Source organism: Tachyglossus aculeatus, chromosome 19 (assembly GCF_015852505.1).
Source record: "Tachyglossus aculeatus isolate mTacAcu1 chromosome 19, mTacAcu1.pri, whole genome shotgun sequence".
Taxonomy (NCBI): domain Eukaryota; kingdom Metazoa; phylum Chordata; class Mammalia; order Monotremata; family Tachyglossidae; genus Tachyglossus; species Tachyglossus aculeatus.
In genome coordinates, this window is record NC_052084.1 from 6,520,655 (window position 1) to 6,664,833 (window position 144,179).

At 40.6% G+C, this 144,179-nt stretch overlaps 1 protein-coding gene and 2 non-coding genes across 3 annotated transcripts; all 3 read left to right on the forward strand.

Annotated features, from left to right (window-relative positions):
* Positions 1 to 2,248: 2,248 nt before the first annotated feature.
* Positions 2,249 to 114,411, forward strand: ENAH (ENAH actin regulator). Its single transcript, XM_038760984.1, has 17 exons — positions 2,249 to 2,593; positions 49,040 to 49,205; positions 50,187 to 50,364; positions 67,224 to 67,280; positions 77,890 to 77,974; positions 92,265 to 92,560; positions 95,504 to 95,614; positions 98,528 to 98,657; positions 98,689 to 98,869; positions 99,118 to 99,263; positions 99,394 to 99,451; positions 101,721 to 101,769; positions 102,884 to 102,950; positions 105,023 to 105,085; positions 110,062 to 110,140; positions 112,874 to 112,931; positions 113,542 to 114,411. The coding sequence occupies exons 1-17, from the start codon at positions 2,589 to 2,591 to the stop codon at positions 113,577 to 113,579; spliced, it is 1,767 nt and encodes a 588-aa protein (XP_038616912.1). The 5' UTR covers positions 2,249 to 2,588; the 3' UTR covers positions 113,580 to 114,411.
* Positions 114,412 to 118,928: 4,517 nt separating this feature from the next.
* LOC119941045 lies at positions 118,929 to 119,066 on the forward strand. The gene has a single exon (XR_005455083.1). It is a non-coding gene; the product is annotated as a small nucleolar RNA SNORA7 (small nucleolar RNA).
* Positions 119,067 to 120,054: 988 nt separating this feature from the next.
* LOC119941075 lies at positions 120,055 to 120,192 on the forward strand. Its single transcript, XR_005455109.1, has one exon. It is a non-coding gene; the product is annotated as a small nucleolar RNA SNORA7 (small nucleolar RNA).
* The last annotated feature ends 23,987 nt before the right edge of the window (positions 120,193 to 144,179 follow it).

Sequence of the window (144,179 nt, forward strand, 5' to 3'; positions counted from 1 at the left end):
TTCTGCAAACAACGATCGCCACCGTTTGCATTTCGATGGCTTTCCCATCCCGAAGGAAACCCGGGGACCAATCAATCAATCAATCAATCAATCAATCGTATTGATTGAGCGCTTACTGTGTGCAGAGCACTGTACTAAGCGCTTGGGAAGTACAAGTGGACCACAGCAGGGACCGGACACCGAGACGTCCAGGGACGGTGAATGTAGTGAGCGCCTCTGCCCACGAGGAGCTACAAAGAGGGGATGATGGCTCTTTAAAGAAAGAGGGATACGAAGGAGCTCGGCAACAATAAGTCTTTTTAAGACAATAGCGAGGGAAAGGGCCGCAACCAGTTGCAGGAGAGGATGGCGGGGTGGGGATCCCCTGTGCCCGGCCCCTTAGGACGACAGATTGGGATTTTCGGTCTGTTCAATCAATCAATCAATCAATCAATCGTATTTATTGAGCGCTTACTGTGTGCAGAGCGCTTGGGAAGTACAAGTCGGCAACACATAGAGACAGTCCCTACCCAACAGCGGGCTCACAGTCTAGAAGGGGGAGACAGAGAACAAAACCAAACATACTAACAAAATAAAATAAATAGAATAGATATGTACAAGATAAATAGAGTAATAAATATGTACAAACATATATAATATATACAGGTGTTGTGAGGAAGGGAAGGGGGTAAGATGGGGGATGGAGAGGGGGACGAGGGGGAGAGGAAGGAGGGGGCTCAGTCTGGAAAGGCCTCCTGGAGGAGGTTCATTCATTCATTCATTCGTTCAGGTTTATTGAGCGCTTCCTGTGTGCCGGGCAATCAATCGTATTTATTGAGCGCTTACTGTGTGCAGAGCACTGTACTAAGCGCTTGGGAAGTCCAAGTTGGCAACATATACAGTCCCTACCCAACAGTGGGCTCTGTACTAAGCGCTTGGAAAGCACAATTCGGCAGCAGACAGAGGCCATCCCTCCCCAACAACGGGCTCACAGTCTAGAAGGGGGAGACAGAGAACAAAACCAAACAGACTAACAACATAAAATAAATAGAATAGATAGGTACAAGTAAAATAAATGCGCTTGGGAAGTACAAGCTGGCAACATATAGAGACAGTCCCTACCCAACAGCGGGCTCACAGTCTAGAAGGGGGAGACAAAGAACAAAACCAAACAAACAAAATAAAATAAATAGAATAGATAGGTACAAGTAAAATAAATGCGCTAGGGAGGCTGGCAACCTATAGAGACAGTCCCTACCCAACAGCGGGCTCACAGTCTAGAAGGGGGAGACAGAGAACAAAACCAAACAGACTAACAACATAAAATAAATAGAATAGATAGGTACAAGTAAAATAAATCATCATCATCAATCGTATTTATTGAGCGCTTACTATGTGCAGAGCACTGTACTAAGCGCTTGGGAAGTACAAGCTGGCAACATATAGAGACAGTCCCTACCCAACAGTGGGCTCACAGTCTAGAAGGGGGAGACAGAGAACAAAACGAAACAGACCAACAACATAAAATAAATAGAATAGATAGGTACAAGTAAAATAAATCATCATCACCAATCGTATTTATTGAGCGCTTACTATGTGCAGAGCACTGTACTAAGCGCTTGGGAAGTACAAGCTGGCAACATATAGAGACAGTCCCTACCCAACAGCGGGCTCACCGTCTAGAACGGGCAGACAGAGAACAAAACCAAACAGACCAACAAAATAAAATAAATAGAATAGATAAATCATCATCATCAATCGTATTTATTGAGCGCTTACTATGTGCAGAGCACTGTACTAAGCGCCTGGGAAGTCCAAGCTGGCAACATATGGAGACAGTCCCTACCCAACAGCGGGCTCACAGTCTAGAAGGGGGAGACAGAGAACAAAACCAAACAGACTAACAAAATAAAATAAATAGGATAGCTATGTACAAGTAAAATAAATAAATAAATGGGGACAGGCCGGATTCCCAGGACGCACGGTGGGGGGTCGGGGGAAGGGGGGGGGGTCTCCGCTCCATCCTCTCGCGAGAGGCCGGGGTGTATGGGGGGGGGGGGGTCCGCCCCTCGCCCGCCAGAAACGGTGCAAATTCCCACCGGGGCGTGGTAGGGGGAGAAGCAACAAAGAGGGCCGGAATCAAAGCCGGCGCGGGGCCCCGCCCCTCTCGCTGCAGTCGGAGGGATTGGAGGGAGAGGAGGGAGGAGGCCGGCCGTCGGCGGGGAGAGGGAGGGCGCCTGCGTGCTCTGCAGCCCGCGCTCCCTCCCGCTCCTCCTCCTCCTCCCGCTCCCGGGCTCGGCGGGGGCTGCAGCAGCTGCCGCCGCCGCCGCCGCCGCCGCCGGTTGCACCCCTCCTCGGCCACCCCGGCCCCCCTCGCGGGGTGGGGGGCTCAGCCGGGGAAGGAAAGCGTTAGCGAAGAAGAAGAAGAAGAGGCGGATCGCCGGCGCCCTCCCCGACACAGACGACAGGCAGGCCGCGAGGATGGTGTAACCTTGTCCCCCCCGCAGGTCGAGGGGAGGCCCGGACACTTGTTCCGTTGGGCCGCCGCTTCTCCCGCCCGCCCGTCCGTCCCGGCCGGGGCCGCCCAAGCCTCCGCGCCGCCCGGCACCATGAGGTGAGCTAAGGGGGGCGTGCGGTTAGTGTGCGGGGCCACCCCCTCCTCGGGGCCTTCCACCGCCCCTGCGCCCCCCATTTAGCCCCCTGTGTCCCTCACCCTCGGTCCTCCACGTTTCCCTTTCAATCAATCAATCAATCGTATTGAGCGCTTACTGTGTGCAGAACATTGTACTAAGCTCTTGAGAAGTACAAGGTGGCAACATATAAATTAATCAATCAATCAATCGTATTTATTGAGCGCTTACTGTGTGCAGAGCACTGGACTAAGCGCTTGAGAAGTACACGTTGGCAACATATAGATCAATGAATCAATTGTATTTATTGAGCGCTTACTGTGTGCAGGGCACTGGACTAAGCGCTTGGGAAGTACAAGTTGGCAACATATAGACCAATCAATCAATCAATCGTATTGAGCGCTTACTGTGTGCAGACCACTGTGCTAAGCGCTTGGGAAGTACAGGTTGGCAACATAGATCAATCAACCAATCGTATTTATTGAGCGCTTACTGTGTGCAGAGCACTGTACTAAGCGCTTGGGAAGTACAGGTTGGCAACATATAGATCAATCAATCAATCAATCGTATTTATTGAGCGCTTACTGTGCAGAGCACTGGACTAAGCGCTTGGGAAGTCCAAGTTGGCAATATATAGATCAATCAATCAATCGTATTTATTGAGCGCTTACTGTGTGCAGAACACTGTAGTAAGCGCTTGAGAAGTACAAGGTGGCAACATATAGATCAATAAATCAATCAGTCGTATTTATTGAGCGCTTACTGTGTGCAGAGCACTGTACTAAGCGCTTGGGAAGTACAAGTTGGCAACATATAGCGACAGTCCCTATCCAACAGTGAGCTCACAGTCTTTCCCCTGCCCTCCCCTCCGGCCTTCCCTCCTTCCCTCCCTCCCCGACCCCCATCACGGCTGACAATTGCCGGAGCCGGGATTTGAACCCATGACCTCCGACTCCAAAGCCCGTGCTCTTTTCCGCTGAGCCACGCTGCTTCTATTTATTGAGCGCTTACTGTGTGCAGGGCACTGTACTAAGCGCTTGGGAAGTACAGGTTGGCAACATATTCCTCCCTCCATCCTCCTTTAATAATGGCATTTATTAAGCGCTTACATGTGCAAAGCACTGTTCTAACAGGTGATATGTTTATACGTATTTACTACTCTATTTTACTTTACATATCTATTCTATTTATGTTAGTATGTTTGGTTTTGTGCTCTGTCTCCCCCTCTTAGACTGTGAGCCCACTGTTGGGTAGGGACTGTCTCTATATGTTGCCAGCTTGTACTTCCCAAGCGCCTAGTACAGTGTTCTGCACACAGTAAGAGCTCAATAAATACGATTGATTGGTATTTGTTAAGCACTTACAATATGCAAAGCAGTGCTCTAAGCTCTGGGGAGAATACAAGGTGATCACGTTCTCCCCTTCTCCGCATCCCTCTTCCTCCCCCCCTTTTCTCCCACATTCCCCCCCTTCCCATACCCGCCATTACTCTATTTATTTATTTATTTTATCTGTACATATTTATTCTATTTCTTTTATTTTGTTACTATGCTTTGTTTTGTTGTCTGTCTCCCCCTTCTAGACTGTGAGCCCGCTGTTGCGTAGGGCCCGTCTCTATATGTTGCCAACTTGGACTTCCCAAGCGCTTAGTACAGTGCTCTGCACACAGTAAGCGCTCAATAAATACGATTGAATGAATGAGTGAATGAATTCCTTCTGGGTCCCCTCTTTTCCTCCCCCCTCACCGGATTCTGTCCCTCCCACTGTCTAAAGGAAATTCTCCGAGTTGGGAGAAATCTTGGGAAACGGGAAAACTGTTTTTTTGGAGGATTTTTTTTTCCCCGAGGGGTAAGGGGGTGCCGGGTGTGTTTTTATTCTTAATGGCTGTAATTCCAAATGGGAAAAGTTTGAGGCCTAATGAGGTCTGGAAGCGGGGAGGGGGCTTCCCGAGTTAAAGGTGAAACCTCATTCATTCATTCAGTCGTATTCAGCGCTTAGAACACTGCTCTCCCCATAGTAAGCGCTTAATAAATGCCATCATTATTTAGAGAACGCCTATTGTGGGCAGAGCACTGTACTAAGCGCTGGGAAAATACAATACAGCAATAAAGACAGGCAGTCCTTGCCCACCACGGGCTCACAGTCTGGGGAGGTGGGGAGAGAAAATCCCACGAGTGTGTGTGTGTGTGTGTGTGTGTGTGTGTGTGTGTGTGTGTGTGTGTGTGTTTTGGGGGGATAATTTATCTTTACGAGTCTCCTTTTTTCGCTAGAGAACTCCTAAATCAAGGTGCTAGGAGAGTGTAATGTTTCAGAAGCCCATTCCCTGCCCCCCGGCTCTTTTTCAGCCCGTGTTGCATTGCAGCAGCTGTTTTCCTTCCTCCTTTGTGTAATCAATAAAATAGAAACCAAACTATTCTCCTTCACCAAAGGAGACACTTGGTTGCCCCGTTTTCGGGATTGGATAGTTTTAATTCCAAAAAAGAGAAATTTAATCGTGTGGGATTTTCCCCTTTTAGTTTCTCCAACGTCTAAGAGAATAATAAACCCTGATGTGCCTCATTCATTGGAGATTTTTTTTTTTCCTCAAGCCTTTCCCAACCCATGTTTTGTGCACATAACCTCCTCTTTTCGGATTGGTGCAAGACTCTTGAAAAATGTGGCTTGGAATAATGAATGTTGATCCATTCTGTATTATCATCCATATAGGCCTTTACGTTAGGTTAAACAATTGGGGATAAAGTAAATTACCCCATTCCTCCCCTCCCTCGAAGTATTGTCTTACATGCAGTTGGATTCGAATCTCCTTTGTGTTAAAGATTAATGGCCAGCAGTTGCCAAGACCTTTAGAATATAATACAATGAGATTCACTTGATATATTCCACATTTTTGCCTCTGCAAAAAAAATGCCAAGTCACATAATTTCTTACATTTGAATAGTTTCAGTGTAAGCTTGAGTTTTCATATTGTGTCTTTGAGGATAAAATTATTTAATTTACTCTGCATATTCCTCTTTCACTCATTTCTTTTAGGTTATTTGACTGTAGTCAATTGGCTGCTACTTTGCATTGTTGTCTGGCTGAGCTTTTTCTCAGTTTTTTGAGGGTGTTTTTTGAGCTAGTCCAGATTATGTAGTTTACATCTTGATTACTTTCTTTTCATGATTTTCAAGTCTGTTCTCGTGTGCCTCGTGCCGTTCCTAATAGTAGTTGGTTTCTTAGGTAGTTTTTAAAGTAGAAAAATCATGATTTAATTGAATTTTGACATTCAAAGCGGAAGACATGGCGTAGTATCCTTTAAAATAATAGTGTGCTTTAAAATGGTTTAGAGGGTTTATTAGCATGGTTTGAATTATGTTGTCTAATTAGGTGGTATTTATAGATGCATTTGTGAACGTTCACACCTATAATGAAATATGTGCTGTACGGTACTCATCTTCTGTTCCCAAGCACTAAATATTGTAAAAGATTGTGCAAAGTGAAAGTATTTAATTTTTAAAGCATTTTAAGAGTAGTCTCAAAATTGAAACAGAGACACAATAGATGAGTTCCATTTTGGTAGTTGTTCAATGAAAGAAAAATCTTAATGGCTGTTGAATGGAATGAAGGCAAACGCTTTATTTTAACAGTGTGCAGATTGTCATTAACAGAGAAGACTGGGAATTTAAAACCGAATATCCATATGTTGCAAAGTCAGTGTGCTTTTAAACTCGTTTCCTCAGTGTGATCTTAAAATGAATGAGAGAATTAGAAATTCTACTCACTTTTATAGTAATGTATGTACAGAACATGGAACATATCAGGAAAACTCTTTGGCAGTTCGTCTGAAGTAATTTTTCATGAACTACAATAAACTCGAATTTTAACAACTCAAGAGACCCAAGATTTATGTTTGTTACTTGTAGTTTTTTCTACCGAACCAGACTTAATATACGCCAAAATACTTTTAAAAACTATTCTTCAGATACAAACTTCTTATGTTTCAATGAGGGAACATCATGCTTTAGATCCCTTATGAATTTTTTTTATCAGTGAGATTGAAGTGATTATTGAGCAGACTAAAGCAGGTTAAAAGAGTGTTGTGAAAAATTTCTCAGGTAGAATTTTCTCAGGAATGGGCAATTGGATGGAAAACTTATGTATAAGAGCACGGGCTTGGGAGTCAGCGGTCCTGGGTTCGAATTCCACCTCCGCCACTTGTCAGCTGTGTGACTTTGGGCAAGTTGCTAACTTCTCTGGACTTCAGTTACCACAACTGTAAAATGGGGATGAAGACTGTGAGCCCCACATGGGGCAACCTGTTAACCTAGTACCTACTCCAGTACATAAAGCAGCACTTTACAAATACCATCATTATTATTATTGAGCCCGTTCTTGGAGTTTTGGGTGAGTATGATGCTCGAGTGACACCCGTAACAACCTTCATCTTGTTTGGGAACACAAGTTTAAGTAGTAACAACTTAATTTTTAAACCATTAATAGTAATTATAATTACGGTGTCTAAGCGCAGACTGTGTGCCAAGCACTGTACTAAGCAGCGGAGTAGACTCAAGGTAATCAGGTCCCGCATGGGTCTTAAGTAGGAGGGAGAACAGGTATTGAATTACCCTTTTGTGAATGAGGGAACTGAGGCATAGATAAATTAAGTGACTTGCTCAAGGTCACACAACAGGCAAGTGGCAGTGCAGGGATTAGAATCCGGGTCCTCTGACTCTCAGGCCCGTGGTCTTTCCTCTAAGCCACGCTTCTTCTCTAGCTAGCAGCTAATACTAACACAATCTTCACTCTTCATAAAACTTCTTACCTTAGTGTTTTTAAATAGTGTCTGGAATTACATTGATGTTTTCATATATTTTAGAATAGTTCTTTTTTGACTGGAGAATTCCATTTAGTCGAAGGAGAATGTGGTGGTGAAACTCTTATGGAAAAGTATTTATGGTATGAGCTATTTTCGGGTTACCATCTTTTAGAAATACATTTAGCCTCTGGTTCAGTGTAGTATCCACAGACAGAATTGCAGTGGAAAGTAGTCTGCATAAACCAGTGAAGCAGCATGGCCTAGTGAATAGAGCACAGACTTGGGAGTCAGAAGGACCTGGGTTCTAATCACACTTTGCTGTGTGACCTTGGGCAAATCACTTAACTTCCCTGGGCCTCAATTACCTCATCTGTAAAATAGGGAGTGTGAGTGTGAGTCCAATGTGGGACTGGGATTGTGTCTAACCTGATAAGCTTGTATCTACCCAGCGCTTAGTACAGTGCTTGACACAAGCACTTAAATACCATTTAAAAAACAACAACAAGTCCACCTTTGAAGACAATGTCTTTTGGAAGAAACACTTGATTCTAAAATTGAATAAAATGTCAAGAAGTTTCATTTGGGCTCTGTTTCTGATGTGAAGTGTTTTAATAACGTTATACAAGACAATATGTACAGAGTACTAGTACTAGATAATCTTTTTATTTCCTCAAAACAATCCTATGAGAAAGGTTAATGTTCCCCATTTCACAGCTAAATGTGAAACACTATAATTTATGAATGAATTCCTTTTTATTGAAGTTGGTTTTTCATTCACTTTGGCTAATTGCAAAATATCTCTAGTGAAAAATCAGTTGTGCTTACTGGTTGGATATGACAATGCTAATGTTACAATAGCATGCTTTTAATTACTGTAAAGTGGCTAATTTAGAGAAAATAGAAAACATTTTATGTAGTTTGGAACATTTTTGAGAATTTGCCAAAACTTGTCTGCCGTGGGCATTTGTTCTCTACAACATATTAAAAAGAAGACAACAAAACTAAATGCACCCTGGTAATCTAAAGAATGTTGAAAGTTGCATCTTAAAGTTGCACTCTAAATTTATGAATTACTTGCAATTTTAGTATTTAACCAATGATCTCCTTCTTGCCAAATCCAATGGGCTCTACTCCATCCTAATCCTCCCTGGCCTCTCAGCTGCCTTGGACACTGTCGACCATCCCCTTCTCCCAAAAACATTCAACTTCGACTTCACTAACCCTGTCCTTTCCTGGTTCTCCTCCTTTCTCTCCAGCTGCTCCTTCATGGGCTTCTCCTCTACCTCTCACTCCCTGACTGTGGCTGTCCCTCAGGGTTCAGTTCTGGGTCCCCTTCTATTCTCCATCTACACCCACTCCGTTGGAGAACTCATTCCCTCACAAGGCTGTAACTACCGCCTCTTGTGAATGATTCCCAAATCCACATCTCCAGCCCTGATTTCTCTCCCTTTTTGCTGTCTCACATTTCTTCCTACCTTCAAGACATCTCTACTTGGATGACCTGCCGTCACCTTGGATTAACCATGTTAATCCAAGCACTTATCCTATCCTGCCCCCATATCAGCCTCCTTGCTGACTTCCCTGTCTCCTGTCTCTCTCCACTCCAGTCCCTACTTCATTCTGCTACCCCAATCATTTTCCAACAGAAACGTTCAGGCCACGTTTACCCACTCCTCAAGAACCTTCAGTGGTTGACCATCCACCTCCCCATCAAACAGAAACTCCTTACTGTCGGTTTTAAAGCACTCAATCATCTTGCCTCCTCCTACTTTCACATCCCTACTCTCCTACTACAACCCAGCAGGCACACTTTGGTCCTCTAATCCCAACCATCTCACTGGGCCTTGATCTTATCTATCTCACCACCGATCTCTCACCCATGTCCTGCCTCTGGCCTGGAACACCCTCCTCAAATCCTACAGAGTTACTCTCTCCCCACTTCAAAGCCTTGGTGAAGGTATGTCTCCTCCAACAGGCCTCCTTGAATGGGCCCATTTTTCCTCTTCTCCCTCTCCCTTCTGAGTTGCCTTGACTTGCTGCTTTTATACATCCCCGCTCCCAGCCATACAGCACTTATGTCTATATCTGTAATTTTATGTATATTAATGTCTCTTCCCTCTAGACTGTAAGCTCATTGTGGGCAGGTAATGTGTCTGTTATTATATTGTACTCTCCTAAGGGCTTAGTACAGTTCTCTGCCTACAGTAAGCACTTGATAATACTACTGACTGACCGACTAATGGATTTATAGGCAGTTTATTTCAGCTGGACCTGGAAATTCAGTTTAGATTACCCTTCATTTTACGTCACTTTATTGACGGAGTCATAAAAAACTACAAGTTCAAATGATAACAATTTGTGATTTGTAACGATTGCAAGTATTCTTGGACTGAGCCCCCTCCTTCCTCTCCCCCTCCCCCCCGCCTTACCTCTTTCCCCTCCCCACAGCACCTGAATATATGTATATATGTTTGTACATATTTATTACTCTATTTTACTTGTACATATTTATTCTATTTTATTTGGTTTATATGTTTTGTTTTGTTGTCTGTCTCCCCCTTCTAGACTGTGAGCCTGCTGTTGGGTAGGGACCGTCTCTATATGTTGCTAACTTGTACTTCCCAAGCGCTTAGTACAGTGCTCTGCACACAGTAAGTGCTCAATAAATATGATTGAATGAATGAATGAATATCCTTCTTGACCTGGCTTTGTGAAGCAGCTGCTTTTCTAGATGAGAATCTGGTTTGTATCTTTTGTTAGGAAACTTAGAAGACAGTTTCCAAAATAATAATAATAACACCACCTTGCATTTGTAGAGCACATTTACATTAGTTATTTTATTTTATCCTCAAAACATCCCTGAGAGATAAGGGGAGGCAGGTATTATATTATCCCCATTTTACAAATGAGGAAACAGAGGTCAGAGAAGTTGTGGCTTCTTGAGGTCACACTGAAGAGATCTGGGTCTAAAACTTGGTTCTCTTGACTCCCAGAGCAACGTTCTTTCCCTTAGATTCTGCCCAGCCAGAAGAATTTCCCATAAGCAAATGTTTATCAAATAATAATGATGGTATTTGTTAGGCGCTTACTATGTGCAAAGCAGTGTTCTAAGCACTGGGGGGGATACAAGGTGATCATGTTGTCCCATGTGTGGCTTACAGTCTTAATTCCCATTTTACAGATGCCGTAACTGAGGCTAAGAGAAGTTAAATGACTTACCCAAGGTCACACAGCAGACATATGGGGGAGCCGGGATTAGAACCCATGACCTCTGACTCCCAAGCCCGTGCTTTTTCCACTGAGCCCTTCTGCTTCTCTGGTATCAAATGGTAGTGTGAGCACTTATTAAATCATGCAAGAGAGTTCAAAAATTAGTAAGCAAGGGAAACACCCCAAAGACGCCCTTAAGTCTCAGAGGGAATAATTGTTTGCTGGAATACTGTTTTGTAAACTGTTCTTATTATGCTGTGTTTAGGTTTTAATTCTGTTGGGATTGCATAATACTGAAGTCAGATCTGACTCTTGGTGAATGTATGGCGAAGGGGTAGAAAAATGGGCTCAGCTGGAGTGGGAGATAGAGGGTTTAGCCCACTTTATTCCATGCCATGAAACCTGTTAAAAAATTATCTTTTGGATACACCGATGGAGAGGAGGAGGCCCCCCAAATCTACCTTTAGCTCCTTTGGCCCTGCCCGTATTGAAGGACTTGGATCTTGGTTTTCTCTACTTCTCTTTGGCAAATGAATTAAGCATCCGTATGAACATTTTCTTCCCTCCGATTTCTAATCCTTTAAAAACATTTAGGCATTCTGTCTCCACTCTCTTTGGCCACTGCACCCAGCTTGCACTCTCTATTTCTCTCAAGCCAGCCTTCTCACTGTGCCCTGTTCTTGTCTCTCCTGCTGCCACCCCATTGCTCATACCTTTTCCCTTGCCTGGAGCAATCTGCCACTTCAAATCTGACAGGCTGCTGTTCTCCTCATCCTCTAACCCTGATGAAATCGGGTCTTTTCCAAGAGGCCTTCACACATTGATCTTTAATTTCCCCACAAACTGCCACTTCAGCACTTCTGTCCCACCTAAGCACTGGTATACTCCAGAACACTGCAGCACTCAAGTACATATTTTACATACCCTATTAAACACTAACCCATTATGTATTCCCATTTTTTCCCTTCTGTCTGGGTAGTATTTTAGTACCTGTATCCCTTGCTAGATTACAAATTCCTTGAGGACAGGGATCATATCTGCTTACTTTATTGCCTCTCCCAAATGATAAATGATGTCAATCAATCAGTGATTGATTGATTGAATTTATTCCCCCAGGTATAAAACAGTGAATGAGAATGGGCTACCGATCAGTTTCCTATAGCTGATCTCCTAGTCAGAGCAGTATTTCCTTAAAGAGTTTGAACATGGAATACATGTCCTGAGCACATCAATGGAAATTAGCAATTCCCTGAGTCATAGAGTAAATCAGGTAATGAGCCTAAAGAAAATTAGGCAAAAGCTATAAAAAGAATTTGTTAACTCTGATCTTTTAAATTTTTAAGGATCTTTTGTTCAAAAATTTGGAATTCAGTTGGTAGTAGCAGGCACTTTTGTTCTGACTACCATGTATCCCATCTGACTCCTGAGACGAATGTGGATTTGGTTTTCAGAGCAGTCCCTAACTTAGGGGAACATCTTGGGGGAGTCAAACCTCTGCTTTAAAAGTCACCAGTGGGTTTGGGTTCTATTTGTGTTTTTAAAAGAATATTGGAATAGTGGGTTCTAGTGAATTTTATTGCTGGAGGGATTCTTACACATGTTTAGCAATTTTCACTGTGCTCCTAACTTTAAAAGCTCCTTTTCTTTCTAAAGAGCAGAAAATTGTAGTCCCTGATTTTAACATGTTATTTAAGACAGGTTTATAGTTAAGTCTTGGTATTTTGCCTGAGAGCTTGTCCTTTTTTTTCCTGAAATAAAAAAGCAGTTTCTCTAAGTTCTTAACTTAATCAGTTTGCATCCCTGTGTGGACCCTCTTTATAACCCATTATAAAGTGCATTCTTTGCCTCTCTAGGAAGGAAGTTTGTCTTAAGATTTACCCCTGATTTTTCCAGCAACATTTTTTATTTAAATTAAGTAACTTATTTTTTCTACCTTCCTTTCAGTGGGAATGGGAATGTGTTTTTAACTCACTTTAAAGCAGGTCTGTGCTAGGCATGTGCTCTGGAAGTAGGATTTCAATGGGTTTGCTGATTATAGAGTCAAGGGAAACATCTCACCCGTTGACACACTCTCACTCATCAGTGTCATTTTCTGACATTAAGGGTAGTGATATTTAGAGCTCAATAACACTACTCATCTACTTGTCATTGACTGCAAGTGCAAAAAATCTCCGTGGGGTACCTTTCTTGCTATAGTTAGAAATTAGCTGTGGGAGACTGGTTTTGAGATAAAATATCAAAAAAAAGAGGCACACAGATAAGGTAAAGAAAGCATACATAGGCAAGAACCTGAGGTGATAATCATTTTATTTGGTAAATTGTCAGCATTAAGCCTGTTCTAGCTATCAGTGCAGTCATGACAATTACTCCAAGCATTGGTTGTCCATAGTGCTAAGGCTAATTAAAATTTTGAGAGAACTAGTCAAATACTATGTATTTGTTAATATGTTTTGTTTGTTAATATGTTTTGTTTGTTAATATTTTTTGTTTTGTTGTCTGTCTCCCCCTTCTAGACTGTGAGCCCGCTGTTGGGTAGGGACCGTCTCTATATGTTGCCAACTTGTACTTCCCAAGTGCTTAGTACAGTGCTCTGCACACAGTAAGTGCTCAATAAATACGATTGAATGAAATACTATTGGAGTAATTGTTATGAAGGTTTTAAATAATTTCAAGCAATTTTGGATTAAAACCAGTATTATTTCTCAAGCATGACATGCCTTGTGCCAAGTTTGTGAAACACAAGTAGCATATCCCTATTTTAAGGAATTTTCAGTTGGGTGCAAGGCAGGATGGAGAAATAAAGGTGTGGAATTTTGAGGAGAGTTAAAGAAGAAGTAGGGATCAATAGGGGGGATTAGAAATCACTGAATTATTTATGGATAGAGTGGTTGATAGAGTTTGAGTTGTTTGGCAGGGACAGTTTTGTTCCTGTGCTGTCCCCTATTTCTGTTTCATAAATATTTTGGTTGATTTAAAGATCAGGAAAAAAGGCTATAGAAATCGGTGTAAAAAACATTATTACGTTGCAGTCAGATGATCAGGGTTGTATCGCATTGGAGCCGTCTTCCCAGTGTAACAGATTAAGCATCTGGAGAAGAACCTTCCCTATCATCCCCTCTAGACTGTAAGCTTGTTATGGGCAGGGAGGTGGTCTACTAATTTTGTTGTGTTCCCTCAAGCACTTAGTTCAGGGCTCTGTACATAATAAGCACTCAATAAATACGATTGGCTGATTAATCTCCGTGCAACCCCCTCATGACTCTCCCAGCACAGGGGAAGTGATCTCTTTCCAAACCGTGACTTCTCTTCTTCAAAGCACCAGATTCACTTCTTCCATTAAACCTCTCCCAACAGACCCCAGTGGTATTCATTCACTCCAAGCCTTACCATATTACCTTTCCCATTTGGAACTGTATTCCATAGAGCACTTAGGGCAGAATTGTGCACATGGTGGAGACACAGCTGTGTACTGTAACTGAAAAGGTGACCAAGAAAGTAGTCATCACACTGGTCCTCTTTGTTGTCAGTTGAATATTGGAGTTGACACATTCTCCTCTAATGCTGATCTACTCACTATACCTCCATCTCATCTGTCTTGGCTGCCAGTCCCTTGCCCACACCCTGCCACTGGCCTGGGACTCTTTCCACCTTCGTATCCAACAGATCATCACCCTCCCCACTTCAAAGCCATATTAAAATCACATCTAGTCCAAGAGGCTGTCTCCTACTAAGCCCTCATTTCTCCTACTCCCTCTCCCTTCTGTATCACCCTTGGATTTGTACCCTTTAAGCGTTTGATATTTCCCCCTCCCTCAGCCCTATAGCACTTGTGTACATATCCGTAATTTATTTTAATGTCTGTTTCCCTTCTAGACTAAGCTCCTTTTGGGCAGAAAACATGTCTGCCAACTATGCTATATTGAACTCTTTCAAGCACGTAGTACAGTGTTCTCTGCACAGTAAGCACTCAATAAAATTGATTGATTGATTGGAAATGGGAGAATACTGCAGAGAGATTAGCATGTATAATGTCTTGGCAAGAATAGGGGTTTATATCTGGGTGTACTCAGATAAGTAGAAACCGTGAGCTAGAAGATAGTTGGATAGGTGCGTCTGGGGGCCTGGGGGGACAGTCTGACTTGAAATGCATTGTTTAGAATTTTAATTTGTTTCATTAGCCAGTTGGGAGTCACTGTAGGCTTCTGAGAGGGGGAATAGGAGTTATCAGAATGATGCTTGAGAAAGCTGATTCTCTGCTCAGTAGGAGGTATCTGAAAGGGGAGAAGCTGGAAACAAAGAAGCTGTTTCAGTAGCCTAGGCAAAAGGGAGGGAGGACTTGAATTAGGGTGGTGGCTGCAGTTTTGGAGATGATGGGGTGAGGGGAAGAAAGAAGTAAAAAAACGATTTCAAAATATAAGCCTGGGCATCCTTAAAAATGTGAAACTCTGTTTAGGTCTGCTTATGTCCAATTGTCATCCTCTAGATATCAAGAAATTCTGAACTGTTCAAGGCTGGAGGATAAGGATTTGACAGCGGCATGTGTGCTGTTTGTTGGTAGTCAAAACTATTGTTGTGGATGAGGTCCCTGCAAGAATAATGGTAGAAGAAGATAGGGAGTGAGTTATATGCCAACCCCACAGGAAATGACCAGGAAGGGGCAGAGGAACCAGTGTAGGAGACAGAAAAGGAGTTCAGTGTGAGTAGACTACTACTTCAGTGTGAGTAGAACCAGGAATGTAGAACCAGGAATGTTGTCCCTGAAGCGACTTTACAATCATTCTTGACCGTCCACCACTCTCCGCACCTTCAGAAATTTCCTAAAATCACATAACTTCCAAGAGGCCTTCTCTGATTAAGCCCCTCATTTTCCCTTTCCGCCCTCATCTGTGACTCTGCACTTGGCTGGATACCACTTATCTCCTCCAAGAAGCCTTCCCTGACTAAGCCCTCCTCTCCTCTTCCACTTTCTTCTACTCCGCTTTTACTTGCTCCTTCATCCTCTGTTCCATCTCCATACCACATATGTATATATCTGTAATTTATTTCTTTATAGATGTATTTGTTTGTATTAATGTCTGTCTTTCCATGTAGACTATGTGCTTGTTGTGGGCAGGAATGTGTCTGTTATATTGTACTCTCCCAAGCGATTAGTACAGTGCTTTGCACACAGTGAGCACTCAATAAATACGACTGAATGAATGAATAAGCACTTAGATACTCCAGCCCCAGAGCATTTATGTAAATGTCCTTATTCTCTATTTCCTCTATCTGTAATTTGTTTTCATGCTTGTCTCCCTCTGTAAACTACTTGTAGGCAGAGAGCAAGTCTACCAACTCTATCATAATGTACTTTCCCAAATACTTAGTGCAGTGCTCTACACACAGTAAACACTCAGTAAATACCATTGATTGATTGATACAAGCCAACAGAAGTCCTGAAGAAAGAGAAAAGAGAATCCAACATTACATTTGGACCAGAGGAGATTATTAATGATCTCAGAGAGAATAATTTAATAGCAGTGAGGTTGAAAATCGTATTATAGGGAGTCAGGTATGGCTTTGGTGGTGAGGAATTTGGCCCAAGAAAATCCCCATGGGGAGTAATGGGAAATGTTTTGGAACTTTAAATATCTGTGAACCACCATTAGTGATTAAATTGGGCTATCTCCCCACATTAACTGAAAGTAGAAGAAAAGGAAAAATCTAGTGGTAGCTGCTTTTGGGTCTTAAAAATAAAAGGTTTCAGCAGTACTACACATTTCTAGATGTATACCCCTTCTTTCTGTGCAATTTGCTAGGTTCTTAGGTGACAAGCAACACTGTCCCACAAACTGACTCTAAGCTCAGTCTCCCCCACTTGTATATTTGGATTTTCAAATACGGAAGAGGTGGTGCCACTGACTATGAGGCTGAAATACCTGATTTGTGACTGACAATCATGACCAGATATCCACACCCAGGACTGTTCCCTGTTGCTTTTTGCAATGTCTAGTGCTGTTTTCAGCCTCCTAATCCTCTTGAAGCTTCTGCTCAAAGATAAATCCTCCTTTTTTGATTGCAGTCTGCCAGACTGGTCTGTCTGCTGCAGTTGTCTCCTAAAATTCAGCTGTCACGCCACATTTACTTGATGCTATGCTTTACCGAATCTTTAAATATCTGTTTAATTCCCTTTCACTTTCATTTGCCCTATTTTGGTTGACCCTATAGCAGCTGGTTTTGGATATCCAGTGTCATTCATTCTCTGAACTTGTCCAGTGAAGCTGTGTTGAGGAGAACCTAATTTAGATGCTGGTAGAATGACTTCTTTCCAGACCTTTTGCCTTTCCATTTGTTGTTGAGTATGACACTTAGGTGATGCTGATGGAACTATTCACAGAGCTAGATAAGAGGACTAGAGGATTCAGTTCTCAACACATTACAATAGATTGGAGAACAATACAGCTCTATATACCTTCAGTTCTGTATGGTTTGATTCTACAATTAATTATAACTAATAATTGTAGTATTTGTTAGGCACTTACTATTTGCCAAGCACTGTACTAAGCTCTGGGGTAAATACAGCTCAGAGACAGTCCCTTCCCATGTGGTACTCACAGTCTAAGTAGGAAGGGGAACAGGTACAGATTCCCATTTTAAAAATGAGGAAACAGACCCAGAGAAATTAAGTGGCCACTTGATTTCATGCCTGTCAATCTTTAAAAGGATGCGCTGGCCTTCTTTATTCAGTTTCTATTTCCTTGTGTCTCAGTGCATTATTGGACAGTCACCTCTCTAGATGGCAGAATTTTATGGCAGTGTTTAGTATTTTGTTATTGAAAGTCCTTGTGTATGAAGGATTTTCTTGGTTTAGGCTGGTTTGTTACTGGTTTTCTGACTGTAAAGCAATCAACCACACTTTGCATATGTGCCTCTAGAGCACAGTCACCTATAATTAGCAATTCTTGAATGACCACCATTAGGACTTTACTGACTCCTCTTGCTTATTGAGTTGGAATAATTTTCTAGGGTAGATTCCTGGATTCCTACCCAAGTGAATGCTGAGGAGTGCTACCCCTGGCGCCGTGGTGGCAGTGAATAAGATTTATAATGGGTCCATTGCACACAACCTTCCCACCTCAACCCACCATCCCTCCATAGGGACTGGGTGGCATGGAGGAGGGTGGCCCAGACAGTGACTAAGGATAAAGAGGTCAACCCCATGGGAGGTTAGGGAAGGAGGTCCTCTTCCTCTTGGTTTGGCTGAAGGGGTTACAAATGCTATCCGTATTTGAAGCTTTGCAGGGTTGGTTGGATCTCTCTTGCCAAATCTGAAGTTTTTCTTCACTTTTCCAACCTCTGCCTCCTTGCCCAATTCCTCCCCTGAAATTTGGGGTGCTTCTAGTTGATGTCACTGGGATAGTGATTGACAGCCCATGCAAAAGAGCTTTCCCACAGTAAATGCTCAATAAATACTATTGATGAGGTCTGAGGAGTGAACAGTTCCAAGTTCTGAGCTTTCTGCTCATTTCCATTTATAAATTTGAGGGGCTGTCGTTCTGATCTTTTGAATATCTACTTTTGGTGAACATGTTTTAGAGCTTTGGGCTCATGGAAGACTGTGTAACTGTTTTAAACAAAGGTGGTGTACAGGAGGACATACACAGCATTAGGAAAAACTCCTCCTTTCTGACCTAAAATTTGTAGGTTTCAATTTTGGTGAAGATTTCCCAGGATAGCTTGGAAGAGGAAAGATCTGAAATTGTATTTTGCTGGACTTGATAGTTACAAGGAAAGTGGTAAAATTAGGCTTCAATATTTTTCATTTCTTTATAAATAGCAAATTTTCTTAGTCTTAATTCTAGTTTGGAAGTGTTAAGGTCTTGTTTTATCCCATAGTGGCACTTCACATTTTTTCTTTGGTTATGGCATTTCATACCATTTTAATTTTAAATGGGTGTTTAGGGTGGTTTTAATTTTGGCCAGATGGTTTAATTTAAAAAATGTGGTTCCTTTGATCATTTTTTGTAGTTGCTAGCCAGAATACAGAGCTTTCTGAATCTAGATGGTTTACGTTTTTATATATCAATAATTAAAAATAGGTTCATTAAATTTGCAGTTAACACTGCATTGAGTGATATTGCTAATACTTTGGAAAATAGAAGGTAGATATGGAATTTAAAATGGCCTTATAAAGAGAAATGGTCTGTCCAAGGTAAGATAATAGAAATGCAAGGTGGCACATAAAATGGGGGAAAGATTTGTTATTCTAGGCTTAGTGGAAAAATTATGTTTTGTTTTAGTCCACTTGGCTTCCTTTGGTTATGACTTTTTATTTGAAACAGAAATTATGAGAGGCAAGAGTCAGGAAATTATCCTTCCATTTTAAGAAGCATATTGAGAACTGGAAATCTTCCAGAGAAGGGTAACAAAATGAAAATATTAAAGAGATGATTCCATGAGGAAAAATGAAGTGATTCAGATTGTGTAGCCCCTAAAATGGAAGACTGAGGCGTGACAGGTCTCCCCAAGTGTTTGACAGGATGATCCCTGGAGATCACATCTTCCAAATGTCTTGACACTGGTTTCTTAAGACATACTGTTTCCTCACTTCAGCTATGAAGTGAGCTTCAAAAAAGGTTTCAAGGTTGCCTTTCTCTGGCTTTCTGTAGAACAATCTAGATTCTAACTTGTTGAAAACTATTGTCCGGAACTTTCTCAACTGGAGATATTTACTGTAAGGAATTTATTACTGCAGTTGGCATTAGAGAAGTGGGTCAGAAGAAATACCATACTGCTACCATCAAATATGTAGTTCAGGCCCTCTATTCTGTTAAGAAATATACTGCCAAGTTGCAACAAGTCCACCACTCCTAATCAGTCATTTTTATTCCTATAAATGGTTGCCAAGAAATAAAAAAATTAATTGCCAATTTTGGCAATTTTTAATTACCAAAAGCATGTAATAAATGTCCGTATGTGGTGTAATTTATGCCTTGCAAACATCAATCAGTAAATCAGTGGTATTTATCAAGCCACCTGCTTTGTGCAGAGCACTGTACTAATTACTTTGGAGAGTTCAGTACAGTCAGTTGATAGCATCTCTACCCTCAGGGTGCTTACAGTTGAACATGTTACAGGTTCTTTAGGAGTTTACAGGTTGGGCTCTGGAGATGGCATTTGAGAATCATCCCCTTACAAAAAGAGGAAAAGTCCACAAAGTTCAGTTGATCAAGCCCTGGGCATTGAAATTTTATGGATTTTGAAGATGGGCCATAGGTGAACAGGATCTGCATAGTGGTGGAGCTGAGTCCTTCACTGGCAGGGAGAGAAGGAGCAGGTGTCCTGGGTAAGAAGGACAAGATTGGGAATTAGAGTTTTCCTTCCCCAACCAGAGTTTTTGCCCATGATGGGGGTGGCCAGGTGGGGTTTTAACCACAGCAGTGTGGAGAGCCAGAAGAAGCGGGGAAAGGATGATGATTATTATCCTCTTCTTCCTGGACTTTCTCTTCTTAAACTAGTCTTAGAGATGTGTCTAATATTTGGAGATGGTGACCGTTCTAAAACTGTATACCTTTCAGTAATGGTTAGAGATGATTAAATTTATATAAATATGCAACATTTGAGACATCTCTGTTGGACCACTACTCCTTTAGATTTTTCTTCTAAATTGTTCTCATCTCTCTCCCAACAAATATCTTGACCATTGACTTCCAGGGCCTCTTTTTCAATCACTCAAGCAGTAGTATTTATTGAGTGCCTACTCTGTGCAAAACACTGTACTAAATGCTTGGGAGTGCACAATGCAATTAGCAGACAATCCCTGCCCCCATGGAGTTTAAATTTGAGCAGGGGAGACAAACATTAAATTACATTTAGGAAGAAGTAAAAGAGTATGGAAGTAATGATTGAAGTGGCTAGTTGGGAGGTAACTTTGATTAGAATATTATTTAATTTTCTCTGAAGATGGGTAAAGATCAAACTGCATGATTACTCTGGTTGTTAGTTACTCATGGTCCCTCTCTGGGCTCATCCTTGTAAATTTGATGGGGTCTCCTCCCAGGATAGCAGGTAGCCTGACCAAAAGAAAGTCACATTCCTTCTCTCCTATCCTTTTAAAGAAGCCTGCTCTTGCCCTCACCAATTTTGCTCCTGACTCTTCAGATACGAGGATCTCAAAAACTCATCTCTTATAAGCTTCATACCCTGGGCTGGTGTTGGGTGGTTGCCCTCTCCCCCTGATGTGTCTCCCATTCCATAATAACTTCCTGCTGGAGTGTTTTTCGTTTTCCTTCATATGCTGTCTGGAGCTGAGGAGGGTAATCTCCCTTGAAATTAACAGGTGCAAAGGGTTTCCCTCTTTTCATAGGCCTGCTGAGGTCTTGGCCATCTGCCCATGACTCCACTGTCTAATAGGTTTGGCGAGGCTTAGCCCTCAACTTTTTCCAGCTGAGCCTTTGGATTATAAAAGTAGATACCTAAAAGTCTCTTTAGTTTACTGCAGGGATTTCAGCTTCTCACCCCATGAGTGACAGCTGTCTGTGTAGCCTCCAGATTCTGCCGGTGTAGGTAACTTTGGTTTCTGTTCCTCCCTGCTCACCTGGCACATTCCCTTAGGCAGGAGTCCTTCTTCAGGCCACAGCACCTCTCTCTCTCTCTCCCTACAGAGTCCATTTTCTTGGGAGGCATAAGCTAACCACTCCTACTCTGAGGAAGTAGTGCTGGACCTTCTTCTGCTTTTCCAGAGCTCTCCCCGATCCCCTCTCACTATCTGTCATGTGGGAGGGTGGCTCCCTCATGCAACTTCAGTTCCACAGGATCTGCTGTACCTCCATTTTTTAAAGAATTGAAGAAAGAAAAGAGGAGACAGACCATTTTTTCCCCTTTGCCTGGCTTGAGATAGCAATCCTATCCCACAAACTCTCCCACACAGCATATGTTGTGTTTCCTGAAGGACCAGGCAGTTCACACCTCACAGGTAAAGTCCTAGCTGTGCCACCTGCTGAAGTCCTGCCAGAGCAGTACTCATCCCAGGTGGCAGAGCCTTTCCTGTGAGACAGGTAGGGTTTCCAGAAGAGAACTATCACTGGAAGAGATGCCTCCATACTAAAACTGATCAATCTTCTGGACCTTATTTTCAAAATGGAACAGGTAGGAGTGGTTAAGTCATTGCCCTAAGGGTCCAGAGGAGGAACCCTATCCTTCCTGTTCCTGGAGCCTGCTGCCCACCAATATGTGAATGGTGGTGTCCTGCCATTTTTCCTCTGGGGAAAAATTCATCTGGGCATTGAAAGTTCCTTCTGTAAATGATACTTCACCAACCATAATGGAAACTGGAGCCCTGGCACTTAGGCATTACCCCTTCTGTATCCTCAGTTCTGCTCTTGTGGGCTTTATTCTCCCCCACCTTAGAACCAACTGAAATGGGAAATCTCTTGTTGCAGCTGAGCCCATTATTACTACAGTACACAGAAGGTACTAATATGATTACTGCTTATTCTACTGACATTTATTGAGCACTTATAATGTGTAAAGTACTGTGTTGAGTGCCAGGGAATTAAATTTGAGATGTCTGTGGCCCCCAGAGGGCTTGCAGTCCAAGTGGGGAAGAACAGACACATTGAAGAATAAATGCAACTAACAATAAAAAAATCAGCAATTTAAAAATAAACAGGAGCTCAGCTCTCATTCCCAAAAACATTCAGGCAAGAGCCCTCTGAAGTCTTTTATACTCTATATCCTTTAGCCAGAACTGCCAGTTATCTATTGTATAAGGTTAGGTGTGGAATGCCAGCAGACTATTCATTCCTTCAGCCAGAGCCTGTAAGTACCAGTTTAGGGCAATCAGGAGTGTGGCAACCCCTTAACCAAGGCTATGGCCAACACTATCGATGGTGGTATTTTGCCTGGCTCACCCAAGCCAGGAAGGAGAATCATAACTTCAGCTGCCGAGACATTTTCAAGTCAGTATCAGTGAAGTCCTTTCCCGTAGCGAGGAAAACATGCAACTATGTGGTTGGCCCTCTCCCTTTCCTAAACGAAGATCTTGGAGGAGGGCTTCCAAGTTGGCACTGCAACTTCAGCAGAGATTGGCTCCGAATCAGAATCAGATGAACAATCTCCAAAATTCTTTTGGAAGGGGTGAGGGATGTGGCTGATAGTCAAGCTAGGGCCACCAGTATCTCTAAAGCGCTTATGCATGAGGCCAGCCCCCACACATGAAGGTGTCATAGTTGGAGATGGAGGGGAAGGGAATCTTTTGATCTGTTTTTGTCACATGGCCAAGTATTTTTCCCGATTCCTGGATTCTGAGCATTCTTTCCCTTGGCTAGCAAATGGCTAGCCTCTCTGCCTCATAACCTGCAGGACTTTCTCCTCCTGGCCAGTATGCTATCTTGGTCAAAACATTTCCCCTTTATTGCCTCAGGAAACTGGTTGGAGGACTGTGTGCCCCATCGCATTTGGATATCTCCTTTAGAAGGTCACAGATTCCTCCATTTCTGAATTGGTGATTAATCTTCAGTTTCATTCTCTTCCCATTGGACTCACATCTGCCTGACAGGCTCTTAATAACTGCCAGGCAGAGAACTTCCCCAAGCGCGCAGTGATGTCCTTGGTGAAGCCCTGATCCTCATCTGGCTGAAATGGGAGAGGACTGAAGGGATAGGTAGGGACCTGAATTCGGTTTGACTCTGCTCTAAAGGCTTGCAACCTGTGGACTAGGCTTGATATGTGCAGGGCTTGATCCTTGATAGAAATCATAAGGATCAGTTCTAAGGATATTTCTTTGTAATGTGTTTAGCACCCAGTGAGTGATTCACTTGGGACCCAGTTAGACCAGAGCAAGCTTCTTCCTGCAGCTCCAGCAAAAGGCTCGGGTTTTTTGAATATTCATATGGGAATAGTTTAGCTTTGCACTGTATTCAGTTGAGGAAGTAGGAAATGAAATACAGTAAAGCTGCTGATCTGGGCCAGAATAGAAAGCTTCTCTTTGTTGGCACTGTCTCTGGCAGTAGGCTTTTGAGCTAGTGGTGCAAGGTCAGGTGTGAAAAACTAACCAATTCCCCTCAGAATTACCCTTGTAGTCATAATTCTAAAATTTATACCAATATTGTGACATGCTATCATCACTATTATTACTCTCGTCATCTGCTGCGCCTGAAAGGGAAGGAGGTTACTCTTTTCTTTCCTTTCCAACAATCCACTATGTCAGCATTGCAAGGATGTTGTTTGGCAATGAGAAACTCCTGTTCATACATCAGGCATTTCTGAGCAAACAGTACCTTTCCTGCTGCTCCCCGCCCCCCCAGGGGCTGCAGAAGGGCCTAGGAGAGCCCTGGAGAATGCTGGAGGGAGTCAAAGAGCACCTGGAGAATGATACAGACATGGGGGGTGAGGGGAGGTGGGGGGGTAGAGGGATAGTGGGAGGGAGGCAGTTCCAACTCCAGGCTCCCGGCCAGCTTGCTGCAGCTGCGGCTGCCGCAGCGCTCCCCATTCATGGCTCGCCCGCAGTTTAGCCTCCTTTCCCTACCGTCCTTCCTCATTTGATGGGCCTTAGATTTGTATTGTGTTAATATTCACTGGAGATAGATGGACTTTTTAGCTTCATATGAATTTCGACAATTTCATTGACAATTTCACAAGTACAATTGCTGTATTACTTTTTATAGAAGTTTAGCTTCTTTCTATTCTTAGGTGTTTCAGTATGAGTATGGCCAGTCAAAATAGTAGATATAAAAGGTATTGTGTACCGTTTGTCCATAATTGGTTCGTCAGTATTTATACATTACAGAGTTCTCCAAATAAAGATTTTTTTTTGCATGCATTGGGATGATGTTTTAGCACGAAGGCAGCAATTTCAGAACTAAAGGAATGATTAGAGCATAGTTTAGGTCTCTCTGTTAGACTATTCCATTATTCTGAAGTGTTGCATTTTCAAAACAATTTTGAGTTGCATGCTTTTAATGAGTCATATTATACTATTGTTTTAGGTAAAAGGCTGGAATTTATGTATAGAATAAATATTGAGTGTTTGAGGGAGGTGTAAAGGGAAACTCACCTCTAACTGGACTTTGAAAATACTTTTAGAACAGATTAGACTATGGACTTAAGTTTAGGAGGATGCTTTGTTCAGCAATAGGCAATGCTGTTTTATGCGTTTTATTCTCTAAGCTGCTGGGGTTAATAGTAGCTTGGGGAAATGGAGAAGAGTTCTGTATTGTTTTCCTGCTGCAGATTCTTGTTGCTATGCAACAGTGTTAGGCACAGGATATGTTAAATTTGTATTCGCTGCACACTCTCTCTGCATGTCCATTCCATACTTCAGGGGTTTCTATGGAAGATTTAATTTAAACATGATCCTTTTAGAATTCATGCAGTTTATTCCTAACTGGTTCTGTTTAAATGTTTGCATAGTTTCATATTTAAAGAATACCTGAATATAATCAGACTTCTCAGCCCGGCAAACGGTGGAGTTGGTGGTGGTGTTGTAGGTGGAAAGACATTGCCAAGCAACATAAGTGGCAAAAAAGGGACATTTTTCTTTGAAAAGAATGCAAAAAGAGTTAGATGTTCTGTAAACAGTTGATTAGGAATGTAAAAGCTTTAAACAGCAGTTATTTTAGTATGCATTAGCCAGTAGAAATAAGGTAGTCTTTGAGCAGGGCTCTAATTTTTAAAAATAGAAATAGAAATCTTCAGCTAGCTTTACTATGTGGATTCTGGTGATTGCACTTTCCCAAAATCTTAGTACAGTGCTCTGCACATAGTAAGTGCTCAGTAAATACGATTGATTTTGGAGAAAACTCCCAAATGTTGTAGTAAAAGTGGGTAACTATCACATCATAACTTTTAGCCCGAGTTCCATTTTAGTCTTGGTCCTGACCATTTTCATGCTCAATCAGTTGGTAGTAATTGAGCACTTATTGTGTGCTGAGCACTCTACTAGGCTCCTGGGAGAAAACAGTACTGTAGAGTTGACAGACATATACCCTGCCCACAAGGGGCTCCATTTGCAACAGGTAGTTTGATCTGAATTCTGACTACTGTTTCCTTAAACAGTATTTCTTTTTCTTGAGCATAAGTGGTTCCTTCCCTTCTCTCCATCTCTGTTAACTTAGTTAACCTTAACTTGATAGCCCTAAAGAGGACTTTTTATGGCAGTTGTCACATAGTGATAATAATAATAATGGTTGTTTAGCATTTACTTTGTGCCAAAGTGCTGGGGTAGATAGATACAAGTTAATCAGTTTGTAGGAAACTATGGAAATGGAACACCAGACTTTACTTATTGCTGTCTAAATTTGATCATTAAGGTTTCTTCATCTTATAAAAATGGAGAAAGTATTTTATAGGGATATTGGTTGTTGGATTATTTTTAATGTATCCATTTATCTAGGCATGCCTCCACATGCATATAATAATAATAATTACGGTATTTGTTAAGCACTTACTATGTGCAAGGCACTATACTAAGCGCGGGGGTGAATACAAGAAAACTGGGTTGGACTTATGACATGGACAGAGTCTTGGTGCATGATTTGGAATTATCAGCTTACATTCATGCACACTGAGGAAAAACACACCATTGCAAGAACCCATACATTCAAGAAAATTTATACAGACCATTGGGATGTAGTTGGGTGCCTGGTTAGAAAGCCTGCTTGGATGGAGAACAGCCCCATCTATTCCAAATAATTTACACTGCTAACAAGTAGCTACTGAAAGGATGCTTTAGCATACTGCTGAGTTGTCCATTACCTTATCCCGCGTCAGTTTGGGATTCTTCTGAACCGCACCTAGCAGCTGAAATCTGGCCCACCTGCGGGGCTGCTTACACTCAAAAAGTGCTTCCTCTGGGTCAAACTTAGAAGATCTCTGAAGATGGCAGAATATTCTAGAGCCACACATCTGTGCTAGGTGAGAAGCATCAAAGTCTACCATTGGAATTGGTGCCTGTCTTAGGCTCAGACTTTATTTTCAGGAAAGGTAACAGCTGGGAGCACGTTTCTCTTTGGTACTTTCAGTTAACCTGGACATCTTTGGTCCTTGGTCCAGTTGTGATTTGAAATTTTGCCAGCAACAGAGGTCTAGTGCTTCACATTTTGAACTCATACTGCGATGATTATCTTACTGGTACAATAGGTGTTTCTTGTTGGGTTCCTTTGTTTTTTTTTTTTTTTTAATCTTATGGTTAATTCCAAGTATCCTGTGAGTGAATGTATCTGGGGCAAGTGTTATCTCGTAGTTGTACAGACCAATCTACTGGAAAAAAAAAATGTAGTACAGGAAGACAGCAGCAACCACTTTACTTATTCTGCTTTGCCAAATCTAATTTGAGTAATGTGTGAGTGTTGCCAACCACACTCAGTTGAAGTGAAACCAGATTGAAAATCACTAGCTTGTTATTCTCTCCTAAAAATGATTTTTAAGATAGTGTATAATTCATCTGTTGAAGAGTTCTGAAATAGTTTCATGGCTATTTTAAGTGTTAGCTTAAAGGGATTTTTTTGTAGTATATACCAGAGTATAACAGAAAAAGGCTTAAGAATCAATTCTTGAAGTTCCCTGGAAATTATATTTTTTGCATGTTATACTCAAGCAAAATAACTAATCCTATTGTATTTACGAAGCTAGGCTTGATTTAAAATGACAGAGTGCAGTTATAGTACCTAGTCTATCCTTTATAACAGATTTGCAAATTAGTCTGCACCCAAGGTAAAAGAAATTAGGTTTGAATCTAAAATAAATAGATTAGTCTGGCAGGTAAGTATACCAATGAATGTTAAAAGAATGAGCTATATAACTGTTACTGTTCTTCTTAGGGCTCTTTATTTTCAATGATGTCAGCAGAATTAAATCTTTATCATTGATAAGTGTGTTAAAGGTTGGTGGAAATTCTTTTCTGGGCCTGTCTGTAGTTTTGAATCAGTCTGGAGGGCTGCTGTACAGCCAACAAGGATTTGTAGCTCTGTACATTCTACAGTTTTTATCCTGTAATTCACTATTTACTCTTATCAAATCAGTCTTGCTCTTATGAAACTTTGGTTAAAAAATACAGAGAGATTCTATTGTGAATCTTTTTAGGATAGTTTGGTCAAGGAGAGTCAGGCCAGTTAACAGAAGGGTTAATGTTTCAAGATGCTTGATATTATTAGAATAAAGGTATTTTCATCCTCTAATCCACTTGTGAAAGCCCACCCCGAGCTGCTTCTCAGGTGATGAAATCCTCTGGATTGGCATCTCAAAAAAATTAATGTACCCTAATCTTTAATTTATGAAAAAGAAGATCCTGTCACTACTGAATTTTTATTCTGTTTTGAACTAAAATGCCTGAATTTGCCATTGATCCTCCGTGCTATCCCAAATTGTTAACTATGCAAATTGTCAATGCTCTGAGAATAATTTTAAAGCAAAAGAGAGTGAAATAAAAGTTTAGGAAGAGGATATAGCCAATATATAAGCAACTCTTTGTAGTTAGCAGTACTGAAGTCAGAGACCATGTCTTGTAGCTAGCTATTAGGATTGGCTTTTCCATTTGGTTCTGCCCCTGAATCAGAATTTTTGAAGTGATAGTGCTTTATATCTCTGTACCCACTCCTCCTTGCCCCCGCCTTTAAGACAGGGGCCACAGAATCTTCATGTGAAGGTTGTTCTGAGGTTTTCAGCAAGTATAAAACACCGATATGTTAGGCCGAATGACTTCTAATCGCTAAAGTGTTTTTGATAAAAATGAAAATTGTTTCTTTGTAGTAAAATATTATCTGAAAGAAGAATTTTGTCCGTTTTAAGTGCTTTCGTACATTGAGAACGTCATTATTGAGGTGTAATACTGTACTTGTGTTTTCATGGTACAGCTGATCTAAAGAGCTTGAAAGGGCAGGTGCACTTGATTTGAGGATTTATTTGTTTTGTTTGCTCTAGGCATTTCCTAACTTTCTCAGTTAACTGCCTTATTGCTAGTATGTATTCTGGTATTTTGGGCAATTATCACTGTATTACTGTATGCAATGCTTAGTACAGTGCTCTGCACACAGTAAGCACATAATGCATACCAATGATTGAATAGATGGTAATCTTTTACTTTCGGATTGTGCAAATCAGAGTGATTAGCAAGTAACTTTACTATTCTAAATGTAGATCTGGAAATTGTTTCTGATTTTCTAGACAAGGCAGGTTCTATCAGTAAAATAGCACAGTCACTATGTGGCATTGTTATTCAGATTTCAAATATCCCAGGTGCTATTAAGGGGTAGATAAAATATCTCTCCATGCTCTTGGTTTTGGATTTCATAATAATAATAATGATAATTATGGCATTTGTTAAGCACTTACAAAGTGTCAAGAACTGTACTAAGAACTAGGGTAGATAACAAGGTAATCAGGTTGGCATAGACCCTGTTCTACACGAGGCTCAAAGTCAAAGAGGGAGGAAGAAGAGATTTTGAACCGCTGTTTAAAGCTGAGGAAACAAAGGCACTGAGAAGAGAAGTGACTTGCCTCAAGTGACCCAGCAGACAAGTGGAGGAGCCATTATTGGTCCTCTGATTACTAGGCCTGTGGTCTTTCTATTAGTTTACACTCCTTCTCTAAGCAACCTTTACCTAGGAACCCTGTAGCAGAGTTGTTTTGTTTTGTTTCCTACAAAGAGAACATCCCGTATTTTTAGTTTAAGCCCATGACCTCTCAATCAATCAGTGGTATTTATTGAGCTCATACCATGAGAAGAGCACTGTGCTAGTATTTGGGGAGAGTAAGAGCCAATCTGCAGTGACATTTTGAAATCCATTTGACTAACTGGCAATTAATCATCTTAAAATTTTCATTCAACACTGTTTGAGAAGGGGAATCTGAATTCTTTTGTCAGTAGGGAAATCTTAGTAACTTTTAAGGATAGTAGAAAAGGGAAAGACAGGGTACTCCAAGATCCCTTTTTCAGTGTCAATCTATCATATTTATTGAGTGGTTACTGTGTGCTGAGCATTGTACTAAGTGCTTGAGAGAGTACAGTATAACAGAGTTGGAAGACATGATCCCTGTCCACAATGAACCTATAGTGTTGCCCAGTGCTGCTGGAACTATTTCCAAAATTAGTAGAAGTTTGTGAGGGAAGAAGTAGTTAATGCTTTAAAATGCATCCAGTGTTACATACAAACCCAAATTTTGTTGGCATTAACAATTTTGTTAGTCCTTGGAAAACCAATGGATATTTCTACTCATGTCCCCAAGTGTTCAAGTTTGCTTTATGGTAGTTCACTGTCATTATTCAGGTTGAATTTTGCATTTGGCAAATGCTGGCGTAATTCCTAAAGTGCTTAGTTCTGCCATTGCCTTAAATGCTGTCTTTGAAAACAAACATGACTCACCACTCTTGGGAAGGGACATGGGTAGTGAATGCTACTCTTTGTATATTTTGAGTGAGGTAAAATCAACAAAGGAATTTCTTTTCTTTTTGAAACTAAGTTTGGTACTGGAGTTACATTTAAGTACAGTAAAGCCTCATTAATTTAAATTCCACTAATTTTCAGTGATTTGACCTCCTCTTTCCTCTCCTTGCCCTCTCCTGGCAAAGGAAAGGCAGGCTTTGCAGTAAAGAGCGGAGTGTTTGATAATCACCGCAGCTTATGAAGCTTTAGTTAAGCTGCAAACTAGAGGAGCAAGGGAGAGAAAACTTGTAGTATGTCTTCTCAACTTACTGAACCTTGGGAAGGCTATGCTGTAATTTTTTTGGGTCTGTCAAACTCTGTCATGAAGCACTACTGCACTTTTATTTGTTGCCAACCTTGTTTCATATATTGTTGTTTTCTCATGTGCCTGTTACTAGTTACCCACACCCTTTAGGTCCAGGGACTATGCCTAATTTTCATCTGTAATTCTTCCCTCACCAGTAATCGAGTGCTGCGATTTGCACAGAAGTAGATGCTTAATATTATTACAGCTACTCCAGCTATATTAATTTCCTGACTCTGTGGTTGTCCCGAGGAGAGTGAAAGGAGCAGAGAGCCAAGAACAGACTCTTGGAAAAATAATAATAATGATGGCATTTATTAAGTGCTTACTATGTGCAAAGCACTGTTCTAAGCGCTGGGGAGGGTACAAGGTGATCAGGTTGTCCCACAGGGGGCTCACAGTCTTAATCCCCATTTTACAGATGAGGGAACTGAGGCACAGAGAAGTTAAGTGACTTGCCCAAAGTCACACAGCTCATAAATGGCAGAGCTGGGATTTGAACCCTTGACCTCTGACTTCAAAGCCCAAGCTCTTTTCTACTGAGCCACGCTGCTTCTCTAAACTTAGTCAATATGTGCCCGTATCGTGTATCCTTATGCCCCTTAGTGCATATGCATATTCTTGAGTTATATTAACTACTTATTCATTTGTGTATTTATCCTTCCATAGTTTTGTTCTTTGGAGGCAAAGTGTTTCGTGGCTTGCATCTGTTAGGCTCCCTGTTAGACTATAAATTACCTGAGGGCAGGAACTGTCATTCTTATTCAACTGTATTCTTCCTAGTGCTGAGTAGAGTACTCCCCATACAAGAATCACTCAAGTACTATTGATTGATTACTATGATTCATACCGTCTATTATTTAGACTAATTTTTTCCACCTGAAGTACCAGGTAGTGAGGTATGTTGTATTAAAAAACAACTAAAAATAGTGTAGCGGAAAATTAAGAGGATTATTTGTGACACTTGTTAACAATTACAGTTGCTTTTTACAAATCTCAAAATGAAGTTCTTACTTGAACCTATATGAAGGTGTAAAATGGCTGCTTGGGCAACCACTGGGTTTCCTGTTCCCCTGGCTGTCACAGCTCTGGCTGCGGATTAGTTGGTCTTGATAGGATCCAGAGTGCACTTTAGCAGTATCCCAGCAGAAATGACATCCAGCCAGTCCTGGTCACCATTTTTTATTTCACCCGGAGAACTGGTAGGAATGAGGAATAAGGGTAGCAGTGGTTGAGGAAGAATGCTATTTTTATGTTTGTCTTTTTAAATGGTACATACATTCACTCATTCATTCAATCGTCTTTATTGAGCGCTTACAGTGTGCAGAGCACTGTACTAAGCGCTTGGGAAGTACAAGTTGGCAACATATAGAGATGGTCCCTACCCAACAACGGGCTCTCATATTAAAGTACTAAGTGCTGGAGTAGATATAAGGTCACCAGATTGGACACAGCCCCTGTTCCACATAGGGCTCATAGCCTTAAATTGAAAGGAGGAGGATTTAATCCTCATTTAATAAACTAGAGAACTGAGGCCCAGAGCTCACACAGTAGTCAACTAGCAGAGCCAGGGTTTTAACTCAGATCTTCTGACTGCTAGGCCTGTGCTCTTTACACTAGGCAACGTGCTTCCCTAGGCCCATTGCCCTAAATGTTTTCCTCCCTGGACTTTTGCTTTTCTTCAGGCTTTTAGGTGTATTCTCTTTCATTAGTGAGAGATTCAGGAGTGGGGAGCTGCTCTGGGCCCTTTCCTGGATCTTCTTCAAGACCATAAACAAGTTCCTTTTTTTTTCTTCAGCAAGCTTTCCTACCCATTGTCCATTCACTATCCCAATTCCCAACAGTTCTTCGAATCATTTATATACACATTTTACTTGTACATATTTACTATTCTATTTATTTTATTTTGTTAATATGTTTTGTTTTGCCGTCTGTCTCCCCCTGTAGACTGTGAGCCCGTTGTTGGGTAGGGACCATCTCTATATGTTGCCAACTTGTACTTCCCAAGCGCTTAGTACAGTGCTGTGCACGCAGTAAGCACTCAGTAAATAACGATTGAATGAATGAATATTTGTTTTATCTTCCTCTGGACCCTGGGGAGTCTGCACCAGTTGCTTTTTCTGCTCGGCTTTTGCTTGACTCTTCTGGAGTTCTTGCCTTGTTTGGAAACCCAACAAGTAGTTCAGTAGTGGCAGGAGATGCCACTGTCTTGCCCTTAAAGTTCCCTCAGGATACTTCTATCCCTAGCCGAAACACTGTGCTGTAATAGCTAGGCCATGGGTCCAGAATTGAGTTCAATCAATCAATCATATTTATGATTATTAATAGTAATAATGACATTTGTTAAGTGCTTACTGTTTGCTGAGCACTGTACTAAATGCACTTACTGTGCGTAGAGTACTGGTAATAATAATAATAATAATGATGGCATTTGTTAAGCGCTTACTATGTGCAAAGCACTGTTCTAAGTGCTGGGGAGGATACAAGATTAACAGGTTGTCTCACGTGGGGCTCAGTCCTAATCCCTATTTTACAGATGAGGTAACTGAGTCGCAGAGAAGTCAAGTGACTTGCCCAAGGTGACACAGCTGACAAGCGTCGGAGCTGGAATTAGAACACATGACCTCTGACTCCCAAGCCTGGGCTGTTTCCACTGAGCCACGCTGCTTCTCTGATACTGGTATTAACTGCTTGGGAGAGTACAATATAACAAAGTTGGTAGACATGCTTCCTGCCCACAGTGAGTTTACAGCCTAGAGGAGGAGAGACATTAATATAAATAAATTAAATTATGGATAAGTGATGTGGGACTGAAGGAGGGGTGAACAAAGGGTGCAAATCCAATCCAAGTTCTCCTTAACCTATTTAAAAAGATATATTTGAGTATTTGCAGTGTGGTGGTTATCATTATATTAAGTACAATTTTAAAAAGTGTGTGTGTGTGTGTGTGTGTGTGTGTGTGTGTGTGTGTGTGTGTGAAAATTAGTGAAAATATTCAAGGAAACTCCATTAATCCAGAATGTATTAGGACTTTTCTGTGTTAATGGGATTTTACTATGGAAGAGACACTCTTATCACATGGATTAAAGCTATGTTGAGCCCAGTACTATGGAATACTCATCAATGGATAATGTCAGCAGGAGGGTGGGGACCTGGTCTTTCAGTTTGGTTATATGGTCTTAAGCAGTTGGTAAATGTCCTGCACAGTGAAGGTGCTCAACAGATACTATTGTAGAACTGAGAAAGTAGGGTTTTTGACTATTGCTTTCTGGAGATTTTACCCATAGTAATTGCTCAAAGTCCACTGATTGATTGGAGGACATAGTAAGGGAAAAATGGATATGGTCAGTGGTTTGTCTTTTGAACAGCAGTGTCTGCAATTCTGCTTTTCATAGATGTGGTCCACTTCTACAATCAGTACTATTTATTGTAAACTTACAGTGTGCCAAGTACTATACGAAGTGCTTTGGAGTGTACAATACTATGTTGGTAGACACATTCCCTGTCCACCGGGAGCTTGTAGTCTAGAGAGGGAGACAGACAATAAAATAAATTACAGATATGTACCTAAGTGCTGTGGGGCTGAGGGTGGAGTGAATATCAAGTGATTAAAGGGTACAGAGCCAAGTGTACAGGTGATGCAGAAGGGAGAGGAAGTAGGGGAAATGAGGTCTTAGTCCCAGAAGACCTCTTGGAAGAGATGTGCTCAAGGGTTGAATCTGAAATATTTCATTAATTTTCCTTGAGTATCCACAATATGCTAAGAATGGTGCAGAACATATATAAAACTAGGTCTCACCCTCCCCAGAAATTTGTTCTGAAATGGCATGATACAGCTCATGCACAACTACCACCCACTAAATTCCAGAGACTATTTAAATACATTTTTAGGTCTCATATTCAAAAATGAAACAGCTGACATTAGTGTGTGTGTGATATATCTGTCCGATTCATATCTCGTAACCCAAAAGAGAAAAAGAAATTCCACTGCCTGAAACGTCTTTAACAAAAATCCTGGAAACGGTGGTAGACATGCTTCAGTCCTCCAGGAAGATGAAACTTTACCAACTCCACAGGCTAGGGACCTCATCAAAAACCACGGAGACAGTAACCGAGGTACAATATGCGGCTGACTGTGAGCCCCATGTGGGACAGGGACTGTCCAGCCTAATTAAGTTGTATCTACCCCAGTGCTTAGAGTAGTGCTTGAGCAATTTCAGTGGAGTCATTTACAGGACTTTCACATTCAAATGCGAGACTGAATCACAAGGAAAGCAGTGCTGGAAGGGCACAGGGAGATTGGATGAAAACAGGATAGCCAAGCAAAAGGTGACTGGTGAGCCAAAATGGAATGGCCACATGTTTAGGAATGTATGGGGAAAAAAATCTTTTAAAGATCTGGGGACATACCATCTCAAACAGTGGGACAAAACAACAGACTCTTCAGAGACAGCAAAGCAAACAAACTAATCGTGTGTATAGCAATCCAAAATGGAGTGGTTCTTTTTAATCTACAGTAAGATGGTGATTCTTAGAGGAAAAAATTGGAAAACTGCTAGCTAAAAGTCAGTTTTTGTATATGTGGAAGAGTACGTTTACCAGGCACCAGGGAGGTGCAGTAGATAGACCCCATTTTTTAACTTTAACCTGCTCACATTCTATAGAGGAGATGTTGACAAATGGAGATGTAACCCACTTAAAAACGTTTATTAAATAGCAAATATAAGAAATATTTATTGAACGGAGATGTTAAAAGATATTTAAAAACAGCTGTAGAAGAAAGATGCAGTTTCGTGATCGTTAGACTTGTCTCAGGGATGCCTGAATGTCCTGCCATATACCCTGCAAAGCAGAGAGCTGTACAGGAGTTTGGGAGACAGACACATAATAGCAACAATATATAAGTTGAAAGAATTGATATATACGAAAGTGCAGCAGGAGGTTGTAGGTGCAAAAGTACTGAGATAATACCATCTCCATCATTAATACCATCATTATTATTATAATAGCTGAGAGGGTGTAACGTAAGGAGAAGAAATATTAACTGGGGAACTTCCTGGAGGAGTTGAGATTTCCGAAGGGCTTTAAAGGTGGGGACAGCTGGTGTCTGGAAGGTTTCGAGAGTTAGGGCAGGAGCCAGAGTTCCCACAGGCCGGGAATGAGGTGCACTGAGAAGGTGGGCTGTAGCATGAGACATTAGTTTTGTTCTAATAAGAAGTATAGCTGTTTACCTTGGCTTATATTTCACTTGTTTTGGAAAATATTTATTTTTCCACTTGGTTCCACAAGAAGCTACAATAGACCACAGAGGAGAGTAACTGGAAAACATCGAACTCTCAGCTGTGATGTGCGCCCCCCACCCCCGCCAAACTGCATACAGTCTTTTAACAGCCTGACCAGATGGTCCATTTTGACTTCCATGAGCGCTTATGTAGAAAGCTTAGCGACCTCAGGAGGAGGCTGTGGCAGCTGGGCAGGAGGCATGGTTTTACTAATTGCAGAGATAAGAAGCTTTTTATTCATTCATTCAGTTCTATTTATTGAACACTTACTGTGTGCAGAGCACTGTACTAAGCGCCTGGGAAAGACAATACAGCAATAAAGAAACAATCCCTACTCACAAGGAGCTCACAGTCTAGCCCAGGGGAGACAGACATCAATACAAGTAAACAGACATCAATATAAATAAATAAAATTACAGATATGTACATAAGTGCCCTGGAGAGGGGAGTGGTGAGGGAAGAGCAAAAGGAGCAAGTTAGGGTGATGCAGAAGGGAGTGGGAGATGAGGTTTTTACAAAACTTTCATTGCTGAAATATATTTGGTAGTAAAGTGAGTTCTTAGTTTACTTTCAGATCTCTAAACTCACTAATTCAACTTCCCAGTACATTGTTAAAAGACATATGAATAGAAAGCTTGAGTAGACTTTTAGAAATCATGCTGATTGTTATGGGTGATATAGGCAACTGTAAACAAATTCCTAAATAGCATTTCCATTTTCCGCAACAACCCTGGACTGTAAGTTAGGACGTTAGTACAATCACTCATCCTATCCCGACTGGATTACTGTATCAGCATCCTTTCTGATCTCCCTGTCTCACCCCACTTCAGTCTGTGCTTCACTCTGCTTCCCAGATTGTCTTTCTGCAGAAACGTTCTGGGCATGTCATCCCTCTCCTCAAAAATCTCCAGTGGTTGCCTATCAACCTCCATAGCAAGCAGTAACTATTGGCGTCCGAGCTCTCCATCATCTTGACCCCTCCTGCCTCACCTCCCTTCTGTCCTTTTCCATCCCAGACCACACACTCTCTCTGCCCCTCTGGTGCTAACCTTCTCACTCGTTCTCCCCTGTCCTGCCATTGACCCATGGCCCACATCCTACCTCTGGCCTAGAATGCCCTCCCTTCTCAAATCCACCGATTAATCACACTTCCCCTCCCTCAAAGCCCTTCTGAAGGCTTCCCAGACTAAGCTCCCCTTTTCCTCAGCTCCCCCTCCCTGTCCCATCGCCCCAACTCTTCCCCTTTGCTCTATCCGCCCCTGCCCCACAGCACTTGTATATGTATGTACATATCTATAATTTTATTCATTCATTCATTCAATCGTATTTATTGAGCACTTACTGTGTGCAGAGCACTGTACTAAGTGCTTTGGAAGTACAAGTTGGCATGGTCCCTATCCAACAATGGGCTCACATTTATATTAATGCCTGTTTACTTGTTTTGATGTCTTTCTCCTCCCCACCCCCACCCCCCACGACTGTGAGCCCGCTGTGGGCAGGGATTGTCTCTCTTTGTTGCTGAATTGTACTTTCCAAGCGCTTAGTGCAGTGCTCTGCATACAGTAAGCACTCAAAGTGATTGAAGCGATTGAATGAATGAAGTGAATGAATTAATGTAAGCTCATCATGGGCAGGGAATGTCTGTTTATTGTATTCTCCCAAGCGTTTAGTACAATGCTTTGCACACAGTAAGTGCTCAATAAATATGATTGAATGAATAAATGAATGAGGAGTACAGGTATAGAGTGGGTAACTAACTGGAGATAACCCTAACTGGAGATAACATTCTTAAGAGGGCTTAGGTAGGGGTAGTGGCAGGATACGTCTTTCTTCACATCCCATCTTGGAGAGATAATTTTTTGACTTGAAGATAGCCTGCAATTGTTTCTAAAAAGCCAAATGAAGTTCATTGAGCATTTGGAATTTATATTTTTGGATATACTATAAAGCCAGTTAAAGAAGTTTCTCAGTCAGCTGTTCTTTGGAATGTGGTTAAATTACTTTTACTAAAAGGAACATTGGTTTTGGAAGTAAAGCCAGCTGTTGCTCAGTCAGCTGCTAGGGAGCTAAAAGAAGACACAGAACTCTTTAATAAAATGTAAGCTTTAAATGTTGTCCCAATGTTCTGATCAGTGCTTAGCATGCCATAAGAGCTACAGAAATATTATGAATTTGTGATTATTATAAAAAGTTCCTTATAATTGGGTGAATGTTTTTCCCTTTATATTAAGCTCAAGATTTTTTTGCCATTTTTTTCCATTTTTTGCCATTCATTCAATCGTATTTATTGAGTGCTTATTGTGTGCAGAGCACTGTACTAAGCGCTTGGGAAGTACAAGTTGGCAGCATATAGAGACGGTCCCTACCCAACAACGGGCTCACAGTCTGGAAGGGGGAGAGTGGAAGGGAATGTGTCTGCCAACTCGGAAAACAGCATTGAGTAGTGGATAGAGCACAAGCCCGGGAATGAGAAGGTCATGAGTTCTGATCCTGCCTCTGCCACTTCTCTGCTGTGTGACCTTGGGCAAGTCACTTCACTTCTCTGTGCTTCAGTTACCTCATCTGTAAAATGGAGATGAAGCCTGTGAGCCCTGCATGGGACAACCTGATTACCTTATATCTCCCCCAGTGCTTAGAACAGTTCTTGGCACATAGTAAGCGCTTAACAAATACCATTATTATTCAGATACCTCATCCTTAAAAATGGGGATTGAGACTGTGAGCCCCAGGGACATGGACTGTGTCCAACCTAATTTTCTTATATCTATCCCAGTGCTTAGTACAGTGCCTGGCACATAGTCAATGCTTAACAAATACCACAATTTTTATGATTAACTCTACTATATTGTTATATTGTACTCTCCCAAGCATTTAGTACAGGGCTTACTGTACACTTACTGTCCTAAGTACTGTACACTTAGTACGGTGCTTGGGAGAGTACAATAGACTGTAAACTCGTTGTGGACAGAGACTGTGCCTGTTTATTGTCATATGGTAGTCTCCCAAGCGCTTAGTACAGTGCTTTGCACACAGTAAGCTCTCAGTAAATACAACTGACCGACTACAGTGCTTTGCACACAGTAAGTGCTCCTTTGACCAAATGTTAGGCTGCTGTTGTTTAGAATATAGGGTACTTTATATTTACAAACTACCTTAGTTATGGTAAATATACATAATAAAAATAATATAGGAGATTGGACATTACTACCTCTCAGAACTTTAGCTTGGTCCCAATTTGAAAGTAATTTAGCACTGCATTCTTTCTCTTGAAAGACACATGGCTGTCTTGGGGATCACATCAGAGAGAGCTTACCCTCCCAACATTCTCACAGAAAGAAATTGGTACAAATTGGTAGTAAAAGCACAGAAAAATATACCGTACTCTTCTGGCTTCCTTTGTATTCACCACTGGATTGGGGGGCTAGGCATCTAAAAATGGATTTTGATGATAGGGTTCTCACTTAATTCCCTGTAATATGTACACTATTTTTACCCAGGTTATTTTAAGGTGTCCCCTTAAAGTGGCAACCTCTTCTCTAACTTAGAGAACTTTCCAGGAACTAAGCAGTGAGCAGTGCTATTCACGGTCACCTTCCTTCGTTCCTGTCCTCTTCTCTCCCGCCTTCTTTTCCTTCAAGTTGGAACATATGAAAAATAGAAGAAGGTCGTGGTTAGGAGTTATTTGAGTGGTTGTAACTAAACAGATGGGGTTGATTTGGGTGAAAAAATTTCTTGAAAGAAGGGATCTTTAAGCCAAATTTTGAAGGAGTATAAAATCAGCACCCCCTTTGGGGCAGATTACAGCTGTAACTAGCCTCTTCTTCCTCTTGGAGCCTAATGGAGGCTAGAAATGGAGCCCAAGTTGCAATCCCACTTCTAAATTGGCTCTTTGCGGCCCTGCCCGAAGCTCTTCTATTTGGCCTGGCCCCCTGTGCCTATAGAAGGGACACAAGTGAGCAGCTAGGTGCTCTCAGCCTCCCACCACCCCTGGGACCACCAAGCCACATCTCCTGGAACCCTGCTACACCCCCTCCATTCCATAATCATTAAGTGCTTACTCTGCGGCAAGTGCTGTGCTAAGTATTTGGTTAGATGCAAGATAATCAGATTTTCACACAGCATTCACAGTGTAAAAGGGAGGTGGGAGTAGTTATTTCCTCTTCCATTTTACAGATGGGAAAACTGAGAGGGACAGGCCTTAGGTGACTCACCCAAGGTCATGCAGCAGGCAGATGACAAAGCTCACCTCCTCCAGGAGGCCTTCCCAGACTGAGCCCCCCTTTTTCCTCTCCTCCTCCCCTCCCCACAATACCTGTATATATGTTTGTACTGATTTATTACTCTATTTATTTTACTTGTACATATCTACTATTCTATTTATTCTGTTAATGATGTGCATCTAGCTTTATTTCTATTTATTCTGACGACTTGACACCTGTCCACATGTTTTTGTTGTCTGTCTCCCCCTTTCGAGACTGTGAGCCCATTGTTGGGTAGGGACCATCTCTATATGTTGCCAACTTGTACTTCCCAAGCGCTTAGTACAGTGCTCTACCCACATAAGTGCTCAATAAATGTGATTGAGTGAATGAATGAAAGCTGCAAGTAAAACCTGCACATATTGCAGATTTTACTGCACATACTGCACATATTTATTACTCTATTTTACTTGTACATATTCATTCTATTTTATTTGGTTTATATGTTTGGTTTTGTTGTCTGTCTCCCCCTTCTAGACTGTGAGCCCGCTGTTGGGTAGGGACCATCTCTATATGTTGCAAACTTGTACTTCCTAAGCACTTAGTACAGTGCTCTGCACACAGTAAGCACTCAATAAATACGATTGAATGAATGAATGAATGAATGAACTTGGGTGTCTGACTGCATAGGCTTAGAATTCCCTTTGGACTCAGAGCCCCTGCTGAAAATCCTACCTGACCTGACTTGGCCACAGAGACTCCAGGGATGAGCTGGCCTTATGGCTATGCCCAGAAATTAGGATTGCTTTCACATGCTCACATGTTTTTGAGCAGAGGATGAGGAAATGCCTAGATCATAGTTAACTAAAACATCTTGGAGTCATCATGCATTAGAAGAGGACTCTGCTTCAGCTAGAAGTCTGAAAAGAAAAAAATATGCAGGGCATTACTTCAAAGCAGTAGTTAAATTTGATGGGACAGATTAAATAAAACCCCCCAAGCTTCATTTCTGTTCGATATTGCATCATGTATATGAGTTTTTTGTGCAAAAATGTAGTTTCAAACCTATATCAAGATCTGGCTTCATAATGCTGGTCACCATTTGTGTGGCATTCAGTTTAAAATTTTGAGACTTTAAGGCAAATGTGTTACAAAGTCTGAGGGGAAACATATCAAAGCGCATTAAATATTTGAAAAGTTTAAAGTTTTTTTTAATGGTGCATATGAGGGCCAGGAAGGAAAAGTTATAGTGCAGAGTTGAGCTAATGACTGTTTATTTTAAGAAACAGATGCATTCTTTCAGGATGGCTGATTTACCTAATTAGAAATTGGGGCATTGCTTATAAGCTGTTAGTTTCCCTCAGACATGAAAAGAAAGTGGTTGGGGGAATTTGTGGAAATGGTGTAAAACCACCCTAAGAGGAGCAGAGTAATGTGGTGAATAGCACAGGCTTGGGAGTCAGAAGACCTGGGTTCTAATACTGGCTCCACCACTTATCTACTGTGTAACCTTGGGCAAGTTACTTCCATGTGCCTCGGTTTCCTCATCTATAAAATGGAGATTCAGAGCCTGTTCTCCCTAAACTGTGAGCCTCATGTGGGGATGTCTGACCTGATTAACTTGCACATCCCCAATGCTTACAACTGTGCTTGACACATAGTAAGTGCGTAAAGTACCATAATAAAAATTGAGGATTTTAAGAGATTTTTTGATACAGAACAATGAATTTATGAAACATTAAAATATCAAGACGAAAATATCTTGCAAATTTTTAGAGCATTTCAAACTTGGAGTATTCAGGCTTGAAAACTATTAAACGCTACAGTTGGGTTTCATTTTTAGCAGTTGCCCTCTTTTCTCATTCATATGAGTCCTTCGAAAGCAGTGATCTGTGGATGCTCAATAAATATTAATGATACATAATTCGCTAGTTGTAGCTTTTCAGTAATCTCTTTCCTTCTCTGCACCACTCTCTGCCTTGGTTCATTACCATGGAGCGGCCTCTTTATTAGTCACCTGTATATTTATAGCATTCAGTAGTTGGAAGCTCAGAATCCTGGAGGGTTGAACTCTGAGCATCAGATCCAGCACTGTCCTTAGTAGGCTTGGCCCTGTTCCCATCTCGCCAGTTAAAATTAGTCTGACTGGGGTATTTTTAATTCTGAGGATGTTGGAAGCATTTAGGATGACAGCCCTGAAAGGAACCAGGGGCTGCTTGAGAGGTGGGATCAGCCGGAGCACCATTCATTAATTCAATTGTATATATTCAGTGCTTACTGTGTGCAGAGCACTGTACTAAGCTCTTACCAGAATGAGCTGATTGAAAAAGAAGGGGACCAAAGTGATGGACCCAAATGAAGTGAAAGTGGCTCAGCACTGAAATCAAGGAGCAGAAAACAGCCACCATTCAACTATCCTAAAGAAATCCTAATTGCTCGGAAGGGGCAGGGTGAGTGAATCAATCAACCAATCATTGGTAGTTCTGGAGTTCATATTGGATGGAGAGCACTGTATGAAGCGCTTGGGAGAGTACAATATAACCTAATTCTGAGCACTTTACAAACATCGTTATTATTTTCGTTATTTATTCAGCATTCTGAGTAGGCCTTCTTGTTGGGATGATGCACAACTTCTTGGAGCTCGTGCTTGCAGGGCTGCTTTCTACTGTCCACAAACTGGCCAATTGACCACAGGGGTTCACCCTGTTTATCTTTGCCCCCTTGAGCTCCAGTGGTGGGAAAACTTCGGGCTGGATTGTAATTGTATGGGTAGAGCAGGAGAGTGAAGATGAAGGAAAACTTCATGGAAGAGATAGATTTTAAAAATCGTTCTTTGCAAAAATGGAAAGGATGTAGTTTTGATTATGAGAAGGGGAATGGAGTTTGTTGTAGCCCAAATCTGATTACCTGGATTCTTATCAGCTTTATTAAATTTCAGTTGTACTGTTTTGTTTAGCCCATATAAAGACCTAAGCCAGCATAAGGGCTGCCCTGCAGCACAATCTTATCCTTAATGATTATTGTCAAAGAACAATAGATGTAATGCAGTGTTGTTATTTGAGAATCTGGCAAGTTGGTGGCAATAAAAGACAGGAACAATAGATAAACTACTGGTCCAATAGCACTCAGACTGCAAACTGAACATATTTGTTTTTGAAGTTCGTTTCTGGCATGTGGGGAGTGACTCGAACTCTTTGGGGTTATGAAATAATTAGTTTATTTTCTGGAGATTTGCAGCTGTGTATCTTCAAATTCATATCTCTGGACTGTTTGTGAGGACATGTGCTCAATAAATACTGTTGCAATACTTGAAGTCGTCTCCTTCAGTCCTTTTTTCATCTGCTCTCCACACCAACGCAGTGTTTAATATTTTAATGACATGGAAGTAAATGTAATAAAATAAGTACCTTTGCAGTAAAACACTTGCTGTAGAGTGGGTGTCGGACTAATTAAAGCAAGTCATTGAAAATAATAAACAGGCAAGTTCTTTCCATACCTCTCACCGCCATACTTTTGTAAATTAACATAATTTGAGCAACAATGATCAAATTAACAAAAAACAATATTTCCATCAGAGGCATTTAGAGTGGAGAAAGTGAATGGAGATGCCTCAAAAAACTGATGAGTGAAGGGAGGAATGAATTGATGGGAAAAAATGCAATCTGTAAGGCTATTTTTATTTTTTCAAACTAATTCTAAAAGGTTACACTTACTAAAATGTGTTATCAAAATATACTATTGGACTATTTTATGCGGTTCACTCTTGTAAGTTACTCAGGCTGCAGTATGGTTCACAACTCTGCCATTTTGTAAATTATAAACCCAAAATCATAGAATTTTGTTTTGTGTCTTTTAAGATCTTTAACTAGAAAATATAATTTAGGATTAAGGAAAATAGAAAGGTACCCAGTGGAATTAGAGCATGGCCCAGTGCTTCCCTTTTTAAAACAGTAGCTGGGGAGTGCTGTATTCTGATGAATATGTGAAGTAGGGACAGCCAAACTGGGACAGACTTTTTATCATCACGATTATCAGAAATGGAAAACAAAGGGTGAGAGATGGAGGGGGGAACACAACACTAGAATCCTTTTGGGGAGGTAAAGGTAAAGACAGCAACCTTCTAGACATAAAACTTGAGGGCAGTGAAAACCAGGTTCACTGTATCAGCCCAATAGCAGTAATGTTAATTTAAAGTGTTCACTGACTGCACCACATGCTACTAAATGCTGAGAGTACACAGGTGGGAATTAGACAAGGTTCAGAGGGTGTGCTCAGTTGCATATTTAGGAGGCACCCAAAAGTAAGGTGCTCAGTCTGTTTTGGGTGGACCACCCTGAAATTTCAAGGTGTCCCCCATTTTAAGGTCTTGATGACACTTTTTTAAATTAAATCTTCAAAAATCATCTGCGCTGTGCCTGCGTCTCAGTGACTGGGGATAATATAGAGAGGAGTAGAGGGAGAAAAATGAAGCTGGGGGAAAAAGCCCAGCTCCTTGTAACCACTAGGCTCCCAGATCTGGGGCCGCCCCAGCTGGATGCGTACATTTGGAGCTGCCTATAGCTGGGGACCTGGGGCTGGAGCCCCCCTCTAACCAGGGTACATAAGTGGCAGCCCTGACCTGGATAAAAATAATAATAATAATGAAATTCATTAAGTGTTTACTATGTGCCAGGCACTGTACTAAGCGCTGGGGTGGATACAAGCAAACTGGGTTGGACACGGTCCCTGTCCCGCACAGGGCTCGCATTCTTCATCCCCATTTTACAGATGAGATATCTGAGGCACTGAGAAGTGAAATGACTTGCCCAAGGCCACATAGCGGTGTAGTGGAGAAGCTAGGATTAGAACCCATGACCTTCTGACTCCCGGGCCCATGCTTTAGCCACTACACCATGCTGCTTCTTGTGGATGATGAACCTAGATAAACCGGTTCGTCTTGGGCCAGCTTGCCTCATGTGCTCCTGGGCCAACTCTGATGATGGTATCTATTAAGCGCTTACTATGTGCAAAGCACTGTTCTAAGCGCTGGGGAGGTGACAAGGTGATCAGGTTGTCCCCCGGGGGGCTCACAGTTTTAGTCCCCAGGATTAAACTCCAGGAGCTACAACTGGCCAGAGATTACACAGCCACGAATTGGGGGCGTTCAACCCATGGGCCCAGAGCTGGATGTTCCAGACCCTCCCGTAAAGGGAATGGGGACCGGCTGTCCACTCTTTGCCCATTTTTGAAGTTCATTTCATGTTCCTGTAGTCTGGGGAACGGGATTGAACTCCTCTTCTGCCTCCGTCTCACTTTCTGATTTTCTCATCTTTTTAAATGTGCATCTTCGCTTTGTAATGCAGTTTACAAAGTTACTTTTTATTAGTTCAAAAAAGGGCATTAGAGAAACTATTACATCCAAAAACAAATGTTTGTGTCTATGAACTTTCTCCAAGGGTGTACTTCAGATAACTCTCCATCCATTAGTTCTTAAAGCTGAAGGGTCTGTGATTATTTCATTTAGATGTCCTTGAATTTTTAGATTATTGATACAATTCCATTAATGTTGAGGTTACTGATTATAAAAAAAGTTTTGCATTCTCTAAAGGAATGTTCTACCTTGTGAAAAATGTTCTATATTAATATTATAATAAAGTTTTGGAATGCTGCCTTTTATTATTAAAAAAGAGTACTACACATCTGTTCTGTGGTAACTAGATTATTACTTTTCAAGTAATGAAATTTTACTTTTAATATCTCGTTTTATAATGTGAAACTTGGTAATCACAGTGCTATGAAATAAGGATGTAATTGCATCTGTGCCTTTTTTTTCCCTTGGATTCACTTGTGATGAAGGTGAAAATAAAAAAAAAATAGATGGGAAAGCATTTCTGAGAAAGGAATGAGGTTTTCTTAATCTTTTATTAATTGGCACAGCCAGACTGTACTTACATTGGATTGTCTCCCAGGGACTAGATTTTGATTAATGATAGTGTGTCAGTGTCAGCTGTTGAATTAAGGTGCAATTATCTTAAATTCCCTTTAATGGAGGTGGGAGCAGCATTTGACTGGGATACTAGGACACTTTTAGCCAGGCTTCAATTTAACTTAAAGCATTACACTGCAGTATTTTTTTCAAGCTCTAATTGTTATGTGTCTTGGAACATTTCTCCCAAGCTTTGGTTAGAGCATCATATGGGGATAGAATAAAACCTTGGAAAATCCTAGTAGTAGAATTAACCGAGTGCCCATTGGGGGGTAGTGAATGGTCCTAGGCACTTGGGAAGTACAGAATAAAGAAGTGGCACCTTCTCTCCACAAGGAATTTACACGCTAATGGGCGAAGACATACAGAAACATTTTTACAATGAGTAAATACTGGCCTCAACAAGAATATGGGCCTGGGAGACAGAAGGACCTGGGTTCTAATTCTGACTCCACCGTTTGCTGTGTGAGCTTGGGCAATTCACTTAACTTCTCTTGGCCTCAGTTACCTCTTCTGTAAAATGGGGATTAAGATTGAGAGCCCCACCTGTGACAGCTTGTATCTACCCCAAAGCTTAAAACAGTGCTTGACACCTAGTAAATGCTTAACAAACAATTTTAGTATTAGCATTAATAATAATAATCAGTGCCCCAACAGTCAAGTGGTGGTAGTGAGGTCTGAAGCTATCGAGCACTTCCAGCAGCCCAGCCTCAATGGCAAAGGTCAGGGCCTCTCTGGCCACTGCTTTCAAAGTTGGAATAATCAATCAATGGTATTTACTGAGCGATTACTATGTGCAGAGCACTGTTCCAAATACTTGGGAGAGTGCAATTCATGAAAATTAGCCAACAGGTTCACTGCCCATAATGAGTTTACACTTTAGAGGGGGAGGCAAGCATTAATATGAATGTCATTTTTAATAACTGATTTAAAGGTGGGTACGTGAGGGATGTGGGGTTGAGGGTGAGGTGAGTATCACATGTCCAGAGGTCATAGATCCATATGCATAGATGACCCAGAAAAGAGGGTCATCTGGGTCATGGGGAAGGCCTCTTGACCTTAATTTCTAGACTGTGAGCCCACTGTTGGGTAGGGACCGTCTCTATATGTTGCCAGCTTGTACTTCCCAAGCGCTTAGTACAGTGCTCTGCACACAGTAAGTACTCAATAAATACGATTGATTGATTGATTGATTAATCTTAATACTTTGAAGGTGGAGAGTGGTGGTCTCCATTATATGGAGAGGGAGGGATTTCTAGGCTAAGGAGAGGATGTGGGAAAGGTGTTAGTGGTTAGATAGACAAGATTGGAGCAGAGTGAATAAACTGGAGCTAGAGGAGCAGAGTGAAATAAGGGCTTTCTGCTTGTGTAAATGCAGTCTTTATTCTTCATAGAGAAGGATTACCTTCTTAGGGAGCAGTATGGCTTAGTAGAAAGAGCATAGCCCAGTGGGAGTCCTAGAGAGGACCTGGGTTCTAATCCAGCTCTGTCACTTGACCTGCTGTGTGTGACTTAAGGTAAATCACTTAACTTCTTAGTGCCCCAGTTTCCTCATCTGTAATAGGGAAATTAAATGCCTTTTCTCCTTCCAAATAGTCTGTTAGCCCCATGCGGGGCAGAGATGGTGTCCAAGCTGTTTCTAGTTTATCAACTCTAGCCCTTAAAAAATATCCCAGTTATTAGTAAAAGGAAAAAGAATTGTTTTTAAAAATTACAACATCTGAACAAAATTTGTGTATGCTTGCTCAAAATAAGCCATACTTTATTGTTTGCACAAGCGAAGTTTTGATCACTTAGATACCATCCCTTTTGCAAAATTATCTTTGAACCTTATGGCAGGAGTTCAAATCACTACTCACTTGGAAATGTCTTTTAGCAGCAAAACTTCTGTTTGTTTTATGTAGCTTTAAAAAATTGGTTATGTAAGAGTTGTTATTAAAATGCCTAATTAAAATATTTTGTCAAAATAAGCCGGCAGATGAATTCCATATAGAGCAGGCACATCACATTAATCCCTGTCAATAGGCTGCTTATGGGCTTTTACATTTTTATGTGGGTCACCCTTTAAAAAAAAGCCGCAAACTACTAATGAATTCCTGGAAAAATGATTAACAACCTTGGAACATAGTCTCGGGCAGCCGTGGTTGCTGCAGATCTTGTAGCCTGAAGCACAAGTCATCCGGTAGAGGTGGGATGGGGTGATTTTTGGCTGCAGATCCTGATCTGCTGCTTCTCTGCCGCCGGCTGGCTGGCCATCCTCCTTGGGCCACATATAACCTAACCAATTAATCAGTTGATTTTTTTGAGAGCTTACTATGTGCAGAGCACCATACTAAGTGCTTGGGAGAGTACAGTGCAACAGAATTAGCAGACATGTTCCCTGCCCAAATCGAACTTACAGTCTGTAAGCTAATAGCAGACAACCCGTGGCATGTGGGTTTTGTTTAGTACAATGCTGTGCCCACAGTAAGTGCTCAATAAATATGGCTGATTGATTTGATGTACTTGATATTGAACATCAATTGAAATCTGGGCCTGAATTGTTTAGAGATTTGAGGGTCTGTCCTTCACAGAACCTATGTCCTTCTTGCCATCATGAAACCCAAGCCCTTATCCTGGGTGGAGCAGGGAGGATCTTATAAATTTTGCAGTGTGTGGATTTACTTTTTACAGGATTAGATATAAAGGGTGAAAGAAGTGTCCAGATACTGCTGATAACATTATTTTAAATCAGTTGCCATTTTTGTCTCTTTCCCTCCCTCCGCCTTGTATTATTATAAGCGCTGGCAGAGTGTAGTTTGCTTGGAATGATTTTGTCAGGAAAATTAATTCCTGGAGGCCATAAGATCCTAATTTTCCATTTTAATGTAGGGGACAAAAAATGTTCAGTCTGTGAAGTTTACCTGTGTGGTGAATTGCATTATACGAGAACAGTAATGGAATTTCTTAAGTTCTTACTATGTGCCAAGTACTGTACTAAACTGCCGAGGTATATACAAGATAATCAGGCCCCATATGGGGCTCAAAATCTAAGGAGAAGGGTATTGATTTCTCATCTCATTTTGTAGATGAGGGAACTGAAGCGCAGAGAAGTTAAGTGACTTACCCAAGGTCACACAGCATGTTAAGTGGCAGAGGCAGGATTAGAACCCAGGTCTTTCGACTCCCAGACCCGTACTCTTTCCACTAGGCCACATAACTTCCCATGTATGTATGGCACCACATTAATTCATGTCCTGCCTGAATCTAATTATTAATTTTTTTTCTTTTTACAGTGAACAGAGTATCTGCCAAGCACGAGCTGCAGTGATGGTCTACGATGATGCCAATAAGAAGTGGGTGCCGGCTGGTGGCTCAACCGGATTTAGCAGAGTTCACATATATCACCATACAGGCAACAACACATTCAGAGTTGTGGGCAGAAAGATTCAGGATCATCAGGTAAAGGTTTTTGGATGCCTCCCTTTGGAAATCATCTCTACCGATAAAGTGAATTTGGATTTAAGACATGTCATTATCAGTTAGACTGATATAGGCTCACAGATTTCTCAAGCAACCAGCTTGACTTTAGGCTAATTTGCTCAGTTGAGTTTAGTGCCCCAACATGAGGGGACCCCGATCTAACCCTGCTGATTATATAAAGAAAGATTCGGCTGTTCCTAAACCAAACCCCTCGGAAGCCTAAGATTCTCAGAGAAGTGTTCTGTTAGTCATTTTCCATGCAGTCTTTTGCCATTAGCTATGGAAAAAAAAATTGGATTTGGGAGAGTATTGTGGGAAGCTCATTTGCTTTCAGTGGTTGAGAACCTTTCAGTAGAAGAATGCAGTCAGCTCTCCCATAGTGTGTGTTTTCTCTGTGGGTTTTGGCTAGAATCCTGTGGGGGAATGTTCTAGGGAATTTACCCACTAAGTTAATTGGAATATATCCTGGTGCTGAAGCTCTGCCTCTTTTCTCCACCTCTTTTCATGAAAACAGTAGAATTTCATTTCACTAACTCGAGCCTAAAGTGCTTTTCCATTTGAAAAGCTTTTTTTCATTTTTCCATTTAGATTCCACTTCGACCCCAGTGTCTCTCTAGAACAGACTGTGATGTTGTAAGAATGGCTATGTGCATGCATTGGGTATTGGTCAAAACGTGCATAATGCAATGCGAATTTTCTTTAACCCAGGGTTCATCAAGAACGTGACCCCGATGTTATAGGAGAACTGAGTGAATGTAGAAGAGTTTCAAGGTTCAAGAATTATGTTGACTGGTATTGATTGGCAAATTAGCCTAGAAAGGATTTCTGCATAGTTTGGGAAATGAAATACTACACGGTCTGTTAAATGCAGTATTAAAAACAGACAGCTCTTAAAATCATGTTGAGTGAATTAACATCAGGAAAAGCTTTGACTTCATAAAAGCAATATTATCTTTTTAGGTGGTGATAAATTGTGCCATTCCTAAGGGGTTGAAGTACAATCAAGCTACCCAGACCTTTCACCAGTGGCGAGATGCTAGACAAGTGTATGGTCTCAATTTTGGCAGCAAAGAGGATGCCAATGTCTTCGCAAGTGCCATGATGCATGCTTTAGAGGTGTTAAATTCACAGGAAACAGGTAAGCCTTTAATATAAATACATAGGTATACATTTTTACTCATAGAACTAAACTGAATAAAAGTGGAATTTAAATTCCAGCCTTTGTTTTTAGACCTATCGGAACAAAGAGTCTTTGAGTCTTTGAAGTCGTTTAGGGTGAAATTTTTGGTATTTGAAAAATGTTGGTATTTGACTCTGGTACAGTTCCTCTCCATCATATAAAGTGTATCTGGCCATTTTTATTTTGGCTTGTTACCATGTTTTTCTTAAATTTTGTTTAATGACCATGTGTTTCATGGAGTTAAAGAACTGGAAAAGACTTTAAGGGATTATCTACCTCCTCTCCTAGGTTTCAGACAAAGACTTCCCACTAGGTAAATTGAAATATATCCTGGTGCTGAAGCTCTGCCTCTTTTCTCCACCTCTCTTCATGAAAACAGTAGAATTTCATTTCACTAACTCGAGCCTTAAGTGCTTTTCCATTTGAAAAGTTTTTTTTCATTTTTCCATTTAGGTTCCACTTCGACCCCAGTGAAATGTAATGGAAAGATCAGAAGTATTTTTCGTTTGTATTGTTCAGTTTACATTTAGCAAAGTACAAAGTTTCCTAATGCCTACGGTCCCATAAGTTGGGACCTAGGTTTCTTAGGTCTTATGTCTAGTATCCTCTAAAGGATGGCATACTGACCCACGGAAAAAGGTCTTTTCACTGAAAATGTGTTTTGAACAGCCCGTAAATGATGATGGACAAATTAAATCCAAGAAAGTTTGTTCTTAGAGCTGCAGGAAATCAGTGGTATGCCTGAGAAATATAGGCATTTCAAAAACCATTCAGTTTGGTGGCTCACATATAAACTTTCTTTCTGTTTTCTACAACTAAAAATTAGGGGTTGGTCTTTTTGTGCATTAACAAAGCCGGCATTCGGTCAAGGGCAAGCATTCTCACCGACTTGCCACTCTAGGCTTTGCTCCCTGCATGTCAGTTTGCCTTCTTCTGCCCAAATGCAGTCAAATAAAGATATTTCACTTTCAGACTTGCCTGCCCCTTTGCAATAATGATTGTGGCGTTTATTAATTGTTTGCTAAGTGCTAGGTACTGGGGTAGGTACAAGTTTGTGAAATATGACACAGTTCCTGCCCAAGATGGGGTTTGCCATCTATTTTATTTCCCTTTTGCATATGGGGGAACAGAGGCCCAAATAAGTAAAGTGACTTGGTCAAGGTCTCACAGCAAGCCAGAGACAGTGTAGAACCTGGGACTTGACCATGGGTCTCGTGACTGTCTCTTTCTGTTTTCTCTGGGCCTCACTGCTTCCCTGAAAATTATCTTAGGCCTAAATTATAAGTTTATAATTGTAATCTGTTCATCTCATTGTCACTTAAGCATATTTTTGTTTCATATCTATATTTACGTGCCTAAATTTAGAGCCATTTCAGCGTTTCCAGTGAAAGACATTATATTCATTAGTCCTCATTGGTTTACTAAGTAGAGAATTCGAGGCATCCAGTTGTTTTTGCTAGCACTTATGCCTGATGGTTTTGGAGAGTTATTTTTCAAAACCAAAACTCAAGTTTTCATTTTATTAGGCCCAATTCAGTATTCACATTCAAAATTTAGTGAAATCCACTGAAAGAGCAGGCAGCATAGATGTCATCGTAAACAGTGGATGCTCTAGGAGATGTGCTTTGTATTCCAAGGCATTGCAGTGGGTGAAAATCAGCTCAGACCTAGGCCTTGAGTTTTTATTTTATTTTTTCACAATTTCGTGGCCATCATCACCACTACAGCTACCTCTGTGCTCATGTACATATCTATTACATGATATTTAATATGTCTGTTAATTGTACTTTATGCTTTGATTGCATGTTCATTTTCTGAAGGCTGGCCTTGTTTTCCCCAAAATAATGAAAGCACGTCATGGATAAGGATTTTGTCTCTCTTCCCTTAATAGTAATAATGATGGCATTTATTAAGCGCTTACTATGTGCAAATCACTGTTCTAAGCACTGGGGGGATACAAGGTGATCAGGTTGTCCCACGTGGGGCTCACAGTCTTAATCCCCATTTTACAGATGAGGTAACTGAGGCCCAGAGAAGTGAAGTGACTTGCCCGAAGTCACACAGCTGACAAGTGGTGGAACCGGGATTTGAACCCATGACCTCTGACTCCAAAGCCCGTGCTCTTTCCACTGAGCCACACTGCTTCCCTTGAATTCCCACAGCACCCAGTGCAGGGCTTCGAACTAAGAACACTCGATAAATGTTGGAGTTGGTGAAGGTCAGAGCCAGGGATGCCAACTTTTCATTTTGAGTGTGGTGGTGAAAAAACAGGCAAGTATTCTTAGGGGAGTATTCTAGGAGGGGGTGGACTTCAAGAGCTAGTAGGCCAGAAAACAGCCATATAAGGTCTTTTTAGCCCAGACTGGAAACTCCCAGGGATCTGAGTTGAGCAAATCTGAGAGTCCAGCTCAGAAACTTGTGGAGGCCATTGCCTCTGTCACTCCTCTAGCAGTGGGAACTTATCCTCAGGGCTCAACGCACCCAACCCCACTCATCAGTGAAGAATGAAAAATCCAGGTTGACAAAGTTGTTTTGGACAAACGTCACATTCTTTTTAAGGCATCATATATTCTTGGGCTGCTTCCCCTGTGCCTTGAATTAAGCGTGCGTAAGAGAAGCAGTATGGCTTAGTGGCAAGAGCACGGTCTTGGAAGTCAGAGGATGTGGGTTCTAATCCTGCCTCCACCACTTGTCTGCTGTATGACCTTGGGCAAGCCATTTAACTTCTCTGTGCCTGTTACCTCATCTGTAAAATGGGGATTAAGGCTGTGAGCCCCACGTGGGATATCCTGATTACCTTGTATCTACCCCAGTGCTTACAACAGTGTTTGGCACATAGTAAGTGCATAACAAATACCATTATTATTATTATTTTCTTCTTCCTGTCTACCCAGCAGTAGGATAAAGACAGCATGCCTGATTAATAATTTGGTGAGATAGCCTTGCTATGTGAATAAACACATTTCTGCTTCCCAGATCACTTTTTCAGCGTGCCCTTGGCCCTTCGAGGCTTGACCTTTCTGAACTCAATTTGGTCAAAACAAACCCGTCTGATTTTCTCCTGTTATTTTGAAATGGTCAGTAGCTGTCCAGCCTGGAGCAGGGGAAGAGAATCTTCCTTAGTAACTGCCCTGTGCCTTTTTGCACAGTTACTAGCTTTTTTCTGTTACTTCAGCTCCCAAAATTTGGCTCAGAGGGACAGAGAGGAAAACTGACATAATTAATCAGAGGACATCTTTAATTAGACCTAATAAGATGGAATGAATAGAAACCAGGATTCCATGTTGAAAGAAGGGAATATGCTGTAATTCATTCATTCATTCAATCATATTTATTGAGCGCTTACTGTGTGCAGAGCACTGTACTCAGCGCTTGGGAAGTACAAGTTGGCAACATATAGAGTCAGTCCCTACCCATCAGTGGGCTCACAGTCTAGAAGTAAATCAAGAGTGGTCTTTGTAAGGAAATTCACTGAGGTCCTAAGTAAGGGTTTTAAGTTCTGCTAAAATTATTTATTGTATCAGAGTAAGCAAAAGTTTTTTGTTGTTTTTTTTGTTTTTGTGGGATGGTATGGACCCATTTGAGGAGCCATCATCACTCAAAATGTCTGTAAACATTTGGCAGGTACTCTGCATGTGTCTCTGAAGCCACAAAGCATTTGACAAGGAATATTTTTTGTCTTAATACATGGAAAGTTAATGCCGTGTTTAGGGGAGTTTTCTCATTCAACAGTATTGCATCAATATGAGAGTATAGGAAATAGTACATGGTACATATCAGTATGACTAATGTGGGGATAAACTGTAGAGGACATGAAAATGATTTGCCTGAGATGTATGCACTGGAAAGTTGGCTTTCTGAAATGCACTTATAGGCGTTATGTGTTATGCTGGAAATAAGTTTTACTTGGATTCAGATCCTCAGGTTGTTTTGAAGGGAGATCCCACGTTTTAGCCCTGAGATAAATATTAGGTTTGACACAAAATTTTTTAAAATGAGGACTGAAATAGTCAATGATGGATGAATATTTACAGAGTTAAACCCTTTAATGTATAGCACTGATTTGAATTGACGGTCATCTTTTCACTTTGGACACTAGCCAAAAAAATAGAAAATTGATTTTCACAGAGCCAAAGTTATATATCATTCCTTTAGGAGGGATGTGGCCATGAATTGTACCTGGAAGGTATGTGGGTGTCATGGCATTTAGTAATTCTCCTTAGTACAGTTTATAAAATTGTAGGACTTGTGCTCCTCACCTTTAGAAAGATATTTTTAAACTTCCTGAAAGCTGGAATGCTGTCTTTTTTCAAAGACTCCAAGAGGAGGATGATCGTCAGACTTCTACTTAAAATATGAGCTGTGTCAACATAAAAATTTCTTTCCTCCCTATGGTGACCAAGAGGGAACTTTAACAAAACGTTTCTAGGTTGCTTGCCTTACTTGTTTACCCAGGCTCAGGTTGAGGAAATAGCCAGAGTTCTGGAATTCAGTACCGTTTGTTGGACATGACTTAAAACAACCTGGGGGAGCTCTTCTCTCTCCAAGTATAAATGTTCCACTGAATTTCCAAAAGTCCATCCACCAGCCTCTCTCTACTGCTCCAGCCTTACAAATTCAATTGCAGTTTGAATTGCGGTGCTCAGTAGCCAAGGAAGGTTAACAGTTAGAATAGCTTCAATACTGCAGTTCTATTCAGAAAATGAAGTTAGTCCACGGGAACATTGCAAAGTAAATGGAACAAAGCCATCCCTTGCGTAATCATTTTTTATTGTGGATATAAACTAGATTCCTGAGTCCTTTTGGGCTCCTTAGAAGGGTTCTGAAGAGCTGGGAAGGAATCTTTTGTTGAAGTGGTCTTGAGGTATACAGAGCTCTATTATTGGAATGACTTTCTTGAAAAATCATATGATCAGCCAATTAATAAATAGATCTTCAATTAAATTTTGCTAACTTTTGTGGTCAAAAATAAGTTATTCTTTTTTGAGTGCTAGAAAGCCCATTGAATTTCCTGTAGATGTGCTACTTTCAGTTCTCTTTATTGTGGGTACTAAAAGAAAAATTCAGCTAGTTACGTAAAAGGAAAAGTGCATTTTTTTTCAAATCCCAGGTTGTTTGAAGCATTTGATGTGCAAATCTATTGAAAAAGGGGGAAAAAACCCTAAAAAGCCTATGGCCATAGTTGAAATTTGAATAGCTATAATGAATAGTGATCATAGTGTCCTAGAGAAGCAGCGTGGCTCAGTGTACCTTGTAACCTCCCCAGTGCTTAGAACAGTACTTTGCACATAGTAAGGGCTTAATAAATGCCATCATTATTATTATCATAGCAAGATTTGAATAAAAAAAGAAAGAAACATCATACCTTATCATGTAGCTTATGGCACTGGATCAATTAATGGTATATATTGAACGCTTACTATGTGCAGAGCACGGTACTAAGTGCTTAGGAGGGTACAGTACAGAAGAATTTGCAGACGCGTTCCCTGTTCATAATGAACTTACAGTCCAGAGGTGTGAAATAACTGAAAAATAGCACAAAGGATGAAACTCAAGCTTCTGAGTTTTGACTTTTCACTTTCTCTTTATTCATAATCAGCAAATTTGTACATATCAGTATCAACCTGCTCTTATAGCCTAAAATACACAATATGACACTCATTTTAACTAGAATTCAGAAACAGCTGAACTTTGTGGGGATTGAAGGAGCAGAGGAGTGAAACTTTTTATACTTCCTCAATATGTTAAGGGATGAAAAAAGAAGTATCTGAATTTAGCTTTTGAGAGAATTATTAGAACGTGTCCAAGGTGCCCTAACTCCCACACCCCAGTTCAATATATGTAAATACAGAGTTTCATTTTTTGGCTTCATTGATGATATAGTTTGAGGGATTGACCAAAGGATTGTAATAATAATAATGATGGCATTTATTAAGCGCTTACTAGAGCACTGTTCTAATCACAGGGAAGGCTACAAGGCAATCATGTTGTCCCATGGGGGGCTCACAGTCTTAATCCCCGTTTTACAGATGAGGTAACTAAGGCACAGAGAAGTTAAGTGACTTGCCCAAAGTCACACAGCTAATTGGCGGAGCCGGGATTTGAACCCATGACCTCTGACTCCAAAGCCTGTGCTCTTTCCACTGAGCCACTCTGCTCGATTCAGTGGGGCATAAAGCATTGAGGAAATGCTGTAAATTGCTAATGGGCAATTTAACTTGGGCAAAGTATGTAATCAATCAATGGCATTTTTTGAAGACTTACTCTGTGCAGAGCACTCTACTAAGCACTTAGGAGAGTACAGTACGCATAGTAGGTGTGATCCCTGCCCACAAGGAGTTTACTGGATACAGGGGAGGCAGACATTAAAATAGATTAGGGATAGAAATAATAGAAGAGTATGAGAATGTTTACATAAGTAATCTATCTGTTTCAACTGTCCTTTCTGGAAACAGGATTTTTTTTTTAACCATATGTCCCTCACAAGAGTGATTGGAAGTTAAATTATTGCAGATGGCCTAACCTTGGACTCCCAGACTTAATACAGTCTGTTGGAACCCTTGCTATGAGCTATGGCCCTTCTTTTTCCTCCCACCTCCCTGACAACCCCTATTGCTTTTACTCCCAACTACCAGCTGCCTTATATTCCTGGTGCTGATATTTCTCCAATATCAAGGTCTTTTTAGTTCTTTTTTGATGTGTGGTGCTCAACTCTTCTACCTATCGTGGAAATGTGAAGTGAACTTTGTCGCCCTTCCCAAATGGCTTTGTAAAGTTTAAGCTACATGGAGTTTTTTTATGAAACACTTTATAAATGTGCTGCATGTTTTGGGCAATGCCTGATGGAACACGTTTTGGGTAATACATGCTGGAAGAACCAGGGAATATTCTGACAACACACTCCGTCTGGACAAGGCAGTGTTGGAAGAAATGGTTGTGTGCATGTGTGTGGTTGCAGGGCAGAAGCAAGACTCTTACAGTTGTAAGTTTTTCTTAATCTAGGGTTCATCAAAAATATAACCCCCACTTTAGAGAAGAACTGATAGTAATGTAGAAATGTTGAAAAATAATAATAAACTAAGGCTTATTTTGTTTGCCAATTGAATAACTTGCCAATACTTCGAGTTCTTGGAACACTGTGGCTATACCTACACTACCTTTTCATTTGTTTTCTTTGAAATTAACCTGAATGTAGATTGTTTTTTGTCTTTTATAAATTGACTAATAACTCCGAAACACAAATGTAGCCCTCTGTTGGTTTTTGTTTCTCTCCACACTCCACCTTGCTAAAGATTCTCTTTTCCCTCCATTTTTCTCTCCTTTTATACTCTCCTTACTTTCTGTGGATCCATCCTCTGATTCTCCTCTTCACTCTGTTTTCTCCCCCATGTTATTTCTTCTCCTCTTGGATGCAGAGATTTTCAATAAAGTTTGTGCTCCTGGAGATTACCTTGCGTCAGAAAATTTGAATCCCTGGTTTGAAGTTCTGAATGACTTAATGTTCTTTTAAAGATTTCAAGTAAGCTCCTCAAGGGCAGGGACCATGTACACTAACTCCCAAGAGCTTAGTACAGTGCCCAGCATGTAGTAACTGCTCAATAAATACCATTTGTTGATTTTTTTGTGTGTGTGGTATTTGTGAAGTGCTTCCTATGTGTCAAACACTGTTTTAAGCATTGGGGTAGGTACAAGTTAATTAGGTTGGACAAAGTCCTTGTCCCACATTGGGGTCACAGTCTAAGAAAGAAGAACAGGAGAATGGAGGGACAGAGAAGTTGTGACTTACTTGCCCAAGGTCATACAGCAAGCTATTGGCGGAGCTATTAGAACCCAGGCCCATGCTCTTTCCACCAGGCCATGCTACTTCTTGCTTGACTGAATTTTTCAAGTCTGACTGTACCTTCATGCATGCACACATTTACAAAGTGATTTTAAAAAAAAGGATAAATTTCCCTCTTTTCCGGCCCTTTTGTTTTTCTCTGCATTTTCCACTCTCTCTCTCATCACAAAAAGAAAACACTAATAAAGTACCTCCAGAGATGCAGTTAGGGTTTGGTATTTGTAAAAGAATTTTGTGGTTGGCAGTGCTTTAGAATGTTGATTTTTTTTCTTTATTTTTCTATTCTATCTTGTTTATGAAGGCAATTTCTTTATTTGGTTTTGGACTTGGTATGCAATTATCTAATATACTGGAAAGTACAAGAAGTGCTAAATTCAGTGGGTTATATTTGGTGTTTAAAAGGCTCAAGTGACATGTTCCAACATTTGTGATTGAATCATTGCATTTTTGAAAAATTTTGAATTGCCATAATCAGATTCCCTGGTGTCTGCTCTGTACAATTTGTGTAAGGAAGGCTCTTTTCTACAGGTGCTTTCATCACAGCTGGACCTTCAGCAGTGATGTCGGATATTGCTTCAAAATGAATCATCTGTAGACATTTTTTAGCTTAATGAAACATCCTTAAGATCTTTTTAAGAAGCTTATTGGAAAAATATAGACATAATCTAGCAGGAAATCAATAAGGGAAATAAAGGAAAGGGATCAGGAAAGGGAAAAGGACCAAAGATAGAAAGTACATTCTCAGTTCTCCAAAAGCTTGTAGACTGTAGTGTTAGAGCGACCCTGTGACTGGAGGATGACATTGGTGAAGGTGAGTTTCCTTGGGAGAGAATATCCTCCACCCACAGTCCTTCATCACTAGTGGGTAGCAGCCATCCAGATGATTGCTTTGCTGTGGTAAACATCTTGCTTGGCCACCTCTTTGGAATTTATGATAATTAATCAAAAATAATTTGCATGCAGATTGTTCACTTTATAAAATGCCTGTTTGGGCCCAGAACTGTTCCCACTCATCCTCTGTGACAGCTTTTTCAACAACTCAACTGGGCCTTGGGGCAGACATACCCCACCCACCTTTCTTCACCTGCTCATCACAGTGCCCTGCCTTGAACCTTTTTGCCTCCTCCCCATAGGCCCAATGTGGCTTCTGTGGAAACCATTATCTAGAATATTGCCTACGGTCTTTGACACCCTAGAAAAGGTACCTTTCCGGTTGCCTTGTCCTAAGGAGCCATTCTCCTCTTGTTTCCTTCTCCCTACTAGCAAGGCACAGCTCCTGCAGCTTCTTAATAATGTTGGAAATGAAGGCATTTCAGGGGACTCTCTTATGAGCTAGTGCATACTCTAATCTATTAAGCCACAAGCCCTATCCTGGCCTGACTCTTCTAAGGAAACTTGAGAGCTTACAGCAAGGCTGTTCAGGGCTTGTGATTTAAATTAAAATAAACCACTCTCAATTGGAGTAGCATTTACTAGGAGAAAACACTGAAGTGTCATCTTACCTGGCTTTCCAGGGTATATTGGGGTCTCAAACATCTCCTTTGTTAAGGCTAGAAACCCTGGCTCTGAAGGGCATTGCCCTCTTGACTTACCCTTAACCCTTCCCGGCTTCTTAAAGTGCAAGTGGAGCTCCAGTGGGGTACAGTCGGGTGGGGGTGAGCAAGTGGGTGGATGGCTCCGAGGATGGAGGCAAAGGTCACTATTTGCATCTTGCTCTGGTCCCTGGTGAGAATCATAGATGAGGCAGTGGAAGAGGAGTCACCTACCCTTTTGCACTTTTTCCTTCCTTTTCCTCTGCCTTTCCTCCATTTCCTTCTGCTTCTATCTCTCCAACTTCCTTAAAGCCCCACCCCTAGTGTCCCACCTTCCTAAACCTTTACTTCCTAGTACATCTCCATGCTCAAAATAAATAGTTGGCACCTCTGGCGGGAAGTGGATAGAAGAATGGGAAAATGGGAGCACCATGATTACCACTCATCAGGAGTGCATTTCAGTAGTGAGTGTCACTGGTACCCATCCTTGGTATGGCACTGCCCTCAGTCACTTCTCCATCCCCTTTCCTCTCAAAGTAGAGCTTCTGCTCAGAGTAAAAAGTTAGACCCTGACCAACTTGACTTTGTGAAGCTCCAGTCTGGCCCAACACCAAGCCAGACCTAAAGGGGACCCGAGCTCCATCTCAGGGAGGAAGGGGAAGGAAGCACTCACAGTGATTTTGCACATACATAGAACGCCCTTTTTGCCATTGAGTTTTAACTGTCCATGTGCATGGATTGGCAAGCCCGTATATAGTTAGGCCTGCCTTGCAGGAGGGCAGGCATGGGAGGTCATACTGGACTCTATGTCAGAATCAGGCTGGTTAGGTCCAAGGCTCAGGGAGGAGCCTCAAACAATCGATTATATTTATTGGGCACTTACTCTGTGCCGAGTACCATTCTAGGTGCTTGAGAGAGAAGAATATATTAGAATTAATAATTATTATGGTACTTGTTAAGCACTTACTATGTGCAAAGCACTGTTTTAAATGCTGGGGTAGATACAAGTTAATGAGTTCCCTGCAAACAAGGGGTTCACAGTCTAGAGTAGTGCACAAAAGTGCGTGTATGTGTGTTGTGCATGCATGTGTGTGACAGTCTGGGTTATCCACTGATGATCTGGAATCGAAGATGATAGTATCCCTTATTTCCTTTAGGTTGTGTTTCAGAAGATATTGTTGTCTCACCTAAAGGACTGTACATTGGAATGGTTTAATCTTGTGTACCAAAATATACCAATGGGCTTATCCATACTGATTATTCAGCATAGTGTTCTGGAAGAATATCGATGTTCTAAGGAGGCAGATATTGATAATGCTAATGTAACATTGTCTCACTAGCACATTGCACTATACTTGGAACTTGACAGAATAATTTAGATAGCCACTAGAGGGATTTTTTTTCCATAGAAAATGGAAAAATAGAGTTTCCAGTTAAATATTCAGTGTCTGCTACCAACTTTAGGATTTTTAAGTTCTTTTCTGAAGTAGTAAGATATATGAAGCTTATCTTGTACGTGCTTCTATTTTTGGTTTAGTCTTTAATATATTTAATCTAGGTCTCTCTTGATCTAGTTGTCTCTTAGGATTGAAGATGATGCTACGTGAACTTTTTATTCAGTTGACTCTACTGTGCACATGTACAGATATTCTTTTGTGCCACTGCATTTACTCTTTACAGGATTTAACAATGATGGCAGTATTTTCTTTTGCTACCATCTTCCCAAGCCCGGTCTGATCTGTCTGCTGCTCTTATCTTGAACAGCTCTGAAGGGGGAGCAGTGCCATTAGGCAATATTCTGCATGTGAGTAGCTCTGTTAGAAGGGGATTACACATAGACTAGTATTTTTTTTTTTCCCCAGCCAAACTGGAATTGCCAGAAAATGGCAGTTTTTAAGCTTTAAATTTGTGGTGCAGAAAAATGGAAAACTACCAAAGGTAAATAAAATACCCAATATGGTGGTGCTTTATTGAATATGTTATTGTTTGAAAGCAAAATCTGAAGGATTTGTAGCAAATGCTGAACTGATCATCCCTTGACTCAGTCCAATTTTCACTAGTATGGGAAGAGCACAGGCTTGGGAGTCAGAGGTCATGGGTTCTAATCCCGGCTCCATCATTTGTTAGCTATATGACTTTGGGCAAGTCGCTTGACTTCTCTGTGCCTGTTACCTCATCTGTAAAATGGGGATTAAGACTGTGAGCCCCATGTGAGACAACCTGATTACCTTGTATCTCCCCCAGTGCTTAGAACAGTGCTTGGCACAAAGTAAGCACTTAACAAATAGCATCATTATTATTAAATGGCACCCGAGTGCTTGAAAACACCTTACCTGGGCTTTGTGGCAATGTCATAAGGTGACAACCACTCTCACATTAATTGCAGCCCAAGCAACAAAGGTAGTGGAACTTCCATTATGTTACTTGAGTAAAGACATCAATTTGTAATTTTATCTTCCTACTACACAGTTACATTGCTATTTGATAATGTAAGTTAATAGTTCTTAACATCAGTAGTATTTAGCACATACTGTGTGCAAAGCACTGGGAAAATATGCAAATGAAATGGCTTTGGTCATCAAGTGGCTCAGAGTCTCAGAACAAAGGTGGGAAGTATTGGAGTCAGACAGCTAAGGAAAGATGAAACCTTGCCATACTGGAACAAGGTGGGGATGGGGTTGTCCTATGGCAAGGGGAAAAGGGTGGTCAATAATGTTACCTGTATTGTGGGGTTTTTTTTGTCACAAAGAAATTGCATTGTTTTGGTCAGTTTTTTTTTATCTTGGGAATGCTTTAATATGCCTTACTTCATTTCTTATAGGAGGCTTTACTTTGTTTAATACAATTTAGCCTAACACTCTTATTTTCTTGGAACCAATTTAGGGTTTAAACCCAGAGTTTTCAGTATTAAAAAATATCATCCCATGAACATAATGCCTTCTAATCACCATTCCATCTCCTCCTTTCCTTCCTTGGAAAAAACTCCTTAAGTGGGCAGTAAACACCCACTCCCTTCATACACTCATCAATTCTAAGGGCATACCGTCTCCTCCCTCACCCCCTACCCCCAACCTTAAAACTGGATGCTGCTCTCCATTTTACCATGCCAGCATTTACTAAGTCTTTAATGTGCTCTTCTTTGTCCCAATATTACTTTGCCACTTTCCACATGGTGGATCGATTTCATATTCTGTTGAATTTGAAAAGAAATCTTAGAGCTTTCCTAGACAGCTTTAGAAAAAAGAAATGTTTTTGTTAAGATGAAAATGACCACCTGATCCTTAAGCTATAGTATACACATTTTTTACTGTATCCATATACAATAAAGAATCTTGGAGCTGTGATTTTTAAGTAGCCAGTGGTCTGCCTTTTGTCTGCTTCATCATGAACTGGCCATAAATGTGAGAGGGAAAGAAGGGGGCAGGATGAAAGGTAGTGAAATCACCAGAGTTTGTCCATTTCTGCCAAGAGATTCTTCAGAATATCATTAGGGTGATCAGTTAGCTAGTACTATAATGGATGGAGTGGCTTTTAGCTGGCCTTCTGTCTCCCCTATCACATACTGGACATGGAAGGAATCCAGTATTTTAGAGTGTCAACAGTGACCGCCTAAATATATTGACTACAGGGTATGTTACAAGTTACAATTTGTTCTTTTGTACAAATTGGAAACTTAGTATCACAGCTTCTTTTCTAGTGCACCCCAGGATCATGCAGCATGCTGATTCCTAATAATTGGCAACACCAGCAAACACAAATATTCAAAGTGAATGTGGCCAAACTCATTTTGAGTACGAAGGGCAGAGGAAAATTGCTTACCTTTTATAGGCGAGCAAACGAGTTGCATCAGGTAATCATTTTTCTGAATATCCCTATGAAATATAAAAATTATAAGAGGAAGACGGGGCGATTGGTTTGCTTGTTTGAAAGTGCCAAGCTCCTCTTGGAAGACAAGAGAGATTCCTTTGTAATCCAGCAATTTGCTTGTTCCTCTGTGGCTCAGAGGAAGTCTCTTTGTTCTTATAAAATACCAACAGAGAGTGACTGGCTTTTGAATTGTTCGTGCTCTACTAAAATAAAAAAATCTGTATGTCTTAAATAGAATTGACTGTACCAGCGGTCTTACGTTCCTGTGTATGAAAAGTCTTTTTGGGCATGCCATATCCTATGTGTGCATGAACAAAGCCATTTCTTCCAACACTGCTTCTGGTTGTTTCCAGACACACATGCCGTGGGAAGAACGTTCCTTAACTTCACAATAGTGTTCTCTCTGAACAGTGTACCGAAAGCATGTGCTAACAAATGTTAAGCTGGTTATAAATTAAATGTGTATACAAAATGTTGAAAAGCAGGTTTTAAAAGGATGGCTTAAAAGCAGAAAAGCTGATTGCTACTAGCTTACCTTGGTTCATGAAAACTAGGTCTAAAGTTATGTAAATCAGAACCGATTTTCTCAAAAGTTCCATTTTATAATGGGGGTTTGACTCCAGAATCAAGCCCAGGTATCCTATTTTTACCCAAATTAGCCTATATTAACTATATTAATGTGTTTATATTCAGAGTGCTTCTATGCTAGTGAGGTGAGCTTTTACCTCATTGGAAGTAAAATGGATGTGTTGACTGATTCTGGCAATAGGGTAATCTCTCTCCACTCATTCCCCCACTCCATGTTTCCATCTTTGCTTCCCAAGCCTTTTTAAAACTCTCCCACCACAGCTTTTATGACTGTGTCAGTGGCAGACCTGGGTGTAGAACCAGGGCTCCCATGCTCTTTCCACTAGGCTACACTGCCTCACGATTTGAGGGGAAAGAGAAGGAGAATGTCAAGAGAAGCTGGAGGAGAAGGGGACACGTAGGGTAGACGATTGGCAGGAAGAGTCTCCAAGGAGGATTGACATACCCATCCTACCTCCGATGAAGTAGCATACTGCAGGTAAATGGAACCAATGTCAAGAAGGAGGCTGATGTAAATTGAAAGTGGTGTATTGTAAAGTTGAAGCAGGGTGTAAATTTAGAAACATAAATGCCATTCAGTGTACCTTGAAAATTCAAATTAAGTACTGCCAGCAATTCAAAGTGTTTCTCTTTGCTTTTTGCAAAAGAGGAAAATATATAAAGGAGGAAATGACAACTAATACGTTAAGACCTGCAATTTCAATGAGAAGATATTTAGAGTAAGTGTCTGTCTGGATTACTCAAATGATTAATGTGACCAGTGATATAGTTCTTAAATGTTCAGTGGACATATAGTAAAATTAACTTTTTAGTCCAATGTTTTTTCTCATGTATTCTTTTGTTCCTGGAGTAAATGTAGGGTTAACCACATCAGCAATATTAGAGGGGAAAATGCTGTTAGGCACATGCATTTCATGAAATGAATAATTTAGCATCTTCGGGAAATGCAAACTGCGCTAAGAATTCAAGCGGCTTTATCAGAATAATCTGACCAATATTGTGCCTGGCAAATGAAGTGAAGATCTGCATCAGTAAAGGGAACCGCAGAGGTGTACAGGAACATTATATAACAATTTAGCAGTGATACGAATACAAATTTTGGGGGAGCTAAGGGAGAAGAAAGGGAACCGATGCTCCTTCATTAAGGATATATGTTCTGATCATTCTCAGGAAATTATTTTTTACTGTTCTAGCCACGATGGTAGGCAATGGGATGTGGCAATTTCTGTGTTGCCAGAAACAGGATAGCACCTCATTTTTTTCTTGTAAGTTTCTCTTATTAATGTTTTTCTTTACATGCAGATTGTTTGAGGAAATGATTGGTAAACAGGCTTTAGACTTTTCATGTTTATCAGATTTTAAAGATTGAGCCATTATTCATTGTTAAACTAGAATTTCAAATGGAATAGAAACTCACAATGTCATAGATTTAACTAGATTACCTCCTACAGTATTTCTAATTAATGGACAGTCATTATTAAAATTGAAAAAAGATACAGCCTGACTGAAATGTTACTCTATTTCTGAAGGTATGCAGATACGTTCTTATACTAAAGACATTTCTTTGTTTACAAAATTTAATTGCACTTTCCACTGTCAACATGGTATATTTGAATCTAGAGGTCCAAGTGATGAGTTAGATATTAGGACTGATTTTTTTTTCAATAGGAAAAAGGTAGATAATTGAGAAATGACTCTTTGGAATTTGAGTGTCATAAAATGGGACTTTTCAGAAACTATTCACATTTGAACATTAAGATTTTAACACACGTAAACGTGTCCTGAAAACTCAAAATAAATTGGTTCTGCTTTTAGGAAGCAATTTTTCTTGTTGGTACAATTTGTACACTTTTTTAAAAGGAAGCTGTCTTGTGTAGGTGGTTGCTTGCTTTCATATTTCAGTGATATTTAAAGTAGGGTATTTTTATCTCAGTAACTCATATTTCTTGGTTACTACAGATGGGGGAAAGAACACTTGTCTTTCAAGTCGATTATATGAATTCTTCATTTTAGTTCTACAAATAGTAATGGTAGAATGACTTGAGTTTGGGTGTCACTAATTTTGAAAATTTTCTCCTGTCCTTCTCACCCACCCAATTCTTCAGTGTTATTAATAATACTATTACCTTCTCATGTACATCTCATATCATCTACATACATTTTCATATAATTTTACCAGGTTATTAATATTATCCTTTTTTCCTTATTCTAACTTTAATTTAAATGCAGTATAAACTGTTTTTAATGCATATTCCCCAGGATGTATTTCCAGGTTAATATATTTAGAAAAAGAAATAGAAATACAGAATGTGATTTCTTAGACTAGGGAATGTTTAGAAAAATTTGGTGTTTTCTCCCCAAAATTGAGCATAGATTTTTAAGCAGAAACCCTTTGAATTGCTGTGTGATATTAATGATGAGAGAGGTTTTTTTGTGACAAGAAATCTAAAATCTCACTTAATTGTGTTAATTATTTAAGGCCATTTTTCACATTTTGAACTTTCTTGAAGGAAAAGTATTTGAAATGGGAGCCACTTGTTCATGAAGAAAATGGCCTGAAATGAACTCTTATAGCCACAGACTTTCACTTGTTATGTCTTGTCTCTTTTATATTTAAGTACAAAAAAAAAAGCCCAGTCCCCACTTATTTGTGCAACTCAATCATAGTATGCCCATAGTATTTAGTCCGTAGCAAGGCTTTTCAAGAGATTCGGTGGCATACCAAGGCACAATGAAATGGAAAATTTTATTGTAGAAAAAACAGCGTATTTAAAATATTTTTTGGAATAGTCAAAACTTATTGGTGCTTAATTGAGGAAGTTGCAGAGTTTTTTTCCTATGTGGATGGTTACAGGAGTAGAGATGGTCAGGACCTATGTGTAAATTCACATTTGAAAGCCCCTTTTAGTCGACTTTGAAGTCCCGGACTCATCATTTACAGATGACCCCTTTGTTCTTTGAAGCTACTAACACCAAGGTGTCTGTTGCAGCCCAGAGCAAGGTTACTGCTACCCAGGACAGCACTAATTTGCGATGTATTTTCTGTGGTAAGCAACATTATGTTTACATTATGTTTTCAAGATATCGTACCTACAGCTTGCACTTTTTCATGATTCCTGTTTACCTCGCATTGCTTTGACTTATGGTGAATGGAACTTTCCTCAATTTCCTGGTTCATATCATAATATATACATATATTATGGTAAGTGTAGGAAATTATGCCTGGTTTTGGGGTTCAGAAGTTTATCTCATTGGGAATCCTGACCACCACTAAAACTTAATCTTTCATAGCAGGGTAATAAACATTTATTATGGAAAATTTCCCATTTTCCCCAATTTAAACTGCTAAAATGGCTCTTGACTGGTAACTACCATGAGATATTTTCCTTGGTATAAATGAACCTCCACTTATGCCAGTTTTTATTCAAACTGGATCATGTTACATTGCCCCCTAAAGTGGATGGATGTGAGTTTTTAGTTATTTTAGCTTTAAGAAGTCATCCAAATCAACAAGATGGGTGCTTGGATATTTAAAAATGTCAATTTAGTCAACTGAGGTTTGGTAGTTTATATATTATAAATATACTAGAATAACTATATAATTTAAATATGTATATGTAAATGTGTCTCTTTCCAAGGGACCCAAAAAATGGGCTGGTTTTTCTTTGTTTAAATGGAATTGGTCAATAAAATGTTGATCTGAACTCATCCTTTGAACATTTTTTTTTCCCATCAAAATGAGTTTTGAAGTACTATCTTGTGAAAGGAAGTGATTGTCCTTTTGGTGTGTTGTGCTCCCCCTCCCCCCAATGTTTATTAATTTTTAAAGTTTGGTTATTTGACTCCAGAAATTACAGATTTTCTTGTAGTATTTACTGCTGCTTTAAACCATTGCTATTTGAGAAGCAGTTTATAGGAGCAACTCAAGGCTCCTTAATGTAATACCTCTATTGTAAGTTACCAATGTTTATCAGCTTTTGCTGGAAATGGGTGCAGAATATGTTTGTTTTGTTGTTGCTGTTTGTTTGTTTTTTGTTGTTGTTTTTTTTTATTTAGGGATAAGTGAGACATTTCTTAGCATAGGAATATACCAGCTAAGCTGAATTGGATGAAGGAACACTTGCTATAGTTTTCCAAAAAGTTAAACCAAATTCCAAATATCCTTGTTTTTCTTTTTTTACTCTTGGAATTGTTACTTCAGTATATAGCATCTTCTTAGAGGGCTCCAGAATTGCACAGTTCCCTGTATTCAGTTCAGGCTTCACTGTTTTCACTGTATTTAGTTCAGTCTTCAGAAAATGAGAGTGAAGGAAAGTTTGTAGTTTGCTAAAATGATAGGAATCTACAAATTTACTAGTTTAAATATTTTCCTAATCTGTATTTTTGATTTGCTTAATCCACAGGGCCAGTCGTATGAATTTTATATGCATGCTTAAGAGATTTTTGTCTTATTGCCTACAGATACATATACACACACGTATGTTTAAGATACCGTATGTATTGTAAGTAAAAATGGTCTATGTAAGATGAGGAACAGATGGATAGTTTTTTAAAACGTGAAAATCATTTGGCTAAATCTGAATTCAAAGTAAAATTCATATGATCCTGGCTTACTCCTTATATGATATTTTCTTCCAAACACTTCTGCTAACATTGTCTGGAATTTCAGGTTACCCAGCACCAGGTTATCCAGTGTAATGAAAGCATGGGTGGAAATTCATGTGGATGTGGCAATGCCACAACACTGAAATTTTCTGGCTCCTGCTCACCTCTTCAGCAAACTGCTGTTTGGAAGAGGGAGAAAGGCAAGGAGTCTCACCTTGTTACTGGAAGGAAAATGATGCATCCTCTTCTGTACCCCCTTACCCCCCCCCCCCTTATGCATTAACTAATGGATCTGCTAATGAACTTGAGGTTGAGCAGTAGTACTGCAGGATATGCATCTCTTTACTTGCCTCTAAAAAAGTAGTTTTGCCACCAGATACTTAAAAAAAATTATGAGATTTTTTAATATAAAAGGCATTTTCTAAGTACAATAAGGGTGCGAGGAGAAAAGAAATTAAATGTGCCAACTTTATAGGTATAACTAGGCAGAGTCATTTTCTTGCTTTTAAAATGCCTTTCAAAAATGATTGCCATTTTCTGTGGTACATTTTACTTATTCTGAGGGAAATCTCAGAAACTGCACTTTAGAATAGTCCCTTTAGAATTGCAAGGTGATTATCATATAAGATTATTCCCAGCTCTCTCCAAAGGATAATATTGGAAGACAGTGGCCGACAAGTCATCATATCCCTGCCACTTGGATGCAACTTTAGTCCTTGATAAAAATATTACTTTCAAAAGAAGTATGAATCCAAGCATTAGTACCTAAAAGAGTTTTATGTTCAGAGAAGAACAAAAATTGTAGGATAGTTGTGATTTGTCCTCATTGTCCTTGAATTGTTCTCACATTCCTTTTCTGCTTTGATGATTTCGGTATATTTGTATTGTAATAGCTAATGAATAGGAATCTCACTGTATGCAATATTGGCGATTGGGCAACAGGACCTCTCAGTGATTTTAAAAAAACAAACAAGAAACTGGTTAGGATTGTAGAGAAAATGCAAAGGCTGGGGCATAAGGCATTCAGCTGTTTGATGGCTTTCTGCATTACAGCCTCTATAAGCCAGTGGATGTTATTTTGTATTTCAAACTTGATTAGAGGTAAATAATGAAAGGATGGAATTGGGTTATTGCAAAAAACAGCTAGAAGAAAATTGCAAAGGATTGTCAAGCCCTTTGTAAAAAAAAAAAAATTGAGGATTTTTCTCAGAGCAGTTTCCTTCTCTTCAGGGGCTTTGTTTATGAACTGAAGTGGTAAAATTTTATGAAAAATCTATTCTCCAAAACTATCCTGCTAAACCTACTCAAACTATCTAAGCTCTAGTGAACTTCACTAAAAAACTGAACATCATTAGCAAACATATATCTTCACCTATTTTTATCGTTGTAAATTTTATCAGATTTTATTTTTTTGACCTAGAAAAGGCAAAATTATTTGGTTAAAATCATGGTTGTCAAATTTTTTTGTCTTGGTGAATTAGAAATTGTGTTAATGCTCTTGGTGCACAGATAATGCAGCTGGTGCATAAGAGTTGGAAACCAGTATTCCAGTAATATGGACTGTTAAGTGACATACCTTTTGAGAATATAGTAAGCGCAGTCTTTAATTTCTTTTAAAATTCTACTTCTTTTGTTTATCAGCTTTCACAGTATACAGGGCTCCATTGATAGAGCTTAATCTTTGCAGCCAATGGCAGACAATTTATTTCTTAAAATTCTGAACGATATATATTAAGTGCAGGTTCTTGAACAAAGTCACTCCAGGAACACTGGATTTAGTTCAATTGCTGTGAGAATTAGCAATTTTAATTGGTAACCAATTAAAAGATGATGTGATGAGGGAAGCAAAAAGGTCTTTAATAGCCAAGCTATGACAGTTTTTGTTATAACTTTTAAAGAGAGCATTTTGTTTCAGATGAGTAGGAAACAAAGACCGAAGGGATTTGTTAAGGAGCCATGCAGATTGGACCAGGCCTATGGCCTGAACCCAGTTTAGGCTGCAACTAAACTAAATTCCATTATTAGTACAGGATAGAATGTTATTATCAATAGAAGTTAGAATATTAATATAAATGGCTGTGAAATTTGCTAATGTGAATTGAAATTAGCCCACAGCACTGATAATATAATTGAGCAATAAACTGATGTGCTAGAGCCCTGCGTGTTTGGAAGTGTGACCCTAACCCGAAGTGGTTTCCCTCATTCTCTGCTCACGCCAGGAGGGAGTCAGCATGAGAAACTGCGTGGCCTAGTGAAAAGAGCTTGGGCCTGGGCGTCAGAGGACCTGGGGTCTAATCCTGGCTCTGCCACTTGTCTGCTGTGTGACCTTGGGCAAGTCACTTGACTTCTCTGGGCCTCAGTTACCTCATCTGTAAAATGGGGATTAAGACTGTGAGCCCCATGTGGGACAAGGACTGTGCCCAACCTGAGTAGCTTCTGTCTACCCCAGCAGTCAGAACAGTGCTTGACTAATAGTAAGCGCCTAACAAATACCATCGTTGTTATTATTATTATTATTACTTAGACTGTGAGCCTCATGTAGAATCTGATTATCTCGTATCCACCCCAGCCCTTAGTACAGTGCTTGGCACGTAGTAAGTGCTTTATTTCATTATTATTATTGGTGTTATTGTGATCATCCCCAGACAATGAAATTCAAGTCCAAGCTCATTTTAGGATAAAGCAGAAGTGACATTCACTTCTAGGAAATGATATTGCATTTGCACAGTGTCTCTCATTTGACTGAAGAGAATTGAAGGCTTAAGCAGCCCAGGTCATTTGGCTTAATGGCACAGAAACTGGGCATGCCTTTGTTGACCAGGCAGTAAAGGGTGTGAGCAGGTTATGCAATATATTGTTTAAACAAAAAAACCCCCCAAAACTCTATGGAAATCTGTAGACCATAGAGTGGTTCTCTTGGAGAGGTGACGTCCAGTTTGTCCCATACTACTTCTGTGCTGTGTTCTGCAGCCCATCACTATATAAAGTGGGAAATCACTATGTTAAGGAGGGATTGCAGCTCCCCCTTGGTTTCTGCTTTGAGCCAGCTTGATTCAGTCTCATTGACTTGACACTTATGGATGGATTTGATCTATATGGCCAACAAAACATGGGCCAGTTGAAGAATTGGTGAAGATTTTGCAGGCATACCTAAATTTAGAGGGGTTGTTAAGGCTTTTTCCAGCCTACCCATACAGGTGAATTAATGGCATAAAAAAGACGGTATAGTTTTTAAAAAATGTTTGGGTTGGGCAAGGTGATTTAAATCTGTTCAGCCATTCAGGAAAAATATATATTTACTAAAAATGGTATCTTTACTTTTCCAAATCACAAGTTATTTCTAAAGAAATTTAGTTTTCTAATGGAAATACACAAGATTTTAAAGTTTCCTGAGTGGACATGAACATAGTAGATAAGCATATGTGATTCCTAGGACACAGAAATAATCTCTTCTGTATATATATAAAATTTTACATTTGGGTTGAAATTATTTGCAACCCAGATTTTAATTATAGATTTTTAGATTTTTATTTCAATTGATTTTTATGTCAATTCTAATGTTAGAATCACTGCAGTGAAAAAAGCATTTGAGGAATGGTGAATTGTGGCTATTTTGCTTTAAAACTGCATAGAATATATGCTTTTCAAGGGTCTGGGGGGCTTGTGAACTTGAGGGAGATGGATTTTTCTGTAGTACACTATATTCTTAACACCCACAGTGTATTAAGCCTCTCACTTTAAGAAATGAGAAAATCTAGTTTGAGGTAGTTTTTAAAGCTTTCTAATGAGCTTGTGACATTTTCCCAGAAGTTCTAAAAAGGTCATAATATCTAGGCAACCCACCAAAGTTACATCCCTTCTAACAGATTGATAGAACTGCTAATGGAGTAAGAGATCATTTAAAAAAAAAAACAAAACAAAAAACAAAACCCTTTAAAACTCCTGTTGCCTGGGAACTTGGTAACCTGAATAACATTTCAGACTCCAGGGAAGTTCTGGGACTAGGGGACCTCTCTGTGTACAGGCTCGGGGAGCCAAGGGTAGGCAGGTAAATTCCCATTCTGTGGGGATCCCGACTGCGGCCCCAGTAGTGAAGATCCCTAACAGTGGTTCTCATTGACCTTCCATGGGACTGCTGGGTCAGTACGAACTGGCATCACCCTGCAAACGGAGGTTTAGCAGATGGACTTCATATTCAACTCAAGCTTCAGGCTGTCCCCCTTCTGCCAGGGAGAATACCAAACTGCCAGAATACTTTATGAGTGCACTAGACTAATGGTAACACATACTTTTCCTTCTTTAGAAACACTAGAAGGCAAACTAACACCTGTTCATTTATTTATGCCACCAGCATTACAGTACACGTTAGTCAGGAAAACTTGTCGTATAAACACAGAATTAAGTGTATCACAATACTTTCAGCTGTAATTTATATAACCTCCTGAAGTTCATCTTATTTTTTTAAATCTCCCTCTCCATGAAATAGGTCAAGACATTTGAAGAAATAGATATGTATATCTCCTATCCATATAAATATATACAGATATATTCCTTCTAAAGTAATTTATTTGACATTGGAGGTTATATTTGATAACTGCATTTGTACTTTTAGTATGAGTTTTTTTCCTGGTACATGTATTTAATATGATTCCATCTTTTTTCTAAATGAAATAACGTTAGGAGTAATGTTTTTTTTTTTAAACCCATCAAGTTATGCAGCTCGTTCATTCTTTTTAGATGACTGTAGTTTATATTTCAATGTAACAGTCATTTCTGCTATAATATGTGTTTTCGTAACATGGATTGGATAAAACGGGGTGGAAGAATAAGGGAACATAGTTAACCATAACACAGCTGTGAATTGGTTATAATGGGATGGGGTTCTGCTGTTTCAGGCAGATGTGTGGAAACCCTATAATCAGTCCTTCATTTGCATTTCAAAGGGAACCAATTGCAAGAATTTAAACTTCACTATTTACTTGAAACAGATTTTAAGCAGTGCAAATAATGACCAAAGAAACAAGTACAATAATTCACTTCAGGTTTTAGCCTTTACTCTTCCACCAACATCTTAATTTTTCACCCAGTGTGATAGAAGCCATGAATTATTTCATTTGTTTTTGAATCATTTTCCCTTGATTTTTCCCACTGAAATAATTGTTGACCCAGCACAGTTTTCAGTTAAAGTGGTTGCAGAAACTCATATACCGTGTTGTAGGAGAAATGACTGTGTTTTTGATGTTCCCCCAATTTGGCTCAAAGCAGATTATTTTGGAAAATCTGAATATATACACTTGGGATTTTCTCATTTAATTCTGTCATGTTTGAGGGAAAACAAAATGAGGTCATTGCACATAATTCCTAAAAACACATGTTCTTAGGGGAGAAACTATTTACATTTGGTAAGTGGAGAGAGAAATGGCTCTGATCCTCCATTCTTGGGGTTGAATGAAAACTACAGGAGAAGATTCCATGTATTAAAAAAGCTCTTTTAAAAAAATAGTGCACACTATATCCAGAGATAATCACATGCTAGTGTTTTAAAAATAATACATTTGATTCCTCTTGTTACAGTGGGTTTCCACTAAGGGCTATGCTCATCATACTGTGATTTCACCAATGTCAGATTCTAGTTAGGATGATCTTTCTGAGCAATAGTGTGCACCCTGGGTGTACTATTTCAAGCCACAGAGTTACAATTTAGTGCACCAGAGCATTCATATATCAAATAGTAGTCGAGTTGATTGCAAAAGTGAATGAATTTCCCAAAGTGCTCAACTCATAGCAAATAGCTCATTTGGCAGTATAAGGCCCAATACTATGAAATATTAGCATTTTGCTATAATTCCTTTCTGCTTATTCGCAAACCATTGCTCCATCATAGCTAACTCCTTTCTGCTTCTTTCGAGACCATTGCTCCACATGGCTCTGTTCTTGTATTGTTGTCCTAAATCACCCACCCCCTTGACCACCATTCAGTAAGTTAATCAATTACTGGTATTTATTGAATGCTTACTATGTGCAGATCGCTGTTCTAAGCACTTGAGAGAGTACAGTGCAACATAATTAGCAGTCACGTTCCCTGCCCGTAATGCGCTTACAGTCTAGAAGGGGAGACATTGAAATCCAGTATAGTTCTCCCTCCAGGACAACTGCATTTGTTTTTGTGGACACAGTGCAAAAGATTCCCAGTGGGACACACTCAACAATATTATCTTGCTGATTCCCAGTGGGACACACCCAACAATATTAACTTACTATCAGTAGCACCCTCTTCAAACTGAAGGAGTTTCTTAGGACTACTCCCTCAAGTAACCCTGTTTCTCTGTGCCTCCTTCTGATTTCCCTCTCTGTAGATTCTCCAGGAATTCACTTTTTCCTGTTCATATTCTTAACTGTTTTTCCTTCAGATGACAACCCCTCTTGCCTGAAAAGACTGGGGGAGCAAGTTGGTCCTCGTCATCACTCCCATCGTTACTCATCACTCCCATCGTTACTCTGAGGCCATTTTGTGTGTCACCGCCTCATGGTTTGTTGTATCCTCATCACAGTTGAGACATTAGCATTTCCTTCTAAAGGGCTCAACTATAACCAGGTCATATGGGCATTTGGGTAAATACACTACCTTCCTCATCAAGTTACCTACTGACATTATCTTAATTTATGGAAATGATAAATCTATAATTGCATCCTTTCCTCTCACCTTCTCTCCAGTTCCGTGTATCTTGTGGTTTCCAGAACATTGTCACACGAAGGCTCCATCTTTGACCTAATATGAACACGCTAAAAACTGAAGTCATTATCTTCTCTGTAAATCCCTATCCCTTCCAAATTTCCACTTCCACCACAGGCCGAACCACACCTCACCTTGGTCCAGTAACAGCTAGAAGTCAGGCAGTGCTTTTTGGGGCTGTGCCATCAATTGTGAAAGTTTTTGACCAAAGGACCACCTAAGGCGTTTCATGACATGGACAGGCTCAGCAGCAATATAACTGGAAAACCGAGGCAGAGGAGACTGCTGAGGCTTTCCGGTTCATGGTGCTTCAGTGCAGCATTGACCCCAAACTGCGGTTAACGGGTTCTGCACATAAAGCTCTTGCCTACACTTCAGTGTGCTGCACCCCTACCTGACTACATACATGTGTGTTCCCTCTGTCCCGACAGGAACACGGCTGGCAGAGCTGAGAGAGTGTGGGTGGCACTGTACAAATGACCCTCACCATTGTTAATTCCTGCAGGCAGGTTCTCAGTCCTGAAGCCTTCAGGATAGCACTGATTGCCATCAGTGCTCACTCATTGTTTTCAGCTGGAGACTGCTTCATTGTTTCTTTGAGTTATTCCAGTACCCCAAGTTTGTTTCCATGGTACTATATTTGACTCTAGATTCTCTTCCTTCTGCCCCATCTTCCTCCAGGCTTTCATCACTTTGCTCCTGGAATGCTATGACAGAATCCTTGTTTTTCTCCCTGTTTGCACCCTCTTCCCCAAGATTTATTCTGCTGGCTTCAATCCCACTCATGCACACTCCCCTTTAATGTGCCTCACGATTTCCACTCAAAGCAAAACAGTTAACCGTTGGCCTCAAGTGCTTCAGTACTTGGGGCCCACTTTTTGACTTTGCACATCTCCCAGTAAATCCCTGTTTGGATTCTTGGCTCAGTCAGTCAAAACTGCTTTCCATCATCTGCAGCCATTACCACTTTCATGATAATACCACCTTCTGGGAAAGGATATACACCATTCCTCTGATCATCAAACCTGCTTCCCCGACTCCTGACTTTAAAAACTGTGCTAAAAATCCCCCTTTCACAGTCTTTCCAGATTGTCCTCACTTTGGTATTCTAATCACCATAGTAACTCCTTAGCATTTATGTTTATCTGTAAATATATGTTCATATATTTGGGTTAAGTGTTTTGTCTTTCTTTTTAGGTCTTTGTTTTCACATTTGTTAGATTGTGAGCTCCTTAGGGGCAGAGATGGGACTCTTTAAACCCTTTTGTAAGTACCCATAGAGCCATTTCAGTGTCCTGACGTGATCAGGGTTCAAAAAACAGTGCTGTCTGACTGAATCCAAAACTGGAATGTCTGCACCATTTCTCTCTCCAAGGTTCAAGTTTGTTAAGAGTGAATCTGGGGCATAATAGGCCCAATGAGCTCACATGACAGAATCTCATTTTATGTCGGATTTGAACCTTCTCTTACTATGACCATGGCATTAATTATAGGCCACATCTATTCTCAAAGTAAAGGCCATTTATGGAATTAAAAATGCATAAATGTAAAAGTTAACTAATTGTTACACAAAATGTATTTTATGCCAAAAGAGGATCCAGCAAAAAAATACTAGTGTGCCAAGATTATTTTTTTTCAAGTGAAATTCCTCTGTCAACCATTTCCAAGTTATAGATATGTGTGTATGTTTGTGTGTATGTGTGTGTATTTGCACAAACAAACACACATATTCTTGGGCAAATTTTTACCAGTGCCAGTACAGTCAAGTCTTTAATCAAAAATGAGTGAAAATGATTAGGAAAAACAAAGCCTTCAAGTTTCGTTAGCATCGAACTCCAGTACACTGATAAGCCTCTCATGCTCTTTCTCTCCTGTTTTTCGTTTCCAGTGTTCTATTTAGGTGAGTTTTGAATTCGAATTCTTTCTTTTTAGTTTTCCACTCCCATGAATGGTTACCCCAAAGAGAATGTTTATTCATTGTCTGAGAGAATGTCAAGTTGGGTGCTTATTCAAATTCCCATTGAACACATCTTTTACGATTAAGCTTTTCATGTGTAAACGTTTACTTTCCTTTACTGTTGAACTTTTTCCATCTGTTTCAAGAATATCATTCTGGAAATAATAGAAACAATATTTTGCAGTCTTTCATTTGCTGCGTGTTATGAAGCTTATGTTTTCTTTTGCTTGAAAGAAAGAAGATACATTTGTAAATATTTATGTGATGGTTTTGTGTTTGCTTCCTGGCTTCTATGTTATATGTATGAATTCTAAATTATGCTAATTTTGAATCTTTCCCCCCCTTCACCCCCTCTGCTTAGGTCCAACATTGCCTCGACAAAGTTCGCAACTTCCTACTCAAGTGCAAAATGGGCCATCACAAGAAGAATTGGAAATACAACGAAGGTAAGGGGGAAATTGTAATTTTCAATCAGGGACCTTTTTCCTGGTGTTGGGGCATCTTATCTAAGGGAATCGAAGAAACTTAAACCTCCAGGTGTTCCTGGGTTTAAAACATGCATATTGGGAGCTACTCATTTTGCCAGGATGCATGATCGAAGCATGAACTAGGTAGGCTAGAAGTTTTTGTAGCAGTTCTGTGGCCAGAACAGCCCTAAAACTTTCTGAACTTCTGTAGGCAGTATTAGTTGGTAATATGAGTTAAATTGAGTGAATTTCTGAGCTTGGTCTTAGAGGTTACCAACAAGGACACCACTAGATGGATCTGTAATGCCTCTTAAAAAAAAAAATCTATCATTTGATTTTTCTGGCCCTGTTAGATCCTTTCAACCTTCATTTTCCTAAGTATTAAAATCAGTCTATCCTTGTAACATTTGCTAATACTATTGAGAATGAAATATGTACTTCTGTCATTTAATTTTTAAGGCCGTCTTGGGTGGCCTTTAATTTTTTATACCTAATTCATTATATCTGGCGAATCAACTCACCTTGCACTCTAGGTATACATTGTGTTTGACATTTAAGAGGTAAATATTTTCGGATTTGAACTGTATATCTGAGACTTCAGGGAACTATAGAGATTAGTTAGAATAATTGAGGTATATCTTTTTTTGGAAAATAAATCCTTTATAATTTCTCTCTTCCACATGGATGTAATATGCCATGTAGCATTCTCATTTGGAAAGAACTGAAATAGGGTTCATTTAGTCCAAGACCCAAACTACACAGAGAGTGACTGAGACATTCAGAAATTGTGCAAAACTTGAAACCTGTCAGATGCTTCCATAACTATTGTTGATAGCTAAAGGTCAGTCCTTACTGTTGTAATGTCTGTGCTGCATACAGGGCTGGTCTTTGATTTTTAAGCTGTCTCTGTGTCCCAACCTTTGTGAAGCCATTTCACAAGAGCAGCAACACTTCCCTTAATTGTAGCAGCCCTTAAGGCTGACCTGTCTGTGATTACAGGGGTATCCACTGGTTTTCTAATGTCATTGTAACTCTGCTTTACTTCTGCCTTCAACTGATCAGTAGCATTTATTGAGCACTTGGTGCAGAGCACTGTACTAAGCATTTGGGAAAGTATAATATAGCAGAGTTTGTAGGTATGATCCTTGTCCACTAGGAACTTAGAGTCTACAGGGGGATCTACAGATATTAAAATAAATTACAAATACGGGGAAATAGAGAATAAGGATATTTACATAAGTTCTGTGGGGCTGGACCCTAAATCATTTATTCTGCCCAGGGTTCTCTAGATCACGGCTGCTCGGATATCCTAATGTCGTCCACTGTCACGTGTCCCACCATTCATATTCGTAAAAATTATTTGCATTTATAGAGTATATGGAGTGTGTGGAGCACTATACTAAGTGCTTGGGGGCTTGAGGGAGAGTACAGTATAACAGAGTTGGAAGGCAAGTCCCCTGACCACGAGGAGCATACATCATTAATTTTGGTGAGCTAACTGCTTTCCACGGCCTCATTGGTACCTTGTCCGGTCATTTGAAAATGTATGGATGATTGGTGGCACTAGTAAAACTGCTTAAGAATCCAGTTGTGTTTTCTATAGGAAGTCCAGGTTTCTCACCCATTTGGAAGGTCGAACACCACAGTAGCCTTACAGATCTTCAGTTTAGGCCTTTCGGTTATCCAGAAGGCAAACTGGCTTTTAAAGTTCTGTTTTCTAACTCTTTTTGTGTCAGTGCCTTTTTAGAGAGTACACTGCCTAGAAAGCTGAATTTGATAGTGTGTCGAGTTTCCAGGGTGCAGTCTGTTACATAACTTCCATTTTCTTCAGGTTTGTCAGTCCATAGCATATTTTTAATAGCTGTTCGATAGACACTATCTGTGAAAAGCGACTATTCCCTGTTAACATTGTTAGGTTTCCTTGTTCCAGAGGGGCTGCTGCACTCCTGCACTGTATCAGGATCTTGATATTTAGCCATGATAGGTTTTTTGGTTTTGTTTTTGATTTGCTTTTGGGGTTTTTTTTTGGATTGAGATGGACGTCAACATTATGTAGAAATATATATTTTTCAAATGTAATGATTTAGATGAGTCTTTCTTCAATACAACTGTATGATCCCTTTTCAGTTGAGCTTTGTTTTAATTTGAAAGTTTGGAGAATTTTGTTGACTTCCTGATTCTTGATATAAACTTCTGAGGCTGAAAGACAAAGATATTGTTAATGGTATGTAAAATAGTGTGTTACTTATGTGAGTTTAGCTGAGAAGATCCTTGCTATTGTTTCAATGGTGATGCCTGATGTATTGAAATGAGCTAAATTTTAGAAAAATGGTATGAAAAAAATTGCACATCATAGTTAATTTAAAAATGCTGCTTCCTAAACTATGAATTCACTTGTATGGTAATACGATTTTCCTGCTGAGTATCAGAAATGCTGTTATTTTCAGGCCATATTATTCAGGATATCAAAAATCATTTTGAATTGTGTTGCTGGAATTTTTGGGGTTTTGAATCATAAGATAATTTGTTTAAATGTTTAATTTCCTGTTTTGGTATACATTTTAGGTAATCAGTCTACACTGAGGGTAGCTATTGTTTATAATGGGCTTAAGTAGATTATGAATTAGTAGTACTATATCTGACAATTTCTTAGTCTAGTTGAGCTAATGAGGTTTTTTGCTTGGATTGATTTGGCACAAATGTGGATGATCTTCCTGTTGTCATCTAAATGTTTGCATCTATATTTAGCACAAAGTATTGGCACACTCTGCTAACTCTTGATGTAACATTTTTGTAGCTCTTGCTGAAGTCATTAAGTGCAGAATTTCAAAAAAGAAAAATCCCACTAGTTAGCCAATGTTCTCTGAAACTGTGTATTTCTAAACAGAAGGACTCTGAATTGGGATTTTTTGCTAAAATCAGAAAAAGATCCATTAAGTTCCAGATTGTATTTAAGGAAAAGGGATGAGTATTATATTTCAGTTTTTTTTGGGATAATGACTCCCATTTTTTATAATAATTCAAAGATTGGCTGGTGAGATTATACAAAAGGATATAATATTGAATCAACTTTGAGTTACAGGAGACTGAGTGAAATTAAATCCCGCTAGATAATTTTACCATTGTTATCACCACACAGTTATTGAGTGCACTAATATGAGCTGAGCATTGTATTAGGTGCAGGGGAAAATGCAGTGGGAAAATATGGGGAAACTGTTAAGCATGGTTCTGACCTCAAAACTCACACTTTTGAGGGGTTGGAAAAAAATCGAGCTCCTAAAAATTACTTTGCCCATAATAAGAATGGTAGCTAATAAGGCACCTCAAAAATTGTTCAGTTTAAGTAGTCATCAATTCCTCTGGGGCCTGTCTACCACTTGAGGCTCATAACCTCACAAACACAGGTTAAAGACCACATGACTTATATATCTGCAGGAGGATACAGCTTCCTCTCCTGGTCGGTGAGACTTAAGCTTCACTTCCTACATTCCAGTACCTTCAGTGTTGGGAAGATCCTGGGCCACATGATTGGGTCTTTGTTATTGTTATATTACCTCTCACCAGTGTGGTAATGCTAACAGTGCCTGCAAGTATGGTTTTATGGCTTTTGGGTTTGTTTTTTTTTTGAAAACTGCTATGTGCCAGGCATCATATTAAGTGCTGGGGTTGATTCAAGATGATGATGATAAATAATAGTATTTTAAGCACATACTGTATGCCAAGCACTGTACTAAATGCTGGGGCAGGTAGAAGATAAGCTGGATACCGTACCTAAGTGGGACTCCCAGCCTAAGTTGGAGGGAGGAGGATTGAATCCCCGTTTTACAGATGAGATAAGTGGGGCCCAGAGAAATTGTGACTTGCCCAAGGTCACACAGCAGACAAGTGGCAGAACCGGGATTAGGACCCAGGTCCTCTGACTCTCAGGCCCATGCTGTTTCCAGGAGGCCAAAATGCTTCTGGTTAATAATAATAATGGTATTTGTTAAGCGCTTACTATGTGCAAAGCACTGTTCTAAGCGCTGGGGGGGATACAGGGTGATCAGGTTGTCCCACATGGGGCTCACAGTTTTAATCCCCATTTTACAGATGAGGGAACTGAGGCCCAGAGAAGTGAAGTGACTTGCCCAAAGTCACACAGCTGACAATTGGCAGAGCCGGGATTTGAACCCACGACCTCTGACTCCAGAGCCCGGGCTCTTTCCACTGAGCCACGCTGCTTCTCTGGTTGATATGGCTCTTGGATAGACAACAATTCTGTCCATACTGGGAGTGTGTAAAGGTCACCAAAACTGGCTTCACAGCCCCAGGGCCTCCCCCGCCACCACCGTTGTCTAACAGGGGGATTGGAGCCCCTCTCCCCCAAGTTCAGGTGGTGGTAAAGGAGGAGGTTAGCCCGTGCCAGGCTACTAGGGAGGTTGGCAAGAGGTTTCATATTTTGGACTTCCACCACCACTGCCATACTCCCTGACATTGAGGCTTAGAGTCTCATTCCCTGCAGGACTAGAGGGGAATGAGGGGGGCAGCTTGAGCCTCCTTCCATTACAACTAAGATCCTCGGGGCCTTGGATCCCATTACTCCTACCATGACATCAGTTGCTGCTGATTAGGATACCCCTTCCCTCTTCAGGGGCAAAGGGCAGGTGGCCAAGGGGAGGATAGTCAGATTTCCCAACATTATAAATGATCCCTGCCTAGAGTAATAATAATAATGATTATGATATTTAAGTGCTTACTATGTTTCAGACACTGTACTAAGCGCTGGGGTGGATACAAGTAAATGGTGTTGGACACGGTCCCTGTCCCACCATGGGACAGTTTTGATCCCCATTTTACAGATGAGGGTACTGAGGCCCAGAGAAGTGAAATGACTTGCCCACACAACAGACAAGTGGCGGAGGAAGGATTAGAACCCAGGTCCTTCAGATTCCAATGAATAAATAATTGATCATTGAGGTGCTCAAATAATTAGAAGCCTGAAAACCTGTAATTTATCTTTTTTTGTACCCACAACAGAACTGAAGGTCAAGCAGTTAGTGTTTCTAAACAGGTCAGATGTGAGTAAAGGGTGACCAAAAATCCCCCTTAAACCACAGTCAAGATCAAATCCCTTCAGTTGAATGTGAACAGAGTGAGTGCTTAACAAATACCATTACCAAAAAATCCAGAACAGTTAGTAGTGGAGTTTGCAAATACAGTATTCTGGTTTTAATCAGCAATATTAGCTGGACTTATGGTAATTTACGAAAGCTCTGTGAAGATGTACCAGTCAATTCCAATTTTGTTTACACCAGAACATCAACTATCCCAACTAACCAGGGATAATTCAGGTAATTGAAGTAGATAACCAAACAAAATGGGTTTGACCTTCTGAAAAACCCTGTCCATTTTGTTCAGTATGACATTTTTTCTGATTATTCAAGCAGGTACTGACTCAAACAGCCAAAATTTATAGAAGTTAAGCAAACCGAAGGGTGTTATGGTAATGCAGAACTAATATCCAGTTACTGTTTCCCTGTTTAGGCAAACTGAGATTTAAATTAGTAGTTATTAACATTGTGGTATATTAGCATATTAGAGATAAGGTTTCACTTTCCTATTGTGTTACACTTCATGTCATGCTTTGGGGCACTACTCGTGTCACCATTATTGCTACTTCTTTTCTAGGTGTGATAAATAATATATTATGAGAAACATGAGTCCATCTCCTAAGAACCAGTATTATACGTCATTGTTAACAGTGAATTCAGTTGAGTTTATATCTATAAATAGGTTTTAAATCATCAGTACTCCCTACAGGAGATATAAAAAGAGAATGTTAACCCTAGAGAGAAAACGAGTTCAGAGACCTGGAGCAATGAAAGTGTATAGTCCTCCTCTTGTACTCAGTCGAAACCGTGGACCAAATGTTGACCGTTTCCTTTTGTAAGTACTAAGAACTCCTTCCAAAGAGAAACCGTGTGTGTGTGTGTGTGTATTCACATAGTGTATTGTTTAAATTTATATACATATATATTTAAGTACTGTGCGTTTTTTTATTTACAAGGCTAAACTACTTCTTAGAAGACTTGTTTTTAATTGGTTTTGTTTTTTGATTGGATGAAGAAAGATTATTATTAGAAAGAAGTATAAAAAATTTCTTGCCTAATTTTAGCCCTTTCCTTTATTAGTGAAATATGCCTTTAGTAGGGAAAATTCCAGGGGAACAGAGAAAATTTATTTTTAAAATTCCAGATATAGATACTGTGCACACTAGATTTACTCTTTTTTGGAGGTATTTTTTCTTTATGTGACTTCAAACTACTTTATATATTTAATAGAACTGGTAACTTCCATCCACATTTATTATAGTTTCATTTCTACAGTAGAATTATATAATTGTAAATATACCCAATTTCACATTTAAAAATCAGCTGCATTTGAGAGATTGCAACTTTCAAGATAAACAATTTTCCTTCTTTGGCGCTAATTAAAATTACAGTATATTTTCTTACCCTAGAGAAATTACGATGACACTTTTACACTGGAATGGCACAGCTGAGACAAAATCTAGAAAGTAAATTTAGGAAGGATTGCAGATCCAATATTATGACAGAGGAATACTTAAGCTGTTAATGGAATATTTAAGATTCTAATGTAGCTGTCTCACATTTGACAGTGAAATTGATATTAGTGCTAGCATCACTCCTGCAGTGTTATTTTTTAAAATTAAATCCAGGAAGTTAAACTGTACTTAACCAATATAATTTTAACCCAGGCTCACCAAACCAAAAGTAATGTGGAGAAAACTGCTTTTATTTAAAATCAGTGGATTGCTGTTTTGCTTATCGAAAAATATGTTTTAATTTTATGTTATAACATGGTAAGGAAAAGTTCATGCAGACACCCAAGGTTTAGGTCCTGACTTTTTGTGGATTTCTCTAGGAATGCCATCATATCCAGATGCTTTCCATTTTTGATAACTTTTACTTCAGACATTACTTCCTGGAAGGTCGGTGCTGAAGTGTATGTATGGACATTTTGACCAGCTTTCTGTGGTTAGAAGGGCTCTCTTTGATAGTGGAAGATGTGTTTGGGAGTTCGTTAGCGCGATCACCATCAGGCAAGAATCCCTGCTTGCACTTGTGGAAATGATCTTCCCACAAATAGCATGATACAAAGGACATCTGTACATGTAACACAACTTGTTCTATGTATGTGAATATGTACTCAGAAATAGATCACTTTGAAGGTGTAATGAAATGACATTATGTTTTAAGGTAGATGTTTTAGGTAGTAGCTACCTTTGGATTCCATTATAGAGCCACTGTATCATCGAATCATGTCCAGATTAAATTCCATATTTTCCCGATTCTCCAGCCCTGTCAGAATTTTGAGGTTATGGATTCAGTGAATCCTATTTAAATGGAACCCCAGAATGCCTTTTTGCCAATAGTCTAAATAAAAACATTTCCAGGCTTAAAATTCATTTCATAATCCCCATTGGAAAAAAAAGTGAGTCTTCTACATCAGCCACACAAAATATTGTGGGTTCATAGGTCTAAGATAAAAGAATTTTAATAAAAATTGGAAATTTTGGCTTACAATGCCAATCCTAACAGTTCTCCCAGAACACGTTTTCCCTGTGCATTTTGATCATATGTTAGAAAATTTGGGAATGCTCATGTGATAATGGGCATCAGTCTGGAGAGAACACTCTGTGATGGTGGAAGAGACTGGCTCATGTACACAGCACCGGCAAAGGTGTGGGTACTACAGCACAGGTGTTCCTTCACACAACCCCTGTGTTATTGGAAAACTAACTGACTTCTATGTTGCTGATGTGTACTAGCATCTGTCAACAGAATTGCTAGCCCAATGTGGGAGAGCACTGTAGTAGGCATTTACTTAGTAGACAGTCACTTGGCTGTTTAGGTAGTCACTTGGCTGTTTTTGTGTGAGCAGTGGAACTTACCTGAAAACAAGGAGAACCTCTAAACAGGTACATATCTCTAAGCTCTGTTACGTCCCCCAACCTGTAATTTATTTTTGGATTTGTCACCCCCCTTCCCCTCAGTTGTAAGCTCTTTAAGGACAGGGATGATGTCTTACTATTGTACACTACCAAAGTGCAGAATAAGTGTTCAGGAAATACTGTTGATTCAGAAACTACATTTTGTATTAAGGAGTTCATAACCAGTTTAATTTGTAGTGCATTCAAGAGCAATCATTTAACACTTTTATGTCACCTTGAACATTTCTGCTTACATGAACTTTGGTGTATTAATCCAACCTGCTCTTCTCTCAACAGCTAAAGCTTAGTTTTTGTCCTCCAATTATTTGTCAATGGCTTGTGTGGGTCACCCTTCCCTATTGGATTGTACCCACTTTAAGAACAGGGACTGTATACTCTATTAAGGACTTAGTGCAGAGGTGCTCAGTACTAGTAAGCCATAAAAGCTATTTAAAAAAATCATAGCTTTTAAAAGATACATCAAAATGTTTGAGTGAAACCCTTCCCTGATGATCCCTTGAAAAATTGTCTTTTTTAGTTATTGGAAACTGCCCATTCAAAAAGTCACATTTAAACCTAGTCATTCAGTGCATAGAATCTAATAATTTTAACGTGGCAAAGTTAGGGTTTGGGTAAGCTATTTAAACTTCCTTGAATACAGTTGTATATATTTATCAACAAATGGATGCTCTTCTTCCCTGTTAAATTGCAGGTCTCCCTTAAAGTGTGAACTTGTGGACTGGGAATTTGTCATTTACTTGTGTTTTATTGCCCAAATGTTTAGAACAGTACATTGCACCCTGTGAGTACTCAGGAAATACTACTGCTACTTCTTTATATTACTTCTGTCTCCCAGAACCTCATATAGTGCTTTGCTTTACAGTAGGTGCTCAATAACTGATGACGTATAGGCACTATTGTTATATTTGCTAAAATAAAATTCTGTAATTATGAAGCTTGCCAGTTAAGATATAAATATATCTTGTTGACTGGCATGTATGCAGTTCACTTAAATTGCACAGTCAAAATTTGGTGCCTCAGGATTATAGCATTTCTGCAACTATCAGTAATTTCTTTTTTGTGCTTGCATGATCATATATAACATTTTTGTTTCAGCTATTCCAAATGATCTGTTTAAGTGAAATGGTCTTGCATAAATGGTGGAAATGTTGCAGTGCTCCACTTAAAGCTTTAGAGCCTTTTGAAATTCTATAGAAAATTCCAGGGAGGTTATAGAGCACCCACACACAAGATTGTGTTTCTAAGCTTTTTAGCAGAGGCACAGTAATGCTTTATTTGTGATGTCCAAGGCAATTGGAAATACCTCTTCCTGAATAACCAAAAAATACTCAAACTTGGATAAATTTAAGAATTCAGGTTTCAAAGAAACAGAATATGTATGCATTATACAATAAATAATAGGGTTTTGTTTGTCTGTAAAATAGGGGTAGGGTACCTGTTCTCTCTCCCTCTAAGATTGTGGCCCCATGTGGGACAGAAGCTCATTCCTATCTAATTATTATATGCCTACCCCAGCTCTTACTAAGTAAGAAGCAGTTAATAAATACCATAATTACTTTAGACTTAAAAACTGCCTCCTGTCCCCCCTTCTAGCCAGTCTTCAGCTCCACCTCCCTTGAACAATGGAAGGAAGATATTAGCCAATTAGGGAGGAGAAAGCAGAAAATCTTATCCAGGTTGGGAGACCACTTAGAAATTAATCTTTCCATAACCCAAGCCTTTCCTAGGCCTGACCTTGGCAATGCCTCCATTTATCTCAGATTCCTAAGGCTGTTCTGTACTGTGTTACTTACAAAATGAGAAGCAGCATGGCTCAGTGGAAAGAGCACGGGCTTTGAAGTCAGAGGTCATGGGTTCAAATTCCGGCTCCGCCAATTGTCAGCTGTGTGACTTTGGGCAAGTCACTTAACTTCTCTGTGCCTCAGTTACCTCATCTGTCAAATGGGGATTAAGACTGTGAGCCCCCCGTGGGACAACCTGATCACTTTGTAACCTTCCCAGCGCTTAGAACGGTGCTTTGAACATAGTAAGCGCTTAGTAAATGCCATTATTATTTTTTATTTATTATTAAAATACTTCTCAGATAAGTATTCCCAATATTCCTTAAGCAGATGACCAATACTGTTGCAGTCTTCTCACTTGGAATCTGTGGCAATAGGAAATGGAGATTGCATGGATAAATAATAATAATAATGACGATGGCATTTTTTAAGTGCTTACTATGTGCAAAGCACTATTCTAAGTACTGGGGAGAATACAAGGTGATCAGGTTGTCCCACAGGGGGTCACAGTCTTAATCCACATTTTACAGATGAGGTAACTGAGGCATAGAGAAGTGAAGTAACTTGCCCAAAGTCACACAGCTGACAATTGGCAGGGACAGGATTTGAACCCACGACCTCCAACTCCAAAGCCCAAGCTCTTTCCGCTGAGCCACGCTGCTTCCCACTGTACTGTACTGTAAATGAAATCTCTAGGCCATTCAGAAATACAGTGGAAGGATTCCAAGTCTGAAGAGACCCAGAGATATGCCGAACCCCCAAACTAAGGACTCTTATTGATTATATAGCTCCATATTTACTAATCAATTGTATTTATTTACTACCCCAGCACTGCCAAAGAGTCCAGATCTGGCCACCATAATCGTAAAGAGGAATTCTTGCACAGATGGCAAGAATACAGTAATCTTCTGAACAGCAATCTCCGCAGTTGAAGCTGAAGCAGAAAAATGAGAAAACTTTTTTCATAGTATTTGTTAAGCACCTACTATGTGTTAGACACCATACTAAGTGCAGGAATTGGGTTGGGGACAATCCCTGTCCCACATAGGGATCATAGTCTTGATCCCCATTTTAGAGGTGAGGTAACTGAGGCACAGAGAAGCTTGTGCCTTGCCCAAGGTCACACAGCAGACAAGTGACAGGATTGGGATTAGAACCCAGGTCATCTGACTCCCAGGCCCAAGCTTTTTTAACTAGGCTATGCTGCTTCTCATAAACTTAATTCTTAGATGCTTGCATGGGTTTTTCTTCCATTCATTCATTCAGTCGTATTTATTGAGCACTTACTGTGTGCAGAGCACTGTACTAAGTGCTTGGGAAGTACAAGTTGGCAACATATAGAGACGGTCCCTACCCAGCAGTGGGCTCACAGTCCACATATGGACTTCTGATGCCTCCATAATCACCAGGGGAAAATCCTGGATAATGTCACCATTCTTTTATTGCTGTCAAGATTCTAGCCAGAATCCTTTTAGATAGACTACGGAAGTGCATAGTTAGCTATAGTTAATAAAGCACTCACTGTGTATGTCAAATGTTGTGCTAAACATTGGGGGATAGATGCAAGATAATTAGATTGGACACAGCCCTGAATCTCCAAGTGACATTTTACCAAAACACCAGAAAGCAGAAATGATCTCTTCAAGTATGCTAACTACAGAAACACAAGGAACAGCAGCAAGACCTTTATTCTATTTTTGTGGGTCTTTCAAGATCATTCAACAGATGTGAGCTCTGACAATTAATAAAAAGTTTGGGTGGTCTTGAGAAGCTAGTTTTATTGTGGTATTTGTTAAACACTTCTAAATGCTGGGGTAGGTACAAGTTAATTAGGTTGGACACAATCCCTGTCCCACATGGGGCTCATGGTCTAAGTAGGAGGGAGAACAGGTATTTAACTCCCATTTTACGATTGAGGGAATTGAAGCACAGAGAAGGTAAATGACTTGCCCAAGGTCACAGAGCAAGCAATTGGCAGAGCCAGGATTAGAACCCAGGTCCTCTGACTCCCAGACTCTTGCTCTTTCCATGCTGCTTTTTTAAGATGTTTAGGCTACTCCATCATTATCCAAGAGGAACATTTTAAAAGTACAGAAATCCAACCTTTAACCATTAATTACAGTAATTCTTTCCCTCAGATTATTTTAATTAACCTTTGACACCAATTTTAATATTACACAGATTATTTTGACCCATTTGCATTCATTCATAATAAAACCAAAGGAATTTGCCAAATAAACCCAGGTGATTTGTAACATATAGAAAATTTTAAGAAACAGTTCAGAACATTGAAAGGCCAGAGTTGAAATAAGAGTTAACATTGAATCCAAAATTGGAGAAAAATCTTAGTACTCCCTCTGATATGAGAATGCCCTTGAAGGCTTTGAGTAGAGTGCAGTAGGAGGAATCTTGGGCATTTATCAAGGAACAAGCCTTTAGGGATAAGCTTGAAGGATTTCCTCCTGAAGCATGCAAAAATTCCAAGGAGGGATACAGCTTTGAAGACCCAGATAAATAGACAATGGGCAGGCTGACAGTTGAGATGAATAGCTTACTTCAGTGTTTGTTCAGTCTGGCAGGGAAGAGGTTCCTGGAAGGGATTTGAGAATGTTCCAGAATGGGGCCCCATTCCCACTCCTCTTGGCACTGTTGAGTTTTTGGTTTAGTTCTCCAAACTTCTCTGTGCCTCAGTTCCCTCATCTGTAAAATGGGGATTAAGACTGTGAGCCCAATGTGGGACAACCTGATTACCTTGTATCCCTCCAGTGCTTAAAACAGTGCTTGGCACATAGTGCTTAACAAATGCCATCATTATTATTTATTATTACAAAAGCTGAAGTTTTTGTTGGGGGTTGGGGAGAAGGGAGGAGGAGGAGAGTGATTTATGCCAGAAACCCATGGAATAATCCAAGTTTGCTCAAAGTTTTAGGCTTTTTTTGAATGTTTTGGGGCTCTTTTGGACTGTGGAATGTAAGCTCCTTGTAGACAGGAATCAAGTTTCCCAGCTCTAGTGTATTGTTCTTTCCCAAGCCCTTACTACAATCCTCTGCATAGAGTAAGTGCTCAATAAATACTGTTGATTGACTGATTGGAATGGTTTGACTAGGTTTTGAGGTTCTTGAGCGAAGAACTTTGTGCAGAGGGCAAGCACCTTGGGGGCAGGAAACGTCACTTGATTTTCTCTACAGTGCATTATATCAAGTGGGCTGTGAACAAATGCTGATACTAATACTATGTCTCCTGCTTATAGTATTTCATGTACCTATACAGTTCTGCCCACAGGTTTTCCATAAATACTACTGAATGAAGAATTAGTTGAATGCTTGAGAGTGGTTCCTGCTGTTGTTTAGGGTGCTGGATGGGACATTTTTCTTTGTAGTATTTCTCTCTGTGGTTTTTCAAATTGGGAATCTCTTGGGAATTGAAACCCATAAGCTCTCATTAAATATTTACAATGGGCTGCTGAAGTGGACAAGATTTGTTAGCATGACTGTCTTTCCGTAACCTGACAAAACCTTTCAGGACTTTCAGTCCTCCTCTCTGTGGCTACTGCAGCACCCTCATTTCATGCTCTATCACAGCTCTTTTGCCCGGAGCGGACAGCCTCCCCTCTCCTTCCACCCCCAGAGTTGGGACTGGGAGGATCTTCTGGTAGCCAGCAACCACAGCCCCTCCTCTTCTATTTTCCCAGCATCCCCTTATTGCTGGAAGGGGTGGGGAGTAGGATTATTGTAATTAATGGCTAAGGGTTGGCTTTCTGTGCTTTCAAAGTATTCCACATGCATAATGATGGAGTTGCTTAAAAATGTTAGAGAAGCAGCATGGCCTAGTGGAAAGAGCACAGATCTGAGAGTCAGGGTACTAATCCGGCTCTGCCAATTCCATGCTGTTTGACCTTGGGCAAGTCACTTAACTTTTCTGTGCCTCGCTTTCCTCAACTGAAAAATAGGGATTAATTAATGCTCCTTGCCATTTGCTGGGAGGATGTGGTCTCTATCTCAGGAACCTGTGGCAGGATTCATGTTCCTTCTGTAGCAGTGGGTTGATCCCATGTTGTCTCTACCTCTCCTCCCTCCCCACCACACACCACCTGCCCAGCAGATTAGGAAACCTGGTTATCCTTTTGTTATGCCTTTTTCTCGTAGTATGTAAATCAGGTCACTCTGATCATTCCTGAAAGGGGTGATACCCAAAAAGAAAAAGGCATGACTCGATCCGTGACAGCGCATGGAAATGCTGCTTCATTTGGTTTGGATTTCGGAGGGGATGATGTGAGTCCTGGGGGTTGTAAGATGATAACATTTAAGACCCACTGCTGTAAATGGTCAGCAGTGATTAAAAAATTTGAACCTTGTACTAAGATTAAAAAAAAAAACTGGTTTGTGTTGCCTTTATGATGAAAATCTATCTTCTATATGGGTATTTATGGACTCCTGTCTTCACCTAAACATTTTTCTTATATTTGGTTTTTCAGGCAGCTGCAGGAGCAGCAACGGCAGAAGGAACTGGAACGCGAAAGGTTGGAGCGTGAAAGAATGGAACGGGAGAGGTTGGAGAGAGAGAGGTTAGAAAGGGAAAGGCTTGAGAGGGAGCGACTAGAACAAGAACAGCTGGAGAGAGAAAGGCAAGAAAGAGAGAGACAAGAACGCCTAGAACGAGAAAGGCAAGAGCGGGAGAGACTTGAACGAGAAAGGCAAGAAAGAGAACGACAAGAACAGTTGGAAAGAGAACAACTGGAATGGGAAAGAGAGAGAAGAATATCAAATGCTGGTAAGGAGTTTACAGACTGTGGAATGTCCTTAAGGATATGTTGATGGATTGTACTGTGTGGTTGTGTGGTCCCTAGGATTGTCCCAGTTGGGGTCATTGAGCACATTTTGTTTTTAAACTGTAATAGCTTTAATAGATCATTTTTCTTTTTACTACTAAGAGCCTTAGGAGTGCCCTCAAGTTTCACAGGGAGTTAAACATGTCTAAAGCCAGTTTTAATACTACATTCCAGAGACTTTTTTGCAGGTCAGGGTGTCCTGATAGAACGTCAGTCATGTTCCACAAATCCATGCTCCCTGAAGAAATCGGGTTGATTCCAGTGCCCTTTTCCCTCTTTGCTTCCCTGTCCCACTAGAGTGGAGTTCTAGTGATTCTAGTGGGACTCACAGTAGGACCGGGAAGCTAGTTGACTCTGGGACTCTCCAAGCCTGCTGTAGAGTAGCCTAAGCTTCCAGGGGGCACCAGCCCGGTCTCTGAAGAATTCACTCAATTAGGGATGACTGTGTCTGTCCAGACCTCCTGTAAGTTTGGTCAGAACTTGATTGGCCTCAAACACTTTAGTCACATGACTGACTTGCTATATTCATCTTCTCAGTCAGCAGATGTGACAGTAAGGAAATCATTTTCCGGCATACTTCTGAAGCTTATATGCTGGATATAAAATGTAATATTGCACTGGAAACTAATTTGTATGGGGAAGCCATAAATGGGCCTGTACTTCGAATTGGTGAATTCCCATACTTGTCAAGTGTTGGAACTCTTCCAGGCACCAGGCTCGATAGAACTATTTAATGCACTGGAAAAGCAATTTAATAAATTATACCTTGGTGTCCTGAGAGAGTTGCGTTAACTTGTGGGTTAGCATTTACTGACTGTAAGAGTAAGTCCAAGGAATACAATCTCCTGAATACGGTGTGCTTCAGGTATACTGAGGGGTTTAACAGCATGGTTTTGTTACAGTATGGGTTCAGAGGATATGCATTCATTCCCCCCATCAATATTGGAGACTAGTTGCTGCTTTCCAAATCTTAGGGTGGGGCTTAACCTCATCCCAAGGACAGAAATAGGAACCAGGAGTCCCTTTCACTCGCTCTAGACCCCATTCTCTGGGTTGGAGGGAGCTATTTTTTAGCATTCCGCCTATCCAGAGCCTAGGTAGGTTTGCAGGGTATGGTGTGAAGTTCTTGGGGTGTTCTTGGGGTGTGTTTACTCACCCCAACACTAGAGAACTCTCAGACTCTTTCCAGAATCAGAAACAGGTCCTAGGGGCTCCTTTCCTCCATTTAAAAAAAAAAAAAAAAAAAAAAAAAAACAGGAAATGGACTGTAATTTAGCAGGGTGAGAAAGGAACTTCGTCCAAGAAACCAACATTTTAACAGATTTGTTGTATTTTCTAGATTGTGGGAGTACATAAGACATGAATTGATCCCTTATGAATCAAAAGAACGGTTGATTTAAAGAAACTGGCTGCAAGTTCTAGAAGCATAGATAAGACAACGCCTGAGATGTCTCTGGATTGTCATTTACAGATTAATAGAATGGTGGTATAATTTTTGATGCAGCAAGAGCTCTCCTTTGAGTTGTGTACTGACAGTTGCCCCATAGGTTTAATTAGCTTTGTTTAGTCAATCTGAAATTTAATGAGGTTTAAACCTCAATTCTGAGATGAACTCTGTGAATCTGGTTGAGCGCATATAGTTACTCACAGATCATAAAAGCAGAGAGCACACATTAGCTTGAGGTCTGCCTAGCATGACATTTTAAAGAAATCACTGGATTTTTTAAGAAATGTTTTCTTCATCTCTGTGATATTGCTGTCTCCAAATCAGTGAATTTGATTATATACATTAATTTTATCCAGCTCCTTTACAAAAATGGAGGAATAAAATGCTTTAATAGAAAGGCCTGATTAATCCACCCTTCGCTCCCCTCATCTGGGGAAGGAAAAGATACTCTTCCATCCTCCTATTGATCTCAACTAATGTGTTGGTAAATTCCTGTCGTTAGAAAAAGTTTTGGTGATTTCAAAATGGAGCTACTGATGATTACACTTTCTTAATAATTTTCACTTGTTCCTAATCCTATGGTACTAACTAAAGTCTACATTTATACATTTTGTTTGAATGCTGGTTTTGTTGCTTCATTAGCTCCCTTTTTCTCTCTCTCCTTTTTTATCCTGTCTTTTGCTGCTGTTTTCCATCTTCTGTCCAGCTCCATCTTTCGACAACTCCCTGTATAGTGCTCCACTTCCTGACTATTCCAGTTGCCAGCCTCCTTCAGCACCTCCTCCATCATATTCTAAAGTCATCTCAGTTCCCGTGTCAGATGGCACTCCAGATTATGCTGTAGGGACCTCTGTAACGCCCACTTCCACACCCCCTACACCTCCACTACGCCACTCAGCGACCCGTTTTGCAACATCTCTAGGTTCAGCCTTCCATCCCGTTCTCCCCCATTATGCTACAGTTCCTCGTCCTCTGAACAAAAACTCTCAACCTTCTTCTCCCGTGAATGCGCCCCCTTCTCAGCCTCCAGCTACGAAGCCCTTTGCCTGGTCTGCTTCCAACTTTGCACCTCTCCCTCCATCACCTCCAATAATGATTAGCAGCCCTCCAGGCAAAGCTACTGGTCCAAGACCTGTCCTTCCTGTTTCTGCTTCCAACCCGTTACCCCAAATGTCGCCATCACCCACAGCACCCAGTGGGCTTCCTGACTCGGCAAATTATCCAGTTCCTTCACCGTCTACCTCAGGTCCAGCAGTTCCAGCTCCGCCACCACCACCTCCTCTTCCTCCTCCTCCTCCTCCTCCTCCTCCGCCACCTCCACTGCCTTCCTTTCCACCACTCTCACACTCTGGACCTCAAGCTTCTCCTCCTCCTCCAAGCATCCCTGTTGCCTCAACTCCCTCATCCAAGCCTAGTGTTCTCCCTTCTCCCTCTGCAGCTACCCCTGCCTCTGTTGAGACCTCTCTAAGCTCTGGGCTGGGAGACTCCTCTGCTTCTGAGCCAGGCTTGCAGGCAGCCTCTCAGCCGATCGAACCTCCGACCCAGCAGGGTAAGGCCTTCTCTTATTGCTACTAATGAACTAATCAAGGAATGCATCCAAAAGTAATGTGTAACAACAGCTTAAACTGCCTTGGTGGATGGATAAACTACTTTGTTGGTGGCAGTAATCCTTTTACCACATTGAAATACAAAGGGGTGGGAGGGAGGAAGTGATAGTTTTATTTGGAAGATGATAAATGAGTTGTGCTCTGGTGCCCACCTTTACTGGAAAACTCTCTACCCCTGTTCATGTTAGGAATGGGAAGGTCTCTCCTGAAGGATGACAACAGATGAGTTCTTTCATCGTGAAATTAGTCATCTTTAGAACTGAAGAGTCACATTTAATTTTTAGCTTGCTCAGCTTTTTCAGTTATCTTTTGAAGTTAGTGCAAAATAGTTGTGTGCTGCTTACTCCTGCTTAATCTGATTCTATATCCCTACACCCAAATATGTGGGTTGGAAATTCCATTGTGGTAAATCATTTTTTCAATAATAATAGTTGTGGTATTTAAGCTCTTACTCCGTGTCAAGCACCGTACTAAGCACTGGGGTAGATACAGAACAATCGGCTCTCACATGGGGCTCACAGTCAAAGAAGGAGGGAGGACAGGTAGTGAATCCCCATTTTACAGATGGGAGAACTGAGGCACGGAGAAGTTAAGAGAAGCCCAAAGTCCCAGTCGGTGGCATTTATTGAGCCCTTACTGTGTGCAGATCACTATACTAAGCACTTGGGTGAGTGCAATACAGCAGACTTGGTAGCCACATCTCCTACTAACAGTGAGCTTACAGTCAATAGTCCCAGGTAAATGGCAGAGCTGGGGTTGGAACCCAGGACTCTTAATAATAATGATAATAATAATGGCATGTTACGCACTTACTATGTGCCAAGCACTGTTCTAAGCACTAAGAAGGATATAAGGTGATCAGATTGTCCCACGTGGGGCTCCCAGTCTTAATATCCATTTTATAGATGAGGGAACTGTGGCACAGAGAAGTTAAGTGACTTGCCCAAAGTCACACAGCTGACAAATGGCGGAGCCGGAATTTGAACCCATGACCTCCGACTCCGAAGCCCGTGCTCTTTCCACTGAGCCATGCTGCTTCTCACTGAGCCACGCTGCTTCTCACTGAGCCATGCTGCTTCAGGCTGTGGTTTTGCCACTAGGCTACACTGCTTCTCTGAGAAGAGCTGTTAAATAAAATGGAAGTGACTACTGAAATGATGTTTATAAGCTTTTATTTTAGCTACTATTAATAATAATAATAATAATAATCGGATACATGAGCTGGAAGGGACTTGGGAGGGACTGTCTGATCCTTCCTCCAGGCAGGTGACTGATGAATGCCATCTACGGCTAGTTCTTTTCAGCATATCCAGGAGGCTCGACGATCTCCACTGTAATCTGGTGGTCAAGCATTCCTCTTCATGTCCACCTGAAATGTTTCTTAGTTTAAGATAATTTGCTCTCTTTAAAAGTTCATTAGAGTAATTGAATTCAGTCATTGTCATTCCTTAGACTTCAATTCTAGGTGAAGGGACTCCATTGCCTTTGAACCTGGCCTAAGACATATTTAATGTCATCATTCATTTTTGTTAGTCTTCTCTGGAATGTAGAACTTTACTTCCAGGTGCTCTCTTATAAGCAGGAAAGTGGATTCTTATATGTAGAGAATCTTTGTGGCTTAGTAAATCTAGACCATAGCTGATATTATTATTATTACAGTTATTACAGTTGGCTCTTCAGCCATTTTTTTGTTTTATATTTACATCCCACCTCAAATTAAGTGATTAATAAATAGTTATTTGAAAGCTTATTGTGATCAAAGTTAATTTCACTCTATCATCCCTTTCTTGCAAGGAAAATTGTAAGTAGTGTTTGTTCTGACCACATACTTCTGGTGCATAGCATCCCATGCTTTGGGGCTTTTGTCTCCCCAGCAACTGTGAAATGAGCGAGAGGGGAGGAGAGTAGAATGAGCTTAATATCTTCCAGTGTAATATCTTCCAGTGTTCTGGGACTCCGTAAGTCTCAAAATGATGAGAAACCTAAACTGAGCATGTTTTGACATATTCTCTCGCCTGGATTTAAATTTAAACTAACCATGAGCAGTTGGGAATGAAGGAAGGCCAGGCGGACCAGTTTAGTCAGGATGGCCCCAGCTGTGGGATGGTTGTGTATTTTTCTAAGGTTTCCTGGGAAGCCTTAGGAAGTATGGTCAACCCCCCAAATGTCTGTTTTATATAAGATGTACCAAAGTGCTTACAGCTTTCTGTACGTAAGTACAAAAGTGCTGGAGTCTTTTTTTTTCCCTTAAGGTGTTTGAGAAGTATAGAGGGAGAGGGCAGTAAGGTTTGATTGCAAAGTAGCTCAAAGCTGTTCCATTTTTCATATTGAAGAATCCCTTTTAGCTTACAGTAACTGGGTGACACTCATTTTTGCAACACTAAGCATATTTTGTCTATTGACTTTTTTAAAACCTATTAAATACTGAGATTCAGCTTATGACAGAACACTAAGCATATTTTGTCTATTGACTTTTTTAAAACCTATTAAATACTGAGATTCAGCTTATGACAGAATTTTGAATAACTCAAGTAGTCCCTGTTGCTATTTTGTCACACATTGACCTGTTCTTTTTTAACACATTGCTGATGAATATTTACATTCTTTGCACACAGTAAGCACTCAGTAAATACAAATGAATGAATGAAATGGATTTCTAAGGGCAAGACTTTATCTATTTGGGTTTTTAAAAGTGTTTTAACTTTGCCAGGGCATTTTTTCTAGTTACCATAAATTGACATATTATAATATAATTTGAACTGTTTAAATTGAGTGTGATGTTGAAGATGCCTTTCCAAGTGAAATGCCTTGCTTTGATGGCCATTTATTTGTATTTCATTTTTATTTTTTATTAGGTGTTGCTTTGGGGCCACCTGCACCTCCACCCCCTCCACCTCTTCCTCCTGGTCCATCCCAAGTTTCAACAGCCATCCCACCTCCCCCAGGGCCACCTCCCCCACCACCCCTTCCATGCTCAGGGCCACCGCCGCCGCCCCCTCCTCCTCCTCCTCCTCCTCCCCCCCCCGCCACCCCCTCCCCTCCCCAGTCAGGTACCCACTCCCACTCCTCCTCCACCGCCTCCTGCTCCTCCTCTCCCTGCTTCTGGATTTTCTATGGGATCTATGTCAGAAGACAATCGCCCCTTAACTGGACTTGCAGCTGCAATTGCGGGAGCCAAACTTAGGAAAGTCTCGCGGGTAAATGCAACTCTGAATTATTTTTCTCTTAATTACTCTTTCCTTAACTCAGTCATGACAATGTAAAATTATCTTGTGATGATTGCAATGAATTTGGGATTTATTTTGATTTTTTTTAAAGTAACTTTTAAAGTTTTCGTGAATCTATTCAGTACTTCATTCTAATGTGTTGTGTTGAGATAGTCTTTGTGTTTGAAAGTAAATGATCGAAAAGTGGCAGACACAAACATTTGTTCTATTGCCTTAAGATTGAAGACAACTCGGTTCCAAGTGGTGGAAGTGCCCCTGGAGGAAGCTCAGCGTTGTCTAAAGCAGACACTGGTCGTGGAAATGGACCCCTTCCCTTAGGAGGTAGTGGATTAATGGAGGAAATGAGTGCCCTGCTGGCCAGGAGGTAAGTGAAGTATCTTATTTGTTTCTGGCGATACATAAATTGAAGTGCCCATTTCCCTGTTGGGAACGAGAACTACCTGGCTACTCTCAGAAAGATAGTGACTTGTGTTTTCGTTGTTTTATTTTAACAGGAGAAGAATTGCTGAAAAGGGATCATCTATAGAACCAGAACAGAAAGATGATAAAACTGTAAGTGGATTAAAACCAAGCGTACCAGTCTCTGAAATGTTGAGTTTGAGAAAAAACAAGCATGATTTATAAGAAATCTCAGTGTTACCACTCAATAAAGCCTGGAAAATGGTGTTGGAAAGTCTCTCTGCCACTTTGCAGGAGATGAAAGGCATGAGAAGAACTCTGGCTCCCAATCCCACTCCTGTTGCTAAGTTCATGGTGGCTACCTCAGGAGAGGAGGGTGTGGCCACGGTCAGAGCCAGGAAGAAATTCTGATCAGCTTGTACCTCAATATCCCCTAAGATATATTTACTAAACATCCTGAACTCCTATAAAGTCCTTGGCTACATACTTTGTGTATAGAGAGGCAAAGGGAACATCCTCTTCTTTGCCCTCGTGAGCTTGCAGAGGGGTTCTGAGATAGTAAGCACTCAATAAATATGATTTACTATGTGAGTGGCATTAATATATCTGCACCCTTTTTGAAGTTGTTGTTGATTTCTGTGTATGTATGTGGTAGTGAGTTACATATGCTGGGTAAAAATGTTTTCCTTTTGTTTGTTTTGACCTGCCTTTAGGCTTTTGTAGCTTGGTAACCCCCACTGCTCCCTAAAGTTTGACTGCAGTAATTTCTCTTCTTAACCCTAAGATCAAACCTTTTCAGTTGGAAAGGATTTTCTATCTGACTTGGCGAGCTGCTCCATTCCCCTGATCATTTTGGTTGCCCTTCTGTGGACTTTTTTTTGCTACCAATTATACTGGACTCATAATTTCAGAGGAGAGTGCACAGTGACTTTCAAGGTTTTTCATGAATCACATTGGTAGCCCCAGGCCTATCTACTTTTATTTGTAATCTGGACTGCTTTTTCCTGGGTGCCTTTCCTTGTGCTTGGCTCACCTTGAAGCTGCTCCTGCCAATTCATTCCCAACTTGACAATGACCTCTATGGACTTGGGGGTTTCATTGCGCACTCTTTTCAGGTCATTTATTAAAAAAAAGACTAAAGCCCATTGCTGGGAACTTCATTTACCCTTTATTTTGAAGAGTGGCATTGTTTTCTATCTCTTAGCTAATTTTCTATCCCTGACACAATATTTCCTTCCAATTTATGATTACTGATTTTAAAACATCGAATATACATCCTTGTCAAAGACATTTTGTATCAAGTAATCAATGATTTTGAACACTTCTCTAAGCACCTGGGAAAGTACAGTAGAGATAATAGACACCATCCCTGCCCTCAAGGAGCTTACTAATGAAAATAATAATGGTAGTATTTGTTAAGCGCTTGCTATGTGCCAAGTACCGTACGAAGCGCTGGGGTAGATACAACATAATGAGGTTGGACACAGATCCTGTTCCGCACGGAGCTCATAGTCTAAATAGGAGGGAGGACGGATATTTAATCCCCATTTTACAGTTGAGGACACTGAGGCCCAATGAAGTTAAGTGCCTTGCCCAAGGTCACACAGCAGGCAAGTGGCAGAGCCAGGATTAGAACTCAGGTCCTCTGACTTCCATGCCTGTGCTCTTTCCATTAGACTGTACTTCATCTCTGAATGTGGTTGGTTTATTTTTCTCCCGTGGCTATCTTCTTTGAACCCCTACAAAGAATTCCAGAAAATTAAAGTATGATTCCTGTCAGGGAAGCCATAACTTTCCACCAAAAGGTTTTTCAAAGTTCTGACTGCTCCTGAAATTGGTTACAAAGTCTGCTAATTCGTCAGTATAGGAACAGTCCTCACTAGTCTAAAATTTCCAGGATCATCTCTGTATTACAGTCTTTTAGGTGTGAGTCTATTGGCAGCCTAGCAGTATTCCAGAATAAGCTTTTGATTTGATTTTTCACTCAAGTCAAGCCTAAATTACTCAGGACCCTGAAGATTCTATGTTGTAGGGGAGATACAGAGCACTTCCTGTTAAGCTAGTGGGTCCATCAGGGTCCATCTGGCAACTTGACGAATAGAAACAATGAGAAGGTAAGGCAAAGCTCAATGCGTAACTGAACATACACTTAAAAAGCCACATATACACATATAAGAAATTTCTATAATTTGAGCTTTTTTTCTGCTATGATTATGTTTCCCCTCCATCCAAATTAGGTTTTACTATGAGAAAGGGAGTACATGTAAAATAATACTTAAAGAAATGATATAATTTCTAATTGTTTTCCTAACCAATATTTGAGATTAATGGCTGTAGTAATAGGTTAACTACTTAAACAATCGCATAATTAACTGAGATCTTTTTGGGTTTACGTGGATTTTTTTCTTTTCCATTTAACCAGGAAGAATCAGAACCATCTACTTCTAAGACCTCTTCAACAAGCACATCTGGTAAGGGCAGTGGCTTCTGAAGTATAATATCTCAATTTTATAAACACCTGATATGAGTTTTGGAAATATCCTACTATCCATCTATTCTGGACTCTTAAAACCTTGTATATGTGAGTGGGCAAGTAGTTTTCTAATTGCTATGTGTTATTCCTATCCTCCTCATGCCCCAGGGCCTTGCTCATCCCCCAAGTTTGGAAAATAACCAAGCTGAGGCTTAACCCCAAGGTATTCATGGCCCATGATCACACTGAACCAAAATGAGTCCAGCCTCACTTTTAAGAAAATATGTCACCCATACTTGGTAGCTGTGTGTGTTTGCCAGTCCTCATGAGCTGATGCATCTCAATAATAATGATGCTATTGTATTAAGTACCTATTAGATGCCAAAAACCGTGCTAAGCCCTGACGTACATTCAGGATAATCAGATAGGTGATAGTCGCTGTCTCTTGGGGATCATAGTTTCAGAAGAAAGAGAGAACAGGAATTTTAGCCCAGTTTTACTGATCCACAGAGAAGTTAAGTGACTTATCCAAGATCACACAGCAGGCAAGTAGCAGAGCTGGGCTTCCAACCTGGGTTTCCTGACTCCCAGTTCTCTGTTCTTTCCACTAGACCATGCTACCTCTGTTGCACTTTAAGCAATTCTTAGATCTAAATCAGCATTTAGTACATTGCTTGGCACATAGTGGTTAACAAAAGTCACAGCTATTATTACTGTTATTATTTTTACCATTATATACAGCATTCCCTTGATCCTGGGAGCAAACTTGGGGTGGGGCAATGAAGAGGGAAGAGTCAGGCATGTAGTTCAGTGGGGATCTGGATCCTAGAGACATCTATAGCAGTTTCACGTACAACATTTTCCATGATGTCCTGTGAAGGAGAGTGGAAAGAATAAAGTAGAGTAACATTTTCTTGGGATGGTTTCAATGCAGCCATGCCTAGAGGTAGGGGAAAGATTAATTGAACAATCAAGCCACCTGGTCAAGTCTCCTGACTCTGTTACTTAAACACTTTCACTGTTTAAACGTGGTCTCCCACATGCAGTGCTTTGATTTCTGGTGATGCCGAAAAGCCAATCAATCTGATGTAATTTTTGTCTTATTCCTAAAGAACCAACAAGAAAACCTTGGGAAAGAACTAATACGATGAATGGCAGCAAGTCACCTGTTATTTCCAGGTAGCGTACATATTTTTACTAATTACCAAAATCAAATGGATGATACTTCAATAGGAAGGAGCCTCATTGCATGTTTTTAAAATTAAATGTAAATGTCCTGAGTGGCTTCTATTTTGACACGTAGAAGTTAGCCAAAGAATGAATTTAAACAGTTGGAGTACCCTGGAATTATAAAAGAAAAAGAGTAAACAAAACAAACTGGAATTTAACATTAGCCATATATTGTATAATTTTTGGAACTGTTAGTTTTCTTCTCCGAGAACAAGTCAGGCAGCCCTTGCCTTTAAGCAAGGCAAGGACAAGGGTAGAGAAAGATCACATTTTAGCTCTGAAGAGAACATGTTGCCTGGCTGCTTGAGAGCTAGAAGACTGAACTGTTCTAGGAATGTTTCTGTCTGAAAAACATGTTTTGCTGCCTTTTACTTTCTCTGCTGCATAGATGACTTTGGAGAACCCTGTTTCATTTTCTGTCATGGCCAAAGTAAACTTGTTTCCAGTCTTCTAAAGCAAGCTGGGAAAAGAAAATAACAAAGCGGAAATTTAGGCATAGTTTTTAGCTTGGTATCAGGTGGACAGTGGTGGGGAATGTTGAGTAGGTGGCTGCCTTGTCACATGACATTTTTCAAAGCCCTGAGTTGTCTTAATTCAGAAGCATCAGTACAGGACTATTTTTTTCATGCTCCTTGCCAATGTTTCATAGAGGGTATCCAAAGTTCTTAACATTCTGATCAACTGAAAGTAAAAGATACCATTTTAGTTTTCCCATATCAGTTTAAATAGCTGTTTTGATGATTCCCTGTAGTGTTTAAATGGCACCACTAATTGTGGAAGAAAAAGGAATTGGTACTTACTCAACTTCAGGGTTAAAAATAAAACAATAATTTTCCAGCATTTACTGAGTTGGCCTGCCACTCCATAGTAGTCTCTGTTGGGAGTGCTGTGCCTTCCAAATGAAATAAGTCAAAGACGATCATTTTTGTGCTAGTGAATAAAACTATTCCTTTAAAACAGCTGGCTTGGTTGATGTTTAGAAATTCAATTGTAACGTATTTACAAAGATATCTCTTGATTCACTTCTTGTGCTTCTTAAAAACTTGGAACTAATTTTGCTATTTTGTATTTGCTTCAGATGCTACCAGCTCTTTACAAAAGAGTAAATAAATACATCCTGATAATTTCTACAGTTTGTTCAAGCACATATTTTCCCAAATTCTGAAAAGTGGGATCCAGCTTTGATTGAGAGGTGGCTAAGGCTTTAAGATACATTTTTTTTTAATTGGCACAGCATTTTTTTTCCACTTTTTTCATTGTTCTTTGAGCTGATTGGCACTGTGTTTTAGCTACTTTATTCATCTTGAGCCTTAAAATAAATGCTTTCCATCTTTTTTAAAAAATATGGAAAATGCCAGCATAATAATAATAATAATGACATTTATTAAGCACTTACTATGTGCAAAGCACTGTTCTAAGCTCTGAGCACTGTTCTAAGTGCTGTTGTAAATGTCCACACCAAGGCAGGAGGTTATATTGGCATTATACAGCATACTAAATGCATTCACCAAGGCTGGAGGACAACTAATTCAGTCTTAATGAACAAATTGATGTATTTTTAAACTTGATGTACTTGTTAGAATGCCATTGCAAAGTGTTTGCTCTATTGTCTAAATTTAAAGAATGGTGGCCATGTACCATGAGAACTTTTTTGTTCTTAAAATAAGAATGGTTCCGATTAGTGTTTTAGCTAGTGTTCATAGGTTTGTATTCAGTTACTCAAGGTTGAACTATCTTGGAGCACATTTTTATGGGTGGATATCTCTGATCCATATTCTATTTGTATAAAAAGGATAGCCCATATGTAGATATTTTTGTCCTGCTGAAATTGACAGGTAAGCGGAATATTTTCTACAAATACAGATACTGTAAAGTTGAGTTCGTAATATAGATTTGTCTTAAAGGTGTTCTTTACAATTTCTAGCTCTATTTGATATTGTGTTGCAAAATCGAAACTTATAAAACAATACCAATACACAAAAGCTCTGTGTACCTATTTAAATGGTTTTTCCCCTCCGTAGACGGGATTCTCCAAGGAAAAATCAGATTGTTTTTGACAACAGGTCCTTTGATTCATTACACAGGTATCATCCTGCTGTGATTTGTGGTTTGAGACCCCTTTAATAACAAATGTGTTCAGGACAGGGTTGAGCTTTTCCTACACTGATTGGTAATCACCACAATACCAAATGATACACATTTCTGAATGGTTTATCTTCCTGTTTTAGTTGTCTGCATTTTCAGATACCACCAAAATAATTTAAATTTCATTAAAAATTTAAAGGTATTTTTTTCCCTGTTAGAATTTTAAGTAGATCATGGAATTAATATATATTGTACTGTGGCATGCTCAGTTAAGAAAGATCAAAGGTAAGACATGCCTTTAGCTTGTCCCTATGTTGGATTTACTTCCATTTGTTTTTCTAGTTCACTATCATTGCGACCAAATTTAAAACCTTTGAGTCAGGTCTCAGATTGGTCAGGATTGTTATCCAAATCCTTGCTACTTTAATGTCATTTACATGGCCCCTGAATTCAAGGGACTGTCCCTTAGATGATCTACTATCATTTACTATCCACAACAGTGCTCCTATTCGAGGGGCAGCCTGGGAGCACATTAATAGTTTAAAACCCCAGTACATCAGATGAAGGTTCTGCTCTCCAGGGCACAAGTCCTAGAATGGATAGGAACCTTGAGCTGTTGGCTAGACATGGTGAATAAGGACATGGTTGGTGGGAGACCTTTAAGCGAAGAATAAAGTTGGCGACATCACAGCCTCTATTGGTAGCTCTTTTCAATGTTGTATCACCCTGGTAAAGCAACTCATAAAAGATTAATTGTCCAGATAGCTGATTTGTTTGAAGAGAGTCTGTTTTAGAATCACCTAGTGGAAACCATGCTGTGCCCCCTCCCCTGAAGATTTCCATTAGTCACTTGGAGCAGAGGACAAGGAATTATTGCTCTTTTAGCTCAGAGAACAGGGACTTGGAACTGCAGGCTAAACTGCTTCATATCCAGCAACTACCTAGCAACCTGCAGTTGTCAAGTTGGGAATGCCTGGGGTGAAAGGTGATTCTGAGATTCCTTGGATATGTCAAACACCCTAGGGTTAAGGGCATTTGATTGAAGGCTTGAGGATGACCCGGGTCTTTCCACACTACTGTAACTGCCGGGAAAGAGAGGAGGAATAGATTTCCCCTGGGTTGGTCCCAGCCCAACTGAGGTCTTAGTAGCATGCTCACTGGGGGTTCTCAGATGCTTGATGAGGGTTGTGATCCAAAGCCACCTCAGAATTTGAATATGTCTGTCTACAGCCCAGTCAATTGGCCCCAGAAACCTGCAGGAAGCAGGGGGATCATTGTCTGATGAGCAGTTCAGTTTCTCCTGAAACATTAATTCGTGGCTAAGAGAGACAGAATAGTAAGGATGAATCTACTGACACACCACTTACCTCATTTTCCAGATAGTTTCAGCCTCTCCATCAGTAGACCATCCACAAATTCATCATCTGTGTTTGAACCAGCTAGATTTTTCACTTATACAATGTATAATCTTGAATCCTAGAAGCAAAGAGCTTGTTAAATTTGTGTCCATGACATTGCATATTGTGATTCTCACAAATCAGCATGTATTGACCTTTTTAAAAATAGCAAATGCTTAATCTATATTTAAGTGATTTCAGCCACAGAACGGAACAAAGGAGTGTTCCTCTGGCACACTCCCTGGGAGATACCACCCTTTGCCATGAGCAGGGAAAGTCTCTATAATTTTGGTTTGCTTTTCTAGAACCAAATATAAAGTAAGAACCCTCATGTATTAAATATACATTTTGTTTAAAACACTCAGCTGGCCGTCGTGTAAAGTATTCAACTGGTGGTTTTCATTTTCTTGTAGGATCTGCAATGAGATTCACACATTTTTGCCACATTCTGGCCTGCCAAAATTACTTTCACATTATTGCTGAGCGATCAGTACTTGAATAAGTTTCCCCTTCTTATTAGGTAGCTTTCTAATCTAAATCTAATTTATTCCTAAAAGAAAATAGGTTTAGTTTATCTACCCAAACTTAACGTAAAGGGCTTATTGTGTTGACTGTCCTCACATCAAGATGGAGCTCTGGTACAGGTATTAAAGTAGATTTAACAAATAGGTCTTTAATGATAAATTGCCCACAACCCTTTTCTCTTTCTTCTTCCCCTTCCAAAATAGTTTAACTAAATATTACATTTTGCCGTTAAAGAAGTGGTGATTACATCTGTCCTTCAGTATGAAAAGTTCCCCCCTTTAGCAAATTACTCTGGTGGTGGTGAATTGCATGTAAGCATGAGTTGAATCTTTTTAAGTCGCATGTTTTAACAATTTGTGTATCAAATGAAATTCAAGTGAAATAACTCAGACCTGGGGCGGCTGTTTTGAGGTTATTTTAAGTGCCACTGTACCTTGGCTTCTGTGTGCTCTTCTCCCATCTCTGGAGAAATTCCTAGGAAAAGGGTCCTCAATGCCTCTTTGAATTACTGTAGAACCAGGAACCTTGAAGGAAATTTTAGACTTTGGACTGGGGTCTAAAAAGCCATCCTGGTGTGTGGGGCTAGAGATATTTCAGATAGAGTGCCTGGAGGTATCATGCTGACTATCACTGGGTGATCCAGAAATATCTGGATTCAGCGTCATCCTGAGATATCTGATTAGTAGAGAGCTGTTGATTTTCATTCTTTATTTGGGGAATAAGAAGCAGATAGAATAGTCAAACTAAATATCCAAATATTTCATTTTGCCAGTAGTCTCAGACTTCTCCCCACCAAACCATTTGCAGACCAGTTAGTAAGTAGAAACATTGATTAGTTTCCTTTCTCCTGCCCACCAGCTGTTAACAAATCCATTAATAAAAGTAGTTTCAAGGAAGACAGCAGAAGAAAGGTGGGAGAGATTCAAAGAGCAGGAAGAATTCACATCGGAATAAGCTACATTTGGATAATTCTGGTGGAAATTAGCTCAGTGAAACTGGCTTCTCAAAGGTATTTGCTTAAACAGATTTTCCAAGGTAATTGAACTTATTCTTGGTTTCTCTGTTTAAAGCATTTAAATATGTATAAATTGCTGTGTATCACTTGGTTAACATTTTCAAGTTCCGTCTGGCTTCATTCAGTGCCTTGCAATTGTGCTGGCTGAAAAAACACTGGTACCTCTCAAGATTGGAGTTTGTTTTTAGATATGTCTATGAGGAGCATGGAATATCTAAGAAGGAAGAGGAGAAAAATATAATCTTATACCCAAGTCTCCCTCTAGGTGACTGTTAATAGGACAGAAGGGGTTTTGGTTTGCTCACCTACACTGTGATTTGGGAGCTGCTTTGCCCAGATGTCTGAGAATAATTAACAGTTATAAAGGGAAGATTAGAGAAATTGGTGGTGGGGAGACAGTTCAAGCACAGGCATACGGAATTGTTATCTGGGCATAAGGAGAGTGAAGAAAGAATAAATTTCTCCAAAGCTTCTCCAGGAGAAGCACAAAAAATGCTGGGTGTTCAACCAAGGAGACAACCCTTGAGCCAAAGAATAAAAATGCATTTATTTTTTCATCCTTAACAGTTTAAGGATTTCCTCTGCCTGCAGTCTAGCCAGTAGCATTTGCAGACCAAAATGAAGTAATGAAGTAATCTTCCCTTCAAAAATCTTTGGAGAAAAAAATAAGTTCAGAAAAACATAATGCAGTTGCACTGTGGGTTCCAAATGAACTATACTTTTATTTTAATGAGGTATAATTGTAAAAGGATGTTTCCCGTACTGGTTATTATAAATCTTGAAATCTCATATTTTGTAATTTTGTTTTGGTTCCATATTAACAGTCCTTGCCCTACTACTGCTTGAAAAGTGGTTAATTGTTAAGCCATTAAAATGGAAAACTGACCAATTACTATATGAGACTCTGGATTGAGGAGTCTGTTGTCCAGTCAGAAATAACTTTAACTAGCCATTAAGTTCACTTGTAAGGATTATCTACCCTCCTGACCAGTATATGTGAATGTATAATGCCTGTGGAAGCTGAGTTGTCACTAGAATGAGGTGATTTACAAGAACAGGATGATGTCTCAATTTTGTTCTACCATCTCTTGAACCCACGTTCTATTATTGTTTATGTAACACAGATGTAACAGTGTGGTGGAGAGCCTACACAGCTCAGCTGTACAATTATTTCATAAGCTTTTTCAAAAAGTCCCAAAATTGCAGTACCAGTTCTTAAAGAGCTTTTGGTGGTTAGAATCTTATTTCAGTTTCAAAACAGCTCTCTGCATTGGAAATACTCAAATTAAGTTTGGTCAGTTCCTTTAATCTGATAAACTTCCTGCCAAATATTTCTATTCTATATGAAAGTAGTCTGAAAACCAGTCAGAATTAATCAGGCCTGTGTCTGGTATATAGTGTTCCTTTATTTTTCAAATGTAAGTGTTTGTGCTAGCTTGTACTAGAAAAATAAAGTTATATACGTACCCCTAAAAGTGAGTTTTTATTGAAAAATATTAATTATGTATTCTTTTGGAAGCTAAAATTAGTGGTTTTTAGAAAGTGTTTCTCGGAATTAAAAATCCAGGCTTTCTTCCTCTCCTCCCACCCTGCACCCGCACCCCCACCCCCCTAGCTGAGTTGTCAGGGCGATATTGGCTCCCAGAAGTCTTGTAGAAAACATAAAAAAGTGTGTTAAAAAATAAAGCGGAGGTGAGGGGGAATGGGCCACTATTTTCCTCAGGCAGATCTTTTTAGCATGTACTTTATAGTCATGCAGTGCATTATTTTTTTGCTGCCACAATTGAAGAGAGCCAGAGGGTGTCTGATGTGCCCTTCCTTACATGAACACATTTTATCCGGGCTCCTAAAAGCAGAGATGGGAATCTTGACAATTTCCCTCAAACTTTGATATACGGTCTAATTCTGGAGTTTTACTCTAAACTGAATTTGTTATTTTTCTTCAAAGAAAATGTCATGTTTATCTTGGGTTAATAGTGCCTTTAGTTCAAATGAGATCAGAGTGGAAATGCTCACTTTACATTAATTTCTTCTACAGACCAAAATCTACACCATCTGGGCAACCCAGTGCCAATGGAGTGCAATCAGAAGGGATAGACTATGACAGATTGAAGCAGGTATTGTGCAATCATATATCGTCTTTCATTTGGTTTTCGGCTTTCTGCACAAAGTATCAACTTTAGGGGTTTAAAAATGATGTAATCCAGTTATTTAATTTTAAAAATCACATTCAAATTTCAGGTCTTCCATTTTAACTCCATCTTTGAGTCAATACAGTGTTGCCTGTATAATCAGCATTTATCTTGTAATATACTCTGTTCTGCCAGAATGTGTGTTTTCTCCACCCATTCTGGCTAGGATGTTGTTAGTGAATTAGGGAACATAGATCCAATAATGCAAGCCTGTTGGGGCATAGGGCAGTGGGGTGTCAAGAGAAATGGCACTTATGCAATGTCAGAATGGAGGGATGCTACTGCACAAACCTCTCTTAATGTGGGGTTTTGCAAGAATACAACCCCCTTGTTATGGGAGACCTGGTAATTTGGATTGCAAATTAACCAATCGTAAAGAAATATAACATGACAGTTACCTTATTATGCATGGAGCAAGAAGAATGACGACATTCACATGAAGAGGTAAATAAGCACAACCTGACTCTGTGTGTGGATTACCCAAAGGAAACTCCAGAATCTGTACTGAGGGGAGATGGGAAATTTCACCTTTTCCCCCGGCATCAGGAAAAAATTTGATGTTAAAAAAAATGTCCAAATCTTCTAACTGCCACATTCCAAAGTGCAAATGAAATATGTGACAATAGAGATATTGACGATTCATAACAAAAATGCCCCAAATTAACTTGGGTGAAGCAAAATTAGGAGGAATTTGTGAAATAACTTCCATTTTGGAAAGGAAAGCATTAAGAAAAAATATAAAATTTAAGTTTCGTCATTTCTAAAACATGTAGTTTATGGATAGGTGGTAGAAATTGGATTATGTAGGTAAAACCCTAAAAATATGTTTCCATTTTATACCTTTTCCCTGGGCCCCTTCACGTATCATAAGATAGAGCTAGGACTGTTGTGGAATAAGATAGCTCTGCCACTCCCAACTGAACTCGAACACATGCTCCATTTGGCCACATCACATAGGCCTTACTTCCCGACGACCAGCCCCCTGGAGCACTGAAAGCGAGGAATGTAAAACTTAACATCCTTTAAATATGAATAATGAAAATAATTTGGGTTAAGAGTAAAATTACTTGATTAATGCATCAGTTCTACTAAAACTATTTTAGATAGAAAACAAGAAGGGTAGGTACCAGTACTTTGAAGAGGAAATGATAGCTCCTGAACTTCCACCTGGATGTCTGTCAAAGGACCTTTCCCTTGTCCACCCCCTCGGGCCTCTCCACTCAGCCTGCTGGGGTAATGGAGGGGCAGGGAATTCTGTAGTGGCTTGAACCCTCGAGTGGCAGCAGCGCCAACACCAGTGCCCCGGTTCTTCCACACCCCCACCCCAACCTCAGTTCTTGTTTCAGTTGAGAGTTCAAGCACTTAATACAGTGCTCTGCGTATGATAAGTGCTCAATAAATATGATTGAATGAATGTTATATGCTGATTGCCTAGTGAATGGATTTTTATAAAGATCCTGGATTCTTTTTAGAAGAGGGAAAACTATATCCAGGAAGCTGCAATAGTTCCCTTCCATATATGCTAAAAGGAACTGAGTTTTGCCATCCATAGATCTGTGGTTGTGCCAATTTGCATAATTCAGTGTGGATTAGTCAGGGAAGGGAGCATGTGAAGAGAAGCAGCGTGGCCTAGTGGAAAGAGCACAGGCCTGGGAATCCGAGGACTTGGGTTCTAATCCCAGCTCTGACACTTGTCTGCTGTGTAACCATGGACATGTCACTTAATTTCTCTTTGCCTCAATTCCCTCTGCTTCAAAATGGGGATCCAGTATCTGTTCTCCCTCTTTCTTAGACTGTGAAACCCCTGTTTTGGGTGTGATTCTTGTATGTACCCCAGTGCTTGACACATAGTAAGAATTTAACAAACATGAAAATTATTACTGCTATCATGGGCAATCTAGTCTATTCCTTGGGACAAAGAACCCAGCGTTAAGCATCATTATGTCTGAGTTGGACACAGTGGTTGGAGTGCCTCTTACCTGCTCCTGCCATTACTGAGTAGCTTCTTGAAAGACTCCCTGCAGCAAATTCGGGGGGTGGGGGTGGGAGCAGCAAAATGGAAGCCAGAACAGATAAGAATAGAAAAAGGCTCATGCTACTGGCTCTCCAAATTCAGGCCCCTGACTGGAGCCCAGGGAGGAGCAGAGCAGCCAGGCCTTGAGTTTGGGTATATAAAAAGGGTCACTAGGTGAGTTGAGGGGATGGTTGTTGCATTTCTGGGGTACGGTTGTAAATGTTTGGGGATGCCTCTTCTACATTTCCAAAGCCTAAGCAAAGGTAGACAATTCCACTAGTGATTAATATTTGAAATTAGTTAAAACTGGCGATCTCATGGATTGCCTTTGTTCAGTGTAGATATTCTACATTCTAAAATGTTCTAAAATGAAAATGATTATCTTGGTCTTTCTGCTCTAGATAGGTATTTATACCCCTTCTGAAAATCATGACAAATATATCTTGAGGAAGAGAGAGGAAAAATAGGCAGTAATGAAATTGTGGTCTTAATGACCAAAATTAATGGGGCCCCAGAGAGTAGTATAATAGTATACAGTATCTAAATTGTCAAATAAATATTAAATTGTTAATTCCTTAAAAAAATCAGAACTGCATTGACTTATCTTCAGCAATAATATTTTCTATTTTTTCCCTCAAATCTAGGATATTTTAGATGAAATGAGAAAAGAATTGACAAAACTAAAAGAAGAACTCATTGATGGTAAGTTTTTATACAAATTTTTTATCCATTTGAGCAGATAAGTGCACATTTTTAAGTCGTATGTGAATGTAGGAATAGCTGATCATCCCAGAAGCCGTTAAGATTGTATACATTTAAGAGGGAAGTTCCTGAAGGTTAGAAGGGTCACAGGAACCAACAGAAGATGCAGAAGTTCTCCTGGATCCTGGTGGCTTGGAGGTCCTGGCTGCACATATTGGCTGGGATTAGTCCCACAGGTGGTGGAAGGGAACCCTTGATGGCTGACACTTATCAGAGCTTGATTTTATCTAATGGGCAAACTCACTCCCCAGCACCAGGTTTAATCCATTCACCCACTGGTAGCTCTCACGGTCTGTTGAGTAGATCTGCTAATTCTATTGTACTGTATTCTCTCAAGCACTTAGTACAGTGCTCTGCTCATAGTAAGCACTCAATAAATGCGATTGACTGAATGAATAGGTGCTATCTGTGAGTATACACCGAAGGTGGAATTTGGACAGGGCTCCTTAAGGTGTTTTAATGAGGTAGACTCATTTCCTGCATATGGTCAGCTAACCATTTGATGTGGAGAAATCATGCATTAATCTTTTTTTTTTTCTTTCTTAATCAGCAATCAGGCAGGAACTGAGCAAGTCGAATACTGCATAGAAAGACTAGAACTAAGAAGATGTGACTTTGACCGGATTAAAAAAACAACAATGTTTTGTGAGGAAATGGGAGCTAGAGACTTTGAAGGAGGGAAAATCAACATATTCTGAAAACCTTCAGACACAACACTTGGGTGATATGCTATTTCCCTCCTAGTTTGCTGCTTTTTTCTGACCTTTACAGCAGGGTGGAAAAGAGTCTTAAAAGTTACTGTAATGATTATGCAGAAAATCCTATAACTGTCTGATGAGATCACGGTGCATTGAATGTTCTCATGTCCAAGATAAAATTGCACATTTTTCCGAATTCATTGTTAAAACAAAAAAGGGAAAAGCTTAAGAAGGCTTTTCAGAGAGGTTTTCAGAGTTAATGAAGGATTTAGCAAGTTAACTGTTGTACTGCAAATGTATCTCAGGTTTGTCTTCCTATCATATTGGAGGTTCCATGAATAATGGTTAGACGTATAGATTTGGATCAAAAGATGGAACAAATGGAGCTGTGTGTGCTTTAAAGGGCAGTATTTGTAAGAAAGTAATCTAGAAATGACTTATCCAACTTTGGAAATTTTATGATGATAGGAAGCCTCTCTAGTTAGCCTTCATGCAATTTCATAGATTAATAGCAGCAGATTCAGTCCACAGTTTAAAGATGTAGATGCCTTCCCAGATTGTTACAATGCTTTACCAAATCGAAGACTTTGACATATTACAAATCAGTGGTCAAATTTAAACCATTAGTATGTTGTAGATTTATGGTAGGTTTTCAGGCTTTTTTTTTAGATTTCTGCATGTGGACATTTTTGTAATGTAACTCAACCATGGCGGAAATAGCTTTTTTCAATTACAAAAAGGCAATGCATGTCACACAAGTATTAGGTAGCCTTTTCATTTTAAGGCTTGACACCCAGGGAAAAAAATATTTTGTATGGAGGGTGGGGGAAGGAGGGAATTATTTTTCATTTAAAATTGACTCATTTCTGCACTCTTTTTTTCTCAAACATTACCTGCATGTATAATGATGAGGAACATTTGTGACATGTTAATAGAACCATTTGCTTAATGTTTTATATGATTTCTTTAGTTATTTGTGTTTTATTCTCAGTAATGTTTCAACGTGGTTCTGAAATTCCTCTTTTAAATATCACATGATCTCCAGAGTTTGGTCACAGAAATCTGGCAAACGGTACAAGGGGTATCCCTGCATTCCCATAGGGTACGGATGTTCAAAGGCTAGTCCAGCACTCTGCAAGGCTGCTTTTGATTTCCAGTGATGAAAATATTCATTAATTATGGTATTTGTTAAGCGCTTACTATGTGCCGAGCACTGTTTTAAGCGCAAGTTAGGAGGGAGTAGGATTTAATCCCCGTTTTTCAGATGTGGTAACTGAGGCTTACAGAAGTTAAGTGACTTGCCCAAGGTCACACAGCATTCATTCATTCAATTGTATTTATTAAGCGCTTACTGTGTGCAGAGCTCTTTACTAAGCGCTTGGGAAGTACAAGTTGGCAACATATAGAGACGGTCCCTACCCAACAGTGGGCTCACAGTCTAGACGGGGGACACAGCAGACACATGGCAGAGCCAGGATTAAAGCCCAGATCCTCTGACTCTCAGTCCCCTGCTCTTTCCACTAGGCCACACTGCAGGAAAGCAGTTGTGCAGCATGATGAGCATATAAATTTAGGGAAAAGGGAAGGTGATAATAGTTCTTCTCAATTTTCTTTACTGAAAAAAGTGAGACTGGAGGGAGAAAAAAAAAATGGACTTTCTACATGCTTCCTGGTGTGTGGTTGTGTGTAGCCACGTGGGTGTGGATGTGTGGTGATTAAAGCCCTCACATTTTTTTGTTTCCTTTTCCTTTTTTTTTTCCTAAATTGAAACTAGTGAGATAAAGTGGAAATAAGTTCCCGAAACTCATAAGGAAAGCTCTTCGGAGAATTTAGCAAATCAGATTTTTTTCAGTATCTAATCCTGATTTAGGCCGACGTATTCTAGTGCCATATTTGCTTTGAGGTCTGGGCTGATCAGAAGTTTTGCTGTCATTTGGGAGAAATGATCCAAAAGTTTAAATCTGATTTCTAGAGTCCTTGCCACTCAATTTGCTCCTTTAAAACAAGCAAAAACACATTCTCCCAAGTGCTGATCACCAGTGTAAATCAACAGCACTTATTAAAGAAAGGCTTGAATGAGGGATTTTTTTTCCAATTAAAATGTTCCCCTGTTTCTATATACTACGTTTAAAATATTGATATACAACAGAAAAAGAAAGTACCACCAGTGTGTATACAGTTTCTTTTTCAACAACAGTGCACTGTTCTGCATGTGGTATTGAAGGCATTAAAGATGCAGCAAACTTGAAAAGCTATTGTTCTCTGAAAAGTGAGAAGGCATTTTCATCTGTTAGTGTAATTTTTGTTTGTGAAACTCCTTTACATTAGGATTCATGCAACCACCCCAATCAGAAATCATGTTCGATTTTATTAGCAAAGTTAAAATGGGTAATGGAATAGCGTATTGGGTACGAGTGGTCCAAAGGAGATTAATGACTAAAATACTGGATCTTGAAAGAAACTGGTTTATGCACTAAACGTTTTGTGCCTTGGTCTAAAATTAACATGATTTCTGTGTGAAAGAACAAAAGGCAGATGTTTATTCATGGTATTTTTCATTTTGCATTATCCGAGATTACTAAATTGAATTTTTATAGGAAATTTGATTGATTGATTTGATTGAATTAAAGTTGACTGTAAACATTTGCTGTCGCACCTGACAGTTATGTTGTTGACAGAGATTTCAGTAATTAAAATGAGAAGTGAAAGCTGAGATTTTTTTCCTCACTGTTTAAACTAAGTTCCTTGATGGTTACTAAGTTCCTTGATGGTTTTTGTACTTTTGTACATTGGATGTCTTAAGCTAAGTATAGTTTAGGAGCTCCTTTCTAATTCCCCGAAGGTATTGCTTTCCTTAACACTGTGATCTGATCTGTGATAAATCTGAACTATACACAAGTGGCTAACAAGTCAACTGCAAGAAAACTGAATGTACAAATCGTAGTGCTGGTGCTGAAATCTCTTCACAATAGTCATCTTGATTTTTAAGTTGATTGTTTAAAATTTTTTCAAACATCGTGTCATTCATGACTGAAGATGAAACACTAATGAATGTTGAATTTTCATACTTTCGGTTTACTTCCTTTGTAGGTTAATTTTTGGTTCATTTCCTGCTATTTTTATCATACTGTCATTTAAATTTCTTACCATGCTAACTCTTTGTGCGATTGAATAAAATTGCAATATATACATGTTGCAACCACTTGTTTGTGACATTCAGCTCATCCTCTGGACTGGCCTGTTGGTTTCAAAATAGGTTTTACGGAATGTGAAAAATGGCACTAAGTCCATTTTTCCACTACTCGATGGTCTAGCTATCACTATCAATTTCTGGGAAGAAAACTTTTATAAAAAGAATGAATAACAGGAAAATATATAGGGAATATGTATAGTTCATAAATGAAAACCAGTTACCTAATTTGAAGAAAGCTGTAGCTGTACTGTTTTTGTTAGCTCTTTTTTCCTGCCAATTCAGCTTGACACGGTCTTAGCCATAAAGCCAAGGGGAATTATTAAAATTATGAATTTTAATTTATTCTAGCATTTCTTCAGACTTTTCACTGCTGAATATCTAGGTACTCATCAGATAATACTCAAAGAAATAACATAGCCTTATGAACACCAAGGACAATTTGCTTGTTAAAAATTGAAGAAAAAATTACTGCTGTATGGAAAGAATATTGTCAAATACTGTATTTAAAATTCATTGAAATTTGTAAATCATGTTTTCCTGCCTATTATGTTTACTTAGAGATCCAGTCCCAAGCTCACGTGGTGATATTGCTTATTTTAGTATTTTCTTGGTCCCCTGAAAGGTATCATAAGGGATTTTCACTGTTGAAGTTATTTTTCATTTCTGTGATTTGAACTGAACTTCATTAGAAACGTGATAGTGGATTTTTTTGTTTGTTTTTTCCTTTTATCAGAGTCAAACAATGCACTTCTGTTGCCCTCATATCTTAAGAGGTTGGAAATCAGTATGTTTTTGCAAGCATTGGCCACAAAGTCCTAAGTTAAGATTTGGCTCCACCTGCACTTTCTGGGTTTCTCCCTCTTGTGGGGTAAAAATCAACCATTGGCTCATACACTAAAATTCATTTGTTGATTTGTTGGCTTTTTGGTACTAGCAATGTACGTTGCTAAGTTAAAATATTTAGAAGGGATTTTGCTATTACAGCTTGTTTCTTCAGAGGAGTCAAACCAAATGAAACCTTTGAGCAGTTGGAACACAGAGCCATGCAAGTTATGGCCCCTCCTTAGGACATCATGCACAATGCAGTGTGATGACAAAGTTACACCATATGGTTTCTTCATAGTAGCAGCTATTCATAGCAACAATTGTTGCTGCTAGCAGGGATAGGGAATGGTGGGAAGAGGCCACTAGAGAAAGGGCGGGAGGGGCTGCAGGACCGTCTTTGTCCCTGTCTGCAGGTTTCTGAAGTTGGGGGTTGGGGGCAGTGGAGCCTACAGGATGGCCCTTCCCTGCTCCTCGTCCTTCCTGCTCAGCCCATGGAGAAGTTTGCAGTAAATTTTGGCAAAAATTTTGCCTGTATTTGCACCCACAGAAGCTGGATGAAGGGACTTAAAACTGGCAGGGGAGAGAGAAATGGGACAGAAAGAGCTTGAGAACATATTTACCTCTAACTATTTTCTTCCTTCTCCTCTGCCGCTATGAACCACCCAAGGCTGCTTTTGGTACCTGTAGTGTCTGCCAGCGCCTAGCTTGGGGGTGGTCAGGGGGCTTGTGCCCCTGTCCAAGTGGAGGGTGAGCTGTCCTCGACTCAACCCACTGCCGGCTTGCTGAGGGCAGGCTCTGTGAGTGAAGGGATGGGGGGCAGGGGGAGGGCGGGGGTGAGAGCTGTTTAATAGGAGTTATATTAAGCACTTACTGCAGGGGAAGCACTGTACCAAGTATTGGGAAATAATATAAAGGTGGGAATTAGGGTCCCTGCCTCTCAGAGGGCTCGGTGCCACTTTGCCCCTCCTACTTCCTGCCCAGCTTTTGGCATAGTGATTTGTAACAGGGCTCAAGAGCCTTATTTGATTCCAAGATGAGCCATGAGTTACCAACCCCTGTGCTATCATATAAAATAGTGGGATTTGGGTGTTTTAAGTGATCCTTCCACTATCTGGTCTTCATTGGAAATTTTTAACCTTGCTACCCTTTAAATTCTAGGAACTATGAAAAGGCTTTTAAGAGCAGGTAGGCAAAGTCATTTTCCACTCCTAGTCTCTGCTTACCCTCTCAGGATCACACCTGGAGAGTTTCCAGTACTCTGCCAGTCTCGACTACAAGAGGGAGAGTCAAGCAGTGGCCTGCCCATTCCATTCCTAGCTTGGGCAGGGGCTAGCGAGTGGAAGGCAATCTGCTACAAGTCAAAACTTACCTGTGCTGGGCAGCAGTGGCATGGGAGAGAGTCGAGGGCGGAGACTCAAGTTTCCTGCGCAGAAGGAGGCCATGGTAAACCACTTCCATATTTTTTACCAAGAAAACTCTACAGATACACTACCAGAACGATTGCAGATGGAGAGTGGGGCGTTCTGGGAGAGATATGACCATAAGTCGCTATGGGATGGAAACAACTGGACAGCATAAGACAAGACAAATCTCTGTGTGATATTTTACATTCGTTTCCTCAAAGAAGTCTGTTCTCTATCTCTAATCTAATCATTGTCAACCTAAATCTTGGAGATATACTAAATAGGAGTAAAATAAATAATTGTCCCATTTAAGGCTGGATAAATAAACCTGTAAACTTCACTCATTTTAATAATTCACATAGCTCATAAAACAATAGATTATTGTTTGTAGGAGCTAGAGTTGATGGAGATATAAATTACAAGCATTCAGAAGGAAGGAAATCTGGCTTGAGTGCATTGACAAAACCCAGTACTGTTGAATAGAGTAAGTTCTACTTTTGTATTCCATCTGATTTATTTTTCACTCTGTGGGTGGCTTTGCTACTGAATTGCCCTTATTTTTGGACAGGAATTTTTTTTTTTTTTTTGATCATGAACTCCCCAAACTCTGACAAATCCCAGGATTCAAGGGTGAGACAAGAACATGATTAGGAAAAAGAAAACCAAGTAAGTACAGTCATTTTAGGATTGCTAGAAAATTTTGAAGGTGGCAGTCAACTAAAATGAGTTTAAATGAACCTAAAGACCTGAAGGAAATGAGTGGTTTTTATTGAAAGTCAAGGGTTAGGGTAAGAGGGAAAAAAAGAAACGGCTCTGTGAATTGGTAAAGCAGTGAAAGTCAGTAATGATTTGATGATTTGAACATGGCAAAGAAAATGTATTGCTTGAGGTTTGTTGTTATTCCACCAATTTTTCACGTGTAAAGAAGACTTTACCTTCCTAGCCCCCGCTCAGGATCACACCTGGAGAGTTTCCAGTACTCTTCCAGTTTCGGCTACAGGGGGGAGAGTCAAGCAGAGGCATACCCATTCTATTCCTAGCTTAGGCAGTGGCAAGCGAGTGGAAGGTAATCTGCTACAAGGCAATACTCACCTGTGCTGAGCAGCAGCGGCATGGGAGAGAGTCGAGGGCAGAGACTCAAGTTTACTGTGTGGAAAAAGGCGATGGTAAACCACTTATGTATTTTTACCATAAAAACTCTATGGATACATTACCAGAATGATTGCAGGTGGAGAGTGGGGTGTTCTGGGAGAGATGTGTCCATGGAGTTGCAGTGGTTTGGAGACGACTCGCCAGCATAAGATGAGGTAAAGGAGACCTTGAGAAAAGTGTTGCCATTCAGAGCACTGGAGTTTTTTGAAAACTTGGTGAAATGCAAAGGAGATTACTTGAATATCCTAGACAACTGCTTTCCAACTTTTTTGGTTTGGTAACTTACCCAGCCCCAAAGGGAGGGTTTGGGAATACCCTCTCCAAAGATCTTCTTATGGAGACAAACAATTCCCTGTATGTAAGCTACTGAGGTTGTTTTCAGCCTATACAAGGACACTCTCCAGTACAGGGTAATATCTAAAGAGATCAGAATTCACTAGGTAACTTATTCCCAAACCTTTACTTAGGCTGTCAAGGGTGATTGCTAACAAACTAAATCAACTATCAATTTTGAAATCACTGAAAATGGAATATGTGTGGAAAGTATAATGTATTCTTTTTTTTTTTTTTACTGGGATCACGTAGAGATTTCCATGGAGATGGGTAAGAAGCATCTAAATTATCCAAACTGATTTATTTTAGTATAGAGAAAATTGGCCCCATTCACATTATCTAGTAATAGCTCAGAAATAACATACTTTACATACTCTATATGTAATCATGCATACAGCACCCGCACCTTGAATATCATTGAGTAATTTTGCATAAATGTGGTACACAATGACTTTTAGTTAATTGCCAAATGATTTCCTGTGAAAGTTTTCGAAGTTAGTTGTAGCACTCAAATAAACTACTGAAGACTAAAGACAGTAGTGATAAACTAGCCTGCTGAAGTGAGGGAAAGAATTTCAAGAGATAGAACAGTAGGTAGCCAAATTCTACCTCTAAGGATGGTTAGCTGACTGAATTCCCATTCAAATATAGAGTAAGACTTCAGAAACAGAAAGGACACTTTAGTCGGTGACTATATTAAGTGGAGGAGAATTGTAATGTTTGTTTAATGCCTTTGTACACTCATTTAGGGGTAAGTCATATGAAGGGACATAATTGTGGTTTTGTTTTATTTAAGCACTTACCAAGTGATATGCTCCATGCCAAGCACTGGAGTGGATGCAAGATATTCAGGTCGCTCATGAATAAGGAGGAGTACTATTTCTATTTTAGAATAGAATAGAATAGATACAGTGTGGCTCAGTGGAAAGAGCATGGGCTTTGGAGTCAGAGGTCATGAGTTCAAATCCTGGCTCCACCACATGTCTGCTGTGTGACCTTGGGCAAGTCACTTAACTTCTCTGAGCCTCAGTTACCTCATCTGTAAAATGGGGAGTAAGACTGTGAGCCCCACGTGGGACAACTTGATCACTTGTATCCCCCCCCAGTGCTTAGAACAGTGCTTTGCACATAGTAAGCACTTAACAAATGCCATCATTATTATTATTAATAGAATAGAAATAGGAATAATAAGTAGTCTAGTAGGAGGGAAGACAGGTAATGAATCCCCATTTTGCAGATCAGGGAACTGAGGCACCAAAAAGTTAAATGGCTTGCCCAAGATCACAACAGCAGGTACGTGGTGGATCTGGGATTAGAACCCAGGTCATGTGGCTCCTAGGCCTGTGCTCTTTCCACTAGGCCTTGCTGCTTCTCACTCCACACTGCTTAGCACAGTAAGTACTCGATATATACCATCAATTGATTGATACTATGGTTCTTTGGAGACTAGCTATCTATCCTCTAGGTGTGCAGATATCTAAAAGCAAGATAACCACTAGCTTTTCTGTAAGCAAGTTTTTCTGTAAGGTGTTGTGGCAGAATATGTGGAAAACTCTGAAGATCTGGAAGATACTATATGTTGTATGCCACTCACGTTTTAAAAATAGATAACTTGATATCTTCAGTCCAACACTTTTCACGATTAAACTTCTCTCCTTGAACCGATAATCTCTTTTCCAAATAAAGGAGAATAAGCAATATGTTGATTTGGCCCCAAAGTGTTCCACTTGCGTTTGACAGGAAAATATCCATCAAATACACAGTGGCACGTACCTGAATATAACCTTCAGAATAGGAGTTGTGTAGCTGGAAGAAAAAATAAATAACTGAAAAATATAAGTATAGAGAAGCAGCATGACAGTGGAAGGATCATGGGCTTGAGAGTCATGGGACCTGGGTTCTAATCCTGACTCTACCACCTACCTACTCTGTGGCCGTGGGCAGGTCATTTCATTGCTCTGTACCTCCATTTTCTTATCTGTAAAATAGAGATAGAATATTTTATCTCCCCCTTAGTGTGTGAGCTCCATGATTGTCTTGTAACTACGCCAATGTTTAGTGCAGTGCTTGGCAAATAGCACTTAACAAATATCACCAATAATAATTGTCATTATTATATTTTGAATTCAAAGGGTTTTGAGAGACCAAACTTGGGAAATGTAAGGTTCATGTCATTCTTGAGGAGATATATATATATATATATATACGTATATATCTTTTAAAATATATATATATATGGGCTAATAGCGGTAGAAAATAGAGAATGGGAGAGTCATTTTTGGACAAAAATCTAAAAGATTGCAGGTAGCCCTCTATTTTACACACACACACACACACACACACACACACACACACACACACTAATATGGTATTTCTTAAGCACTTATGCGTCAAGGACTGTGCTAAGCACTGGGGTACATACTAATTAATCAGGTTGAACACAGTCCCTGTTCCACAAGGGGCTCACAGTCTAAATAATTCCATTTCCTCACATTAGATCAATCAATCAGTCAGAATTTTTGAGCCCTTATTGTGTGCACTGTACTAAGCAATTATGAGAGTACAATGTAACGTACAATATATAGGTCATTTTAGTTCTCATGCTGCAGTAGGTGCCAGAAGTAACTTAAACTGGCATTGGCAATATGCCATGAATTAGTATTTTTCCTGGAAGCATTTTTTTTCCCGATTTGACTTTAACTTGTCCCTTTTTTGGCCTCTTTCCTTTTCTTAATTTTTCTCATCCCCATATTGTTTATCTACATTTTGTTTCTGTTCATTCCTCTTTTGCTATATTTCATTATCATGTTTGAAGCTACCCATTAGTATTACTCCATGCTGATCCAGGGTGAAAGGACATGATTCACTGTGGTTTTAATTTATGCCCTCACTACTTAGATCCTGTCAAGGCCCTCAGTGTATGTTAAATGAAACCAATTAATAACCTATCTTGGGGAACCTTGTCGATGAGGAAAAACGAGCATTATTTTTTGCATTTCTCAGTTGCCTGGGTCATGGAAGATAATGGTACGTGTGGGCATTAATTATTTGATCCTGGGGCATTTTATTCAGCTCGTTTAAATCATTGGAGCTTCCACTCTAAAATATAAAAGAATATTTCCATTGTTTCAAGCCAGTGCCCTAGCTTTGCCTTGCAAAAACAGACAGCATCTCCCTGTGTTCTCTCTCAGCAACCTCTTCACCTTAGGTCATATTAACTTCAAAGCTTGGCTGGGATCATGGCTAGTTCAGAGAATCAGAAATTTAGTCAGTGAAAGCTAATCCTGTTCTATTTTCTTGGACAGGCCCCTGCCCGATGGTATTGGGTTTTCTTAATTTTTTTCTTAGTTTAATTACATACCCGCTAACCTCAGTGTGGAAAATACCTAAAATTCTAAGAGTCTCTCTATGTGTCATGTTAGACTCAGCCCTGTGGATAGCAGAGGGAGGTCCTTTACCCACCAGCTCTGCTGGCTGCAGGTGTTTCTCCTTGGTCTGGGGTTCTTGGGGAGCAGGTTCACAGTTAAACCTGGGCCCATATTGAGAGAATCAGGTTCTCAGCAACCCTTCCACATGTTTAATTAAAGCAGGGAATCATGGTGATGGTACAGTGATCTTTTAAAAAATATTCCCACCCAAGTTGTGCAGACACCCTGTGATTTAAGAACCAGTTAAATGGTGTATTTCTATCTTGCTGTTATTGATGAAGCCTAGAAGAGCAGCTAACCCAACACTTAAAGTGGCTTTTGGTGTCACCATAATTTTAGGCTTAAAACACTGTAATGGGGGATTAAGAATAGAGGGGATAAAGCCATTAACTTGAATGAAAATGGCTTTGTGGCCCAACTTTCCCATCAACCCTCTCCTCTTAAACTGAGTTTGGAAAGGCTGAAGTTGAGGCAGAGGAGGGAAGGAAAGAGTTTTACGTCATTTTAAATGAGGGTTATGAGACAGTGGAATCTATGAATGTTTTCAAGAGTCGAGTGCTGTCTCTCCAGCCTGGTTTATGTGTGGTTCTACCGAAAAGCCTAAAGCTTATCCAACTACACTTTCGACATTGCTCTTTTCATGCCTCCAAAAGTGATAGATTCTTTCAGCCACGTTGGCTACATTTGGAAACCATAAGCCTGCTCTCAGAAGTAAGATACTGAGGCTTCAGAATCCTATTGCTCTCCCTCTGCAGGACACCCAAGCCCTCTCTTTGGGATTCAGCCTTTCTCCAGAGAGAAGGGAAATGAGTTGTCCTTTGTCCTGACTAGGGCAAAGAGAAGAGAGTTTGTTCTTTCATCTTCAGAAATCAAGGTCACTTTGTCTTGGTTACCAGTTCTGAGGAATATGCTCAATGCCGATCAACACCCAGCAAGATTTTAACAATCCCAGATAAACCCTTCCCGAGGACAGCAGTGAGCTAAGCACAAATAGTTCATCCCTGCTCGGTTTTGAAGAGCAGTATTTAATCAAAAGGGTTTCTACCAGGGAAGGAAGCTTTTATTGGAACATTTACAATTTCCAAAGAAACCAGTACTCGTTAGTAAAGTCTTTACTCTCCCATGCCATCTAGGGATTTGGTGAGATAAAGAATGCATAAATATTATCTTCCAAAAGTAAAGCAAGACCATTGCTGGATCCTTCCTCCACTGGCAGAGATATGTAAGCCAGGGTTTGTAACCCTCTTCATCAGGAGCATTCATTAATCATTCTCTCACCTTTTGCCTCTGATCTTTGGTGAGCCTCAGTGTGCAACCGGGGTAGTTCATAGGAAGAGATCGCATGTGATATTTGACCAAGACTGTGGTCAGCCTTACTTTTCAGGTTGTCATAAATAGAAGCAGCATGGCTAGTGGAAAGAGCACAGGTCTGGGAGCCAGAAGACCTTGGGTTCTAATCCTGGCTCTGCCATGTGGCCATGTGCATCCTATGTGACTGTGGGCAAATACTTTAACTTCTGTCAGCCTTAGTTTCCTCATCTGTGAAACAAGGATTCAGTACTTGTTCTTTTTCCTTTGCCTGAGAAACCCATGTGGTATAGGGATTGTGTCAAATTTGATTATCTGGTTTCTGTCCCAGCACTTAGTACAGTGCCTGGAACATAGTAAATGCTTAACAAATACGACAATTATTAATAGTATTATTTATTAATGCAGTGCCCTTCAGTGATCCTTTTGTCGTTCGAATGATTGGTCATTGTGCCTCTTCTGGGGGGCATGGTTATTCCACTCATACTGTCTTGTATATTGAATATTATAGTACTCTTAAACTTGCTTATTTTACTTTAAAAGTACAGTGCGAGGTAAATTACTGCTAAAAAGTTACTTAACATGTAAAAATCCAAAGTCTTTGAAAGTTTAACATTGAGAATCTTCAACTGAATCCCTTTGTAAAAAAATGGAAGTCATCCAGAACTGCTGCAAGCTTAAATGCCCTTTTCAGTTCTTTAGCATAAGTATGAAGTGTCTTGTTCCTTTTCCAGAGTTTTGTAGGTGGGCAGACCATACTTCAATTTAGGATAAAGGTAAATTGGTGATCCTTAAATACTACCATATTGTAGATAGATCTGCGTAATTAAATTTTGGAATGTAAATAAACTACAACTTCAATACCAGGAAACTGTGTATCTGAGCTATAAGATTATTCATAAACTCAACATCTCGTTATTTTAAAATGAGAATAACATTGACTCCATTCCCACTGTGAAACCCCCTGGCAGTCTGGTCTAACACCAGAGGTACAAAAGTAGAGATAAATGAATCTAATGAAATGCCAGGGCAGCTTGCAAACCAACATAGGAAATGACTTGGCAGAAAACTGTCCCTCTTGATGAACATAACAGTGCCTTTGAAACTGATTGTGTGTGTGTGTGTGTGTGAGAGAGAGAGAGAGAGAGAGAACTGCATGCAATTTCATGTAACCACTTAGTGTAATTTATATGTGCATAACATGTTATTAAACTTGGAATCCAGGAAAAATAAGGGCCCAAGCTTGCAGCCTGGCTACAGGGAGAACACTACTTCAGGTCCATGGGGCTAGCCTCTACTGAAAGTGTGCAACTCTCAAGTCCCAACTCCGAATTAAGCACCCAATCACCAAAATTTGGTGGTTATTCTTTTCCCCTTCACCCATCTCACCTCCACTTGGTTGCTCAACTGGTTTTAATTGCTTCATTCTTCTTCTCCTGGATGTCCTTCCTTTTAAAATAAAAGCTGAAAATATTTAAGACCAATTTGTGGCTTGTGTGTTCCTTAATGACATGTTTCAATTGTAGAAGATGCATTGTCAGCTGTAACCAATAAATTCTCACTCTGCTTTTTCATCTGGAAGCTGTGACATAGTATGGAGAAATTGAAACAGAAAAATGGCAATTTATGGGATGTCTTCATTTTACCCATTTAGCATTGATTATATGTCGCTAATGCTGAAATTTGGCATTAGTTCTCTTTCAAGAATCAGAAAAGGATATTATTAAAAGTACCATTTCTGGGTCAAGTCTCTGACATTACATGTTTACCCCCCTTGGCATCTTTCTTAGTACCTAGATATTTCTCTCACTATCGCTAACATTCTCTATAAGTAGCCCACCATGAACTACTCCTTGTATTGGCACAAACCGCCCGGGAACCTGCAGATATTTCTGCTTAAACAGCCCTCTTGGTACTGTATCCCATATGCTTACCACCTGCCAAAATCACCCACAAATGAACTAATGGTTTTTATTTTTTATTTTTGGTTTAAAGCTTGATTTTTCTAAAATATCCTTACCATTAGACGTCAAAACCAAAAAAATAGTTCTTCCCCCTGCAGTCCATTTGAGATTTCTGTCTGGTATATAACAAAAACCAGACAGAAGGGGAATATCTCACCATTAAGCCATCTTATTAAACCTCAGCCTTTTAGTTTCTGGCTAAGGTTACAAGAATTAGGCTCCTGGAGTGGTCTGAAAGACTTGAGTAAGTTTCTGCTATAATAGTTTTATTAATAAAGCCTTTAAGCTAATGATTCCTTAGAATTTTCTATAGTCAGGTGTTTGGAGTAAAAATATTATGTATTACCTGTGTATGCATATACATACATAAATATATTTGCATTAGTATTATTTGTGGAGCGCCATTCTGTGCAGTGCACTGTACAAGGCACTGGGGAATATCTATCCTGCAGTGTTTATTCCTCAGAAGTTACCTCCATGAAAATATTCTTTCCCTGAAGGCAGTCATTAATTAACTTTACTCCTCTCTATTCCTTTTCACCCACCTACTCTGACCCCAAGGCAGCAGAGTCCAGGAGACAAAGAGAATGCCAACGCCAGAGTGAGAGTTGAAGGGGTGGCAACCTTCCTAGACCTGTTTGGGCAGTAAATTAACTCCAGAGTGGCTATCCAAGCCAGTGTTCATTGCTGAGATGACGTGGGCCCATCCAGTCAGAACAGACACGGGAATTGCTGTAAGGACAAACTAAAACTCAACTTCATTTGTAGCTGTGGAATGCGGGGAACAGACGGCAGTAGACCAGATTACCCTGGCAGGGAATAATCAGCAATAGGGCTTTTTTGTGCAAAGGCATCTGGCAGAACCTAGAAACGAGAGGCCATTTCAGACTCTGTAGATAGCACCTGCAACTAGATCTGGGTGTGACACCGGAATAGAAGGATTTTGATCACGCCAGTGGCCTTTGCAGCTATTCAAAAGGTCCTGAGGGTCTGCTATTAGCATTAGGCGGATAAGGTGAGGGGTTCTAATCACCTCTGTTTTGGTTTGACTACTGCCCCATTCATATACCATTTTTGGAGATTTCCTATGGAGTCATTCTTCAGGGTTTACCCAGGGGGTTTGGCCACCCACAATATATATGGGAGTACACCTTGCCCTATTGACATACCCTGGTATCCATGAGCTTCGCCCCTGACATCACATCCAAACCCTGGCCTTCTTGCTTGTTCTCATATCTCCCTGGTCCAGTGGGCTTTCATTCATTCAGCTGTAATTATTGAGCGCTTACCGTCTGCAGAGCGCTGTACTAAATGCTTGGGAAAGTACAATAATCAATCAATCATATTAGTACAATAATCAAGCGCTTAGTACAGTGCTCTGCACACAGTAAGCGCTCAATAAATAAATAAAACAATAAACAGTGACATTCCCTGCCCACAATGAGCTTACAGTCTGGGGTGGGTGGGGGGGTGAGGCTGAGGGAGAAACCTCATACCACAGTCCCTCACAAAGGCAGCTCAAATCCAGGAAACACAGCCACCACATTCAAAATTCTTTGATTTTTAAAAGAACTTCATTCTCTATATGGATCAGATGGTTCACGTGTTAACCCTTGGTCTTTACGTATTTTTGTCATAAATAGTAAGCTGTGGTCTAGTGGAAAAAGCACAGGACTGGAAGTCAGGAGAATTGGGTTCTAATCCCAGCTCCATCACTTGCCTGCTGCGTGACCTGGGGTAAGTCACTTCTCTGTGCCTCAGTTTCCTAATCTGTAAAATGGGGATTAAATACTTCTGTGCCTCCCTCTCCCAATTAAGACCGTAAACGCCATTTGGGACAGGTATTAAATTCTATCTGATTATATTGTACCTAGTAGTAATAGTATTTATTATGCGCATACTGTGTGCAAAGCACTTAACAAAGTGATGAGAAAGAGTATACAAGTGGGAATGAAATACAGACCGTCTCCTCGAGGGGTTCTCTATCTACCCTAGTGCTTGGCACAGACTAAGCACTTAACAAATATGACTGTTATTATTACTGTTCAGGCATGAAATTGGTGCCAAAGAAAGTGTGACCATCAGTAGCTATAGCTCTGAATAGACAAGAAAATTATATGATGCTCCAGGGAAGCCCATATCCTGGAGTTAATTGTGGCTGAAAGTATTTATGCAGAGTATGTGTCTTGTGGGTTAAGCTTTTAGAAATGAAGGGCAGGTCCAAAGTTTCTCCCAAGATTAGGAAGAACGGAAGTTGGTGTTAAAATGATCTCCACAAATAGTGATGGTAAGTCTAAAGAGACATGAAATGAAATTTAAGTCCCAAGAAGCTAAGTTCCGCATTTGGAAGTGTGAGAAATGATGTTGGTCTAAATTTTAATTCCCCGGACTCTGGCCTCAGTGGAGTAGGAGGGGGTAAAGATTTTCAACTTCCCTTAAATCTGGCACCCTGGAAATTTGTGCCTTGCTGGGCTATTTTCCCAGGGGCCTGACAGTGATGGGACACCCCTTAGTGTGAAGGAGAAAGCCTTGGGGTGGGAGGTGTCTGATGGAGTTGTCAAGGCCCCCTCTACCCCTGCTAGTTGGAGCCACCACCCTTGGGAGCTTGGGTACTCAAGTTTTGAAGGTGCATCCTTGGCTCAAACCTGTATAATTGGATCCCAGCTGGCTATGTTGGTAGGAGCTTTTTTAGAAGTTCTGTTAATGGGTATCTTCCCAAACCAGGCTCCTTGCCTCATTTCTAGGCCAGTAATTGAGTCAGTGTAAAAAAAAAAAAAAAAAAAAAAAACCAAAAAACTCACTGTGCACGTGAAATGTGGTAAATTGCCTCCTCCTTAGGAGCATAGGGATATGGAGGTTAATGGTGCCTACCTGGGCCTTTAGTAGGAAATCTGCAGAGGTCAGAGGTCTGCCTTCAGTGTTTCAAGTAAGGCAGGCTGAATAGCACACAACCATTGTTTCCTCATCTTCCCCTCACACACACTCAACTGTTCGTTTCTCTGATTGGTACCATGGGGCTTTGGATAAGGTTGCAATTTAAAATATGTCTTTGGCATTTTGGGAGATGACACAAATTGTTAATTTTGAATGTCTTTTGAGATAGTTATTGAGGAAATATTGGGGAAAGGTCCTGTCATGATGGAAGTGATGGTGCCAGAAGACACAAAAACTTGCATTCCCTGTAGAGTGTCTCAAGCACCGAATGTGAGGAGGCAGCAGTGAAAAAATTAATTGATTCACCATGGGTGACAATTTTCCTCATTGGCTGCTTTTCCCAAGCCAAGAAGCTAAGGTTTCTGGAACTCTGACCTGTCTCTGACCCCCACCCCGCCATGGTCCAGGAGAAGAGGAATGGCTTTTGCAATCCCCTAACAGAAATTATGTTGTATTACTAATTCTTCCCGCTGGTGATGCTTAAAGACCTGATGTGTTGAGCAATGAGACAGGAGGTTTGAGTTTGGCTGGCAGATGGATCCTGTTGTGACCACTCAGCAGAAAGGAGGCCTTGTTCTTCCAAGAGGGAGATTTCGAGTGTTGGAGCCAGAACACTAAGGCTGTCTTCCTTTCAGGCTCCAGACATATATCTGAGGGATTTTACTCCCCACTTGCCTCCCAATCTGGCTGCATCCTCCAGGCCTATGATTGCTACACCAGTTCTTTCTATACCCTTTCAGCTTAGCAGAGAAACCATTTCAAATCCTCCAAGCCTAACCAAATGGGTAAACAGGATGATGAGTCAGTAGGCTAGTGTGATTGCAGGACGGTAGGGTTGGGGCAGTCGTGGTCAGAAGCGGGTCACTGGAAGGTGACCAAGGATGCTACTTAGCTCATGGGGGAGGGGAGCTGTTTGAATTAGGAAGGACTGGGATCACTTGGGCAAGACTAGATAGCCTTTTCCTGTGGGCCAAAACCTACAGAAAACCCTGCTTAGAAAATAGCCGTAAGAATAGCTCATGGACAGGTAGGAGTGACTTTATTAAGCACCCACTGGATGCAATGCTCTATACTAAGCACTTGGGATGAACAAAGCAGAGAGGTAGCACGTTGCTGGCTATCAGTTGCTTAAACTGTACAAGGGAAGGACAGAAAAAGGTATTTTCAAATAGAACTTGATTGATAGAGTAATCAAAGTAATAAGTGCTGGAGATTGCTGGTGGGTCTTAGGATGCTGACTACTAATCAGGGAAGACTTGTTGCCCTATAATGCCAAGAAAATGAGTCATGAATAATTACTTTGGTGCAGGCAGTAAGCCCCCCCCCCCCACCCTTTAATAGAGTAAGGCTCAAAGGAACTGTGATCTACCCAATGGCAAGAGCAGAACTCTGGGGTTTTTTGCTCCTTTCAATTAATGACAAGCCATTCTCCCTGGTCCCAGTAAGAGGCTCCTTTTGATTTATTTTTAATACTATGGGCTTTGCTGCGGGTTACTCATCATGTATCACCCCAAAACTATCACTGTACCACTTCATCTTCCTTGTGCCCTTATGCGCTAACCACTTTAAGTGCAGAGAGATGGCGAAGCAGGCAGAAATGGTGTGAGCCAGATTGTGTCAATTCTCCAAAACTCAGTGCCCTTGCCCTTTCGGAGATCCTTCTGTAGGGATCAGATCAGGGCTGAAGCCTCCCAACACCAGGGCCAGGTTGATGAGGGGAAGTGGGATGCAGCCGGACACATGACCTGATCCCTTTGGCCGTGGGAGTCCCTTCCCCAGTCAAGGGCGACAGGCTGGTATGGAAACTGCCTCCAACGTGGGGATGAGCCAAGTCCCTGGAGAAACTTTCTGGTTGGTTCCAGGGGTCAGGTGGGTGCCCCAGTTCCTGCACTGCTGTGACTGAAAATCTGGCAGGACCTGCTGGCCAATGTGATTCCCATGGCTCAGCTGACCAGCCCAGGACCAGGCACCGTGGTGGCAGCTGCAGCTTGGCTAGTGGCAATCAATCAATCAATCAATCAATCGTATTTATTGAGCGCTTACTGTGTGCAGAGCACTGTACTAAGCGCTTGGGAAGTACAAGTTGGCAACACATAGAGACAGTCGCTACCCAACAGTGGGCTCACAGTCTAAATGTCACAGTCACAGTGGCAGAGGTGGCAATTCTGATTGGACTGCAGAGGATGTGTCCAACTCCTTGTCCCCTCCCCTTCTTCTCCTCCTTCTCCTCCATCTCTTCCTCTTCTCCTCCCCTCTTTACCTCTCCCTGCTCATTCCTTTTCTTCCCCTGAATATATTTTCTTCACCTGTATATATGTTTGTACATATTTATTACTCTATTTTACTTGTACATATCTCTTCTAGTTATTTTATTTTGTTAGCATGTTTGGTTTTGTTCTCTGTCTCCCCCTTTTAGACTGTGAGCCCACTGTTGGGTAGGGACTGTCTCTATATGTTGCCAACTTGTACTTCCCAAGCGCTTAGTACAGTGCTCTGCACACAGTAAGAGCTCAATAAATACGATTGATTGATTCCCCTTTTCACTTTGTTGCCTTGGGATTAAAAAGTTAAACACGTTGTTTTTCCTTTTAGAAAGGCCTACCTGCCTAGGCTTCTCCATTCCAGCCCTCATCTCCAGCTGCTCCCAATCAGTTTGATCATCAAATTATTATTTTTGGGGGGTGGGGGAGGGAGAAAGGTATTTCAAGGGGGAGTGTTTCTGAGCTATGAGAGCTGCAGTCCAGTGGAGTCATGGCGGCACCTTGTGGCCACTATAGGTAATGTTGCTACCCGGTGCTTTGAGATCTATAGTAGTAATTCATTCAATTGAATTTATTGAGCGCTTACTGTGTGCTGAGCATTGTACAAAGCGCTTGGGAAAGTACAATACAGCAATAAAAAGGGACAGTCCCTGCCCACCATGAGCTCACAGTCTAGGGGCGGAGGGGAGACAGACATCAATACAAACAGACATCAATATGAATAAATAAAATGGCAGGTATATACATAACTTCTGTGGGGTGGGGAGAAGGGGGAAGACCAAAGGGAGCAAGACATATAACAGTATATTAATAATAATAATTGTGGTATGTTTTAAGCGATTACTACGTGATTCAAGCTTACTCTGGAATCCAAATATTAATAGTAATTAAGTGCTTACTGTGTGCATAGCACTGTATTAAGCGCTGGGAAGGAATTTACAAGTAGGATTTATTCTCAATCCTTGCCCTTTGTAGGGGCTCACAGTTCAAGGAAAGAAACTCGGCTATCAATCTAGATGTCCTGAGTTTCAGCAAAACTAACTCAGTCCTCATCTTGGAGAAGAGCCATAATTAGGAATTGGAGAGAGAGAGAGAGCTGGAAAGTGCCAGTGATTAGGGTTTGTGCATTCACACCCATTCTCGGGTGGGTGTGTATGTGTATTTTGTGTGTGCTCTTCAAACTTCAATTCTATTCAGGGGCTTAGTGGAGGATCTTCAAAAGTCTGTACCAAAGAACTTGAAACTCTGAGCAGAGACTGAATCTAAGGTGGGATTTAGGCTTCTCCTTGGCCTTCCAGGGGGGTTTCAGGCAGAAGCCCCCTGAGCCCAGGGATGCCTGCTTTCGTGGGTCTCTCAGCTGTGATCTAGATGGTCCCTCCATGAACACGGCCCAAGGATGAAAGAAAAAGACTGCATAGATGGTGATAAAAGAAAGCTTTTGTGGGGGTCAGTCAGGTTCCCCAACTCCTTGCCTACTGACACCCCCTCACATTAGCAGGGAAACATCCCCAAAAGACAACATTCAGCTAATTGTCCCCAGGTAGTGGTGAATTAGATGACTCTCAATATTGTCTGGCTCAGAGTCCTGGAACACTCAGCCTCGGGGAGCAGGCATCTTTTCTGGCTGTATTGATAGAATATAGAAATATACCATTCCTAGGGACTCCCATGGCCCTCTTTTCAGAGCAGTGAGCTCGTTGGGTGGCTATGTTAATCAGATGCCAAGAGACCCACAATGGCCCTTGGCATTTGATGCACAGGGTCAGCCCAGTGATGGCTGGATTTCTTAAATCCCTGCATCAGAATGTGGTGACAGCTAAAAATGCCACCCTAGCTCTGGGCATCATCTGGAAGGGGACAGAAAACAATGTATGTAACATATGTAACATCATGGTATATCTGCACCTGGAATATTGCATGCACATCAAGGGTAAGACATATTTGAGCCAGAGAAGGACCCAAGAAAATCTACCAAATGATAAAGAGAATGAAACAACTTCACAAAGCCTTGTTGTTTGCAATCCAGCATCTTGAACTCTTCAGTAACAGCGTAGCTAGTTGGAAGGGCCTGGATGTCAGAAGACCTGGGTTCTAATCCCATCTCTACCAATTGCTTGCTGTGTGACCTTGGGCAAGCCACTTAACTTCTTTGTGCCTCAGTTTCCTCCACTGTAAAATGGGGATTCAATCCTACTCCCTCCTACTTAAACTGTGAACCCAATTTTGGACAGGGACTGTGTCCAAGCTGATAAACTCGTTCCTACTCCAGTGCTTAGAATTGTGCTTGACACCTAGTAAGTGTAAACGGTACCATAAAACACAATTAAGCATTGTACTAGGCACTTGGAAGCATACAAGTAAAAGACACAAACGCATCTGATATTAATAATGATGGTATTTGTTAAGGGCTTACTATGTGCCAAGCACTGTTCATTCATTCATTCATTCAATTGTATTGAGTGCTTACTGTGTGCAGAGCACTGTACTAAGCACTTGGGAAGTACAAGTTGGCAACATATACAGACGGTCCCTACTCAACAGTGGGCTCACAGTCTAGAAGGGGGAGACGGAGAACAAAACAAAGCATATTAACAAAATAAAATAAATAGAATAAATATGTACAAATAAAATAGAGTAATAAATATGTACAAACATATATGCATATATACAGGTGCTGTGGGGAGGGGAAGGAGGTAAGGTGGGAGGGAGGGGGAGAGGAAGGAGGGGTAAGTGCTGGGGTAGATTTAAGGTAATCAGGTTATCCCACATGGGGCTCACAGTCTTAATCCCCATTTTACAGATGAGGTACCTAAGATACAGAGAAGTTAAGTGCCTTGCCTAAGGTCACACAGCAGAAAACTGGCAGATGGACTTCCACTCATTCCACCAGTGCCACCCTCATGTGATTCTTAACATCTAGCAGTGAGTCAAGGTGACAGTTAGTGAGGTCTTGGAATGCAACCTATCCACCAGCATGAAGAAATGCTTATCGCATCACAGCTTTGCCAAGTGGAGCAAGTAAGCAGGATGGATGGCAGCAAGAGTCCCAGATGGCTACTCCATGATGAACTGAAATGGGAAAACCATAAACGAGGTGGATAAATAGAACAGACTCTTAAAAGACACAACTAAGCAAAATTCTCAAATGATGTGAGATAGGTATGGACATTTAGGAGACAGCAACAGACAACGGATCAATCTGGTGCATGGCCGTTAAACATAAGTGATCATCTTCGAGTTTGGGGAAGACCACATTGGATAGTGAAATGAAACCAGCACCAGCCACTTAGCAAAGGTAAAGGGGAAATCTTTACCTGAAGGTAAGACTTCAATCTTGACTGACCACACTGATAAGAATCTCACTGTCAGTAGGGTAATATTCTAAGCCGAAGGACAGAGATGCACATTGATTTCACCCCGTTCCCAGGATGTTTGTGCTGTTATCAGTGACTCACAAGAAATAACCAACTCCCGCCTACATCTTTGGTGCTGAGCCTCCAGAAAATTGGTGATGCTTGAGCTTATTACTCTTCCTGGTGGAGCCTGGGTGATTTTAACTCACTTAAGGATGGGGGCCTGAGAAAAGTGGTGATTCCACTGAATGAAATTAACAGATTAAACTGGAGGCTAATGTTCTCCAGGTAACAGATGGTTCAAACCAGGAGTATCCAGTGTGTCAAAATGCAACCCGAAAAATAACTCTCCCCATCATTGCCCACTGGACAATGGAGGGGAAAGATAAAAAGGAGATTAGATTTTCCCTTCTTTCCAGAAACATGTGGCTGTTTTGAGTCATTTGAGTTCTTTTCCTGGTTCAAGGTCACAGAGCAGAAAAGTAGCAGAGCCTGGTATAGAACCAATGTCCTCAAACTCCCAGGTCTGTGCTCTTTCCACTAGGCCCCACTGCTTTGAAGCCTCTCTCTGTCCACCCAAATCTGTCCACCAAGGCATGATAGTTGGTCAAGCCTTTAGCTAGGTTCATTTCCTTAACCATTCCCTTCCTACTGAACATGGTACTTGCACAAATGGGGGTAAGGATCAGGGGAGGGATAAAGAAGAGGAGAAGATAAAGGAGAGCCCAACCTTTGAAACCAGCAAACACCTGCTACAAAAAGCTAGGAAGTTTCTCCAGATAATTTTGAGGGGAAGCAAAGCTGCAGGCGGTTGGATTTGGAATGGAAGAAACAGTAGCAGATGAGAAGTTTCACAGTGAGAGAGACAGACAGCAGAGAGTGTGGGGGTGGGAGGAGAAAGGGAAGATGAAGGGGATGTCAAAAACCAGGTGGGTAGAACCTATACTCCTAGAGCTGAAGTGGACATTGAAAAGTTACTCTGTCCATCTGTCTTTCAGGCTGGACAACCTCAAGGAAGTGACAGTCTATCCTTTACCGGAACAGGAATATTTGTGAGGCTAGAATGAGGTAATGTAAAAGCCATTTAGATAAAGTGCTTTGCAAATTCAACATACGGTAGTATTATCATAATTCTTCTAAAATCCCTCTGATGCAAGAAGACAATTCCATCATCTGTCTCATCATCATGAAGTAACATCCAGTACTTGGAAATGAATTATCATTTTTATTGTCTCCCATCCGCTTTGTCTTCTCCAGGCTGAGTAGTCCCTGTTCTTGTAACCTTTCCTCACAGGTCATCTTCTCCAGCAGTTTAATTGTTCTGCATCCTATTCTGACTGCTGTATCCTGAAAATTCACTGTCTGCAATAGTAGATGCTCCTAAGGTAAGACTGCATCCATGAATGTGATTGTCATAGAAATAATCTCTTACCTATTTGGACCATGAAAATATAGCAGCTCCTAGTAGTTATGTTGGAAACATGTCAGTTTGGGATTTTGTAAGGCAGTGGGTGACACCAAATGGCCCTCTACTTGTCTACTGTGTGATCTTGAACAAGTCACTTAACTTCTCTGTGCCTCAGTTACCTCATCTGTAAAATGGGATTTAATACTGTGAGCCCCATGTAGGACATGGGCTGTGTTCAACCTGATAATCTTATATCTACCCCAGTGCTTAGTACATTGCCTTGCACATGGTAAAGTGTTTTAAAAATGTCATTTAAAAAAGGGGTGAGGGGTGCAAGGGCAGGTGGGGCAATCCTGATTCCTCCCAGGTGGGAGCCTCTGAGGGCTAGTTTTGACTCCTCAGGCTCTGTGACCATCCTGTGATCAATTAATCAATCAGTAGAAAAGATCCAGCACCTACTAAGTGCAAAGCACCTTTTTAAGCCCTTGGGAGAAGCAGTGACACATTTCCCTGCCCTCAAGGAGCTTAGATGCAAAAATTATTTAGCCATACTGGGAGCAGTAGGAAGAAAGCTTCCCCTTCCATTCTCTCACTCCACTAGGGAGATCAACACTGACTGTTGTCAGCACATCTCAGCAATTGCTGAGAAGCCATTTTAACTGCTCTGACCTCACCAGCTTTCTACCTAGCTATTCCCTTCACACAACATGAAATGGTTGCAGCAGAGTTAGAAAGGATGTGGAGAAAGTCTCCAAGGGAGTTTATAAATGCCACATTCTTGAACAGCTTCCCTTCCCCACCTCTCCTCCTCCCTCTCCCACCCCCACCCCTCATCCTACTGGTCATTTCAGGTGTTCGTTTCCTGGAAAAGCATGTACGGCAAACCGGGTGAGCCGATGTCTCTGGTGAATGAGTGCAAGTCCCCAGCCTCGTATGCAGGAACAATACTGAAGAAAAATTGAGATGTAGCAGCTGTGACAGGAAATGATCTAAAGACCTAAACCACAGAACTAGAGGGGTAAGTGGCAGGTCTGGAAACCAAATTTGGGCTCATTAAGGGCGAGGAAACCTTGAGCTGACTGCTAACCAGGTCCTGGGGAAATGAGAACAGAACAAGACTTAAGACATGGATACAGATACTTATTTATCTATTTATATTAATGCCCGTCTCCCCCTCTAGACCGTAAGCTCATTGTGGGCAGGGAATATGTCGATTGTTATATTGTACTCTCCCAAGCACTTAGTATAGTACTTTGCACACAGTAAGTGCTCAATAGATATGAATGAATGAATGACGGAGGCTGTGAAGAGCAGGGGCAAAAATGGGCGATCCGGGGGCTGTGGGTGAAGAGTTCTTTTTCTGGCACCATAATACTCTTCGTTGGCCAAGATAGCTAAGGGCAAACTAAAGTCCCTTTAAAACATTTTTATAGATTGAACATTTGCCTCGGTGGCCATTCATTCATTCAATCGTATTTATTGAACACTTACTGAATAACCATAGCAGAATCCGACTCAGTCTGCTAATAGAATTTGCTGTTATAATAATAACTGTGGTGCTTTTAAAAAGCTTACTATGTGTCAAACACTGTGCTAAACACTAGGGTAGATACAAGTTCATCAGGTGGACACAGTTCTGTTCCTAAATGGGGTTCACAGTCTAAGGGTGAAGAAGTAGGATACTCAGTACTTTTTCTGGAAGTGTTTCCTTTTGCTCACCTCTTAATTGGCCCAGGGGTCACCAGGTCAACAGCTGACTCTCCTGACCCCTCTCTTCCATCCTAATTGGGCTAAGGGGACTGCTCTAAAGCCCCTCAAGGAGACTGCAAGGCCAGATTGTGGGAGTAGCAAAGGGAAAAGTTGGAACTTCTCTCTGTCAGACAGATGTGTTGAAGAGGCAGCCTCTGGTGAGAGAATAGTGGCATATTTGTCTTGGCAGCATGCAGCACTCCTGATAACATTATCTTAGTCTGTCCTCTGCAGATTAGCACTAAAAATAATTTCAAAATACTGACCCAAAATTGTCCCTAAAAATAATTTGCCCTGTGTAGGCATAGCTGTCAGGTACCTTGAGCCAATCATTCCACCACTTGAAATCTTGGTTCCTGTAATTTATTTTTTTTAATAGAATGTAAGTGCTTACTATGTGCCAGGCACTGTACTAAGCACTGGGGTAGAAAAAAGCTAATTAGGTTGGACAAAGTTCTTGTACCACATAGGGCTCACAGACTTAATCCCCACTGTACAGATGAGGTAACCGAGGCACAGAGAAGTTAAGCAATTTGCCCAAGGTCACACTGCAGACAAGTGGCAGAGCTGGGATTAGAACCTAGGTCTTCCGACTCCTAGGCCTGTGCTCTATCCACTAGATCACTTTACTCCTTAGTTCCAGTTCTTTATAAGCTACAGCTGACTTCCAGTGATCTGCTAGTGGATGAGAGACAGGGTACAGGTAAATTGAAGCAGAGGAGGTAGCTTGAGCCCCATCAGAGTCTGGAGAAGGAGAAACAGTTCCTAGGAGTGCTGGATGATGTGAAGTGGTAGTGCTGGATCATTGTAGCCCAGAAATGGCCACTGATATGGGCCTCAGAGCCCATTGTGTGAGACAAGGTCGGAGAGAAAAGTTTTTCTCCTCTTGTGTCAAAAAACAATTGTCATTCCTCAACATTACCTTCTTTTGGCTAAACAACTCTCTTTTGGCCTCTCCCTTAATCTTTCCCACCTTCCTAATCATTTGTAGTCATTAAAGCCACCTATCCCCATAAGACACCTCAAATTTCCTATGGCCCCCCACTTCAGGAGGTTAAGAAGTTGTCCACCTGCAAGATGCTCAGTCAGTGCCACCACTCTCCCCTTCCTTCCCTCCCTCCCTCCATTCCTAAGAGGGAAAGGAAAGGCAGAATATAGAATATATCCTTTACACTCACTGCCTACTTTTTATTAGGCTTGTACTGCTTTCTTTGAGGCCGAGTATCCTTGTGTTGGGATTCATTTTCAGAGCTGGATTTGTTCTTATAAAACACGTAGCTGCAACTAAAATGCTAGACTGAGGCTCTCTGCTCCCAGCTATTGGTCCTTCCCCTGAAACTCTTTCATGTAAGCAGGTTTCAATCACACCAAACTGAAAACAGTCCCTAAGAGCAATGATGGTCAGGGCATCATCATGGTTGCTGTTTCTTTGAAACATAAATCTCTGCTTTGCTCTATGGGTCAGCTGTACAGCAACTCATTCCATTAGACTCTTGTTCTCTCATTCTGTGGGTCATTTCTACCCCTTATATCTTTCCCCACATCCTGGCCTAACTGGTTATCTCATTTGGTAATACTTTGTATCATGTAGGAACTGCACTAAAAGCTCTATTTCCTTGTGAAAGAATTGATCCCACTCAGGTGATTCTTCCACTTAATCACAGAAGGAAAATGAAAACACACAATCTGGATCATTCAGAGGGGAGAGTTAATCCCCAAGTCAGATCTGTCGGTCTGTTATCAACATCTCTGGGTGAACAAGAAACTCACTGACAAATCTTAACACTTATTTCCAATTACAGTGACATGGAAATCTTAATCAAAGAGCTGGAAATAATTGCCATCATCCCCCAGTGGTGGCATGAGTTAAGGTCCCATGCGCTCATAGCTTTCAGCAGGCTTCTTGCCAAAGCCCATTAAGGCACAATACCTGTCCTTTGGGAGCTTGAGATTTGAAACAGATGACATCGACTTTGATGAGCTCATAAAAGGCCTGGTCAGAATCCAATGACCTGATCAGGAAATCTGAGGGCTGGAACACTGCGAGAGGCCACGTCCAGGCATAAATAAGGAGATAAATATGCAGATGCTGAGAGTCGTGGTAGATCCCAGAGTGGGCATGGGTGCAGGGCATCTTTCCCTAATCTCCCTCCTGGCATCTTCAGTAGACCTGGGGAGTACTGTTTACCAGCATTGCTCCTCGCTTGCTTTTATTTGTGGTGGTGTCCTAGATACTCCTTCCATCCTTCCATCCATCCATGATTCAGTTGCCCTAGGCCTAGATATGGGTCCAGGTGATTGGGACCTTACTATTCCAACCATGGAGGGAATGCTAGGAGGGAAAGGGGCGTGCTGGGAAAATTTAGGGACTGGGGAAAGAGGATCTTACAAGTGCATTATGGGAATGTATGGAGTTGGCAGGAGAAGAATGAGATGGAAGAACGTGAAGGAAAGAAGCGGGGGAAAAAAGGAGATGGGGGCCTATCGTAGGGTTCCGGGGGAAGATAGGGACATAGAAGCTGTCAGAAGGGGTGATTGACAGCGCCGAAGCTATAGGAAAAGAGTTTGGAAAGGAGATGTTTGTGGCAACCCAGAAAGGAGATGACTAGCAATTGGCCTGGGGATTCAGATGACGGTTGGGCTATAAACCCACTCACTCTCTTTCTGTTCATAAAACACGAAAAGTGATATTTCCTACTGTGGTTGGCCAAAAATATTTTGTAAGCAGAGTATCATTATCCCATTCTGGAATCATTGTAACTCCTGCTGGGATAGTTCTGGTGATAGGGAGTTTTTCAGGTAATTCTTCAGTGGTACCTTTTGCTCCTCCTACCTGGGAAGTGAGAGCCAGAGCTCTCCTTGACTGACAGGCTGCTGCCAACCTTGATCCCGAGCCCTAGAAACATGATCCACTCACCTTGCTGCCCATCCCACCAGACTCAGGAAGTCTCTCAGGCTGAGGTCCTGTAACCTGCACTATGCAGTATGAAGAGAAGGGGAGGCTGGGAGCTTTGCACTCTGGGAAGTTCAATTCCCAATCTAGACAGTTCTGGAGCTGGCTCAGTGAGACTGTCTGCCAGGAACCCCTAACTAGCAGTCTGCCTGTTGCAGCTAAAATCCACTGAGGAGGCCATGCAGGCGCCAGATAGGCTGTGGAGGTTAAACTAGTCAGCGAGGCTGCCTGTTTTTAGGGCTGGGCCTTGCTCTGTCTAAGCCTTCTGGCCCTTCTCCCTAGCCTTGCTGGCCCCCAAGCTGCTCTAGCGCTCCGGAAGCATCTGTCCTGGAAAACTGGTTCCTTGATGGCTGAGTAGGAAGGAGAAAGCCCGTATCTGAACTCACCTTTGGGGCAAGCTAGATAAAAATGCATGAACTCCCTGTTTGTGTTCCTCTACTTCAACCAAGCAGCTTGTGACTGATGTTTTTCTCCCCTTAGCTCACTCAGTGACCATCTCTGGGAGGAATGTACAAGTTTGTGCGATGTTGTATTCTTCCAAGCACTTAGAACAGTGCTCTGCACATAGTAAGTGCTCAAATAGCAGTGATTGGTTGGTTGGTGTATCTCATGACCCAAAATAAAGCAAAAGGCCAAAAGAAATCCTGGAAAACCACAGGGGAGTGATGGTTTTTTTTGGTGTGGAAAAATCGGTCTATGAGAAAAACCCTTAGTCATATAACTAAGCTCAGTGAGGGGAGTGTCTGAAGCAAAGAGAAGCGTTTCTGAAATTGGAACTGCAGGACATCCCATAAAGGAAATATGAATTGCTTAAGAAAACTCAGAAGACCTGCTGTCAACTGTGCACAGGAAAGGAGCTGGAGAGAGAAAGAGGTGGTAGACTGAGAAAACAGCAATTTGAAATATAAACAAGGTTTGCTCATTGGCTGAAGAGCCACGCTGATATTCAAAAGACTGCTTGAAACTGAAAATACCATACCAAGGCTTCTCTGGTAGGGTATGTGCTTGGCCATTTCACCCTGTGAATTTAAATAGGTATTACCAGATGAAGGTTTAAACAGTGCCTAAGCACTTAATACAGTACAGAGCAAACCCCTGTTGGTGCTGTAGAAAGAATGGCATTAAAATGAGGGAATTAACCGCATTGTCTCTTGAGAGTCAGAGAATGTTAATGTCTTTTGGAGAGTATCTGAGAGAGGATGTCACCTCAATAAAAAAACGTTGAGAGTAAGGGGGTGGGGTTGGGGAGAGAGACAGACAGACAGACAGAGAGAGCATGTCCTAGTGAAAAGAGCCAGGGCTTGGGAGTCAGAGGACCTGGGTTCTAATCCCAGCTCTGTCACTTGCCTGTTGTGTGATCCTGGGCCAATCACTTCACTTTCTTGTGCCTCAGTTCCCTCATCTGCAAAATGGGGATTCATTATCTGTTCTTCCTTCCACTTACTCTGTGAGCCCCATGTGGAACCTGAGTATTCTGAATCTACCCTGAGGTTTAGCACAGTGCTTGACATATAGTAAGCATTTAACAAAATACCCTAATACTACCGCAATAATGGGAGGTGCCAGCAAATCTTTGTTAAGCACCAACAGTAACTGCTGCTTCATTTGCCTACATAGCAAGCACGCCTACATCAACTGACACTTCCTGTTGCAGGAGGAAAGCTGCTTAAACCCCCACTAGCAGGGCGGGGATTTGTTAGGGTCTTCTCAGCATATCGAGGATGGTGAGGACACTGGCCCAACATCCCTGGTCCCGAACTCTGACAGCATTGCTCAGCCCAGGGGAGTAAACAGACGAGACCTGCACAGCCGTCTGCAAAAGCAGGAAACAGCTTTGTTTCCATTCAAGGTTGATCGTGTATGGGGGCGGATTCAGTTTGTCTTCAGTGTTCCTCCCCCGGGTGTTTACATAACTCCCTGGGAGTGAGTCTCTCTTTCATCATCAAGCCACAGCCAGTGTGGGCTTAGTTGGAATGGAGAGAGGGAGAAGGGGAGCTGGCTACTGCCTTCCTCCTCCATATGGCTGGCAGGAAGAGGGGGACAGGGATGGCCAAGAATCAAATGCTGAGTGGAGCAGGAGAGTGTCGGCTCTGAAATCAACTGTTGACTCTGCGTGAGCCATCAAAGGGCCAAGTCCAGAACACACAAAATCAGATTTTAGATTGGGTATGTTGCTCCACTATTGGCTGAAATCAGCCAGCTGAATACCAGAGCATGCCCAAAGTT

Bases quoted from the DNA above. Each gene is read 5' to 3' on its own strand.
- ENAH (XM_038760984.1), top strand. The intron at 67,281-77,889 runs GTAAGCAACATT...CCCTCTGCTTAG, and splicing joins TTTGCGATGTATTTTCTGTG to GTCCAACATTGCCTCGACAA. The intron at 105,086-110,061 runs GTATCATCCTGC...TTTCTTCTACAG, and splicing joins TCCTTTGATTCATTACACAG to ACCAAAATCTACACCATCTG.